Genomic DNA, 127811 nt, shown 5'->3' with positions numbered 1-127811 from the left:
CTTTATTTATCTTATATAGAGTTATATATATCTTTGGTCCCAAGCAAATCAATGATGATATCCCCAAAAAGCTTTGTCATTTTTAACGTAACGTTACGCAACGTATTTATAACGTTATTAATTATATCAATAACAATATTATAACGGTTGACGTTATAACGTTCGCATCACTAGACTAATTGCATCCTGGCTATATTCTCTTTACCTACTGATCACAGATAGACCAAAATAACGTGAACTCTGATTACGTTTAGTTACAACCAACCTCAAGGTCACAGTTTAAACTGGTTATATCCACTATGTAAGTGATTTATACATTATTTGCCCTTTGCAAACCAGTAGGCAATCTCCGGTCAAAGACACTTTTACGCATTACGGCTCACGGACATCTTTTATCTCATTCGTAGTATGTTGCTTTCATTCACACTGATGGTTCCCGTTATCCCTGCAATAATTTTGACGTAGTAAGTGCAATAAAGATGACAACATGACAAATTTAAGTTTTGTTTTACTTTCAAAATGAAAAAAAGGTACCATTCGTTACCGTACATTTTATTAAACAATAGATTGTATAGCAAAAACATACATAAACGGAATATTGAACATTAACCATTATAATTTGAACCGTAAACCGTAACGGACTGTTACACTTTACGGTTCAATTTGTAATGGTTAATTGTCAATTGCATTAACGTTTCGGCCAACACTGCCGGTGATCGTAGAACTGGCAGCTTCCACGCACAAATAATAAATATTGCGATACAACGAGATACAGATGAAAAAAAAGGAATTATTTGCTGTCCCATTTAGCAGAACTTGTTATGCACGAAATATGTTTATAAGGCGTGCTTGTAGACTTTATAATGAATGCGTAAATCTTTCTAATATTGATGTTTTTCATTGTAATATAGTATCTTTAAAGAAAGCATTTGGTTGTAAAAAAAAATAATTAGGTATTTATTTTATTTTATATAATTAAATATAATACCTGTATCAAATATATACCTATATAGTGAATGGCACAATAGTGTATGGCGTATATAATTGTAGTACTTAACTCTGCAGGTATTTAAGTAAGCTTAGAATTTATTATAATTGTTCAGTAACTATATATATATATATAAAACTCAGATGTTCTGTAGCAAAAAAAATCTGTTTAAAATCTAGCACTCTTATATTTAATTAAGGAAACCGTAGGTCTAGCTTTAAAATGCAATAGTTAATAATACCGCATATTGTAAACGACCGTTTGTTTCTTAATAAAAGAAAAAAAAATTGACACCCGAGCAAACGAAAGATTCCAAAATTGAACCACGAGAGTAGCGAGTTGTTTGAATAGGGGAACCTTGAGCGTTGCGAAGGTTTCTAGGCAATACAATTTTGCCACCGAGTGAAACACATAATGTTTCACCAATGCAAGGAAAATACTAACTGTAAAATATCAAACCGAAACAAATCCGAATGAACGTTATAAAATATCTATGATTCAAAATCATCATTTAAAAGTCAATTCAACCAGCTATCATAAGGAAACAACTCAAAATTTTCATTAGATTATTTTGCCCCACATGTGGATAAAATGCAACTTTTTCATTAGTTTTTGAACGATCAAGAGGGCCTTTACCAGTTGGTGTGGTAATACATAATTATGCCATTTAATAGGGACGTGATTAGGATTAGGTTTTCGTGATTTGTAGCGATAAGGCCGCCTGTTGTTTACCTCTATCTTCATGTTTTTTATGTGTTTCCATGTACATTTTTTTTTCAAAGGTTGTGCAATAAAGAGGATTTGTATTGTATTGTATTGTATTGTATTGTGATTTTTTTTTACATCGCAATTGTGCGGTAACAAAACTGCCAATAAAGTTGAATTCTAACATCCACCATTATCTCTATGGCACCAATAAAAAAATATTTTATGAATATCTAAACTTTAATCTCGATATTTATTTTTTTTATACTACGTCGGTGGCAAACAAGCATACGGCCCTCCTGGTGGTAAGCAGTCTCCGTAGCCTATGTACGCCTGCAACTCCAGAGGAGTTACATGCGCGTTGCCGACCCTAATAACCCTCCCTCCCCTCGTTGAGCTCTGGCAACCTTACTCACCGGGAGGAACACAACACTATGAGTAGGGTCTAGTGTTATTTGGCTGCGGTTTTCTGTAAGGTGGAGGTACTTCCCCAGTTGGGCTCTGCTCTGATCTGGAATAACATCCGCTGTGCTGTGCCCTACCACACAAAGCGAGATGACATTTACAATGCCCATACCTCTCTTAAAATATTTATACTTTTACGATGAATACCATATGAATTTCATACAAAGCACCCAAGAGTGCCATACAAAAATGGCTTTAGGAGAATGAGTAGTGGGTGTGTTTAGACTGATGCTATCCTAATGAAAAAAAAAATTTTTTTTAATACTACGTCGGTGGCAAACAAGCATACGGCCCGCCTGATGGTAAGCAGTCTCCGTAGCCTATGTACGCCTGCAACTCCAGAGGAGTTACATGCGCGTTGCCGACCCTAAACCCGCCCCCCCTCGTTGAGCTCTGGCAACCTTACTCACCGGCAGGAACACAACACTATGAGTAGGGTCTAGTGTTATTTAGCTGCTGTTTTCTGTAAGATGAAGGTACTTCCCCAGTTGGGCTCTGTTGGGTTTGTACATAACATCAGAAAAAGTTAAAGCACCGCTTCTTCCTCACGTTGTTCCGGCATTTTGCCACGGATCATGGATGCCTGGGGTCCGCTTGACAAGTAATCCTGAGAATAGGCGTAGGCACTAGTTTTTAGGAAAGCGACTGCCATCTGACCTTCGAACCCAGAGGGTAAACAGGGCCTTATTGGGATTAGTCCGGTTTCCTCAAGATGTTTTCCTTCACCGAAAAGTGACTGCTACATACATACATACGTTCCGAAAATCCCATTGGTACGTCGGGGCTTCAACCCGCGACCTGAAAGTTAAAGCACCAATTAAAATAAATAGTGTGGGCTTGATTTCCACATCTATTCTAATAACTTTCAGTTTGCCCCTCGCTTACTTATCTTCAACAACAAGGAAAATCCGAAAGGGCAGAGATTGTAATATTTATGGAGGTTGTTTAGAAGTGATAACGGAGATAGCGTCTTTATTTACACAAAACCTTAACAAACTATATACCTAAACCTTCCTGAAGAATCACTCTATCGATGAATGAAAGTCGTATGGAAATCCATTCAGTAGTTTTTAGTTTAGGAGTAGTTTTATAAGATGTAGTTAATTGACGTTTTCCCCTAGATTTACGAATGCTAGGTTGCGTGACAGTCGTGCACATAGCGAACAAACTTTGCTTAGTTCGGGACTAGGTCGATCTGTGTAAGATTGTCCCCAATATTTATATTTAATACTGTTGGGGAAGACCGCCATAAGTTAAAAAGCGCATATGCTTTTCCAGTATTATCTATTTGCAGTGCCCTAAATAAATTAAAGGTAAATCGTTTACCATACATTACATTAATTCTTCTTACAGCAGCTACCCATTTCTGAAAAGAGAGTCTTAGTTGTTCTAAGAATAGTACAGGAAACGATTCGTTTCTGATCTAGTGCATTGTATTTTCCAAGTAAGTTCTTTTACAATAAGCAAATAAAATTTGGGTTTTTAATGCATTTGTTGTACAATTTCCCTTCTCATATATAACTCTCCATTCCATAAATAACGATACTTTTACCTAATTTGTGAATTGAGAATACCCTCAAAAATACTATTAAAGTTTATATAGACCTGTTTTTTTTTTAATACACATATATTTTACTTTCCTCGTATTTGAATTGAAAAGTAGAGTGTTTATCTCTGGTGAAAGGCATCTTTTCATCCCTGGGTCAACAATCTACCATGGTTTAATTTCCAACTTGATGTTAGAAATGTATAAGATTTACAATTACTGTTTCGTCCAGTATTATCGGAGTTTACCGCACACAACCGCTATCGTGACCCATTTTATCGTAAATGCGACTTTTAAGCAAAAAGCGTGATGAACATAACTGAGGCGTATGTCGTTTGATAGAAAAACACAGCCAGGAACTTCGCCAGTTTTGGCCACATCAAGCCCTGCGATCGTTTTTGTTTTTTAACCGACTTCAAGATTTCAAAAGGAGGCGTTTTCAATTCGGTTGTATGTTTTTTTTTATGTTTGTTACTTCATAACTCCGTCTTTTCTGAGTCGATTTAAAAAATATTTTTTTTTTATTGAATATATATAAATACAGATTGATTGGTCCCGTTTTTGACAAAACTCAGTTCTGCTGATGGGATCCATGAGGAATCGAGGGAACTCTTCAAATGTGAAAGGCTTGCAATAGTGATTTTTGTATTTTCGTCAACAAATCAAACATTTACATTTTAAAAAGTGACATTTGACGAAGTGGAACTGCTGATGCTGATCAGAATGGAACTCTTCAACGACGCATAGGTCACGTTTGGCGATTTATCATCTTCGCTGTGTTTGTTAAGCAAATTAGAATTTCAAGACATTTTTTTTTATTTAATTGTTGAAATCCACAATCAACAATAATCTGTCTTTCACCGGTCTCCCTCATTGAAGTCAGTTTTTTTTTCTTAAAAATGATTCTACAATAACTCTGCACCCGGCCAATAAAATATAGGTATCGCAAGTACTGCGCACGCCAAAGTTTACACATTACAAGTACTAATCAAATATATTTAGTAATATACCTAAAATGTATAATGCCTTCTTAGTCTCTGAAAATTTTGGCTTCTTGCTTTGTTCCTAAACGAAGTTACACGAAGTCGAATATGTTCTGAATGGCGTCGAAATAACCTCCTCCTTTTTTGAAGTCGGTTAAAAAGGATATTGCGGCTGGGTCTTGTTTGTTATTCATCGACTTGGCGGGGGCACTACCGTGCCTCTAGTTGCAGTTCTCATAGAAACGATAATAATATATTTGCTGCCGTGCAACTATTTATAACTTTATACACAGGCTGTTTAAAAAGAAGACGTAAATTCAAAGCTATTTAATTTTGAAAGTGTAACAAAAATTGTGAGGATCCGTTTAAGGGCATATTTGGTATCGTGTTATAATTAGGAAAAAGCGGCCAAGTGCGAGTCGGACTCGCCCATGAAGGGTTCCGTACCATTTATGACGTATTAAAAAAACTACTTACTAGATCTGGTTCAAACCAATTTTCGTTGGAAGTTTGCATGGTAATGTATATCATATATTTTTTTTAGATTTTTCATTCCGTTATTTTAGAAGTTACAGGGGGGGGGGGGGGACACTTTTTTTCACTTTGGAAGTGTCTCTCGCGTAAACTATTCAGTTTAGAAAAAAATGATATTAGAAACCTAAATATCATTTTTGAAGACCTATCCTTAGATACCCCACACGTATGGGTTTGATGAAAAAAAATTTTTTTTAATTTTTTTATGACGTATAAAAAAAAACTACTTACTAGATCTCGTTCGAACCAATTTTCGGTGGAAGTTTGCATGGCAATGTATATCATATATTTTTTTTAGATTTTTCATTCTGTTATTTTAGAAGTTACGGGGGGGGGGGGGCACACTTTTTACCACTTTGGAAGTGTCTCTCGCGCAAACTATTCAGTTTAAAAAAAAATGATATTAGAAACCTCAATATCATTTTTAAAGACCTATCCATAGATACCCCACACGTATGGGTTTGATGAAAAAAGATTTTTTTGAGTTTCAGTTCTAAGTATGGGGAACCCCCAAAATTTATTGTTTTTTTTTCTATTTTTGTGTAAACATCATAATGCGGTTCATAGAATACATCTACTTACCAAGTTTGAACAGTATAGCTTTTATAGTTTCGGAAAAAAGTGGCTGTGACAGAATCGGACAGACAGACGGACATGACGAATCTATAAGGGTTCCGTTTTTTTGCCATTTGGCTACGGAACCCTAAAAAGTAGAAAAAAAATACTGACGCGAAAAATAAATTTGTCTATGGGGCAGGTCGTCTAAGCCAGCCAAACCTCCATACAAATACCAAAAATGTTTCATCAATCAATCATCGTAAGTAACCCAACTGCTCACAAAATTTCACAAACATCGTTTGAGAAAAAGACATTATCGTCACCGATTTTTAGGGCTAGTCAAAAAGTTTTGCCATGTCCTTCTATCCTTGAAAAACGAAAGTGGCTTTTTAGCATGCGATAGCCGTAAAGTAAAAACTAAAGATAATTTTTGATTTTTTTTTTTTGGATTTTATTTTGTTCCAACTTCCAATGGTGTGGGTCTGATAGGTCTTTTGAGTAGAGAGAAGCATAACCACTGATAGTTTTTAGGGTTCCGTAGCCAAATGGCAAAAAACGGAACCCTTATAGATTCGTCATGTCCGTCTGTCTGTCCGATTATGTCACAGCCACTTTTTTATTTCTTCTATTTGTCTCGTTAAATCTACCGTTTCTTAAACAGCCTGTTTATGTCACTATCTCATTATCATCGCCATTAAACAACTTCCACAAATAATCGTAATCTCTGCTCTTTGTGTGTTTGTCTTCCTTGTGCAATAGAGGTACTGCATAATTAATAGAAAGATATTAAATTTTATTCAGTAACTAGTCTTTTGGCAAACCTCCCATGGATCGCCAATTTTCCAAATAAATGTTGCCACCTTAAATCAGAAATAGAATTATCACACAAGGTTATAATAAGGTTATAATTGTTGGTGCGATAAAGAATATTTACTTACTTACTTACTTACAAGGTGTAAATTGTTGTTGGAAGGTTTCAAAATAAAAATTAGGGATGGGGGTCCAAAAGAAACTTGATAAAGAAAGTGGACATACGTATGTGCAATGGCTGTCTGGTGTCGTTGGTAAGTCAAATGTTTCCTTCTCTTTTACACCTATTAATTACCTATCACGTATTACATGCTTCGCAGCAGAAACGTATTATTGTTATTGAATGCTCTGAAAATTATTAATAGTGACTGATGGTTCACCAAGAGCTAATCCATGATGCTTTAATTGACCGAAGCGTTAGCAGAGGTTCTACGTTTTGACTCGGGCAATTTGCTTTCGTATGTCCGGATGTTCTCCTCTACTGCTCGCTATTCTCAACTGAATCTCGTGAAATTTTCTAAGCAAGTTCAGTAACTACATATATTTTTTCTGTCGTTTAGTTTTTTGGAAAATATTCAAAATGGTGAAAATTGACATACAGGACTTATGTGCCATCACGGTCTATAGCACTGAAGACCATTGTTAGTACGCTGTGAAAATGACTAAACGAAATAAGTATTTTTTTACATATTATAAGCTTATCGATCTTATCGCGAGGGCTACAGCTAACAGAGCCACTAACTCTATAGAGATAGTCTTACACAAGTTGACTAAGTCCCACGGTAGCCTAAAAGGCCTGTGTTGTGGGTACTCAAACAACGATGTATATATAAAAATATCCATGACTCAGGAACAAATATCTATGCTCATCTCACAAATAAATACCCTTACCGGGATTTGAACCCAGGATCATCGGCATCGGCAGGGTCACTACCCATTAGGCCAGACCGGTCGTCCCGGACCTACCCGGCGGGTATCCCGGGTTTATACCGGCAGTAAAAAGTGAACCAAGATTTTTTTCAGCAAACTCTACAATGTTTACCTACGGCCTACAAGCTGGCTGGATTTCGCCCTCCGCTAAGGTCCTGCAGTCCAGCGCCTCACCGACGGGCGCTCCGCTGTCGGACTCCACGCTGGGCTGGGTTGCTAGCCTCATGCCCATCACTGCCCTCTTCACAGTGCCTCTTTTTGCATTCCTCGCTGACAGGATTGGTAGGAAGAACAGCTTATTGCTTATGACTCTTCCGCAGCTGGTGAGTACTACCTCTTCTAACCTTATTAATTGTTGGCCATCTCTCCCAACGGTTAGGTCGCCGATGCAGTAGACTATTATGGTACTGGTCCGCTGTCCAATATACAGCAACCTCAATATGGAAGTCTATGAACTTAGAAGTGTGCGCTAATTCAGCTAATTCAGATTGTGTATTTATTTGACTAGATTAACGGATTTTTCAGATATGTGGCTGATTTATGTAGTGTTTCTACTAGTATGGTTCACTATGGCTACCAACTTATGTTGTTAGCGAGTTTTGCCAATTGTTATCTGACGAACACCAACGACAATTTATTAGGTTTTTTTTTTATCATATAACATAATAAAAAAATGTTGGACGCAGTCAACGCTACTGATGATATTATGAATTTATGATGCACATACTGGTCAACGTGTAAAAAAAGTTTACAAGTAGAAACGTTCATTATTACTACAGGGATGCTGGCTTCTCAAGCTGTTCGCCACGAACTTGACCTGCCTCATCATAGCCAGGATACTGTTCGGCATATCAGCCGCCGGCTGCTTCAGCGTCGTGCCCATGTACAACAGGGAGATTGCTCGGGATGATATCAGAGGGCGCATGGGTTCCATGCTGGTCTTCTTTCTTAATCTAGGTAAATATGGAATTTTTATCTTTACTCAGTTTCTATCAGATGTACCTAATTGAAACAAGCACAATACTCGCCAAAAACCAGTTCTTACTTATTAGAATAGAGTAATTATTTGTCAACCTCTAAAAAAGGCTACGTGAAGTTTTCATTTAATAAGATCAGTCGATCCGGCTTGGTTTGAGAATCAAATGTCTATGTGGGACCCATTGCATTCTAATTTTGACTAAACAGGAGTAAGGGATCGGTTACTAAACGGAACTCAGACGTGACATCACGACGTGACGTCTTGTATTATTTTCGTTAATGTTACAAACTTTTATTTAACTTGCCCTGTTAGTATGTTATGTATGTTTGTGTGGGTCAACTCTTGTAAGCTAAATTTGACCCACTTCCCGGATTCCGATTGAACTGAAATTTTTCATACATATGTAAGTCGGGTGACAATGCAATACTATGGTACCATTGAGCTGATCTGATGGAGACAGGAGGTGGCCATAGGAACTCTGTGATAAAACAACGCAACATAGTTGTGTTTGGGGTTTTTAGAATTGTATCGATAATTATTAGTTATCTGTGGAAAGGAAAGTACAGTCAGAGATAAAAGCTTGTACAAAAAATGTCATTATTGGCATAAATTTATTTAGTCTCCAATTTATTGTGAAAAATTGTTTATTTACTGTCTATTTAACAACTTAATCTCGTTATAAAATCCAACATGTGTTATTATTCTATTCTAGGAAGGATCTCTCTGATGATATCGGTTTAAGAATTGATGATGTTGATGTATATTTTCCAGGTGTACTAGCAATGTATGGAATGGGCGTGTGCCTGGACTATTACACGGTGTTATATGTCGTGGTCTGGATGCCGGTCTTGACTTTTTTCTTTATGCTGCTGTGCCCGGAGTCTCCCGGATACTTAGTGAAGATTGGGCGGTTTGATGTAAGTATATATACTTAAGAAGGATACACAGCAATTTGGTATCAGTCCCGTCTCCTAGTCGTTGTCATTAGTTTTCGTATACATACATGATAGATATACGAGTATGATCGAACGATGATAAATGTGATAATTTTATGCAACAACAAAAGCTAGTGCAGCCTTGCAGTAGGAAATGGAAGATCTCACTGGCAATTTCTTTGATAAATTGAATTGCCGTCGTTGCCATGCGCCAACGATGCAAAACAATGCAAAGCAATGCTGCTTTCAGGTTGAACACGTTAAATCCATCAGTGAAGGAGAATGACATCGCCCGTGTCAACACTATAGTACTTGTAATTTTAGCATGAAATTTTACAGGATGCAGCCAAAAACTTGTCACATCTCAGAGGTCTACCCATTTGTGACAAATCTCTGCAAGGTGAACTAGACTACATGAGGAAGCAGGACGAATATTACAAGACGCTTCCGAATCTCTCGTTAATTGTTATTTGTAAGTATGATTATGGCTTCTTTCATCCGTTAATTCCCTATTTACTTATACTCATTTATCTAGTGATAAAAAGCCTAGCAAATTGATCCCATTTTCTATGGCATTAGAGAGCAAAAGAGGCGGTTGGTCATATATACCTCAAAACTAAACAATACATGTTTCAAATATAACTTAAACTTCAAAACAGATTACGACTGTGATGCATTAGCGGTACTGGGGTTACTTTGAGTGGCGGGGTAATATATATCATCGATTTTTAAACTACAAGGAATTAGTTTCTTAACGCGTTCATCTTGCAGTTTTGTTAAGGTTGAAACTTCTTAAGCTTGCGTTCAAAAATCAACTCCCTATTTCCTGAAATCATGTTTCCTCGCGATATAAAGTAACCTCAGTTTACAGTACACAATCCCGCGGTGTCAGAGAGCCGGCCGCAGAACCGCCTTAACTTTACACGCTTCGGCCAAAGCTCTTTAGTGAAGACTGATGTCTAGACATTCAGTCGGCTCACCACGAAACAACTAAGATTCACACTGTGGCCAGGTTAATATTTTTCTTCATATTTAGAGCCGGGCTCTTGTCGGTGGAGCTATCTCCAACACATCCGGTCCGCTGCCAACTCATTGACCTCCTGGTATGACACAACCCGAACCTATTCGTTTATTTGGTTGAAATAATCAATTAAAAATATTTTTAGTGAAAAATAAGGCCTGGCGCAAGGCCTACCTGATCGCCACGCTCCTCATAAGCGTCCAGGCTCTGGCCGGCAACTTCGCGCTGGTGACCTACGGCGCCAACATCCTGTCGGCGGTGGTCGACATGAACGCTGAGCTGCAGACGCTTAGCTTCCCTATTATCATGATGCTCGGCTCCATCGTATCTATTTGCGTCATGGAACGTGCCAGAAGGAAGGTAGAATATTATCAGCCGAGGCTTATATATAAGATATTATGACAAAGTTGCAATTTTCGACCATAGTAAATAAGTGATGCTCATATGACGATATATATTAAATTCTCCGTAAAAAATAATCGATTTCGACCCGCCTGCAGAGCAGGTAGTGTGGCTGCATCTGAACCTCACTCTAAACTTAAATTGCATAACATATTTTTAAAGATTTTCCCAGCGCCGGGATTAAAATTTAGCATCACACGCTTTTAATCCATATAAAGTAATGTTCAGATCTTTTTAAAATATACCCGCTTCTGCTACTGACTGACCAAATAGGAAGTATACTATTAGTTGATAGGTATAGTTGCAAAATTATTATTTTTTTCAATTTTTTCAAAAAAAACCGTTACTGGGTGATTTTGGGGTAATCCCGTGATCTCGAATGTCAAATATATATGGAAAAATTAGTTTACTGTAGTATCACCATCTTAACAAATTTTTGATATTCAGGATCACGACCCCAAAATCAGCCAGTATATATAAGTATTTAATGTATTCGCGATAAATACATTATAAAATATTTTATTTTATAATGTATTTATCGCGAATCTATCGTTGCGGGTTGACTCGCCAGCGGCTCGATTCACAAAACAGAACCGTACTTAAATTACTGCAATTTTTTGTATCTGTTATTTTTTCTAGATAATCCTCCTATTCTCCTACGTGGTAGCAGGCTTATCGCTGGCCAGCCTGGCGACGATGATGATGTTGCCCGATATTGCACCAGGATGGCTGTTGTTGCTGGTCATTGCCTGTTCCATGTTCGTGTACGCTTTGGCTGTGCTGCCTGGCCCAGTTATTGTCATGTCTGAGATTTTCAACATTCAGGTGAGAGACGGAAGAGAAGTAAAAGGATTAGAGTAGCAGAACGCACATTGCACATCTTGCAATGTTTGTTTGTTATACTTTTGTTCGGGTCAAAAATTGCAAACTAAATTAGACCGACTTCCCATTATTCAATTTAACTGAAACTTCACTTATACATAAGTTGGGTGATAATGCAATATTATGGTACCATCGATCTAATCTGATTATGAAGACAGGTGGCCTTGGGAACTCTGGGATAAAACAACGTAACCTAATGTGTTTGGATTTATTAGAATTGTCTCGATGAGTATTAGTTGCCTATTGAAAGAAAAGTATAGTCAGCGATAAAAGCTTATATGAAAAATGAAATTTTTGGCAAAAAACTTATTATTTGCCGGTGGTGATGAATCCTTAATTTGCGTTGAAGAAAACTATTTCAATCATTGCTTTGTATTTTACGGAACCATTTGTACAGCGCATGACTAGACCACACCTACTATATATAATTGTTCTTTAATTATGTTACAAAAATATAAATGTATAACATTTTGCTGCATCCAAATACTACATTTTGGCCGGTTGTAGGAGGCGTAAGACATAACTGGAAATTGGGCTCCATCTTTTTATATATCTATCTGTATATGACCTAACAATATCATCCTGCTTCCAGATCCGAGCAAAGCTAATAGGCGTAGTCACATGCCAGGCATGGTTCATGAGCTTCACTCAGCTGGCTACCTTCGCTCCAATCACAGCGGCCCTGGGCATGCACACATACTTTTACATATGCGCATCGATGAATCTCCTCGGCATTACTACAGTCCTGGTACTCATGCCCGAGACCAGAGGGAAGAGCATTGAGGAAATAGAGGATGAATTGAAGAAATGAATTTCGAAATGCAAATGTCACGAATCTTCGACTAAACTTTGTGTCATGTCATGTTGATCTCCAGCTATTTGGTTTTTTTTTTGTGATGACTCTGATGACTATGTGAAATAAGCATGTTTTTTTTAAATAATTCGTTTTTTTTAAAACACCTTGTTAGCTGCATCCAAAACACGACAATGTTTTTACATTTATGCCCCACTACTATAAGTAGGTAGGTACTTCTATAAACTACGTCCTAGCTTCGAAAATTGTTAAAAGCAATTTTAATTAGTTCTATAGTATACTAGCGATCTCAATCTAGAATGGATATCTACAATGATACTATCCACAAATGATAATGGGAAACCAGGATAACATAAATTAAAGGTTAGAGTAAGTTTTTCTATTTAATCTATGCATGAGTCGGCACGGGCCTTCTCTTTTTACTAAACAACAACTGCACAGCATCAACAGGCAGTCCCTTGGTCTCCGGCAAGAAGAATTGCGTAAAGACAGCTGTGGCAAAGCAGACCACGGCGAAGATGTAGAAGACGGGTCCTAACCCGATGGCTGTGACTAGAGGGTTGAAGATTAGGAGGAGGATAAAGTTACATAGCCACGCCCACTCGACTACCAGCATGGAGACGAAGCTTTTAACCTGGAAGACAAAAGATGTTGTTAGAAATTTGTATACACATTAAGATTCAATGGATTTGGATGTAGACGTAGAGACATATATTATTAAAGTTAATCCTTAATATCAATAAATCTTCTTCCTCGTTTCCTCATGCCTCGGCTGGGGGTCGCGATCACATTTGGTCATTATTTTTTGAACCAAAGCTCTCCTTTCTGCAGATTTTTCCACCTTCCTAATAATAGACGCCTGTGTAGATCCATGGCAGGCCTTCTTTACAATATCCACCCAGCGGGTTGGTGCATAAATAAATGTTATACTTAGTCCACAGTAAGCTATAATCTCATCTTCCGTCAGAGTCACTATTGGATTAAAGACTATTTATTATTTATTTACACTTTATTGCATGTTATTAACTTGTACAAATGGCGGACTTAATGCCGTAAGGCATTCTCTAACAGTCAACCATTGGGTCAAACAGAAACTTGAATTTAGTGCAGGACTATGCAGCTTAATAAAGCCATATCATACCTCAGGCAAGAACACCTCCGGGCTCAATATATACGGAATGGTGCCAGCCCCGAGTGTGTACATTATACAGAACGCGAATATGAATACAGCAGTCACACTGTGCGGGGCCCAGTGCAGGTGGATCTGGGAACCGAGCAGCACGCAGCAAGCGCCCGCCGCGACGGACGACCAGGTCATGAGGGGCTGGAAGAAAATTACGTCAGTTTCTAAATCAGTGGAATGCTATTGTAGAATGTATAGAGACAAAACAGAAAGTACTTTCTCCAGACATTTTTGTAAATGCTCATAACGGTCCAATGTCACTGTGTAGTTCATCTAAATGCGGCCACCAAATACAATTTACAAGTTTTCTATAGGCAACAGACATTGTTTTCATGCGCGGTATGACATAATACGAGTATGTATTTTGTGGTATGACCTTATAATGTTGAGTCTGATTAGTCTGACTGATCCTAGACATATTTCAGATCAAAAATTAGGTACTAGTGTAATTACCTTTCTGCCAGTAAGATCCGTCAAGTAAGCCGTCGCCAATCCAGCAACAACAGTAATAATCGAGAACAGCACACTAGACACAGTAGCAGACATGGTCGGGATGGCTTCTGCGAAGAGGGGCTCGGCGTACACTTGAACCGCCACTAGACCTTGGAAGATGGAGGCGGTCATCAGAACCAAGACTACATAGAGCGCCCGGCGGGTAGGGTAGGATTTTTCTGGAAATATAAACGACTGTTTAAGAGACATGTTTTCTAGTATTCATAATTTTTTCGTTCCTCCTCTGTTATCTGACATTATACATTCATGAACACTAATAAGAACAGCCTCGGTAGAGAGTACCATTTTGTTCCATTTGGCGTTGAAACTCTAGGTCCATGGGGTCCCCGAGCGCACAAGTTTTTGGAGAAATTGCGAAACGTCTGGTTGACGTAACTGGTGACCGAAGAGCTGGCGGCTTCCTCGCACAACGTATCAGTATTGCGATACAACGTGGAGATGTCGCCAGAATTCTTGGTAAAATGCCTCAAGGGCCTATTATAGATATAAGCTAGTTATAGTAATCATCTGTAGGTATATATCCATAAGAACATACATAATAAGTTTGAAGAAAAGTCTCTATTGTCTATTCCTCATACCATAGGCCACCAAACGAAGGAAAAAACGGGGAAATAATTCGTATATAAGCGAATTTTGACATAGTTGTAGATAAGGTACCATTATCATATTCATGCTCGTGCAAATATATGTACTAAATATATGTACATGGATGAATGAATATACATTCACTCAAGTTACTGATAACTATGTTACTTACTGTTAACTTTGTTTTCAGCTTACTGCTACTACTCTAGCTACTTTAGTGTTAACATACTGCTTATTATTACATTATTTTTTGTATAAGACTGTTTGTTGCCTAAATAAATAAATAAAATAAAATACAGTTTGAATTTGGAGTTTATTACGCTAAAATAAGGAAAGCATTAAACTGTCGTGAGACATACTAAGATTAAACTAATTCTACGGATTCCACTCACGTTTGCGAGTGACAAAAAAAACGTGGGTGGAATCCGTAGAATTAGTTTAATATAAGGAAAGCAGTTGAATGAGTTGTCGAATGTCAGTTTCAAGTCTCATGCGTAATGCGTAGTTAATCTAAACAAGAAGCCTACCTAAGATTACAATCGATGATAGAAAACGATAATCGAAACTTAATGTATGGAAATAGTAACCTGACTCATTGCAACTGCCATCCCGATACATAGTAACAAGTTTTTATTTAACTTTTTTATGTATGTTTGGATGGGTTTGTGAAAAATCTTGGAAGCTAAAGACCCAAATCCCGGTCTCCCCAGATTGTGCTGAAATTTTGCATGCATATGTAAGTCGGGTGACAATGCAATACTATGGTACCATCGAGCTGATCTGATGATGGAGACAGGAGGTGGCCATGGGAACTCTGTTGTAAAACATTCTGTGAAGAGAAGTACAGTCAGATAAAAGCTTGTATCAAAAATGAAATTTTTGCAAAAAAAATATTACTTTTTGTTTGGCATTTGTCGGTGTTTGGTTGGTTGATTGTCATCTTGGTTAGGCCCGCATATTTTACAAAATACTTTGATAAATATAAACTGCGTCAGCATAATTGACGATTTAAATAAAACTGATGAGAAAACCTGATCTGTCCTAGTGAGTATTGACCCTGCCTATGAAGCCGATGGTCCCGGGTTCGAATCTCGGTAAGGGCATTTTTTGTGTGATGAACACAGATATTGATTCCTGGGTCATGGGTGATTTCTATCTATATAAGTACCCATAGTACTAGCTATCAGTTATAGTTTTAGCTTTTTAAATATCGCCCAGAATGCAGAAAACGGACAAGGAGAACCGACCCCAGATGATGGGAAATGGCGCAGGCAGAGCTCAACGAGGGGGGAATGCTAGGGTCGGCAACGCGCATGTGACTCCTCTCGAGTTGCAGGCGTACATAGGCTACGGAGACTGCTAACCATCAGGCGGGCCGTATGCTTGTTTGCCACCGACGGAGTATTTAAAATAAAGTACTAACTTTGCTTAGTTTGAGGCTAGGTCGATCTGTGTATGATTTTTTCCAAATATTATTATATTAGAAAACATTCAAACTTACTAATAAACTGAAGAATCGACAGCTTCTCTTTGGAATCAGCTTTTGGCTTGGCCTTCAGTTCTACTTCTTCGGGAGTATCTGTAAATAAAATGAAATAAATATTATTACCTAACTAAACTTAAGTCAGACACATCGCTACAACTGTAAGGGTTTTATGGTCGATCGTTATTGTTCAAGATTAAATTAAAGCAAGCATTTACATAGAATTAAATTTAGCACTACTTTAACAGCGTGTATTTTTGATACGACCACATAATCAAAGGGTAGTTGGTTTAGGCTGTAATTAACACACTTTCATAGGTTTTATAAAAAATGGACGACTTATATTTTTCTATATAAAATAATTGAGCAAGCAATCTGTAACCGTCGCATTTAATGACGTGACGTCACAACTGTCACAAGTGACCATGACGTACGAAATACATAGCCGCTTGAAAATCATTCATAAATTAATTAATGCTTGATTGATATGATTACCAAGACTAAATTTAATAGTATTTTATACAATCGTGATATAATAGAGAGCTTGATTATATCACTGTTGTATACAATACATTTTCTACGAGTTAACAAAAATAATACTTTAAATTAATAAAATCTTATAGGTAAACAAATCAAAAGTATACGGCAATTTAAGATACGCGAGCAGCCGCGATACCTTCATACTCGTACGCGCCCCGGCCGCCGGGACCCGGCGGGGTGGTCAACGACACCTTCTCGTAACTCATGAGGCCCCGGTACTTGCTCCATGCTAAATTAAATTTTTAGACAGTTTTCTTCTCAATTTTGGCCACCGTAGCCTATGGAGACTAACAAGCAATGGTGAGCAGTTTTCGTAGTCTATGGATGTTGCTATATTAAGGGTGTCACATGTGCGTTTATGACTTATGAAGCAATTGTTTTTACTATACAACCTAAAAATAAATAATTAATTTGAGCTATCGTTTTGTTTCCTCCTCTTGACCGCGACGGGCTATGATTAGTCAATTTCATTATAGTTCACTAAACCAATTCGAAATGAATATTATAGTTGACTTCGGAGCCCATACATGAAAAGTACCCAATTACAGTTTGGTATACGAAATCTTAATTCAACCATTACAGTGGGCGAGTAGAAAAAAATTCTTTCAGAATTGTTTTATAGCACTAAAAGAACGTACTCCCATCTTAAAGGCCGGCAACGCACTAACAACCGCTCTGGTGTTGCAGGTGTCCATGGGCGGCGGTAATCGCTTACCATCAGGTTATCCGTCTGCTCGTTTGCCTCCTCTACCATAAAAAAATAAAACTAAAACCTACTACTAAGTTTGCGGTTATATCAAAAATACTGGTACTGTATTACTACTTATTGTATTTTTTTTCCTCTGAAGACTAGTAAATAGGATTTAAGTATGGCTCATGATTACATTTTCTTTATGCTGTTAGTACCTATGTATGTTAACATTATGCACTTAATAATGAACCTCCAGGTCTATGATTCTTAAGTATGTTAAGTACTCTACATTGTACTTCAAATCCATTTGTATATGTGACTGTTTGTGTACTAATTAAAAATAAAATACACACTGTACTCGACATAATCATTGTTCAGGCTAGCTAGCGCGAAGCGGGAGTGCGGCGAGACGCCTCACTAAGGCGTCTCTTTTTCAGTTTGGGCAAAAATGCTTTCGTATGTTTGGTTATTAGGCTGCTCTCCTCTAAAGGTTGCATTTACTGAACCGATATTCCAGAAATTTTTGAGTAGGTTCGATAATTGTATGTTTTATGTCGAATCAGGTTTATTGAACGTTTTTCGTAATTTTGGTTGTACCCACAAGGTGTACAGCTCACACATCCACAAGTTTATTTGAACGAAGTTCCTTATCGGATTGTTGGCGGATGGAGCCTAGGGCCTAGACGAAAAAGAAGTTTAAGATTTAACCGACGCCTAATTTCACTGACTTACGTTTCTTCTATAGTGGCACAGTTTGCAAACAGCCGCTTATAAAACAGGTGGTAAAAGCGACTATCCGGGTTTGATCCCCGGACGTGTCTGCAGATATTACTCTTTGTAATTTTATGCACTTGAATTTCGTATTTTTGATTGACTAAACGAGTGTGAAGATCGAGCTAAGCGTATCAGTTTCAGCTTGTACAAAATGTTTTCTTTTGTTTAATTGTCGACGTTGGGAGACCTGCCAGTAAGTCGTATTGGGAGCGTGCACGACTGTCACGCAACCTAGTGTCCGCAAGTCTAGGGGAAAACGTCAATTCACTACATCTTATAAAACTACTCCAAAACTAAAAACTACTGAACGGATTTTCATACGACTTTCATCTATCAATATAGGGTAAAGGCACCTATTACCGTGGTAGTTAAGGAACTTTTCAAAAGAGATCCAAAAATTAAGGGTATCAATGCTGTCTAACAGCCAGGAATATTTTTTTTTCATCAGAGCATTTAATGAACTTTCCGTTTCACACGTTTTTGGATTCATTTTGGGTTATTATATGTATTAAAATATTTTTTGAAGCCAAAATGACCAAATCTTCTATTACCGTGGCAAGGGCCAGGCTGTGATTCTATTATCGCGAATTGAGCTTTCATTACCGAGGGTACAATTGGCATGATTTTTCTGCACTCGTTAATAGAAACCAAACTCAAAATTCGAAACCTAATACCGAGGGTTAAAACAATAATAACGACGTGGGTTCTGTATATTATTTTTGTGTCATTAAGTTTAATAATGACACAAAAATAAAAAATAAAACTATAGGAGTATGTTTAAAAATAAGAGATATATTCGAAGAGATTATAATTACACTTTGGCACAATCAAATACTATTAAATAGTTAACTTACCAAGTACCCACGAGTACCTGTATAACAAGTTATAAGTTGAATGTTTTACATGTAAAACAACAAAAATTATTGTTAGTAAAGTTTTACTAAGGACGTATATGACAAATAGGCCTGCCTGTTATTAAATAAAGTAATTTTTAAATGCTATAAAGATTGATAAGAATGTGTCTTACTGACAATTAGCTGCACAAAAAAAAACAAGTAAGGCACAGCGTAAATTATAGTCAAAATTTTATAAGCTGGACGTTTACTACCTGTTGAAAGTTTACCACAGTGAAATGGTACACGACACCTCATAAAATTTCGACTATATATAAAAACATGAAAATTTTTAATTCTAATATTTTTGATAAGGTAATTAAGTTAAATAAAGTCTCTCACATATTGTGTGTTATAATTTACCCGTTTATAATTAACAAATCACAGTACTTTTCTTATTGCTGATTCTTATAGCTAAAAAAATCATGTCTGAGATTTTGGACTACTGTATAAATAAAATTATATAAAAAAAAATTCATCGGAACTGTCCGGCAGTTGGGTACCCTTCCTTGTCAGAGTAATAACTGAATCAGAAAACAGAAGAATTTAAATCTGATAATGATAACTGAAGTCTAAATTTTATCAACGAAATCTGTACTTGCGGTACCCTAAATGCGATATTTCAATACAATACCAAATAGTCACTCGGTAATAGATAACTCTTTAAGAGCCTATTACCGACCCATTCGATATTTCTCTGGGTCGGTAATAGATTTCTATACATTCTATTACTGAGGGTAATCTGATCATACCATCGGTAATAGGCTTAATTTGGAGTTTAATTAAACCTAATTCCGACCCATAAAAAGAATAAAACACAGATGGTTTTTTCAAATCAAATCAAACACGTATATTACAAGCTTCTTGTAAAGACAAAATCACATAACTGGCAAGTAAATTTTTAGGTTTTAACTCAAAATAAAAAAAAGTTGACAGATTAAGGGTTCCCATACAAACAAGGAAATCGGTGCTGAAGTTTTTGTCAAAATTTAAGGGTTAGTTCAATACTTTCCATACCACGGAAATAGCTCTTTAATAGCGTGAATAGATCAAGATTGGAATAAATAAAAGAAATTATAAAATTGATAATTTGTACCAAAACTAAAGAGTAAATAACAAAACTACCACTTTTTTTATTACCGTGGCATACCACGGAATTACTTACCACAGAAATAATTGGCGCCTATCACCGCTGTATTTTATTTTTAATTTTAAACGTATTTTCCGGTCAAAAACTAAGTTAAAAGTAATTCAAAATCGTGTAGAAAACAATACACAACCTCTTAAAAGGCATTGCACTAGTTTATTTGCCATAACTATTACGTAAAACACTAAGTAAGATTGGAGTGCACTTACCTGTGGTGTCACGCGTCTGTATGGAACAACCGGTTCTTGCGCCGCCGTCGCACAAACTGACGAATCGCGAGTTTTTTGTTACACTCACACAAATGCACACTAATGGGCACGATAGACCAATGAATGAGCTTGTTTTGTGTATGCTTTATTTCTTAGGGAATAGATCTGTTTGCTTGCAAAATGAGTATTTGTAAACACCGCGGTGTTAGACGTCGATTTTGATACCCGCGTTAATAGCCGCCGTTACCCTAGTGATTCTTATATAACTTGTTAAGGATTTGTGTAAATTGTTTGACATATAACGATGTTGTCGGAAAAAATCACGCTGGCTAGGAGCTTTAATTGAAAACGCTGCCTAATCCGTTTGAGCTATAACAACACAATGTATGGTGGGGTTGTTTCTCATTCATAGGTCTACAAAAAAGTCCGCGATGTTAAATGTCTATCTTTTAAGGATAACTTACTATACATATTCCTAACTTGTAGAAAAAGATCACGTAATATGTGGCATTTGCAAAGCTATTTACATGGATACATTATTAACAATTATCAAAATAAATACGTTAGTTATATTAAGCATTTCATACAGCTTACAATGGTCACTTACACCATACAATTTAAATGAATACTTCAGGAGTAATCGTACATCAAAGTTTCATTTTGAGCCATATAATTGTACGAAATGTTAAAGACGCTATCCGCAGTTAGTTAAAATTTTTACCACCTTATGCGCTGGGATCGCTTTGCTTACCCCCACCACGCACTTCGCACGGTCCCAATTTCTGAACTGATTTATGAAATTTTGAGAGCAGTTTGGATAATTATTATTTTGTCAATTAAGTTATTTTTTTGTTGGTATTTGTTAATCAATAATATACTACGCTTATCAATAATAATATAATACGATCCAACAGAGTGTTCCACGACACTTACACCCCATTTTGAGGCATTATCTATGTAATTGCTCAGCTGGTTTTATGATTAATCAAATTATCTCTTCACTTGTTTAGAAAATCTTCTTACACGGAAAAGAATGAATGCAAACAAAAATATTTACAACGGAGTGTAATCTCCTTATAACTAGCGCTAAGATAAAGTAAACTAATTACTTAATATTTTTATGTTGTATTAAGCAGTTATCTTTATTCGCTTCAGTATTACCAGAGAAAAAGAAGCGCTGGTGGCCTAGCGGTAAGAGCGTGCGACTTGCAATCCGGAGGTCGCGGGTTCAAACCCCGGCTCGTACCAATGAGTTTTCAGAACTTATGTACGAAATATCATTTGATATTTACCACTCGCTTTTCGGTGAAGGAAAACATCGTGAGGAAACCGGACTAATCCTAACAAGGCCTAGTTTACCCTCTGGGTTGGAAGGTCAGATGGCAGTCGCTTTCGTAAAAACTAGTGCCTACGCCAAATCTTGGGATTAATTGTCAAGCGGACCCCAGGCTCCCATGAGCCGTGGCAAAATGCCGGGACAACGCGAGGAAGAAGAAGAAGAGTATTACCAGAGAAAAATGAATTTATGTAGAGCTTTAACCCTCTCAGTCCTCTGGGACTGGGAGTTTTGAATTTGTGGACGGTGAACGTAAATTACATAATACAGTAGGTACTGTCAAGGAATTTAATTTCAGTAACATTTTTGTATCTTGTCACAGTGACAATAATAGTATGATGGACCTTAATATTGATTGTCACTGTGATAAGGTACGAAATGGTTCTGAAATTAAATAATTTAGAATAGAAAAACGTTTATTGCAAAACCATCTACAAACAGCACCACATTAGAAAACAAAAAAAAGTAAGAAAGAAGATCTAATACACTAAACAGTTATAACTACTTGTAACTTATACTAACATGCAATAGTTACAGTGATGATGCTGTAATAGAGGCTACAATTGGACACCACTCAGCATATGCTCTAACATATATATGCTACAGCGCTGGTCTTCCGTGGAGCCCAAGGCAAGAAGATAGCTCAGAACAGTAAAGGCAGTGTCAGACAGTGATTTAGCAAGTATTAATATTTAACACAAGTTAGAAACTAATGCACGGAAAAATTTCAAAGCGGAAGTGAGTGGGTTGGGAATATCTAAAAATATATAAAAATATAAACGGGTAAAGTCAGACATGTATTTAGTTTAATATATAGTAGAGCATATATACATAAAAAAGGCAACTCGTTAAAAATAGATAAATAATTCAATTTATAACATAAAATAATCATAATCTAACTAAGGTGCATGGAACGCGAAGAACACGGCAGTTGGAAGCTGAAAAGATATTGTTTAAATTTAAGTTTAAAAGTGAGTAATATTTTAGAGTTACGTATTGGAGGGGGTATGTTGTTCCAGCATTTCGTAGCAGAGTAGCGAATTTGATTGTAGAATCCAGTTGCACAGTTTTCTTGTGATATAAATACCTAACTGTAATTGAAACAGAGGGCAGACAATGACCCTATACCTTAATATACACGGTGCTCACGAGGAACCCGCAAGATTTTAACTACGTACTTCTGAGGCCAAAAGAAGGAAAAAATGTTATATGAGTTTCAATAAATTTCGCCATAAAATTTTTTTTTTTGTTTTGTTTATTTAATTTTTTTAACGTATTTGTACATAAAAAGTTAATGTTATAGTAAAACTGGCACTGAAAATATTTTTTTACGATTTTTTTTTGTAAAAAGTAGTTCTTGCAAAGTTTACTTGTCACTTTTTGACATCTATCAATAAGGATAATTAGACTACGCCCCATAATGGCATCATCGCGATCAAAAAGGCGTTTTGCACTAAGTTACGATAAGATGTTTTTTTACATTGGAATTAACTCTGAAACTAGGCGAAATCCAGAAAAGTTTATATGACATTATAGTCTCTAAATGTGATCAGTAATACACTGACAAAATCTTTCGGTTTCCTCATGTAGCACCGTGTATTTGTTGCATATGTGTACATGCTTACACTGCTTTTGTTATGATTAAGTATATTTGTGCACATGGCGGTTTATTTTCAAAACCTAAAGCAACCAAAATTTTGAGCCATACACCATATAGATAATGATAAGGTACGCGGTGTTGTATGGAGATTAAATATCTTGATAAATTTACTCCTCTCTACTAATACGTTGTTAAGGTACGTAAAAGGATTTCCCAAGTCAGATCACGTCATATTATGACTATTAGAAAAAAAAGACAAACTATTAAATACCAGCCGGCATCGGGTTTATTGTAAGTGCGTTATTAAACAGATAAATACACCAGCTTTTACCAGAGACTTCCCAAAAATAATTATCCACACAAATGTACGAACTTTCATCCCCTATTTTTGAACCCCCGACGTAAAAAAGATGGTTGTTGTTTGACGTCAATATCTGTGTGCGTGTCTGTTTGTGGCATCTCAAACGGATGGACCGATTATTATGCGGATTTTTTAACGTAAAAGCGAGTTTTCTTGCTATGATTGATTTATCCAGCAGTTTGAAGAGCAGCAGTAGAAAGCTACTCTTTTTAAACATGATGTAAGGCAATTTTGTCATAATAGCGTAGGGGATTTAATTTAATATTTATACCCTAGGGATAACTTTCGGGATATAAAGCATCCTATGGGTTAATTCAGATTATAAGTCGATGTTTTCTATTTTATCTAAATCTGTTCCTGCTTTCCCGTTATTGCACATCCTCAGAAATGCACGTATAATATTGAGGTATGATTTTAAAATTGGCAAAATTTCAACGTTATTATTGACCGAAACGTTAGCGAAGCGTTTTGACTCGGGCAATTTGCTTTCGTATGTCCGGATGTTCTCCTCTGCAGGTTTAGTAGTTAGATACAATTTTTCTGTCGTTTCGTTTTCTTGGGAAATGTTCAAAATTGTGAAAAATGGCAAAAAGGTCCTCCATTAGCCCTTAAGACTATTGTGAGTACGCTGTGATATGACTCAAAGAAATAAGTTTTTTTTTACCTTTTGTAAGCTTAAAAATCTTAACACGAGGTCTACAACTCACAGAGCCACTAGTCTTAATCTTTACAACATACCTGGTGAGTCCAAATCCGGGTTTAATGTTCGGCGAATAGCCTCAATTTCTTGGAATATAGCTTTGGAATCTTTCTTCATATTTCTGTAGAATGCCAATGACTCTTTGGCTTCCTGGAAAAGTTACATAATGTTAAAACCTATGCGTGAAAGGATACTGAGAGTATTTAATTTGTAAAAAAAAGGCTAAACGAAGTTATGAACTTGCGTTATGATGAACGTTTATATCCAAAACCTTCCAAATTTTATCGTGGTTTTAACATAAATAATTTAGTTATTACCTCTTCCCTTCCCTTCATCATTAAATACACGGGCGTATCCTTCAACCAACTCAGGAGCACAATCCCGACCACAGCAATAGAAAGGCACACGTAAACCATTGGATAGTAATCCATCCATCCACCTATAGCGTAGGAGACGATCATTCCTACAGCGTAGAAGATCATGGCTCCCGAAGTCATGCCTCCACGTAGGGAGTCTTCGCAGAACTCGCTGATATACACTGGCACGACGAGAAAAGCAGCGCCTCCGATACCAGATATGAAGATGGCTGTGAGAAGCACCTCTACTCTGTTCGAGGCTATCACCATAGCCCAGCACACCTGCAAAAAAACGAGTCTATATGAACCTGCCGATAACTCGTCCTTATATGCATATTAGTCGTTGGAAACATAGATAAGCTTTTGCTTCCAGTCATAGGTATATTCAAAGGGCCTACAGCTTACTCAACACTATTCAGAGGGTCCCGTGGATAGCGGGATGGGTGCAGGAACTGCCATTTTACGTTACAATCACTGCCTAAAACAGGTACTACAAGTCCATCAAGACTTAGAATTCTTCTAGGTAATTTATCAATTATTTATTGTGCCTTTTCTGGCTAATTACAAATTCTTTACAAACATTTTAAGTCTGTTACGCGCTAGCTTCACAAATAAACGCAACATTTGTTTATTTGCAGAGATTTTGTGTGACATTAAAGCTAACACCCGACTAAGCCCTCCTTGTCACGTCACACAAGTAAAGGTAACGGTTGATATAAACAAAAGATCTGTACCAACCACATGCATCAAAGAGAATATTATTGTGCAGTATTTCCGTCCAATGACATCCAGCAAGACGCCAGCAACCGGCGTGGCGACGAGAGCCCCAATGGAGGATAGGCTGCCGAAGAGCGCCTGCTCGGCCTCCGTCATGGGGCGGTGTAGCGTGGTGTTCTCGGAGCCGAACAGCAGGAGAGTTGACGACGGCCAGGTGAATATCACTCCCATGCTCATGCATAGCCAGCATACTGGATAAAAGGTAACAGTCAGTTCATATTCTACATAGGTGTACTTTCTGGATTTTTTGGCAAAGTAGAGCAGAAAAGTTTGCGCCGTGTCGTGCACCGATCATCGTATGGCTTGTGGACCTTCCTTATGGTTCTTTGGAGGAAAAGCGCAAACTGTACATAGGGCTTGTAATGTGGTGTGTGAAATAAAAAATCTATTTTGTTTTTAAACAAAATGAAGTTATATAAGCAAGTGTTCAAATCAAAAGGCGATTTGATTATTATGGCAAAGTTGGACGGTATGAAGTAAGTCAGACTTACCCACGCCAGTAGAAAGTAATTGTTTCAGTAGAGACATCTTCCCAAAACACTTAAATCAATTATTTTAAATCTCCCTAAGAATCCTTACTCGTCCCTGTCTTTCACACTACTGATGTCAATAATCAGATTTCTTTGACTACCATGAGATATTTAAAAGCCAGCGCAAACAATTTAAAACCATTAAGGGATTAACTTTACAAACGTCGTAATATGGGTTTTACAGACGTTTATTTGTATGCTCATCTTGGAACTCTTGGATACATTTTTTTTATGTCAAAATAACTATATTGGATGAATACCTTTTCAAATCTAGCGAAATAACGGTATTTTTTCTATGAAATTTCAGTTCGGGAGTAAACGTTTTACACTTATATCTTATCTTATCTTCTAATTTTCGGGGGCCCTTGCGGATACACTTCGACCCATAGGGATCTTTTGTGTAGTTGCCCCCTAAGGAAAGATCCATTAGCTACTCAAGAGCTTTTTTGACCATTTCCATGTGCCGGATGATGGAGCTTATGGGTAGCTTTTTGAATTCCTTTGGTTCCAGATAGCCTGCTCCAAAGTCCTTCATTCTTTGTCTGGCGAGGGCGTGACATTCACACATTATGTGTGTTACTGTCTACTCTCTTCCTCTTCACCACACATTCGACAATCGGTGTTGTCGAAGTGTCCCATCATTTTAAACTAACTAAATATTAACAAATCACTTTAATTATGATGTCGATCGCATCAGCATAATATATTCTAGGTTTATAGGTTTCGCTTTAAAAAAAATTGTTTTACAAATTTTGAAAAAAAAAAAGAAAACCTATAAGCTTCGGGCAACACCGGGAAGGGAGACGGTATACATACTATTTCCCCTCTGCCGAAGCATAGGTACAACATTACTGTACCTATGGCGGTGCATGTTGTAACTAGTCCGTACACAAAAAGAGATCGAGGTGTGCAAAATTTGTCTTTGACGTGTGTCATTTTCTATGCATTTGTGTCGTCATTACAGATTGGATTTTGCATATAGTGAGTGAGAAGTGCGACTGTGTGCACGTTTCCCCCTGTAAAAAATGGCAGAATGATTTGTACGGTAAGATATCCCATCCGCCGTGTCGGAAGCCGGTGTTGCTAGAAGCCTATAAGCCTTGTTTTTCATTATGTCAATAACATATTAAAAATCATGGAGAATGGAAAATATTTAGAAGTGGAAAAACGTTTTCTCGTTTTGTGTGAACGATCTCGTGGTTCTATCACTGCACCTTGTATAACAAAGTTCCCCGGCGCGTATGTCTATCTGTATGTTCGCGATAAACTATTGAACGGATTTTCAAGCGGTTTTCACCTATCAATAAAGTGATTCTTAAGGAAGGTTTAGGTAATTTTATAATAATTAACAGAAGCAAACGACTTCACAAGGAATGTTTTAATGCCGTCAATATTATTTAAGAATTCAATTGGATACAGAGAATATTAGCAAGGCCCCTGCACTAGTTTGACAAGCAAAATTATGAAGCGTTCCACATTTAAGCGGTTTATCTTTTTGTTTGATTATGAATAAAATATATATTCATTATTGCTATGAATTATTCAATTTAAAAGATAGGAAAACATCGTGAAGACACCATATACATCTGTGCATATTTTTTTCATATTTTTGTCATTGGTTAGGTAATATAGAAGTATGCCTTTTTTACATTATTCCAAATAACGGTTAAATACAATATATGAAAAAAAAACAATTACTGTAAAATATTGCAGGTTATTAAAAATAAACAATCTGTATAACGATTAATAAAAAAGTTATAAAGTCCTAAAAATATCAGACTTCAAAATTAAATCTAGTACTTAATAAAATTAATGCTAACAAATCTAACAATCCAACAAGAAGTATGAAAATATAAATAATGAGTCTGATAGCAGCGTTTGTAGGACGACAAGAAGGTGAACTGCAGCAACACGACGATGTAGACTACGAGTCCGCTGAGCAGTCGACATCAAACACACCGAACGCCGACATCTTGTGCAGCGACGTGCGGTTCAGCCGCAACACGTTCTTGCAAATATTGCGTATGCCTAAAATATTATGGCATTATCTATGAAAAGGGACCTTATTGTCGATGGCGCTTACGCCACACTGCGTCGCGCAGCGTTGTATTTGTATCAGAGCATCGTTTATAACGGCGGAAGCGCCATTGACAATAAGGTCCCTTTTCATAGATAACGTCATTTATTTTATTTTATGCACGTCTAGAAAATGTGAACTAATACTGCACTACTAAAAATAGTGATAAGATAACAGGTCGCATGAGCCAAAAACAAAAATATAAAATACTTCTTTGACCCCGATTTTACCTAGAAAAATAAAATTGATCTAGTGGCTAGCTTGTAAACTATTTTCTCAATTTCTACATCAATTTTATTAACTCCTTAGTAGCTCAAGTTTCCTGGTGATACCAGATAAAAAAAATCGGGTTGCACTGTTGCACTCCGGAAGTGCCGACAAAAGTGAAAATTTGAATATTAACGTTGTGCATTTTTGATATTTTGGAGAATATGAGTAGCAGTTTTATAAAAAGAGCTAATTCTCTATTATACCTACGTAAACAAATGGGAGTTTTTTTAAAAAAAAAATTGTATGTATGTTACTCGATATCCGAGAATCGTGAACCCATTTTTTATTTTATTTAATCGAACGGGTATAACCCCGAGATGGTCCCGTTGGCACCAAGTCGGGGTCTGATGATGGGATCTTGAAGAAATCGAGGGAACTCTTCAAATGTTATAGGTACATGTATGGCGCTTTTGGTAATATTTGAAGTCGGTTTTATTTTTTGTTAAAAAGTTTCAGCTGGTTTTTCACGAAACGCTTAATACCCCACTTTACGATTTCCAACTGGACTTGTTCTACTTCCAGTTGGTAAGTACACGTTAGATTGCAGAGGGCCTACCGCGAACCACGTTCGACGTGTTGCCTCTCAGTTGCACTTGTAAATTCGTACATAAGTGTGACAGGGAGGCAACACGACTGTGACAAACGTAGCATAATATTAACTAAGGTATTAACCCTTTCGTCTTAACCCTCATTTTCAATTGATTTATAGAACTTAAACATTGTAATGCCCTCAACTACGCTTTTACTTAATTTGAATTAAATTATAACTAATGTACTAAAATCGCCGCGTAACAAAATAACAAATATTAAAAAGCTTCGAAATTCCGAGATGTATCCCTACCCAGCGGTATGTTCCAAATCGAATTTAACAACTTCGCTTCGCTTCGCTCGCTCGTTCGATAATACTAATTACCATTAACGACCACTCTTTAATTTAGAAAATGTGGCTACAAGGTCGAGCAAAACATCAATTAAAAACAAGAACATGTCGGGCTATACTTAAAGGAATTTCGTAGTTGTCCGTTGCCAGATAAATCAGAGATCAGAGGTAAGGAGAACAATCTATGTATATGAAAAGTGTCCATAAGAAAACCTTAAATAGGTACCGCCACAATGCATCGCGAACAAATTTTTGACTTTGATAAAAATGTTCAAATCACTGACAGCGCACTTCACTCCGTCAGTAACGTCTAAGTTCATGTCATGTCCTTGTGCTACCCTAGCGCCATCGGAGAGATTTCAAACTATTATTTACAGTTCTCCACTAATAAATTGTTCTCCCTACCTCCACCCTTCATACTAATGACTTAAGATTAAAGATGACATGTACTTGGACAGTGACGAGCACTCCAATATCTAAAGCAGTGTATATTAGACGAAGTTTAAATATATTCTATAACCATTATATCCAGCATTATGTATGCTGTTAATTAGGTAATGTAGTAGTGTGCTGTATTACGTTATTAAAATGACGATACTTATATCAAACTATAAATTATATGAAAAGTAATTAAAACAAGTATAGTGCACCCCTAAATGAGGGCGGTAATGAGACTCACCCTTGTCTAATTTCCAAATTGTAATTCAATTTATTTTCATAATGATTACCTTGAATTTGTATCAAGCATAACACATTTAGGAATTAAAAAGAGCTTAGGTGGAAATTCCATATGTTAAGTGGCGTGGGGTCTTTCAATTTCTTCGGCATATTTTCTTTGTCAATATGATCAACACTTCATTGTCAATTTTATCGCCGAGGACGCCGAGTGATGATAACGTCTCTTCGTTTCTCATCGACAAAAACCAATTAAGAAATTTAAAAAATAAGATTTTATAACAAGACGCTACTGACATGATAAGTGATAACGTCAAAAGTAGAATGAAAATGAATAGGAAACTCCAAACCGAATACTTACTGAATAACATTATTGATAACGAGTTCCAATCCATGCTGTTTCCGTTAGGCTTTGTCCCGTCTTTCTTCTTAATGTCCCAGTTTAGTGTCATTAATAATTTCATCACTCCCGAAACCCGTTTGTCGTCCTGTATCAAATCATTTATCGGTTCTATTATTATGGTGTTAAGTCACTTCTTTCGTTTTTTCTATTATACTGAGGCTTTTAAACGTTCTACCAGTGATGTTGTTATTTTTCTTTTCTATTTTGATTTAATATTTTTCTCTATAATATCAATTATCACCCACATTGTCAGTTCATATCAGAGAACTAATGTTGTTGAGCTTATTATTACATTGCAACATGTGCTCAATTCTATTAAAATTGACAAAATAAAATTCTTTTCCAAGCACAAGAACCACAATTGGTACAGCATCTTGATGGTTTTTAGTGTCTACGTTTTTCATTGCCTTTTTGCTAGTCAACATTTTAGATTTCTTGATCTATTGGTAAATTTCACATTGGCAGTACCAATGTTAATTTATGATATGCATGTAGTTACTGTTACTCGTACTGTTGTTATGATAAAAAACGAGCTACTCGCCTGGAATCATATAATGGAAGAATATAAAAATATATACATCACACCTCAAGAAGATATTATTAATGTCACTGTCTCGGAAAGCGAAATGTTCGATGTATACGTGAATGTGATAAAAGCATTTAGTTTATGCAATAAAGTGTACCAATTTTCGGTAAGGTGAAGTATTCACGATGGCATTTTGTGAAATAATAGATGCCTAAAATTTCTTCTGAATAAATAATTTTTGGTACCATTTTATAGTGTCAATTTCTTTTCAGTTTACCTATTATGGATTCCAAACGTTCATACACATTCTCGTTGGGTTGGAACTTGTAATCGAACTTGGAAAAATGAGCCCCGATCTAAGTTTCGTAAGTTTACAAAAAATTATGTTCCGAGCCCCTAGTGTAAATTTATTCGATAGCGTGACGTGCGTATTTGCGTCTCATTTTATATGAAGAAACAGCGCGCCAAGCGGAACGTTTTGGAAACTTAAAATCCCAAACAAAATGAGAAATAACGCAAACGCGTATGTCACGTCACGCCATATAATAGTCTATTAGTCTAACTTTTTTATGTTTTTTTTTTGTTGGATTTCAATTCAATCTATTTAAATGTTTCAGTATCAACATTTGATGATGGGTATTCTGTCCGTTGTTTGGAATATGAAGGGTTTTTTGCTAATGGTGGTATTAAGCATCGCCTGTGAAAACTTTTATAGATCTACGGAAATAGCTGAAAGTTCTTGCGCCCAACTTTTGAGATACAGTAAATCTGCCGGTTAGTATGAGACCCTACAAGACAACATGTATCTAGTCGTAATACCAAAGGTTTAACATAATTATGAAATATATTATCGGTTTGTTATTAAAAATAATTTCACAAAATGATAAATAAACAGTTAAAACGTTAAAAAACTTAAATTTTCTTCTCTTATAATAAGCAGTCCTTTAAACTGCTAAATTTACTGTTCATAAGGATTTCCAAATATGTATAGGTGCTTCAACTGCACGGACGCGTCAATCTTTCTGGTATAAATTACTTATGTTTACCTAATAATTTTAAACACAACTAATAATAATCTTTTAATTCAGATATGCGCAAGACTTGCAAGAACGTGTTGCGGCTGAACCGCGCGTCGCTGTGCAAGATGTCGGCGTTCGGCGTGTTCGAACTCGACGCAACGTTCCCGCTGCGGCTGCTCAGCGGACTCGTGACTTACAGCGTCGTGTTACTGCAGTTCGCCTTCTTGTCGACCTAGAAACTACTAGAAATGCTGGTTTATTTGACTTTAGAATTTCAAAAATTCCTTATATAACGCAGGGTTAAGTTTGGATTGCTGGGTTTCCTTGGGTTAACTTTATGTTTGTATCGTTCATTCATTATAATTGCGCCGTTACCTATAGTATATTTCTAATTATAGGTCTAAATTAAAATGTTATTGTTAGAGGTTTAATATGCGTTCAAATTAAGCCATAGATTAATTATTGTCATAGTTTCATTTAACTGAATAAACTTTGAAGTGTTTTAATTCCCATTTGATGCCGCGACGACACAACTGTTACATACGAAATGTACGAAATGCATTGCCGCTCAAAAAAAAAGTTATGCTCTGGTAGTTATCACACTAAAAAAAATATTTCAATATTATTTTATAGCACTAAAATCTACGTCTAGCTTAAGTTTGCGGTTATATCAAAAATACACACAGTTTAAAGGATTGCTTATTGTTTCAGAAAGGTACTAGAAAATGTAAGTTTTTTATCGTTTTAACTGTATCATATTGTAAAAGGATTTTATGATAGTATATTTCATATTTATTTGAATCCTTTAATACATGTTTAATGTACATGTTAAATACATGTTTTCTTGTCGAGTGTTATACTAACCGGCAGATTTATTAATGGCATAAATAATACACTTAAAGATGTTTTTCGAAGCCACAGCTAAAATATTAATTTGATTAAATAGTTCTCTTAATGACTCACGTGCCTTTAATCGATATATCGAAAGAATGGCTCTCTTTTGTAAAACATAGTATATAATATACCACACAAACCAGAATACCATATGACATTACATTATTTGACAACCAGTTTAGCTTAATGGGTAGTTACCCTGCCTACGAAGCTGATGTTCCCGGGTCCCTGGTAAGGGCATTTATTCGTGTGATGAGCATGGATATTTGTTCCTGAGTCATGGGTGTTTTCTGGGTCTTTGTTTGTCCGCATTTGCGTTAGCAATAATTTGGTTTTTCTCAGAAACGCGTAACTTTTCAGGATTGCCATAAAACAAATCTTTTTTTTTTTTTTTTTTTTTTTTCTAGGGGGGAAAATGCATTACGCATACCACCCGGGTGCGGGGGGTGACCCGAGTGGTTATGTGGGACTCCCGTCTAGGCTAATGAGGCCGACGGCATACCCACTAAAAACCCCCCATATGCCACCTCGCCGCCTTATTGGTGGGGTTACGGGAACACTTGCGTACTCATCCGCGACCCCACCGGCGGCAGCCGCCCGCGAGCGGCTCCTTCGCGGATGCCCGAAGGCCCTTCACGCTAGGCGCGCCAGATGGTTCGACGCGCCTTCCTCCTCGGCCTCCGTCCTGCAGTGTAGCGGACCCCCCCGAGCCCGCCACAAGGAGGCCACGGGCGCCAGAAAACTCCCAGCGCCCGGCGGCAGATGAGGTCCATGGTTCTGCCGCAAACCACAACTCGGCTGCAGAGGACAGGGAGAACGGCACACCGTAATACCGACACTCCTCTTCCTCTGCAGCCCCACCAACGCCGTTACTGCGGAACGGCCCCGCCAAGGTCGCAGGGGATAGGGAGAGTGGCGCATCGTGATACCATCACGCCTCTTCCCCTGCGATCCCACCTCGGCCGTCGAGGATAGGGAGAACGGCTCACCGCAATACCGACACTCCTCTTCCTCGACGGTCCACCTCCAACGCGTCACAAGCGGGCTCTCCAAGCCCACTTGGAGCGTCCTCCTCGGGCCAGCCCGCACCTCAAACAGGCCGGCCCTGGTTGCCTCTTCGCTTCACCGTGGGTGACCAAGCCACGGCTACTAAGCCCCTCCACCACGACAAGGTGGGCAACCCGCGGGGGGGCCATAAAACAAACCTAACCTAACCTAACCTAACCTATACATAGGTTAACCTAAGGAAATTCCTGAAAAGTTAACGGGTTCAGAGTTATGACTATTGATAATATGACTATCAATAATTATGCGAAAGAAAGGGATCCGGTGTTTTCTATGTATTTAAGTATTTATAAATATTTATATATCATATATATCGTTGTCTAAGTGTCCTCAACACAAGCCTTATTGAGCTTACTGTGGGACTTAGTCAATTTGTGTAATAATGTCCTATAATGATTTTTTTTTATTATGAAAATAACTCTAATAACTAGGCGAGCTGTCTCAATATTAGTCTCGCGCCGTAAGCGGCTCAAATTAATTTGTCTGCTAAGACTGTTGTTATATGTGGATTCCATTATATATTTTTGTGTCCGATGTTAAACCAAGGAACAGTGCTAATCTACTGGTTTAATATTCGGCAAAGAAAATTTACCTGTAATGTAATCAAGTATCTTATCAGGCGTCAACCTTTAATTTTTACATTTAATAGCAACATGATGAATCTAATCGAACATAATTATTCCTTAATACTGACGATATTCTAATTTCTAAATTGTTCTTGAAACTTCATTATTTTTATTAGTACCTTGAATTTTTATTAGGCGTAATACATTTAGCAATTAAAAATAGTTTAGATGGAATATGGATGATATGTTAAGTGGCGTGTGCCATCTATCAATTTCATCGACATATTTCTTTTCAATATAATAAACATACCAATAACAATTTTATCGCAGAGAAATGATAACGTCGCTTAAGTTTTCATTAACAAACAACAAAGAATTAAAAAACATACGACATCGCAACAAGACGTAACTAAATGCACAGTAATAATTAGAAAAAAAGTAAAATGAAAACAAATATCCAAACCGAGTGCTTGCTTAATAACATATTAGATAAGGAGTTCCAAGACATGATGTTTCCTTTAGGCGTAGTCCCGTCTTTCTTCTTAATGTCTCATTTTAGAGTCATCAATAATTTCATCACTCCCGAAAATCGTGTGATGTCTTGTATTAAATCTTTTATCGGTTCTTGTATTCTTTTGTTGGTTCACTTCTTTCGCTTATATTATTTGACTGAATCTTTGAAAAGTTTTAGCAGTGGAGTTGCCATTTTTGTTTTCCATTTCGATTTTGTATTTTTTTCTTTAATATCAATATTGAGCCATACTATAAGTTCATCACAGAGAGCTAACATTGTTGAGCTTATTATTACATTGCAACATGTGCTCAATTCTATTAAAATTGATAAAGTAGATTTCTTTTCTAAACACAAGAATGGGAATTGGCTTAGTGTATTGATGGTTTTTAGTATTTACCTTTTACTTACTCTGTTTTCTAGTCAAGATTATGGGTTTCTAGAGCTTTTGATGAAATTCTCATTGACTTTACCAATTTTGATTTTTGACATCCACGTAGTTACCGTCTCTCGTGTTATCGTAATTATAAAAAACGAGTTACTTGCCTGGAATCATATAATGGAAGAATATAAAAAAGTATTTATTGCAACCGGGGAAGAAATTTTAAATGTCGCTGCCTCGGAAAGCGATATGACTGATGCATACGTTAATGCAATAAAAGCATTTCGTTTATGCAATAAAGTGTATCAGTTTTCGGTAAGGTGAAAGTCTTTGTCATATTTTTTTTCTTAAGTTATATAATTAAAAAAAGTAATAAAATTAGTGTACATTAGCATTATCATTTCTGCAACACCTATAGGTTGTCTAGAAGAGATTAATCTTAACCGATACGGCCGCATGTTGTTTACTTAAGTCTTTAGTTATTATGCATGTTCCTTTATAAATTTATGTAGAGGTTGTGCAATTATGAGGATTTGTATTGTATTGCATTGTAATTACCAGGTAACATTGTGACCCGTTTGTTTTTCAGTTAACCTACTATGGATTCTACACGTTCTTTGGTATTTTAATTACATTGGAATTGTTACTTGAGCTAGGAAAATCGGTTACCGAAGAAAATATGGTAAGTTTATGACGTCATGATATATACGGTGTAGTTTTTTGAGGTTTAGTTGGTTACTTTTGCTATAATTGTATAATTTGAAAAGAATATACACTGCAGCCACTAATCTGAGAGCTGATGATGGAGGCTGCGAGCGAGTGAACTGTAGTGGTAGCGTCTCATCCATCACCGGATATTTTAAATAGTTGCTGATATTTCAAACGTGAAAAGATGGTATTTATTTCTCGTGGTTCGTGTTGACAATAATTTGGAATGTGTCCTCATTTTTCAGTACAAAACTCCAGCGATGATATTTTTAGCCGTCGCTTGGAATATGAAGAGTTTTCTGTTAATGGTAGTACTAAGTATAGCCTGCGATAAGTTCTATAGATCCGTGGAAATTGCTGACGGTTCTTGTACCCAAATTTTGAGTTACAGTCAAGCTACAGGTTAGTATGTGACACGTTCATTTATAATTAGTAGTAGTATTTAATTACGTAATTAGATATATTCCTTTTAATCTGTCTATTAGTGTTGTTCTTTTAACTAGTCCCAATAATAATAAAAAACACTCAACAACACGAACATAGGTCTAAAACGCACTATAAAAAAAGTAAATAAATTAGTATTATAGAAAATTATTGTACAAATTAAAATATGTCACAATTTTTGCGCTAAAGCTAAAAATATGAAACTTGCTTCTAAAAATGCTCAATTTTATTTTTGAGCAAACTAAACGATATCTTTTTTTTGTTGAATTAATAAAAAATAACAAATTAATACCAGCAAGGTCCAGCTGTCGCTTTACAAGAGCTAATAAAATCATCGTAAACTGTTTTGTTTTCAACTAACCGTACACGTTTGACTTTTGACTTGAAGCAATTTAATTTTAAAATAATAAGCTAATTGTTAACATGTCATTAAAATCAGAATACGCCTGCTGGCGTTTCTAGACGTCTATAGTACGGAAAGTATCAAATCTCATTTCAGGCATGCGCAAGACGTGCAAGAACGTGTTGCGACTGAACCGCTCGACGCTGCGCAAGTTATCAGCGTTTGGCGTGTTCGAAATCGACGCAGCGTTCCCGCTGCGGCTGCTCAGCGCGCTCGTGCCATACACCGTCGTGCTGCTGCAGTTTGCATTCTTGTAATCCTAGAAACGCTGTCCTATGACGTTTTGTTTTGAGAACATTTTGGACAAAATTAAACTTTTGAATATTAATATTTAATTACTACTTAGTGTAAATTATCAAATTAAGTGTATCTTTATATTTTCGCTTCATAAGTTTATTTATTTAAAAAAATAAACGCTTTAAGATAATTGAGATCAAAATTAAATGCAAAGAAAAAATTGTTACAGAAAGTTGTTTAATTTCATATATGTTGTATTATATAGGTATTTATACATTCAGTTCGAAAAGAGCTCCAGTTCTTAATCCCGCAACGAGGTCTGATATAATTGACAAGACAAGAATGCGCCACACTCAGCCAGGAACATGCCTGCTCCAAACCAGCCGGCTTGCGTACCAGGGGACCAAAATTTTGTGAGGAGTGATACGTTTAGGATGGGGGAGAGGTAGTTATAATCAGCCGGCTATGAAACCTAAAGCCAATATTAGAAAGTAGGTGAGGTAGGTTATCTCGTCGAGGGAGAGCATTGGTGATATGTTACTAGTCATTTCCGTTTCGGCCTTCGTAATATCTTGTATCTTCAGATGCCGATTGCTTGTCGATTCGAGGTGCTAGCACTTCTTCTTCTGATTCGCTATCAGTTTCTTCCAGTTGATATATTTCTCTTGCTGCTTTGATGAATTAGACTTTGTCGTCTGCAGTATCGAGCCATTCAGAGGGATTCCTGGTGTAATACTCCATGTCCTGCATCAGTGAGTTTTTCCACGTGTAGATAGGTCTACTTACTTTAGTTTACTGGCTCTGCAGCTATATGCCGCTTCTAAGAGGTGAGGTTTTGGGCGTCTAAAGATGTCCTAGGTAGCACATTCGGAGGCATTTTATCGTTTTGGTTATTGTTTTTCCGTTGAATTTATCACGAATCTTACCGGATACCGGTGCTGTTCCTGACTTATTTATCATGTCTCTTAAGACGCAACGAGGAGGTCTGATATAATTTATCAATATCGCGACTAAATTGTTAAAAACCTGTAAACAATTTTTATTCTTGCATAAGGATGCTCCGTAATTGTATGGGCAAACTGCTAAGAATGTTGCACAGTTTTTTAAGCATTCTAGTGAACGTGGTCCGTGGTCGCCGACAGAGCTAGAAATGAAACCGGGGCGGGTCAAGACCCGTCGAGTTCGGCTGGGAATGTAGCGGCCGGCAAAGGGCTGGGCGTTTCAGTAACAAGCTGGCGTGAGTTTTAGAGTTAGAAGGCACCACGCTGTCGTCCGACATGAGAACCCGAATCGCCCTCTCAATCTTTAGAATCAATTGTTCCTAAAACCGAAAGCGGTCTCGAGACATTCGATTACCCCAAGAGATTCTATGTTCCTCTTAACTATGGTTGTCAGATTGTTACCTACCTATAACGTGGTATAGGCAAATGATAGCAACGAACCATTTCTAGATTGCGAGCTCCCTTAGCGATGTGACGCAAAACGCGCGTGGATTGTTTGAGTGGCTTGACGTCGTCTAGACTAGACTATTACTGTTGATTAGGGGGGCTTGTTGCCGCTGCTGTTACTGTACTGTGGGTGTGAGACTAGAGAGAGTCGTTTGTTTTTGTGTAAGCGACCTATCAATACCGTGTAACCTGCATTCATCCCGTTAGTGTTGAAGGTGCGCGAGGAGATAGGCACTGCGATTAGGTCGTTGCCTGCATTGAAATAAACGAAATAGCAGTAAACTTAACTAAAAAGTACGAAATCTCAAGCTTAAATAGGAATAAAATACTATAGTAAATTAACAAATACGACTTAAAAACAGAACCATTCGACTTGAATCTTGTAAAAACTTAGCACTTTTACTGTCTCTTGGTCACAGAAATTCGGTATATTACAGGTGGAAACAGGTAGTGGTGTAGATATTAATGCAAATAAACATTTTCGTTTAGATCGCATACGTAACGAACACATCCGTGGTAGCCTCGGAATTCGTGACGTAGCGGATAAGCTGCAGGAAAGTCGCCTCTGATGGTATGGCCATATAAGCCGCAGACTAGTAGACTACGTCGGAAATAGATGCCTCAACCTCACTGTCCAAGGCCCTAGATCACGCGGCCGCGGTAGGCCTAAGACGCGCTGGCTGGAGGTCGTGAGAGCGGACATGGAAGAGAACAATCTCACATCTGAGGATGCCGAAGACCGCGCAAAGTGGAGAAGATTAAGTAGGAAAGCGGACCCTGGCGCTAGGCCGGGAAAGCGCTAGGTTGAAGAAGAAACATTTTCGTTGTTGATATAAGCGTATTGACAGAGTGGCCCGAGCTGCGGTCTCCGCAGAGAAATAATCAGACCAAGACAAGTCTGCAACGATTTAATAGCACACGTAGTGGAAGTGTTATTTATACGTCATAATTTCTTGACGTTTAAAATAAAATTTGCACTGCACTGCGTGTGCCATCAAAATCGTTGCAGACTTATCTTGGTCTGACTCTGTTAGTTCACTCCTTGTCTCTAAATTTGTGGGTCTCAAAATGGTCCCAGACTAAATACGACACATAGAATAAAATATTATCAGATATATTTTATATTTCACTGATAATTTTTGAAGCTTGTTTGTATGTTGCTAGGATACATCCTTTAGGCGATATCATATTACAGACGAAATACATTCAGCAATTAAAAATAGTTTAGGGGGAATTCTGATGATACTTAAATTGGCCTGGGCTCTTCCAATTTCATCGACATATTTTTGTCAGTACAATAAACACTTCAATATCTATTTTATCATAGAGAAATTATAACGTCTCTTGGTTTCTCAATGTCAAAAATCATATAAGGAATTTTTAAAAAACGATTATACAGCAAGACGCAACACTGTAATTATAATTACGACAAAAGTAAAATGAAAACAAATAGGAGACTGCAAACCGAGTGCTTGCTTAACAACATAATAGATAAGGAGTTCCAAGCCATGATGTTTCCTTTAGGCGTAGTCCCGTCTTTCTTCTTAATGTCTCATTTTAGAGTCATTAATAATTTTATCACTCCCGAAAACCGTGCGTCGTCTTATATCAAATCTTTTATCGGTTCTTGTATTCTTGTGTTGGGTCACTTTTTTCACTTCTATTATTTTACTGAAGCTGTGAAGAGTTTTAGCAGTGGAGTTGTCATTTTTGTTTTTTATTTCAACTTTGTATTTTTTTCGTTAATATCAATTATGAGTCATATTGTCAGTTCATCACAAAGAAATAACATCGTTGAGCTTATTATTACATTGCAACATGTGCTTAATTTTATTAAAATTGACAAAGTGGAATTCTTTTCTAAACACAAGAATGGAAATTGGCTTAGTGTATTGATGGTTTTTAGTATCTACCTTTTTCACACTCTATTTTCTTGCCAAGGTTATGGGTTTCTTGAGCTTTTCATGAATTTCATATTGATGGTACCGATGTTGATTTTTGATATCCACGTAGTTACCGTTACTCGTATTATTCTAATGATCAAAAACGAGCTCCTTGCCTGGAATCATATAATGGAAGAATATAAGACAGTATATTATATTGGAAGTAACGAAGAAATTGTAAATGTCGCTGCCTCGGAAAGCAATATGTTAGATGCATACGTTAATGCAATTAAAGCATTTCGTTTATGCAATAAAGTGTATCAGTTTTCGGTAAGGTGAAGTCATTGTCTTTATACATTTTTGTTAAGTCGTATAATTAAAATTTGTAATAAAATTTGTTAAATTTGCATTCATTAAACGAGTTTCGTTTTCATTTTAAAAAGATTTTGCCTGAAAGAGATTGCTCTTTAGCAATAAGGCCGCATGTTGTTCATCTCCGTCTTTCTGTATTTAACATGTATTTTCTTTGTACACTTTGAGGTTGTGTATTAAAGGGGATTTGCATTGTATTGTATTGTAAAATGTATTATATAACATTGTGAACCATGTGTTTTTCAGTTAACCTACTATGGATTCTACACGTTCTTCGGTATTTTAATTACTTTAGAATTGTTCCTCGAACTTGGCAAATCGATTCCGGAAGAAAGTATCGTAAGTTTACATCCTAATGTATATAGTATCTGCAGAATTTATTCAACTTTGTTTTGACAATAATTTGGTTTTCGTTCTCATTTTTCAGCATAAAATTCCAACGATGATATTGTTACCAGTCACTTGGAATATGAAGAATTTTTTGTTAATGGCAGTACTAAGTATAGCCTGTGAAAAGTTCTATAAATCTGTGGAAATTGCTGAGGATTCTTGTACCCAAATATTGAGTTACAGTCAAGCTACAGGTTAGTATGAGACGTGTATCTAATTATACATATCTAGACACGCGACAGCATGTTAAGCCAAGTTCAAAATAAGAAAACTGGCGAAGCAGCTGCTCTGTGTACACGAACCCTTTGCAGTCACTTTTGACTAGGGCATGCAGTATCGGTCCCCGGAAAAATTTCATTTCACGGTTCTGGGCATGGCCGGTACTAGGATGCTCGGTTTTTCCCGGTTCTCAAGGCATCTTATGATTATTTTTAAGAAATTGTTTGTGTTAGCGTACAATATAAATTACTTATTTTATGAAGAAAATCACTTTTATTGGCGTTCCGACCTATTTTACCTATGCTCGCTCAAATTTAGAGAGACGTTCGCCCGATCGACAGCTAACTGATATGATTCCAAATATTCCAATATCGGTTTGATATCAGTGCACGTTCAAATTGGCCTGATAGTCTTTCTAGACATGCATAATATCTGAAAAGTATCTAATCTCATTTTAGGCATGCGCAAAACGTGCAAAAACGTGTTGCGACTGAACCGCGCAACGCTGCGCAAGATGTCAGCGTTTGGCGTGTACGAAATCGACGCAACGTTCCCGCTGCGGCTGCTCAGCGCGCTCGTGCCATACACCGTCGTGCTGCTGCAGTTTGCTTTCTTGTCGTCATAGAAACGCTGTTCTATCAGATGCAGCTGTTTTATTTTGAAAACAAAGTTTTCAGTTGTCCGCGTCTCCCCTTACGCCCTCGATCGCTGTTTTATATCAGTTTTTTAGTCAAGAACTATTCCAGACCTACCTTGTTGTGTTGTATGCAGTTCATTTTCCATCTGATACATTAGATAATACTCGTATTGTTTGATTTTTCTCTTGTTGCAGTACATCTTTTGTATTGCATATTAAAAGTGTTTATATGAGTGTTTGTTTTCTGGGTAAATAAATAAAAAACATTTTAGACTTAATCTTTTGATTTATTTATTTATTTATACAAGGAATTACAACAGCTATAAAAGATACATTAAACTTTTTAGATTACTAATACAGAGCCAATTACAGGAACTCTCAAATATAAACTGTATATATAATTACACAGTACACACTAGATACAAAAGCACATGTGATACAATATGTATCTAATATAAAACAAAGATACAATTTAAAAAAAGAGACCAAAAAAAAATGAGCAATAAGTAAGAACACTTATATTCGCATTTGGATGAACAACATGGACCGGGTATCAAATTCATTAATGTTACAGATCACACTCCATAGCATATTACTACCTGCAACATGTTATTTAGAAGCACTGATTGACTAGATTACGCCTAACACTATGATTTTTAAGTTTAAACACAGGTAAATAGATAGACGTATTGGGGCTGTTTGTTATAGTTATAAAATGCACTATGACCATAAATCGGTGTTTTTTATTAAAACATATTAATACTTAGGCCAAACAATAAGAAGGTATACAGGGAAATGCTTAGAACACAAATTTTTACTCAGTAACTTTGTTTGGACTAGGTACTTAGGAGGTAAAAATATCAAAAGTCCCGGCCGTAGCCCTTGAGCCGGGGGGAGACGGATTTGAAGGTCCTATTTATCGTTTGTTTTTTTTTTTTCAATTTTATCTCGAAAGCTCTGCGTCTTAGCGACATGATTACTAAATAAAACGAATGGTGATACAATTTTCTACAAGTTGGATTCAGTAAAAATTTTCAATATCTCTAATAGTTTTCAAGACATCCTCTCTTGAAAGTTTATTTGAGGCTCTTAATTTTTATCTCGATATCTACATCAGTAAAGCTGTGTTTGGTGTCGTTTTCGTATAAATCGGGGGTGATTCATTTATGGTATTTCTTCATTTTATCGCAATATATGGCGGCTTCCTCGCACAACGTATCAGTTGTGCGAGGAAGCCGCCAGCTCTTCGGTCACCAGTTATGTCAATCAGATGCTTCAAGACTTATGCAAAAAACTTGTGCGCACTAGGACCCCATGGAACTAGAGTTTCAACGCCAAATAGTACAAAATGTACTCTCTACTAGTCTGTTGGAGGTAGACGGTTCCGGGTGCCTACGCAGGTAGCATCCCAGACTAACATCCGTCCCAGGCTCCAAGGAATCAAGGACACCCCATCAGCCCTTTTACCATCATCACTGATAATGCCAGTAGGCTCAATAAGAGTAGGCACATTAATGGTGGCAATTATGTTATTAAACGACGCATGTCTTGAAAAACGACCTGCAATTTTTTGACTAGATAACCCACGGTGTTCCAGTCGGTCCACGTCCGTCCCACAAGAGCATATATTTGGCGTACGTACATACCGAAACCCCGAGTCTCAAACCCGACGCCAGTCTAAGGGAGGATCGCCAGTCTAAGGGTGGATCGCCAGTCTAAGGGAGTATATATACTAAATTATATGTACCAATATTTACCCCGATATTTAAAAAAAAAACTTTTAATATAGTATAGGCTAAATAATCAAGTCATAAAATTATGTCTTTATTAAACTATATATTCCATTCAATCTTCTTTCATCATTTATCATGAACAGTCAATATTCATTGGAGTTTTAATACATTAATTCTTGAAAAGTGCTCGTACTTTTGATGGCAGATAAGATTCTATGAGTCCAATATACTTAATTTATGTTTCCTTCTAATATGATTATCGCCATAACATCACCTTACCGTACCCCAGCTTTTCCTAAGTAATATTCAAAGTTTGAAAGAGATTACACGAATAACAGGATTATTCCACAAAACATAACTAAAATTAAAAGCGAGGAAGTCGTCAAGAACAAAATGGAAATAAACAGGATCATCCAAACTGAGTACCTGATGAACAATATACTTGATCAAGATTTTCAAGCTATGTTGTTTCCTCTGAACTTTGTACAGTCTTACTTTTTAATGCCTAGGTTCAGCATCATTAACAATTTCATCACTCCTGACAACGATGCGTCTTTTTACATAAAGTCCCTAATTGGTTGTATTATTCACACGTTGAGCCACGTCTTTCGTTTTATACATTACAGTGAAATTAATAGCAGTTTAAGCACTAGTGTTGTTGTTGTTGTTATACTTTACTTTGATTTTCTATATTTTTCTATTATGTCAATTGTTACCCATATAGTTAATTTATTACAGAGAAGCTATGCGGTTGAAGTTATTATCAAATTGCAGCATGTTCTTGACTTTATTAAAATTGACAAACAAGAATTTCTTTGCAAACATAAGATCCAAAATTGGCTTAGTATATCGTTGGTTCTTAGTATCTACGTTTTTCACTGGCTTTCGGCTTGTCTTGATTTTGGTATTCTTGATTTGCTAGTACATTTTTGTTTGATAGTACCATTGATGATTTATGATATACAAGTTGTTCAAGTTGCTCGATCTGTTGTAATGATCAAAAACGAGTTACTTGCTTGGATTTATAAAATAGAAGAATTTAAGGAAATACACATAAAACCTGACAAAGAAGTAATACATTTTGAAGTCTCAGAAACAGATATGTTCAATGCATATACTGATATAATTAGAGCATTTCGTTTAAGCAACAAAGTGTATCAGTTTTCGGTAAGTCGTAGTCTTCATGCCATTGAACACATAAGTATTCTCATATTCGTTTAACGTTACATATTATAGCAAAATAGACAATGTAACAGAAGAACGTGGGAACTGAAAATATATTTTCAATACAGAAAAGGGCTATTTTTGACGCATTTGTTTGTATTTATATACTAATTCGGTTTAGGAATGAGTGTTTTGTGCAACAGGTACATAATAAGAGTTCTTAAAATTCAACGACATAAGTTACAAAATGAGACAAAGTCGAATTTTGTAATTCCAGGCCTGATACTTTTAAAACTTAGTTATATGACGTTGTACATAATATTTTTTTCTAATACAGCAAACACTTCAATGATAAATAATATCGAAGCACTCAAGAGTAAATTAATTTTGTTTGTAGATTATTATCGTTATAAATTATCTCTTACTATTTGGGCTATTAAAGCTTTGGGAGTAGGTACACTATAAAGCCTCTACGTTATTATTTCCTTCATTTTAATCTAATGATCCGGATTTAATCAAGTAGAATCACATATAATTTTCTAAAATATTTGCAAAAAAGTCAACCTAAATGTCAAAATATACACATCGGGAGACTGATAATCCTGTAACCTGTATCCTCATGATAATCCTGTATTATATGAAGTTCCAGGTACCAGACAGAAAGCTTATAAAAGGCTCTATCTACCTTATATTTGTAGATAAAGACCAATTATCATTACACATTATCAAAAATATAATAAATATTGCAGATCACATTATTTGCGTTTGAAACGTGTATGCATACTTTAATGAATTTGCAATATATGATCGAGATTGAGAAATCGAGATCTGAAACCATTGTAAGTATTTGACAAGATCCGCATAGGCGTAAATTTGACTTTGTGTTGTATGTTAAAGTTACTCTAAGATTTATTTTCCTTTTACAGTATCCAACCACTTTGGTGAGAAGTTTTTTTGTAGTTTGGAATGTCAAGAACTTTATATTGCTGGCAACCTTAAGCATTGCCTGTGAAAATTTCTATAGAAATATAAAACTTGCTGAAAGTTCCTGTGCGCAGATTTTAAGCAGTGCTGTACCTACAGGTAAATACTAAGTGTATATGAAAGTTTTCGCCAGCCTTTTTAATTTCAAAAATAGTTAAATTCCACAAGAGCAAACTTATCCAGATTTTTACTGGTAAATACGAGTAAGCCAAAAACTTCCGAAGTTAATTAAAACGCAGAATATATAAATATACTCAAGTCTTTTTTATGCGTTCATTTTCCAGGCATGCGCAAGACTTGCAAGAACGTGTTGCGACTGAACCGCGCGTCGCTGCACAAGATGTCGGCGTTCGGCGTGTTCGATGTCGACGCAGCGTTCCCGCTGCGGCTGCTCAGCGGCCTTGTGCCCTATACCGTCGTACTGCTGCAGTTTGCCTTCTTATCGACTTAGGAACTCTGCTCTATCAGAAACGGATGTTTTATTTTGAGAACAACATTTTAGACAGAATTGCACCTTTGAAATACATAGCTTACTCAAAAATTCTGGAAAGTATGCGCAAATACGTTAACTGAAAAAAGTGAAAGATAAATCAAGAAAGTTGTTTTTATTCCGCACCCTATATCTAGAATTCATGTAGTTTAAATTACATAAAACGTAAATAAATTCCCAATGTCGTAGAAAGTCAAGGAATTTAATGCCCGTACCGTACCAATTCGTACCTTGCCACAGTACACATTTTATCAAAACCAGCAAGTAAAAATACTTTTTATGGCTTTAACGTAGAATTAAATAATGAGAATAGTTTTTTTTTTTATTGACCGAAGCGTCAACGAAGGTCTCCATTTTAACTCGGGCAATCTGCTTTCCGGATGTCCTCTTCTAGAGGTCGGAATTCTCAACTGATTCCCGTGATAATTTACTTAAATTATTTATTAAAAATGACGATCCAGTTTTTGGAAAATTTTCAAGATGCGGAAATTGGCATTAAGAACTTAAGCGCCAATAACGTATATGACGATTTCAGATTTTTATATATAAACATACAATACAGTTTACATGTCAATTGTCTTATAACTAAAAAGTTTATTATACATATTTAAAGAACAGAAGACTCACAACAGGTACAATAGGTACATTGGTAGGTAAATAATCTTTTCTATCGGTTAATGCAACGATCCCTATGCAGAAACTCGTTTATGTTGTAGCATATGATGCTTATGCCATTATAAGTTTTACTGTAATAATTTCTCAGCGAACTATTTTTCACTTTTACATTTTTTAAGCTTATTATCACGAGGTTACAGCTCACAGACCCAGTAGTTTAATATGTTGTAACTAATACCGTATTTTCAGTTTCATTATAAAATCTTTTACAATTGTTTGAAGGACCCAATAAAATTCTATTTTTATTGAACTATATAGTGTAATATATTTTCTTTCATTACTTATTATTAAAGGTCAATATTCATTACGCCTAATGCATGAATTTTTAAAAGGTGTTAATATCAATGACGGATAAGGCCACTTGGTTTATATATATATAATATCTACCTACATATGTACGTTTTCTTTTAATGCTATTAACGCCTTTGTATCAATTTGTCGTGTCCTACTTTTTCATAAGTAATATAAAAACATTAAAGAGATTAGGTATACGTACAACTGAATTTGTCAACTGAAATGAAGAGTGACCGAGTTGTGAAAAACAAAATGGAAATAAACAGGAGGTTCCAAACTGAGTACCTGATGAACAATATACTTGATCAAGATTTCCAAGCTATGTTGTTTCCTCTGAACTTTGTACAGACTTGCTTTTTAATGCCTAGGTTCAGCATCATTAACAATTTCATCACTCCTGACAACCATGTGTCTTTTTACATAAAGTCCATAATCGGTTGTATTATTCTCACGTCGAGCCACGTCTTTCGTTTTATATACTACAGTGAAGTTAATAAGAGTTTGGGCACTGATCTTGTTGTTGTTGTTTTACCTTACTTTGATGTAATATTTTTTTCTTTAACTTCAATTGTTACCCATGTCGTTAATTCATTACAGAGAAGCAATGTCGTTGAAGGTATTATCAAAATGCAGCATGTCCTTGACTTTATAAAAATAGACAAACAACAATTTCTTTGCAAACATAAGATCCAAAATTGGCTTAGTGTATTGTTGGTTATTATTATCTACGTATTTCAGTGGTTGTTTGCTTGTTTTAGCTATAGTGTTCTTGATTTACTAGTACATTTTTATTTGATAGTGCCTATGATGATATTTGATATGCAAGTAGTTCACGTTACGCGAACTGTTGAAATTATCAAAGATGAGTTATTCGCTTGGATTCATAAAATGGAAGAATATAAGAACATACATATCACACCTCAAGAAGAAGTATTATTACATTCTGCAGTCTCGGGATGCGATATGTTCAACGCATATACTGATATAATTAAAGCATTTCATATAAGCAACAAAGTATATCAGTTTTCGGTAAGTCCTTATTTCGTCATTGAACAAATAAGAGAATATACCAATGTTGTTTTTCCTAGCCTGTTTGAGGTTCCCACTGCTGGGCAAAGGCCTCTCCCTTGATTCTCACGACTCCCGATTTGATGTTTCCTCCAGCCAGTTGTTCAGGAAGCTATTCAGGTCATCCCGCCACACTGTGGGCTGAAATTCGGCTTTCATTGACATAGAAACCGAAGTTGTTATTTTTATGTTTATTTGTTTGAAGTAGGTTTTGCCCAGCATTGTTATGGTAACCTATGAATTTTAGACGATTTGGAATGAAAATTGCCGAGTTACGTTTTTTTTTTTTTTCAAAATAACTGTATTTATATTTGTGTGATGAACACAAATATTTGATCCTGAGTTGTGGGTGTTTTCTATAGATATCTGTTTATTACATATATTGTCATATAGTACCCACCACACAAGCCTTATTGAGCTTACTATGATGCTAGGTCGATTTTTGTAAGAATGTTCCATAATATTTATAAATTAAAAAAAATATATAAAGAGGCTATTTTCATATTATCAAGTATAAGGATGTGAACCAATATGAAGTACTTAGTTAATTAATTTTACAGTCTCAAAAATATGATCATTTTTTTAGATTACAGTCTTTGGATTCGAAACCTTTATGTATATTTTAGTGAATTTGCAATATATGATCGAGCTTGAGAAAACGAGTACTGGAGAAACCCTAGTAAGTGATTGAAATAATCCGCATGGGCGTAAATTATTTACGTTTGTATTGTAAGTCGAAGTAAGTCTAAGATTCGTTTTCATTTTACAGTTTCAAACAACGTTCTTAAGAAGCTTCATCGTGATTTCGAATTTCAAGAACTTTATGTTATTGGTAACATTGAGCATTGCCTGTGAAAATTTCTATAGAACTATAAATCTTGCTGAAAGTTGCTGTGCTCAGATTTTAAGTAATGCTATACCTACAGGTCAGTCCAAAGTAGTAAACTTAGTGCTAGACGGTCGCCGACAAACCTCAGACGACATGTCCTTGGTCTGGAGGTCGTCGTGACCTTGGTTAAAAATGATTTTTCTTAGGAAGATTTCTTTGAATTGGCGCCTAGCCTTTTTTAAGACATGGTTTACTGAGTTATTTGATCTTAACAAATGAAACATTAAAGGTACTAATTCCTGGCGTAATAAAAATAATTGTACCATAGCGTTTTTTCTTAAAAATGAGATCGATAACTTGAAAAATTCTAACGCCTGCAAAAGTGTAATAGCAAGCAAAATATAAATGAGTAAAACTTGGAAACCACAAATAAAATGGCTCATATTATAATTGAATATGAAAGTAAAAAAAAGATACAAAAATTTGGCTTTTATAGAAATTATCAATAACCACGGGAATATAGCGTAATAAAGTACACCTATTCTGACTGTCAGGATGGCGGGTGTACTGTTTTTTTGGTGATAACTTTAAGTACCGTGAGGTACAATTTTTTTTAAAGGAGGTACTAAATAGTACAAATTGGGTACAAAATATGGTATGGTTTTCATTAAATTTTATTTAGGTACACCCGCCATTCTGACTCTCACCTCTAACCAGACCCAAGTTACTAGTGCACGTTGCAGACCAAGGGCGTCTATATAATGAACTAAAAGGAAACTTTGTTTGAAACAACTGACTACACGGTCCGTCCAGACCAAGGTCGCGTGGTCTGAAAGGCTTGTAATATCGGCGACCATCTAGCCGGCGCTTAATTATGATATATTTAAATGGTCTTTTTAAGCCCGAAAGCGAGATCTACTTTACTCTACAGGAATGAACTAAATTGCATATTTTATTCATAAATATAAGAAGGTGAACATCTTAGAAAATTACCTAGGTTTTCTGTTTTCTTGCATTTTCCAGGCATACGAAAGACTTGCAAGAACGTGTTGCGTTTGAACCGCGCGTCGCTGTGCAAGATGTCGGCGTTCGGCGTGTTCGAACTCGACGCAACGTTCCCGCTGCGGCTGCTCAGCGTAATCGTGACCTACGTTGTCGTACTACTGCAGTTTGCATTTTTATCGTAGAATTATACCCTACTATTACGAGTACTTGGTCTTGAAACAGTTTCAACGGAATTCTTAAGATACAGAGAACTGCATACCTAATTTATTCTGTCTAAAACTTTAGGCTTAGCACCAAAGCGCAGCGACAGAAACTACCCACTTTTTCTGTCTTAATTAGAGAGTGATGGGTAGTCTTTCTCGCAGGCGAGATACCTACTACGGCGCTCCTGACGTTTAGCATACTGTACCAATTTTAAATTTGATACTTACCATATATCGTCGGCTTAAAAGTCGCAAACATCGTAACTGAAATTCAAGACAATTAGGGTTTGCGATATGTATGTATGTATGTATGTCACTTTATTGCACATAAACAGGTTAACATAAAACAGGCAAAACAAAACAAAAAAATTGTATGTACAAAGGCGACCTAATCCCTAAAAGGGATCTCTTCGCGCTAACCTTTGAGAAAATGTGAAAGGATCAAACACCAATAAGTGAAAGACAAATCAATATTAACAGGAGCAATATGAGAATTTTGAATACACATAAAAGTAGGACGAGAGCAATCAATAATAATAAAAAAAAAAAAAGTAGACAACCCGTATTATGAATACGCAAACTATAACAGATACATAAATCTATATACACCTATATATAAGATACACATTGTAAATAAATATATGCATACATAAACATATAATATATATATACATATATATAGTACTCAGTTCTAATATCAGGAGTCTAATGACCACAACTTTTTCAATATAATCTTAAAGTTTTATTTCATGAATAACTAAGACAATATTGCCACTTTAAATTTATTTTAAAGTTGTTACTTTAGCCGACAACTTATATTTATTTTTTAGAGATAGAAAACTTACACACCAGGTATAGGTACCTGTTAGAATCATGAACATCGAAAGGGTGTATCAACATAATGTTACTAAACTGATAGTGATAGATACTCGTAATTATAAATCTATAAAATAATTGGTTACAAATTGATGTTAAAATAAAACAGATTATACAACCTATTCTTGTTTTTTCACAATAACAATCTTAAGACATGCATATTGGTAAAAGCAGAACACAAAAGAGAGACCCCCACACTAGCGTTTCCCGAGCGTCGGCGTCTAGTCAACCCTGTGGCTGGCCCGACGCAACGTTGGCGCAACTGCGCAGTGATACCATTTACATCATAGCGCTGACTAGACTCTCTAGCTCCAAAGACGCTAGTGTGAGGTATCTCTAAACGTCGAACATTGCTTATAGCAACGCGAAATTGCAACAAGACGAACCGTGTAGGAGCCAACCAGCGCAGCGAGTCGCAGCGGTAACGCAGCGTCGACGGGCAGCGCGCCGACGGCCTTGAAGCGGCACGGCTGACTACTGGACAATCGCAGCGCGTTTTTGGCTGATCGCGTCGTTGCCACTGAGTAATAAATATCATGATTGAACATCTCATTCAAATTCAAATTATAAATGGTAATGTTTCACCCAGACATTTTGCCCATTTTATACGGGGCAAACTTAATTGCCTTGACTAAAAAGGATGGAGGGGTGAGGCCAATTGCTGTTGGTGCAACACTTCGCCGATTGGCTTCCAAAATTGCAGTTCGACACATCCTGCCAAAACTTCAAAAATCTTTTGAACCAACTCAATTAGGCTTTGGAATCAAAGGAGGCTGCGAAGCCGCCGTGCATGCCCTCCGGACCTTCCTTAGCAACGGCCAGTGCGAAGTGTTGCTCAAAATTGATGTCAAAAATGCATTTAATTCTTTGGACAGAGATACCTTGTTGGCAGAAGTAAAATCTAACATTCCAGAATTATATAACTATCTCCTCCACTGTTACGCGGATCCAACTAAATTAATGTACCGGTCAAACGAATTGTCTTCAGAAGTCGGCTGCCAACAAGGAGATCCTCTGGGGCCTGCAATTTTCAGTTTGGCAATACACCCTATAATCAAAAATTTGACATCTAAATTTAACGTTTGGTACCTGGATGACGGGACCCTAGGAGGTGACTCAAATACTGTATTAGCCGACCTTTCCGTAATAATTGATAAATTTAAATCCATCGGCCTAGAATTAAATTTGACAAATGTGAACTATTTATTCAAAATTCTCATATTAACCTTGATAACTTGAAACAAAAATTCAACCAACTTGCACCTAACATTAAGTTACTCGACAAAAGTAACCTTTGCCTCCTGGGATCCCCTATATTCGAAGAAAATTTTGCAAATTTTGTTCAAAATTCTGTTTCCAAATTCGAAAATCATTCTCACCGGTTGCTAGAAATTAGCCCTCATTATGCGTTAAGTATTATAAAATTCTGCCTATTTGTCCCTAAATTAACTTATGTGCTTCGCTGCTGTCCCCTTTGGAAAAATCAAAATCTTCTGTTACAGATAGACTGTTTAATTAAAAGTAATCTAGAATCCGTTCTCAATATCCAGCTAAACGAGCAGTCTTGGACCCAAGGATCCCTTCCCATCCCGGCATGGTGGGTTAGGAATCCGCAAAAACGTCCAGTGTGGCTTTACCAGCATTTTTGTCGTCAGTCCATAGCTCATCCAGTCTCATAGGAAAAATCCTACGAACAAACTGTGAGGCTACGGGCTTGGCTGATGCCAAAAATTGCTTGGCCAGTTGCTTGCCCCGGTCAAAATTTTCCCGAACACCCGAAATCTCAAAGGAGCTGAGGACGACCATTGCATGTAAATTTACCGTAATTTCTTTACTAAATGAATCCGACACCGAGGGACGAGCCAGACTCCTAGCTGCAGGAACACGGGAAGCTGGATACTGGCTCCATGCGCACCCCTCCCCAAATTTAGGCACGTTTCTAAATCCCGACACACTTCGTATTGCAGTTTGCCTTCGTCTCGGGTCCCGGTCTGCGCCCCCCATCGCTGCCCCTGCGGAAGTGAAGTTGACCAACTAGGGCACCACGGACTTTCCTGCCAACGAAGCGCTGGCCGCTTTTCAAGACATGCTGCCCTCAATGACATCATCCGCCGGTCTCTAGCCTCAGTTAATGTGCCGGCCCTTTTAGAGCCGACCGGCATATCCAGAACTGACGGCAAGAGACCGGACGGTATGTCCTTGATTCCGTGGAGTATGGGACGGGTGCTGGTGTGGGATGCAACGTGTGTAGACACACTAGCCCCGTCACATCTCCACCGAACTTCCATGAGGGCAGCGACAGCGGCAGAGGCGGTGGAGAACGCCAAGGTAGGAAAATACAGGGGTATCGGCACCGAGTACAATTTTATTCCATTCGGTGTCGAGACCCTTGGTCCGTGGGGCCCTGGCGCTCTGAGTCTCTTCAAAGATCTGTCTAAGAGCTCAGAGACGCCACAGGAGATCAAAGAGCTGGCAGCTTCCTCGCTCAACGCATCAGTCTAACGATCCAGCGAGGAAATGCTGCCAGCGTCTTCGGTACTATGCCGCAGGGGCCATTTTTAGATTTATTTTAGTTTTATTTTAGATTTAATTTAGTAATATTGTAGTTTTAATTTATATTGTGTTTTTTTATAATGAATAAAATATTTATAGTCAATTGGAAAAAAAAAATTATAAATATTGTATTTATCACTAAGGTACAAATACAAAAGGATTAATCTTTGATACCCGCAGGCACTCCTGGATCGCGGACACCAATGAGTTGTGACAAAGAGTGTTATAACCGGTTGACATAACGTAAATGTTAGGTTAGCTACAACTACAATTTTAAACTACACGGTATAAACTATTCGGACTAAACTAAAAATAATTGAACTTAAATATGTCTGTACCTCAAATTTTAGTAATTTCTAATTTGGACAATTTTCTCCGTCTCATCAACGTCATAGGTTAAAATGGCTAGGCATTTCTTAACGAATAGTTTAGCGCCAAAAACTGATTTATCTTTGATATTGGATTGTCTTGTAGCGACATTGTAAATAAAACTAGATATGTGTAAGGATCCAAACGTTTAGCAAAGACAGTGCGCACCAGCTGGACCTACAAAACTCTTCTTTTAAGCATAAGTTCCCAGACTTGTGCTTAGCAACAATTATCTTAAGCAGATACAACTGACGAACCGGTGAGCACTTCACAATTTCTGTACAGCAAAAATGTTGAGCACCTAAATGCTTTTTTTAAGCATTATCTTGAAGACAGCATGCTGAACTCTTTCAGACTCGATGATTTCATTTATAGATAGGAATTTATAGAATGTACAAGATTGGGCCTTGTGGAACTCCAAAATTCACTATCATTGGATTTCTTTCGTGATAGCCAACTTTCTCGACCTGTCGCCGCTCTGACAGGTAGCTTTTATGCTACTGAACGATATGCCTCTGACACCATACGCGTTTAGTACCAAAGGCCTTAGCCAAGTCCAGAAATATCCCAATGCAGGCTTCGTTTTTATCCTGGCAGTTTGCTACAATTGTGGTCAGAAAATTTACAGCCCCCTCCGTTTCCCTTTCTGAAACCTAGTTCGCAGGAAGACAGCCAGTCATGACTTTCTAAGTACCGAATCTAATAAGAATACATTTTTGTTAATGATGTGTATACAGGAAACACTAAAGTAAGAGTAAGAGTCGATTAAAAAAGTCTCTTCACTTTCTATTTGCATCGGCAGCTCAAAAATACTTAAAATGTTATTCTGAATGACTCACTGAGGTGTTTCCTTTAGAGTATTAATGTTTCTCAAGGCCTTTCTTATGTGCCTACATCAGAAACACTATTTCTGTATGTTAAGGAACAAACACTCACAATCATTGCCGCCGACCTATAAGAACACAGGCCGCAGTACGTGAAGCTCGCACGCCAGTGTACAGGCCCTCCATCTCGTACCCCACAAAAGCCTGGATTACCAACGCCTTCGTAATCCATCCAACAATGCCCATGGAGTGGCTGATTAACACGCCGCTCCTTGTTTGCGTGTCAAACTGAGGATTAAAAAAAAAATGTAACCAACTATCAAGTTACTAGACGAGACTGATATCATGGTTACGTCTGTATATATTTATGTCCCCATTTTTTATAGTGTAGGAATTTATAGAATGTACAAGGTTGGGCCTTGTGGAACTCCAAAATTCACTATCATAAAATCTACAAATATAAACTTAAACTCACTTATAAAATTCTCTCTATGTTTAAACACTAACGCCTTTAAGGTTTTAACTGATACATATTGGTGCAATTTATTATGAATGATACTCACTCAGTAAATTTAGCCCACAAAATTAGCACTGCGATGTACACTAATGATTGTGTGAAAATTGTAAATGCGTGAAAGAATATCTGAAAAATATAGAAAATATTTAAAATTCAAACATAGTAAAATCAAACACACAGCTAAAGTAGCAAAAAGATCACGTACGGTGAATTGAAACGCAGATTTCATCAGGTTAGTACCATTTACTAATTGATTATAAACTTCAAAGAGTTTCTTTGCTTCATCGGTGTTGTCCACATCAATCTCTGGGTATATTTCTAGGACGTTATTTTGTTCATCTTCAGTTAAATTCTCAGTTTCTTTTTTTCTTCTTGAACTTCTTGTATTTCTTATTTCTCGTATTGGACTGTCTATGTTTATAAAGTTAGTCTGACAATTGTAATTTTTTTGTTCAGAAGAATATTTACTAATAACTTTAGACCACGTTTTGAATTTTAAAGCCAAAAATCTGATTATAAAGATTATGAAAACCAGTTCAAAGTCGACGATGATGCTAAGACCCTAGCAACAAGCATCGGATCCAATTCCAGTATGGATCTAATACGAGTTTTGGAATGGTGACCCCAATGTATAAATACATCAGAATTCCACAAGCTACCATCATCTTTCTCTTTACCGCTTTAGGCGAGAGCTGACTTCTTTCAAAATTGTAAAGTTCCTGGAGTATTTTGATTAATGCCACAAATACCTTACTCAATCTCATGTTATGACAACTTATTATGACAAAAGAAAACACATGCTGGCCATATATCACAAGATAATATAATTTGAGGGAAATCTCCTCTAATCCTCTGATTTGGAAAGTAGAATAGAATAAATAAATCAATATACAATTAGCGCTTATTGTAATAAGCATTTCCTTGGGGCTAATGGTCGAAGCAATTCCATCGCAAACGGAGTACTTGCGGATGCAAAAAATAGAACTAAGAACGTAAAGTGGTCTGACTAAATCCAAAAAAGTATCCATGTTTGTTAAGGGAGTAATAAAATAAATTGTTGGAAGTAACTTAGCTGCTAGACGAAACTAGAGTGAAATATTATAAGGCAGGCTAATGGATTGATTTCATACTAATAAGTAGTACGACATAAAGTAGTGGTATTCCAATAAAAATAAGCCAAGTCACGATAAAAAGCAATTACTTACTAAGGAGAAATACGTGCTTTAAACGCTTTATTTTATTGTTTATTATTAAAAAAACATTGTTATTTAATTACAGCGTTCGCCAATACATTACAATCTTAATATTGACCATTATGACTTAACCTAATATGTAAATTCACTACATTAGACTACTTAATTAATACTGCGATTCAAATATTCGTTTACATTGCTGTATAAGCTGTGACCACTTAAATGCTAACACATCAATGTTTTTTTTTTTTCACAAATAGTATGGTACATTTTAAACTTGTGTTAGGTTTGCCAAACTTACGTTTAACGGCGAAATGAGGCACTCATTTTCAACGTTAGTACCTTAATCTAAATGATATGATTAACTTATAATACTAAGGTTAATACATAATTATATCATATAAACACAGTATACGTTGTTGTAGTATATTTACCTATCCTATTTATTTATTCAGTCATGCGTTGTACCTATTAGCAAATTCTTAATTTCTGATTTAAAGATGTTTTACTAGCACATTCGTCTTCTACTGATAACTCATTAAATATTCGCGGTGTGATATAGCTGCGTGTCCTTTTACCATAGTAGTTGCTAGCGGTTGGTTCCACGTATTTACGACGCTTTAACCCTCTTGGCGCTCGGGTATATACTCGCGGAGTTTTAAATTTGGGATTATGAAATTGCTCCGCTGCTATTAAGTACTTAACTTTTGTGCGGTGCTACTTATTATCTACTATTACTTTACTATTTATTATCTGGTTTTGTTCTCGTAACTGCCAACGAGCTAATTACAAATTTAATAAGGTTAGAAATACATCGCATGTATATTGAATTAATATAAGCTAATGAAAATAAATAAAAAATCTATGCTAATCCGCAAAAAGATTACGTGCTAGTCAATCAGTGCTACTGCCTGCTGCCCGTTATACTTACTTGCGTATTTTTACATGTAATGAGTCCCACCCTCTCACCGGAAAAAATATACACGAATAAATACAACATACAACATACCACCAAAAGTACAAAGCTCGACACGTGTTTTGCCTCTCTACGAGGCATCCCCAGGAGATGCTGGAGATTTTAATGGTCTGACTTCCAACAACTAAAAAAAAACCAACAACACAACACACAAGTAAGTAAGTAGATTGACTAGCATGTTATCTTTTCCCCGATTAGCAAAGTAATGTTATTTGTTTTAGTTAATATGGATTTCCGCAAAGCAACGCCTGATTCTGTTCATTAATTTAAGTTAGTTATTAATTTAGTCTAGTATTTGTAAATGTATTATAATACCTCTGTATACATAAAAAAAATCAACTACATAAACAAAAACTTTAAATTAAACAAAAACAAACGTGCAAAATTGCATTGTTTATAAATAATTTCAATCGACTTACCTTATAAGTACAAATGTGCAAGTTGTGGATATTTTAAAAAAACTTGGAAAAGTACTCGGATATTTTGAAAAGTTTATTTATCCCTTGTGTTTCCAAAGTACCCGAGAACTTTTCGAAGTTTTTGGAATCTTTCCGCAACTTGCACATTTGTACTTGCAAGTAATCGCTTAAATGAGCATAGTATAGTTTATTAATTTTATTATGTACAAGTATGTATGCCACTTTAAATAATTAATTAAGATTAATAGAATGGCTTAACCTTCGGTTTGGTCCAATTAAGGTCTAGTGCTCAACATGCTAATGACCAATAGGTGACACCCTGCTGTCACCTCTATTGTCAATATGCGTTATATTATTGTCAATAAGTTTAGATGTCATTTACTGGAAGAGTGATAAATTGATATTCAACATTTATTATTTAATTTAGTTAGACAATCTTCGGCAGGCTTTTATGTGTACGTCGCAGTTTGATAACAGTGGCGCTGCGCGTGATAAATTTAAGAACTTGTAGTTACGTTGGCGCCATTGATTACCGATTTTGTAACTCGCAATGCCATCTATTGGCAGTTCTCGGAAACGGTTAACTAGTTGGCTAACATCGAGGTAAACAAAAGTGGCAGTTACTACAAAAGTTGGTGGGAAAAATGAAGCATGGCCGCCATTCTGGATTGTGTCGTGCCCTCAATCCTGACGGACGTTAAGCTAGTTCTGCGACGAACACATCACTTTTCCAACTTAAATTAATTCAAATCGATGTGTATCGAAGTAATCGTTAAACTTTTTGTTTTGATTGAGATTATGATTTGAAAATATACAATTGAACTTCACGTATTGCATCTTATTTCGTAATTACAAGCATGCACGAACCTGCTGATGACGACACTCCGGGCCAGGCTCCGACATGTTTTGATTAAATTAAATATACTTACGCTTAATACTTATTAGGGTAAACTTGGTACAATTTATAACCGTCTTAAAAAAACCTGCCTAGAGCATGTCGGGCCATGCCCCCGCTCAAGGCTGCCTTGAACGGGGGCTATTAGTAAGTATCACTTGGTATCACGTATAGCAAGCAAAAGGTATACCTTCACAGCGCTTTGTAGGTACCTAAGTTCTTTCACTACGATGGGAAGACTTTTTGCGATAACTCAAAAACAGCTAGTTGATCATGTTTACTAATAGTTTTCATTGAATGTATTTATTAAGCTCTACTTTCACGATTTATTTTTCATATATTTTGGAGCCATAGTTTAAAAGTTAGAAGGGGTGGGGACACATTTTTTTGGAGCATTATTTCCGAAAATATTCACTTTATAAAAAAAAAGGTGTAGGGAGGTGCTCTATTTTTTCTCGATTTTACTTTACCATGCACTTCTTCGGCATGACTGATTTATCATTGTAAAAAACGGCCGCCATCTTGAATTTCCTCATCCTCCTCTTTTTTTTATGATACAGGAGGCAAACGAGCTGACCGATCACCTGATGGTTAAGCGATTACCGCCGCCCATGGACACCTGCAACACCAGAGGGGTTGTAAGTGCGTAGCCGGCCTTTAAGATGGGAGTATGCTCTTTTCTTGAAAGTTTAAAGGTCGTATCGGTCCGGAAATACCGCAGGCGACAGTTCATTCCACAGTTTAGCTGTACGAGGCAGGAAGTTTCTGGAGAAACGCACAGTTGAGGACTGCCAACCATCTAAATGGTTATTCAATGAATCTACAGTTCTTGGCGAATCTTTTTATGCAATCAATACGAGTATTTTACTTTAAACATGCAATTACTTAATTAAAGTCCTCTATTACTTCGATTGCCCCTTTAACATATTGGAAGTAAATTATATTGAATGTCATGGCATAACATTGCAAGTACACAGGTTCGATGTTAAACTAATCAATATCCGGCGAGTAGAGGTTATTATCATTAGTTGTAGTACATACATTTTTAAATTACTACCTAGTTTACTCGTCGATTAGACTAAACCAATCAACTTTTCTTTTAAAGTCAAGTTGTTTATAATTAGAGCTTGTTCTAGGTGCAAGTCTCACAATATTTAGATTAAAATCTTTGTTGTATAAATCAGTAATATCAAGTCCACTAAGGAGAACCTGTCCCAAAAATGATACTCGACAACGTAATAGATAGAGAGTTCCAAATGATGCTTTTACCTTTGAATATTCTGGAAATCCTCTACTGCCAACCGAAATTTCGGATTACAGAAACATTTATCACTCCAAATGGCATACGCGAAAATCTGCTTTGTACGTTAGGTGTTCTTTTAATGATCCTTGCAAATGTGGGCTATGTATCTATTAATAGTTACATTCCTGGCAATGATGAAATAAGTGACATCATACATTCATTTATTTGTACCGATGCAGCATTTTACATTGTATACTGTCTATTAATGTACGCCATGAACATAATATATAAAAACCAAATTGTGCAACTCATTATTAAAATGCAGAAAGCTTATAGAGTACTCCAAAATGAAAATGGCTTGAGAAGATTCCAAAAGAGCAACTGGATCTTTGTTGTTGCTGTATTCCTTTTCTATTTCACGTACAATTTAAGTTACACAATCTTTAATATTTACCGAGTAACACATCTTTTATATGACGTAGTTTTATTCTATTTTGACGTGAACATTATTGTCGCTATACGGATAGTAAAGTTTTTGGAATATGAGCTAATACTTTGGAAAAAAGAATTGAATAAATTTTTGAAAACTTGTTCGACGACGAATCACAACCAGCTTGTTAAATACTTGGTAAATGTCAGTTATGAAGAAAGACGACTTTTAAGCGCTTATTCAAACATTATTGGAGCCTTTAGGCTATGCGCCAATGTTTTTGGCATGTCTGTAAGTAACTTTTTACTGCATTTTATGTCATAAAATGAAGCTCGTTCAATATCCTGGGGACTCTTGTTTTCTAAATTGCTTGTCAGACGGCAACTTATGTGAAAATGTAAAACAAACATCTAAGCTAATTTAAGCTCTTGTCACTTGACCAAATTGTGAGTTTGTTGAAATCGTTTATTTTCCGTTCCTGATGTCCGGTTAAATGGTAAAAAGTCTTTGATAAAGCATCTTGTGCAGAACTTTTATAATTACCGTAGCCGGCTGAGTATTTTGAATATAAACAATTTTATTTCCAGATATTGTTGCTGTTGGTGGAAGGGTTTGGACATCCTCTAATCTACATACAGTTCTACATAGATATTAGCAAAAGCCTTATAGTGAATGCCCAAGTAAAAATTATAAAACAACTTTTTAGTCTTAACATAAGTATGTATAGTTCAAAATTATCTGAAATATAGAAGCTGATCAAAAAAGAATCAAGCAAGAAGACTTGTGTGATATTAAATGAAACGTGCCCCGTTTCATTTAAATATGTGAATAGAGGAAGACTTGTTTTAACTTCTTTGATTCAAAATATTCTTCCGCTCACAAGGAAGATAAGATGGCCTTTTCCAAGATCTTGTAGATGATTAATGTTGTTTGTTTCAGGCTGTCTCTCTCATTAGTCTATTGGTAACTTTTGTATGGATATTGAAGACTGTGACGCTATTTTCCTGTTTAAGCGTGGTGTGTCAAAAGTTCTACTTGGCCGTAGCAGATGTGGAAAGTACCTGCGCGGTAATACGCTGCGATGAGGGCTGCCTTGGTATGTCAGACGATAGTACCAAATACTCTCAGTTTTTAATTAGGGATAGGGTAATAATTACGGGTACATGTCATAAATATTATGATTATTCTGCTGATAATACAATCATTAGTTTTATACAGCATTTTCAACAAACGCTGTTTTGGTTTATATGTTTTTGCTGGCTGAATTTATATGGGGGCATTTTAAATTAAATGACAGTTGATTTCTGAATCAGTAAAAGGATGACGCACGCATGGAGATCGATGCGGGTCCGAGCCGAAGCGTCCGACACATCCATTTTTATAAAAAAACATCGATCCCCGTCACTCACCATAGTATACGAAGGGCGCTTGGGCCCGAAACCGTTCTAGTTTGAATCATTTTTTAGCTGGTCGACAAGTGGCATGAAAATAACTATGTACGCAGGCAAAGTATGTTGATTTAGATACTCTTAGAATAAATGGCCAGAAAAAAATAAAAATCATTGCAATTTATTTTTTATATCTCATGCTCTGAAAGTGGGTCGTTGTTGTTCTAAACAGTATGCAGTAAAGGATACGTTTCTGGTCTAGAGCACTGTACATTCAGAGTACGTTTTTTTTTTTCCTTTTTTTTATATGAAGCAATTAAAACTTAGCATATAAATGGATTTGTTGTACAGTTTCCATTCTGATAATTTACTCCTCATTCCATAAATAACGATATTGTTACCTAAATTGTCAATTGAAAGTATCCTAAGAAATACAAATGAAGTTTATACTTCGCCGCGTTTTTTTAGATGCACATGTATTTTACTTTCCTCATATTTGAAATGAAAAGTAGAGCGTTTAACTGGTGAAAGGCACCATTTCATCCCTTAGTTATCAATCTACTATAGTAGCTTTTCTCTGATCGATATCAGTCCAACAACTGCATTTTTTTTACTTTTCAGTTTCCGCGCATCGTCTCTCCAAGAATGTCCAACGTTTTGGCGCATGTGTAGGAGCGAGAAACATGATGCGCCCTTTCAACTTGGTGTCCATCGGCGCTGCAACACCGCTTCACATGCTGACGGTGCTTGTTACCTATACTGTAGTAATACTGCAGTTCGCATTTCTGTAGACCATATTATGTTCTCTACACGGTTGCAAGAAGGACTTTGGCCAGGGTTACCTTGTTTGGTAGTTCGTTACTAGACTCGCTGATAAAAATCTGGTACTACCTTCTAAAATAGCTTGATCACCTCGGGCTAAAGGCTTGTTTAGTTTTAAAATATATTAACTTTACTAGGATATCCATTTCTAATACTGGGTAAAACACATTTCTTCTGTGAAAAGTACTAAAAATGGATCCCGCCTGTAGTAAAAATACAACGTAAAAATAGCTTTTTCTCATTATAGCATAGGCGACTTTGCCGGATAAAAAATAAGTCCCGAAGTGGGTAGTTTATCAATCAATCACAAATTCTAAAGTTAAGGACATTACAGCCTCGAATTCAGAACTGCAATGTTGCATATATACAAATTCCATTATCTTTTGAATTTCAGACTTAAAAAAAGTTGAAATGGCTATATCAAATGAACGCATAGGTCTATTAAACAGCCGAACAGATGATCCACTAGGTAATTATTATTATAATGTTGGTACCGCGACTATTTAGCTGTCTCAAATTGGAGCCCTTTGTTTGGCATAATTTAAACGTTAACTTCTCAGGATTATCGTAAGGTTATCCTATAGATAGGTTAGGATAGGTTTGTTTTACGGCAATCCTGAAAAGTTACGTGTTTCTGAGAAAAAAACAAACTAAGTATGAATAGTGAAAATGCGGACAAACAATACATTAGAGACCCGTCTTAAATAACATTGTACACTTAGGTATGTATTTTAAAATACAATAAAAAGCGCCCAAGCTATTTTTTTCAATTGTTTTCCTTTTTTCTGTGAAAATATATACGTAAGAACGTTGCTTCTGTAAAATATTTTTATTATATTTATTTTCCTTGCACCATTTTTGAGAAAAACGGAAGGCTACTTGCTGGCTTCGGATTCAATTAAGCAGAGACTTCCAAGGTCGTCCGTTTAAAATAAATCCTCAGCCTGCAAGTTTGTAGCTACTTTCGAGTCTCATCAATAATGTACTTTTGATGATTGATATGATGCTGGAAAGACGTGAACGAGTTAAGGATACAATAAAATGTATATACCTTACTAAAGCTTACCTTGGAGAGTAGTTAATATTTCACTTTGTTTCCGTATGTACAAGAAATAAAATTCAACAGATATCCTGTTTTTGAAACCCCAGCATCTGTTTGTTTAAACAATTTTGTAAAAGCTGCTGATTTAATTTTAAGGTTAGTTGTTGGTTGACTTGATGCAAATGAAATGTTACCATTAATTAATTAATCTGTAGTCTTTTATTTATAACACCTAAAGTACAATACAACATAAAGTAGTTACAAATATGATATATCAAATAAATTATCATTCTTATTTATAATATTTTGTTTGTTCTTAGATATACCTAGTTACCTATCTTTTTTTTTGTTAGCCCAATGTAGGGTCCCACTGCTGGGCAAAGGCCTCCCCTAGTTTCCTCCACTCAATCCTATCATTTTTAGTTTTTCGCCAATTCGGATAAAATGCGTCCAAGTCGTCCCGCCATCACCTTTTTGGCCTGCCTGCACCCTGGTCAGCACTATCTATGGTGTTCCGTGGATCCCACTCGGTTACCATTTTGGCCTACTTCTCAGGGTGCATGCGGCAGACATGTCCAGCCCAGTCCCACTTAGCGTAGCGGTCTTGACACCTGCATCTACAACTCGAGTTCTGGAGCGCAGTTCCGTGTTTTTGATTCTGTCAGTTCTGCGAACACCTAGTATACTGCGCTCCATCGCCCGCTGGCAAACCTAGAGTTTGGACTTTAAAGCCTCAGTTAATGACCATGTTTGAGCACCATAGGTTAAGATAGGCAGGATACACATGTCGATGAGTTTGCGTTTGATACACAGGAGAACGTCACCCTTCAACAGCGCCTTCATGGACCAGAAGATCTTCCAGGCATTGTCAATACATCTATTAAAGTATAGACTTTAAATAAAAACCATAGGGTTTGCCTGTTTTCGAAGGAGGCTATCTGGCCCAAGTAAATGTACTCATAAACATATTTACTGTATATCCTGCCCATCTAGCGTGACCCCGTGCTCCATTGCTACAATTAGTACAATTATTTAAATTATTGGTTCTAATTAAACTACAAAAGATACTGGACACATACAATTTACATGTTGTTATACGTACACTTACTAGCCAATCATGCTAGCAAATAAAGAACGTTTGTTAAAATTACTGAAAATGATAAAGGAATAACCTAAGAATATGATGAAACCTTAAGTACATAAAAATAAGGCTAATATTATAAAATGTGTCCTTTGACCTTAATAAATATTATCTTAATGTGCGTCCAGATATCGCAAACGTATCGCAAATGCGCCACTTGTTCGCAGTTATTGATATCGCGCGATGTGCGAATGGCACATTATGGACGCACCTACAAAAATCAGAACAATTACACATATTGTGTTGAAGTTAGAGCAAGCAGTGCAAGTGTTATTTAAACGTCAAACTTCTATGAACATATGACGTTTAAATAACACTGGAAAAGTCTGGGCTATCAACATTTTGGTCTAACTCTACCTACACTGTGACGATACTTAATTTATTTTCTCAGTCACATAAGGCACATGTTTTTAAATATTTATGAAGGGTAAGGATTGTGTCATTCACGAAGACGAGTGACTTGACTTGTATTGCCATATTATTAAAGGTTTGATCGTAGATGACACGAACTATAACGACAGCTTTCTTGTGGAAATGCTTTGCACGTTTAACAGAAGTCTCCGTGTTCCCGAAAATTGTTCTTCACATCCACGCAGCTGAAGATCCTGAAGTTTCTGCCAAAAAGCTCACCGTCACCCAAAGTCTGTGGCAGGGGCTGGTTCAGGGTCTCTGGTAAGAATAGTGACATGATTCCCGCGAGGACTGCTAGTATACCGAGGACCATCAACGGGAGAGCTCTTAAATACACGGCCTGAAAGGTATAGAGTATTATAATATTGCAGAAGTCAGTAGGTCGGGGAATGGGATTTAAATTAGTTATACGTTCACGTTCAACGTTCTCACGAGGAACACGAAACATTTTAACAACGCATATCTGAGGTCAAGGAAAAAAAATATTTATAGGCCACTTTAGCCAAAAATATTTTGTTTCCTTTTTTGATTTTTTGAATTAATTTGTACTAAAAGAGTAATGTTATTTACAAAACTATCACTTCAAAATGAATTGGACTTTTCTTTACCTTAAAACCTAGTTTTTGCAAAGTGCAAAGCATACGACCTGCCTGATGGTAAGCAGTCACCGTGGCCTATGGACGCCTGCAACTCCAGAGGTGCAACATGCGCGTTGCCGACCCTTTAAAAACCTGTACACTCCTTGTCCTTTTCTACACTCTTTTTCTTATTTGTCAATAAGGATATTTAGACTAGGCCTCATAGTGGCAACATCGCCGTCAAAAAGGCGTTTTGCAGTAAATGGAAACTAGGTGAATTCCAAAAAAGTTTCAAGGACATTTTTTCAATATAATCAGGAATCAGTCTTTAAATATAATCAGGAATACACAGTTACAATCTTTTTGGGTTCCTCGTGAGCACGTTGTATAGTATATAGTGCTTACACCAATACACTACGCTGTTTTTTGTTTAATGTACTAAAAATATCATGGGTACAAGGATGCTCCCCTGTGGGAGTCAAATGTGATATCTATATCATGTATCAATAAAATCCATTTTTTATTGCATTTTTCAATTCAAATAGTCACTTAGTTATCTCGGCAGAGACCCTGTGCCTACATGCTTCATCCAGTACTAAAAAGTGGAAATTAAATCGATGTCAAAATCATCAAAAGCCTCATAAAAGTCAAAGATATAGTTACGTATGGCTATACTCACCAAGTGCACGATGTATGGGCACGCCAGCAGCCCTAGGCCCGCTATAAAGCTGGAGGCGCCCATGGCCTGCGCGCGCAGCACCGTGGGTAGCAGCTCCCCGATCTGCACGTAGAATACGGAAAAAGAAGCTCCGATGCATAGACGGCCCACCATCGCTAGAGCCACTGTGATCCACGGCCAGTCTAGTAAAAAACAATAATATTAATATACAAAACATATAATATATTGTTTAATATTAAATAATATTTATATTAAAATTAGGAAACTATAGGTCTATAACGAAATCAGTGTGTAGCTATTAGCTAAGTTGCTCATATGTTTATTTTAAGACTGTTTGTTTCTCAATAAATTAAAAAAGTAAAATATTCAACATTAAAAAAAACCTGAATACAAAATTTTACAAAGTTGTAACTAACAAAGCTAAGCAAACTTTCGCCTATTATCTAAGGGATTTGCATGGCTGAAAATGTTAGTTATTATTAATTTCTTTACATTAAAATTTTGCATTGTAGCCGAGGTTTTCAGTAGTAATTGTAACCGCTTCATTTAACATAATCATCATTTCCTTGCATTGCCCCGGCATTTTGCTCATGGGAGCGGTTAGCCAACCGTCAGTAGCCACTAATCCTAAGAATTGGCGTAGGCACTAGTTTATACGAAAGTGACTGCCATCAAAATGTACAAATGGCGAACTTAATGCCAAAAGGCATCCTCTATCTATCCTTCTCTATTCTATTCTTTATTCTCTTTATATAGGTATTATACGATATTTCGTAAATTAGTCCCGAAAAACTCATTGGTACGAGTCGTGGTTTGAACCCGCGACCTCCGGATTTCAAATCGCATGCTCTTACTGCTAGGCCACCAGCGCTTAACTTCATTTGACAAAACACAGTTAAAAATCAATTTTCAATTGAAATGTTAGTCCATCTGATTGCAGACTTTCTTGGACACCAAATTCTAGGCACACGGATTTAAATTTCGATGTTTGGATTTGTTGACTCGTTAAGATGTAAACTACCTTCAGGTACGAACACGCAGCAAAGGCAAGCCAGTCCGCCGATGCAGCTGAAGACACAGAGTACCCAACGCCGCCCAAGGCGCTCCATACAGCGCCATGCAATGAAGTACGAAGGTACCTCTACTGCGCCACCTGAAGCGACAAACCGACAATACGCTTTTCAATCACACTTGCTCGTTTCTTTTATTTGGCTTGCATACGTTCCTTTCGCGACTCCATGCAATTGTTCAAAGAGTAATAAGCGATATTCTAGTCTATACATGTTTTATACATTCTTTCAACTCTTTTAAGTAAATATAAAATTTTACGCAAGTAGTGCTTTGCTGACTTCGACGCTAAACATATTTTTAGATCGTAAGGAATAAATAGAACCGATTGATGGTAAAGGTAACAACTTTTCGTCTTAATACTAGTATAAGTAAGACAAAGGCTCTAAAATACAATACTTACCAATAAAAAATGCTAAGTAATCATCCACTCCTAAATTAGGCGTATTATAACTCAATCCATTATATACAACACCCAAAGATACCCAATTAAAAGTTAAAAATATGAACTTTTTTCTGATATTTGGGTATCTAAATATATCTAACAGCGATGCTTTGCAATCCCCTTCGGAGTTTTGCTCATCTATTTTCTTATTTTCTTCACTATCTGGACTTTCTTTAAACATTCTATTTAAAAGTTGCACGGATTTCTTTCTTATAGTCAAAGGAAATGTGTATGTTTCAATATGTGCTTTTGGTGGGATTTCTTCTATCTTAAAAGTTTCAACGTCGTCAGTTGAAGAATCTACCGTAACTTCGGGAGCTTCTGAGTTCTTTAGCCTCGTTCTTTTATTTACTATCTCAGCCACTTCTAAGGCAATTATTCTTTCAATACTTTCTGCTTTAGGTGTTTCTTCTGGCGGTTTTGTGTTAGATTTGAATGTAAGCATGTTGCTTATCCGCCTGTCATTGAATTCTTCTTTGTCGGTGAGTAAAGGAAATCCTATCATGTGGCCATTGGCATTGGATAGCATTGTCGCCTCTACGTCTTCTTGTTCTTTTATTTTTTTCTGAAAAATGCATATTAACCAGAATAAGTTACAGACCTTAATGATCTACTTTATTTATAATTCTGTTTAATTGATATCTTATTCAAGGAAGGCTCTCAATACCAGTTACTTGTTATTATCATATAGAAATGAGTCATCATTCATGCACTGATCTGAATCACTTATGAACACAATTATATAGAATTTGCAGTTGGATAGTAAAGGACCTCTTAAGGAAGCTTTCGAAATCTACAGTATCAATAACTTTAACACAAAACCTTCAGAGAACAAATTAGTGGTAAATAGAGACAATGGTATTTTCACACTTTGGCACATCAATAGTTAGCTAAAACGGATTCTACCATATACTTAATATTACTAACATGTAACTCCAGCAGAAATCCTTTTGGCAACGAAATGCTATTTCGTTTAGCAAGGTTGATGAGCACCTTCTCCGCTTCGGCTACGCGTCCGCGCCCTACTAGCCACCGCGGGGATTCAGGGGTTATCCAAAAGAACCTGAAAATTGAAATATCGAAATTTTGTTTAGAACGTAAATAGTAGTGCAATACACGGGTCAATAAAATAAGTGCGCCCAGACCTGACTAATGTGCTACAGTTCGGCTTGTTTGCGAAATGCTCACGTGAATCATGTATTGCTATATGTACATCGCGAGCAAATCTGAAATGATAGGGATGCTTAACTCCTTAACGCAAGTCATAAAAAATATTTTGTCTAGTAGCTGTTAATAGAGTTGTATATTATAACTGCCATATATCGTGCATATGCGGTAAAGGGTTAAGAAAAAACATTCGTTGTAATTTTTCCATACAAAGGTTTTCGACATTTTCCTCTCTGGATTTTGACCCTAGATGAATATTTTTGAAGTGAAAACTTCTTTAGCGGCGCTGTGATGGGGAAAAAATGTTAAACTCGCGTCAGGTATCACGTGACCGTCAGATTGAAAATTCGTAAGACGGACACGTGACATCATGGTGACGTGCAAATTGATGTCATCGAAGCCTGGTTACTTTTGAAAAATCGTATCTCATTCAAGTGTGACATTTTATTTTCTTCATAATCATAGTGCTGTCATAACGGTTAAAGAGGTTTAATCTTTGTTAATTACTATTAATACTCAAATTTTTCCTTACCAAAAAGTTAATAACAGAAAAGAAGCGTGATTGTTTTACTTAATATGATGGTGAACGATTCATTAACATTTACTGATTGTGTAGACTGAAGTCCTGCTCACGTCTCATGAATTACTCTGTATATGTTATATATTAATACTAAAATATTTTCCACACTCAAATTTATTTACGTAGGTATAATAGAGAATTATCTCTTTTTATAAAACTGCTACTCAATTTCTCAAAAATATCAAAAATGCACAACGTTAATATTCAAGTTTTTACTTCTGCCGGCATTCCCGGAGTGCAACCCGCTGTTTTTTTTATATGACTTCAATATTAACAGTGTCTGTCTCTGCACGTTTAGTTTTATTGATATTCTTGGTTTTTTTTTAAGAACTAGGTTACTTTAAAAAGCGCTAAAAACGGCCAAATAAACGGGCCGTAAGCACGCGCCAACCATACTAAATCGGAAACAATAAACACAAAAATCAAAACGGTCAGTCACAGATAAGGTAATTTTATAATTTTCAAAATTTCTTTACGATTTTTTAAGTTTTGGATGATGAAAATTTCGAGACGAAACCTCGATTTCTGATATTTTTACGCAGGATTTTTGCCGCCGCGCCGCTGCAGTTGTCCTCATCGCACAAATTCTAGGAGTCGCCTCCGTTACCGCGACGGAGATATTTACCTAAAATTCTCAAATCTGAGAAGCGGTTCGGCTGCTATTTACTCATAAGTCACATTGTACGACAGATATGGACGCGGAAAAAAAGGTAAGAAGGAAAGAACAGAAAATCCCAAACGACACCCAAAACTGATAATATTGCAGTAAAATTGTCTCTTTTCTTCAAAGGTTTGCCGACGCCTGCTTTAATTGAATATCATTGCTATTGTGTTGCCGTCTCACTCACCCGTACAATACAACGAAGGGTAAACTGGTGAGCAGAGAGAGATAGAACCAGTCCCGTACAGCGTACGCCAGCAGCGCTAGTAGGCACATGCCCGCTGCGAACATCATGCCCACCACAATACCTGTAACAAAAAGTATAGGTCGTCTCATTCACGAATTATATTAAAGGTTAGATTTGAAAAATTGGCGCGCCATCGTGGATGACACGAACTATAAATAGAAATAAACGGACATAAAAAAATAGCCACAACCGAATACAGAACCTCCTCCTATGAAATTGAAGTCGGTTAATAAAAATAATGAAACTCGCGAAAAACAAGAAGAGTAAGTACTTCATTAATTTGTAAAATAATGTGGCCTCAGAACATTATATCTATGAATGTGGCATAGCGATTTTGAAAAGTCGGGTCCCATAAGAAATCTAGATCTAGAAGAAATAGGTAGACGTAAAGGTAGAAAAGGAAAGAAATTAAAATCTGTATACATATAGAAACAGCCCAAATTCTACTCGTATGTCTCCAAATGAAATTGTTTTCAAACACAAACCAAGAACGCGTTTTGAACTAATAAAACCCTTTCTAAAAAAGTGGTAAAGAATAATAACATGCATAAAAATTTTACTTTTAAGGAAGGACAAAAAGTATGGTCAAAAATTTTAAAAAAGGGAAATGGGTGGACCAAAGCTACTCTTGTTAAAATTCTAAACCCAGTTAGGTATGTAATTAACTCAAATGGCATACAAAAAATTTATCATGTATCAGGTTTAAGACCATGTATAGAACTGCCTCAGATCCCGGTTGAAAATGGATCAGCGGAGGTCACACCTCCTGTTATTATAACACCGCCAGTCCCAACAGATGAGGTCGATACTATGTTTATTAAACAATATATTAATGACTCCAAACCCCTATCATCTTTAATTAGATTTGAATCATATCAAGTTCCGAGAACCTAAACATTGTTTCGCCACGATATAATTTACAAACTAAATTAAACCTTATTTTACGCATAATAAGTTCGTTACTAACTGCAAGCTTAAAATGGTCTTACCAACTTGTTTTTACCGCTACTTTGACCTATGTCGTTTATTACTTAATGCGTTTTTGAACTGCAAACATATTTGTATCTTACGAAGACATCAATTGAGGATGACTTTAACTACAGTTATTCTGTAAAAATAAATTCAACCCAGTACTGATAATAACAAGGCTCAAATTAGATTACCTAAAAATGTGTAATGATTTTGCGGCTATGTGCAAAACAAAACTGGTTTAGTTATGACTGTGAATCGAGACAAGGAAGACGCACAAATTATTCTTGAATATTTTAATTAAAACTAAAACAATGATATATTATAACAGAGATTAAAGTGATTTAGTAACAGCAAATCGAATTGTTATGTGTAATATTATTGAATATCTAAAGGATTTGTAAACAGTTGTTGTGAATCTGTGTCATCGCGTATGTTATAAATAAACAGGTATGTTAGTCAGTCTTTTTAGTGTACCTAAGTAAGCATTTATCAGATTTAGTAGAAATTATTAAGTTATATAAACCTATATAGGGCAAAGTTCTTAAAAAAGAGATTTTCTTGTATTTTGTTTTTTGTACCTAGTATATTTAGAACTATACAGTATGTATATTAACTAAAGCATTTACTAAAGTCCGTTAATGTTTAGGTCATACCGAACTTTTACTATGGGACCAATCTCGATATCACTAAATAAAATTTGAATATTTCATACTTTTGGGCTAGCCTTGTGTTGAAACTTTCAATGGGTGAGTCAATTTTTATTTTGACGATTTCGAAGTTGACCCCATAATAAAAGTTGTCCAGTATGAGCTGAATATTAACAAGTTTGAGTAAATAGTTTTAGTTAATAAAATATACATAATGTAGATAAGCGGTGGTGGCCGAGTGGATATGACGTCCGACTTTCAATCCGGAGGTCGCGGGTTCAAATCCTGGCTCGTACCAATGAGTTTTTCGGAACTTATGTACGAAATATCATTTGATATTTACCACTAGCTTTTCGGTGAAGGAAAACATCGTGAGGAAACCTGTATACATCTGCGAAGAAATTCAAAGGTGTATGTGAAGTCCCCAATCCGCATTGGGCTAGCGTGGGGACTATAGCCCGAGCCCTCTCGCACATGAGAGGAGGCCTGTGCCCAGCAGTGGGACGTGTATAGGCTGAATTATTATTATTATTATTATTAATGTAGATTGGCGATGATGTTTTAGTTAAGAATCTTGCTCGTTAAAAGGTTATAACACTTAAAATATTGACACGAGATGTCCAAAATTTGGTACCTAACTATAATGTTAAAATAGGCTTGGTCTTATGTTCTTTGAGAAACAATAAGAAGTGAAACTAGGTACTTAGTTATCTGAAATAAATAGCACGGGGTTATCTTAAGGTTTTGTGCCGCATTAAAGACAACATTAAACATTATTGTGCGACATTGTTCGATTTATATTTAAGTCATTGACATATAACTAAGACGGGTCCTTACGGGTACTAAGAATGGTGTTACGAGTAGTTCAGTGGTGTCACTCACGAACTCTAGCCAATCGTGCAGTCCAACGCATCTTAGTTGCGACTTGCGACCAAGCGCGCGTGATGCGAACATATCAACTCGCCGGAATTCTCGTAACACCGCTGTACTGGCCCCATTATTATTATTATTATTTTATTTGTTTATCTTTCTTATTATTATTCTTATTGCCCGCATTGTCCATCCTTAAGATATATGTCAATGATTTAATCGGGAAATATAGCACGTGAACATCTATACAAAAAAGACAAAATGTTTCTCCACTTCTAAATATTTTCCATTCTCCATAATTTTTAGTATCTTATTGATTGACACAATGAAAAACTAGGTTTATAGGATTTCCTTTTTTTTTTCAAAATTTCCAAAACATTTTTTTTTTGTGAGACCCTTGGAGGATTTAACAACTGGAGACGCCTTTAAGAGATTACCCCTCCGTCGAAAAGCTCGGCCAATGGTCATATGTATTGTATGGACTTACGTTTATCTGACCTGGCTATTTGTACGCTACGTAGAAATAGCCATACATTTGGCGTGCCCCTCCCCCGCAAAAATCGGTAGACTGTTTTGTACAGAAAATTACAGTCAAGGCGTCTCCAGTTTTCAAATCCTCCAAGGTGAAACCTATAAGCCTAGAAATTATTACCTGAAGCGATCGACATCAAAATCAAAGTGATTCGTTAAGATTTAGTTAGTGGAAACCGGTTTCTCCCGAAATGGGTTTCATAGAAAAAGTACCGTTATTTTGTTAGGAATGTTACTCTTCCTTTTATAAAGTTGCTAGTTAGGATGACTACTGCTACAAGGACTGAGGCATATTAATGAGAACTCCCTCAAATGTTTCAGCCATGAAACTGCATCAGCTAGCTGTGTTGAGTGTGTGTGTGGCGCTGGCGGCCGCGCTGCGCGTGCGTCGTGACGATGATGATGATGATGACATAGACCTCACACCTACCGGCCGTAAGTATAATCCATGTGTCGTATACTGTTTGAAATATTTCCTGTGTTTTATTTTCCCCGAAACAGTTTACATATGTAGTTATATATAGGACCTGGATTGGGAAACAGGTTAAATTTCCAAATCATGTACTTGGCGCAAATCCTTTTAATATCGGTTTCGCTCGAAAACCCGTTATTTTAAACCGGTTTTTATAAGAACAGTTCTTGTCGAATTAACCGGTTTAGAACAATAAAAACCGGTTTCTTCCTATGTAGGTGTCTATGTTAACGTGACACACTACCAGGCTTTTAAAAGTTCGGAGAAAAACCGAAATAAACCGGTATTTTAAAAACCGGTTCGTAGCTTTGCAGTGAAACTAATTTTATCTAATTATCTCAACAGAAACCAAGGCATGCAAAACTAAGGACGGCAGAGATGGCATGTGCGTTCATGAGAGTATGTGCACGGAAGATCACGTGTTCCAACCAGGCGGTATCATCGACGACAGCGAGATTAGGTAGGTGTCTAAACAAGTCGGCAATATTCAGCAAGCAACCAGCCTATCACCGCTACAACGCGAGCAAAAGTAGAACGAACACCATGTCATGCAGCTGTCATTGCTGCCATGTCAGCAAGTATACGTAAAGAGGGATCCATACCGCAGTTAATAAGTTTTTTGGAGCAGCACTGTGCAATACGGTAACATTACGTAACTTTCTCCACAAAAGTTGACTGCGGTGTGGATGCATCTTAAAGACAACGTGTTTATGGTGGACGAACTCATCAAAAATTCAAATCAATTTCTAATTTTTACTAACCCTGTGGCCAAACTGATGCACAAAAAGAGATCACACTATCTTGTGATGGGGTCACGTTCGCCGGGGCGGGCGTGGCCTCATACAACTCCCTTGTTCCAGACAGGAGCGAGGGTTTCCTAGTTAGCTCAGAGGAGAGAGAGGGTGCACGGTGAGACAAAGAAACCAAAGTTAATGCTGTATCATAAATCGGCGGGCTTTTATGCCGGTTTATTATAAAGTTCGCGAGTTTTGGGATCGGTATCCCCTAAGAGTGAAGGGGCGGTTTTGACGGGAGCGAGATAGTATTGGGGTGGATAACCCGGGTGCCTTCACGCGTCTGTAAACACGCCGGCACAACTGGGATAAGGAATCGGGAAGGGGTACGTACTCCAGGTGCCTTCACGCGTCTTCAAACGCGCCGGCTCAACTGGGCTACGGGATCAGGAAGGGTACGTACTCCAGGGGCCTTCACGCGTCTTCAAACGCGCCGGCTCAACTGGCCTATGGGAATCAGGAAGGGTAGGGTGGCTAGGGACCGGGAGCCTTAACGCGTCTGTAAACACGCCGGCTCGTACCGGGAGAGCAGCGGTCCTTACAGCGGAAGGCGGTAAGAGCGACTGCCTCCTATCTAGGCGACCGCGCTGGCTTTTATAGTGCGCGGCTCGCGGGGCGCGGGCGGGGGCGGCGACTCTCAGTCGTTCGGCGGCCGGCATGCGGCGCGATGGGTAGCTCCGGCCGTCTGTCACGCGGCGGCGGCGTGGTATTGTGATGCGTGTCTGTGCGCGCCATCACAATCTAACATATCCATTAGTAAAACACACCTCTTCTCAGATCACTATACTTATTGATTTTAGACTTTATTTACTCAGAATTGGCAGCTGTCCGGGCAAGTGGGACTGGTGTTGCGTATTTCCAAATATGACGACCACCGAGCCAACGGCCACAGACCGGAGCAAAACAGACACAGGTAAACAAGAGCTTGGCTATTACACTGTTAGTACAATTCGTTTTTAAGTTCAGCAAATCAGTTTTTCAAGTTTCACTGATGGTTATTCGAAAGAAAATAAAGTTGACAGCGAAGAATATTCAAAGCTTTCTAGCGACTTGAAACCTATCTAAGAACCATCTCGATAGACAACACTTTTCTTTTATAAATAAATATTGGACTCAAAACAATTCATCCTTTGGGGAGCTACGATGCCAGACGGACACACAGATACCCACTCTAAACTTGTAACACCTTTTGGTGAAAACGGATGAAATTAAATAAAATGGCTCGCACTACTTTTTAGAACTTGGCCACTGTCGAAAACTGGTCGAAAAGGATATGCAATATACGACTACAATTCTTAGTACAGACACTACAAAATTTCGTTTTCTTTTTCAGGGTGTAGATCGGGAACGAAGGATTCGTGTCCATGGTGCGTTGGGTTATACCGGCAAGTATATGGGTTTTGAAATTTGAATAAAACCTTAGAATATTATCCTAGCCATTATCTTAAGACTATGGAAGGTAGAGGCAAGGAAAAGAAACTCCTTAAGCAGAATTGTTGCAAAAGTGTCCAGCTGTCAGTTATAAATAATAGTTCCAAATCTCTCCAGAGTAGCGCTAGAGTAGCTAAGAACCTAGGCGTTATTGACGGAGTTAAGTGCGCTGTCTATGATTAGATTTTTTTCACAAGTATTCTAGGTATTGTAGCGCCATCTATTTATGGTTTTTTGTCGGAAACTTTTTGGTATATGGAGATTTTGATCCTTGCCTTCCATAACTAGGTTCTTTCATATATTACATTCATTAATTCATTTCATACATAATTGACCGAAGCATTCATTTTGACTCGGGCAAACTGCCTTCGTATGTCTGGATATTCTCCTTTACAGGTCGCAAGTCTCACCCAATTCTCGTGAAATTTTGTGAGCAAGTTCATTAGTTAGAATTTTCCTATCGTTTCGTTTGAGGAAAATGTTCAAAATGGTGGAAATTGTCATAAAGAACTTAAGTGCTATTAGTGTCTATTGCCTTTAGGACCATTGTGAGTATGCTGCGTGAATGACTTAATGAAGAGTTTTTTGTTTTAAATTTTTAAGCTTATAATTGAATCTTATCGCGAGGTCTACAACTCACAGAGCCACTTATATTCATTTTTATGTAGCACTTCAATTTTTAGTTAACGATGTTGTTCTCATATATTTTTGACATTCCCCTCCTCATCCCTTCCCCTCAAGTATAATAAAAGGATCAATATTTTCTCAATAGATTTTCAATTTGCTGGCCGAAAAGGCAAAACTGGGGCATATTAGGGCCTCGAAGATTCCACTAGCAGGGCCTCAACACCAAAGCCAACTACAACATTTTTGTATTTTAACGATTTCAGAGATGGTGGCAACCCCCGCACAAAATCTCCCTCTGGCCTCTACTGCGGAGGGGCGATCATAGGATCCAAGATTGTGCTGACGTCTGCCTCCTGCGTGCTAGGTGGAAAAGGATCCAAGCTGTGGGTGCAACTGCCAGGCTCAGACAAGCACTATACTGTGAATAGCACTGCGAAGAATACTCAATTCAACTCGGGTAAGTTAAATTGGTCTAGTTGGTCTCGGTTTCCTGACGTAATAAATTAGGTATCTGGAAGTGCTCTGAAACCTCTGGTTTTAAAGTGTTTCACTAAGAATACAATCGAAATCTAACTACGCCCTTTAGGGCGTACGGGTTTGGACTTTAGTCCAAAAGCTAGCTCAGTGGCATAAAAATATCTTGGCCTCTGATGTCAGTAATAATTTAAGCCATTTTTCGGAACCTGGATTTTTAAAGAGCATTTCAATCTTTGAGGGCTTCATCCACTGCACGGTCGTCTTTCATCCTTGTATCTTGTTTAAATGTGTTATATGAGTAGTCGAATCTTTCACAGCGCCAGCTCTGCAGTGAACAATGAAGAGGGGAATAAATAGATTTTTTATCTTAATATTTACCAGATGTGCAGCATATTATCATCCATTGTCTATGTCACCAGTCATTGGTTGTTCAATAATTATAAATGCAATGTTCCAGGGACGCGAGAACACGACACAGCGCTTCTACTGCTGGACGAAGAGGTTCCTTGGCCGGAGAAGCAAACTGGGGCCTGTCTGGGACTCAAGACACCACTAGCTGGGGACTGTGTTGCTATCGGCTTTGATAAGAAAGATCAGCTTGTGTTTGTAAGTACCTAGATTAGAATACATTTTCCGGTTACCTTTATACAGATACTTGGTGACCAGTTATAATAAAGCAGTGTTGTCGGAAAATATACAGTCGAATTCCAGTTGAATCTCAACTTTTGAGTTACAACCCGCAGAGATATGTATGTTGATTAATTTCTCAAACCGGTTACTCTGCTCTAACGATCTGAATCTACCTTTTAAATACTAAGTAACTATAGGTATTTTTTGACAGAGTCACTTATTTGCCTGATTTCAGACGCCTATGTCAGTGACATCCGGTAGCTGTACAGAGCAGGGATCCAGTTATGATGCAGCATGCGGCCATACTAGTGGGACCTGCTCTGTGTCCTCAGGGTCACCAGTCATGTGCCCTTCTGACGTAAGTCTACTTTTAGGCTCTTGTCAGACCTTAATTATCGATAACTATACGGAGATGGTCACTTACCACGTCTGTGTGACAATATGAGCGAGACTTGTCTAATATGGTTGTCAGTATCAGACAAACTTTTGGCCTTTGAGACATTGATATTTGACCAAAGAAAGACGCTACTAACGACGCGGCTCATTAGCCTCGTCAAATAGATCTGCTTTAAGGCCTCAGGATCAGCAATCATTCGCTCTTCTCTGCGGCTCTCTTTTGGCTTTGATCACTGGTAGGTTTGGCTTCGAAATATGTCAATATTTTTTTGATTATATGTACTCATAGCACCATTATGCAGCGCCTACTCCTACTTCAAATACGTTCTATTCGTCTACAGGGCGAAGGACTGATCGTGGCCGGGCTAGTTCGGCAGAACTGCGTATCAAACACAGCGGTACTGGGCTCCCTGGTACCTTCAGCAGACTGGATACGAGACGAGCTCACCAAGAATGCTATAGCTGCCAACCGATACAGCATCATTCGATAGGAACGTTTGAGAAGAACATTGACATGATACTCATTGTTATATGTAAAGTTTAATAAATATGAGATTTAGGTTTTTTTTACTGTATATTTTTTTTATTATAATATAACCTGTGTGTTTCTCTAGAAGTTTCGTGCGTTGCACAGCTAAACTGTGGAATGAACTGTCGCCTGCGGTATTTTCGGACCGATATGACTTTCAAACCTTCAAGAAAACAGCTTACTCCCATCACAAAGGTCGGAAACGCACTTACAACCCCTCTGGTGTTGCAGGTGTCCAACGACACGGTAATCGCTTACCATCAGCCTATTCGACTGCTTTTTTGCCCCCTATATGATAAAAAAATATAACTGTTTTTTGATGGGAGTGCCAAGAGCCCTTCTCATTTTGAGTACACTCACAATACATGTTTCTTAGGCTATGAAATTGACATTCAACTAGCACATTGCATGCATATTGATAAAGTTTGTAATAGATTAGCATCAGCCAATTACGCATTGCTGAAACTAAAACCTCTAGTTAACAAAAAAACTTTAAAAACTGTATATTATGCCTATGTTCAAAGTGTACTAACTTATGCGATTACTATTTGGGGAAATGCAGTAGATGTAAACCGGGTATTAATTTTACAAAAACGCTCGATTAGAATAATATACGGGGTAAATTGGCGCACATCTGCGAGGACCTACTTTGTGAAGCTTGAGGTAATGACGGTCATATCATTGTTTATATATTATGTTACTGTAAAAGCCCGAAGTACGGTAAAACCTAGGATATACCGGTAAGACCTAGGTTTTACCGATGCCGATCGGTAAAACCCCGAAATGTGAAATAATTATTGTTCACTTCGGGCTTTTACCGACATGGATTTGGTAAATCCTAGGTTTTACCACGGCGACCGGTAAAGGTTGAATCATGCACTGGTTTTTGACAGTATTAGATGATAATCTTGTATCAGTGTAAGGGGCGTTACATGTAGCGCCATTTAGAGTGATGCTTCGTATTGTTTCGGCTATTTTACTAGTCATATAGATCTAGGTCTTTCGGTTTTGCTGAAGGTGAGAGTGAACTCTACTCACTGCAAATTCGAACGCCGTGAGTAGGGATGTAGAAGTCCTGAGAGCAGAGTAATGTACAGTGTGTTACATACCCTCTGTAAGCAATATGCCCAGTTGGTGGGAATTTCGGGCTGTAGCTAGCCGCTGTAATAGGTAACAGAAACGCGTTCCGTATGTGCTTCGCTTTCCAGATGACTAGGGTGCACTGCATAATGCAGAGATTATCGTATTGCGAACGATTGGCATCTTAACTAGGTACCAAGGTTTAGGTATAGTTTACAGTAAAAACAAATTAGGTATCTATTAATAGTTCTCGCTTGTTGAAGCGATCAAATAACACCCAGACGCTTTCAATTAAATCAATCAATCTTGAGGATGCTGTTGCGGCTGTCGAAGCACTGCAGCGCGTCCGGCATGTTTGCTGAGGCGCGAGTAGATGACTTTTTTGCCATTAGGCAGAAAAGAATCGCCTCCATGCTGAGACGGGTGCGCGGCAGCAGCAACAGTCTACTCAAGGTATTGGCCGAGCGCCTCGAGTGCCCCGTTATAAAGTTTTGGGTGGAGGTGGCAATTGGGGCAGCGAAATAGAGTATGGCAACCTGCGCCCCTACTCTCCACACATCTTAGTTTTTAGTTATAAGTTCTTATTTTTATTTTTCTCTAAGGACCTAATTAGCATAGTTTTAAGTCGTTATGGATTAGTGATCTGAAATAAACGGTTTCTTTTGTTTTTTTTATACCCAGGGTACGACACGAAACTTAAATACGTCCTTTTCTACATATTAAAGGTTGTGCTAAACTATTTCTTTTATACCTAACATTTTATTCTGTAAGAAAAGGAGACACTTGACCTGTCCGACGCGTCGCGTGTGATGTCACGGCGCGAAGCTCATGAACACGACCGCACAGGACCGTACCCTAAAGGCAGCAGTGCATCAGCGCCAGAGTACTCTGAATGTACCGCACGAAAGAAAAGTACGGTAAGCGATAAAAACTTGTACAAACAATGTTTTTTGTTTCCAAAAAAATACTAAATCGTACTTTTCTTCCGATTTACATAAACCAAAATTCAAGTGTCAAGTTTAGCTCCCAAGATTAAGTTTTATAAAAGCTTGTAAAAACTCAAGTATCCGAAAAACACATGTACAAAGAAACAACTTGATATAAATAATAAATAGTTTGTATTCAAAATACTACGGACGCCTTATAAAGAAATGTGTCGGAGAACTTTCAGGAGAATATTCTTAGGAGTAATGAGAAATTTGCTCTATTAAGTTTAAAATATTGTTTCGAGACCAGGTCGGTTTACTAATATCAATAAAACACACATACGCATTTAATTTGAGCAAAAAAAGGAACATTATCCTAATAAATAAGTACCGAGGGACCGCGCTGGAGCTCAGGCAGTACTGAGTGAGGCCATCGCCTCTTGGAACTCCAGCTCGAGTAATAATTAATGCCCTTTGCATTTTCGGGGGTGGGTGTGGGTGGTGCAACTAACACCTCTTGAACAGATGGACACATGATTCTACGGGGAATACTTGGATCGCCATTTAGAGGCGACGGGGTTACGTCAGGCTCACGCGGGGTAGTTATTCTGGAAAGCAACAGCATTAATGATAAGCGTGTTCTCCCTGTCCTCTTTTTTTTTGACGCAGGGGTAAATGCATTTACGCATCTCACCTCGGGCTGGGGAAGCCCATTGGGGGGTGCACGGTGGGCTGCGCGCCAAGGGAGGGCGGCCATAACTAATATTTTATGATTTTTCCTGATTTCTTCTACTTTTTCTTTAAATACAATTATTAAGTAGGTAGAATATTAAAAAAAAACGTGTTAGGGTATATTGCATGCAAAATATATTCATAAATTCTAACAAAAAAGTCATTCTCTTACCACCCGGGTGGTATGTGGGACTCGCTCCTCCCGTAACTCCCTCTGTTAGCCAGAGGAAGGGGAAGAGAATACCCACTAACATCCCCTGCGGTGTCATCCTCTTTGCCGTTAGGGGAGCGTCATGGGATCGCTTGCGGCATTCTATCCGCGACGCCCCTCGGTAGCCCGACCGACCTGTGTTGGACACCCACGCCAATGAGGAAGAGCACCAGGACGCTTGGCTCTCCTCCCACACGTGCAGAGCCGTTCCGTGTGGGCCCCCCAATCCACTGGCTCTACGAAGGGGAGGAACTAGCTGTTGGCTTGGGCATATTGCCTACCTAGGGAGGAGACCCTCCCTCTCCGCCTACGCCGGAGCGGTAGCGCATCTGCACTATCTTCGCGCAACCACTCCGCTGCTTCCTTTAGGGAAATCACGGTTTCGCAAAAGACCTCAACTTCCTTCCATGCCCTCTTGCTGCGCAACATGGGCGACACGACGTCGTGCAGCGAGAGGTCCCCACTCGTGATTTCCACTGCCACCACCATGTTTTGGCGTACCACAGCCCATCGCCTGCACGATTCAAGTGTGTACTGGGCCGTGTCATGGCAGATTGTTGAAGCAACCGTGTCCGGTTGTTACCTGCGTCAATCTGTAGCTGGGCACCCCGTGTTCTCTATGGAGCCACTGGTTGAATGACTGGAGGAGAGCCCCTATACTGCGGACTCTATAGGAGGAATCCTCCTGGTCGCTCTTCCAGCGGTCCCACAGGCTCTTGACAGCCTGTCGTTGCTCTCTCTTCGCCTCCTCTGGGTCGAGGCGTTCTCCACGCGCTCTGGCCTCTGATCTCATACGGTAATTTCCAGCTATCATTTTAACTTCCAGCTACCAGGGTGGAGTGCCTGCCAGGGCTCATGCCACCGCGAAATACACCGTATGGTATGCCTTTATTATGCGCAAGGCCACCACCCTCAGCGGACGCCTTAGGAGAGGCTTGGCTTTAGCCAAGAGCCTGTCTGCCCAAATTCGTGCCCCGTATAAGGCCATGCTCCGAACAACGCCCACGTACAGGCACCGACAAGGGGCTATCGGCCCACCCACGTTTGGTAATAGCCGGCTAAGGGCTGAGGCAGCACCCACGATTCGGGACGCTAACCTGAGGAAATACTGTTCAAAATTCCACCTCCGGTCAAGAACAAGACCCAGGTACTTCATGTGTGAATTGACCGGAACCCTCTCACCTGCAACAACTATAGTTAAGTCCTCAGGTAGCGCCCTTCCAGGTCCCCCGAAGACAATTGCTTGAGTCTTCGAGAGGGACACATTCAATCCTAGGCGTTCGATGCGACCCACTGACATCTCTGTGGCTACCGCCGCTCTGAAAAAGTTATCGTCCATGTGCCTTCCCCGCACAGCCACCATGGTGTCGTCAGCATAGCAGATGGTGATCATGCAGGGAAGCTGGGCCCCCCTTATGGCCCAGTCATACCATATATTCCACATCAGGGGGGTGTTCTCCCTGTCCCACCTTCCGTACTCCAGAGAGAGCCGCCGCGGCTTGTTGTTGAAAATTTGTAACTAAACCTACAGCAAAACCAGAACATTAACAGTCAGCACTATGACAATTTTTATGAAATACGAGTGTTAAATATATTATCAGTGGGAGCGGGACCGCAATAAACAGTGTAACGATGCACGTTATTCTAATCAAAGTAAGATTAGGTTATACTGTGCGCGACTGTACAATCGCGAGAGTAGTTTCAGCGTAGCAACAACGTTAGCAGTTTTGATCGCGCGGTACGTTCAAAGTACTCTGGCGCTGATGCCTTTAGGGTCCGGTCCTGTGCGGTCGCGTAAGTCGCGTTCATGAGCTTCGCGCCGTGACATCACACGCGACGCGTCGGATAGGTCAAGTGTCTCCTTTTCTTACAGAATAAAATGTTAGGTATAAAAGTAAATAGTTTAGCACAACCTTTAATATGTAGAAAAGGACGTATTTAAGTTTTGTCTCGTACCCTGAGTATAAATAATAAAAAAAACCGTTTATTTCAGATCACTGATCCATAACGACTATTAGTATAAACTTAAAACTATGCTAATTAGGTAGTAGGAGAAAAAACAAAAATAAGAACTTATAACTAAACACTAAGATGTGTGGAGAGTAGGGGCGCAGATTGCCATACTCTATTTCGCTCTCCCAATTGCCACCTCCACCCAAAACTTTATAACGGGGCACTCGAGGCGCTCGGCCAACACCTTGAGTAGACTGTTGCTGCTGCCGCGCACCCGTCTCAGCATGGAGGCGATTCTTTTCCGCCTAATAGCAAAAAAGTCATCTACTCGCTCCTCAGCGAACATGACGGACGCGCTGCAGTGCTTCGGCAGCCGCAACAGCATCCTCAAGATTGATTGATTTAATTGAAAGCGTCTGGGTGTTATTTGATCGCTTCAACAAGCGAGAACTATTAATAGATACCTAATTTGTTTTTACTGTAAACTATACCTAAAGCTTGGTACCTAGTTAAGATGCCAATCGTTTGCAATACGATAATCTCTGCATTATGCAGTGCACCCTAGTCATCTGGAAAGCAAAGCACATACGGAATATGTTATTATATTGAACGCGTAATGCGTTATAGGCTCGTTGTGTAAACTTCACCCACAGGCTGCATGTGTAGAAATTCTGACAGTAAGCTCTAAAGAGCGTCAATTTAACTGATGTATTACACCGTGGGAACCTGCGGGCAAGCATATTGCCTCTCACTGCTGTCGCTCTTTTTTCCCTTTCCAGATCCAGATCGTCATTCAATTCAGTTGTAAGCTATGCCCCAGATACTTAAAGCGATCTACAACTTTGAGGGGTACGCCACACAACATGATCCTCGGCTTCGTAGACGGGTTATAAGTACTTACGAGCTTTGAATATAACAAACTGACTTTGGACCGTGTTGTATTTTAGACCATGCTGCCCGGCGTATTCCTCACAAATATTAATGAGCTGTCGTACCGCGTCAGCCGAAGGCCTCAGCAACGCCATGTCATCAGCGTAACTTATATTGTTAAAACACACATCACCTGTATGGCAACCGACATGTGCCCTGCTGAGTGCCTCGATCAACTCGTTTACGTAGACGTTGAAAAGGAGAATGGATGTTAGCCCTCCCTGTCTCGCTCCACATTGTAGTTTGTACTCGTCAGACTCCTCTCCCGCCCATCTCACTCGGTTGACCTGGCTGTTGTACCAATGTTTAAGCAACGCGACATATTCAATGGAATCTCCCGTTTTTGTAAGCTTGTACTATAGCTTGTCTTACACAACCAGGTCAAACGCCTTTGACAAGTCCAGAAAGCACGCATAGATCGGCGTGTTCCTGTCCTTGTAGTACCTAATAGCTTGCTTAAGACACAAAATCGCATTTTCGGTCGACAGCAGTCTTACAGAATAGAGCTGTAAGATTCCGGTTCAAATAACCCTTTAGCGGCGCGGTTCCTTTGTTCCGACCGGCCGTACTAATAGTTCCTAGGGACGCGGAGGCCTCCTTTCGCATCCACATCAGCTGTCCACGGCGCTTAAAGACGTTCCTGGCTAACCAGGAGCGGCCCTCGGTACGACCAACTAGCATGACAGGGGAGTACCAACATACCACGGAACCAGACAGGCTTATTTCTCTCCCTTACGAACCACTACCATAACCCACGTTTGGCAAAAGGGTTTTTTTTTATTATAACAAAATTATTTAATTGAAAGCATCTGGGTGTCATTTGATCACCCATCCATAGTCGCTTCAACAGGCGGGAACTATTAATAGATACCTAATTTGTTTTTACTGTAGACTATACCTAAACCTTGGTACCTAGTCAAGATGCCAATCGTTCGCGATATGCACCCTAGTCATCTGGAAAACGAACCACATACGGAACGCGTTTCTGTTACCCATTACAGCGGCTAGCTACAGCCCGAAAATTCCCACCAACTGGGCATATTGCTTACAAAGGGTATGTGACACACTGTACATTACTCTGCTCTCAGGACTTCTACATCCCTACTCACCGCGTTCGAATTTGCAGTGAGTAGAGTTCACTCTCACCTTCAGCAAAACCGAAAGACCTAGATCTATATGACTAGTAAAATAGCCGAAACAATACGAAGCATCACTCTAACTGGCGCTACATGTAACGCGCCTTACACTGATACAAGATTTTCATCTAATAATGTCAAGAACCAGTGGATGATTCAACCTTTACCGGTCGACGTGGTAAGACCTAGGATTTACCAAATCCATGTCGGTAAAAGCCCGAAGTGAACAATAATTATTTCACATTTCGGGCTATTACCGATCGGCATCGGTAAAACCTAGGTCTTACCGGTATATCCTAGGTTTTACCGTACTTCGGGCTTTTACAGTAACATATACAACTCTGTGTTGGAAATTCACAAGAATGCAAGCACTTTACTTAAGCGTTCGGATTGTCACAATTATAATACAAGGGACAGTAGTAAACTAATACTTCCATCACTTAGATTAAAAAAGTGTCAAAAACAGGGAATTTTCATAAAAATAAAGCTATTTAATAAACTGCCCACAAATGTCACAGATTTACCTTATAATGTATTCAAAAACACGGTCAAGACTTTTTTTCAAAACCATGCCTTCTATTCGATTACTGAATATTTATCATTACAAAATATTTTAATTGAAGCAAATTGTAAATAGATTTTTAATATTATTAATCGTATTTACTTCGTATAGTAAATTCATAGTGTAGAATATTGTGAAATACTGACTTACCATGTAATGATCATGTTACATTATGGTTAATAAATAAACTAAACTAAAAAAAAAACATGAGAGAGAAAAGGTATGTCTACAGAAAAGACGTGAACACAGTTTTGTGTTTGACCCAATCACCTAATTGCCATGTGAACTGTAGACCTAGTGATAAGATCGATAACCTTAAAAACAGGGTACTTACAATGGTCTTATTCTTAAGTCTAATGGCACTTAAGTCGTTTATACCAATTCCACCATATTAAACATTTTTCAAAAAATGAAACCACAGAAAATTTTTATGCGACTACTTAACCTTTTCACAAAATTTCACGAGAATTGGTTGAAAATTGCAATCTGTAGAGGAGAACATCCGGACATACGAAAACAAATTGCCCGAGTCAAAACAGAGACCATCGCTAACAAGAAAAGTCTTCCTAGACCTAGACCATATTCTAAGGGCGAGTGATATGTGCCATTTCCTCATGTGCGAATGTTTCTGATACTAGCTGGGTCTGGCTCAGATTTCCTGCAGTGCAACGCAAATAAGTATGCGGAGGCTATGAGGCCAATTTTTTTATTTTTATTTATTGAATAAACAAACAATTTACAGTCTAGAATTTAATACAAGACCCATAGTAGGCAAAACCTTGAGGAGGTTTGTGTGCCGATGGGGAGTTCAGAGAACAATACATATATTAATAAATAAATAAATAAATATTATAGGACATTATTACACAAATTGACTAAGTCCCATAGTAAGCTCAATAAGGCTTGTGTTGAGGGTACTTAGACAACGATATATATAATATATAAATATTTATAAATACTTAAATACATAGAAAACACCCATGACTCAGGAACAAATATCCATGCTCATCACACGAATAAATGCCCTTACCAGGATTTGAACCCGGGACCATCAGCTTCGTAGGCAGGGCCACTAGGCCAAACCGGTCGTTAATGTCTTATATCTAATTTAAAAAAAAACACATTGTAGGATTCTTAGTATAAGTAGCTTGTCTCGTTTGATTTCAATAAGTGCATTTTAATAACTTTTTAATTCGAGCTTGCAGTTGATTTCAAAACTATGTCATTTTGTTATGATTCGCGCTTGCATTTTACTTGATCTGTCCGTATATGTATTAAGCGAGACACAAGGGCGAATAGTAATAAAATACATAATTGACATCAAAACGTACGTTCGTATTAGCCTTTATATTTACGGCAATATTAGAGCCTAGAATAAAAGTATCTTAAAAGTAATATCAGCTATACGGATATGAAGTAAGTTACGCTGGTAATAAGACTTAGTTTCTTATCGTCAAGTAAAATGCCAACAACAAAACGAAACTGGTTTAGCAATGTGAATCATGATTCACATCAGAGAAGACTTTAGATATGCTAAAGTATTTGCGATAAAGTTTGAAAACGTGACTTTAAAAAAGATTGGAGAGTTTTGGTATAACAGATTTCATCTTTAATTGAGCTTCTTGTTAAAGTTTTGAAGTAGTTTCTATAAGAGTGTCAGTACAGATTGTTATAAGACTTAAATATAAATAAACAGGTGAGTAAGATCAAATTATACCTACCAATACGCTAATGTGTAATTCTTGGAAGTATTTTCCTTGATTCTTGCTAATAAATGGCATATTGGCAGTCCTGTTTGTACATACTGGAGTTCCTAATGTTCGTTAAAAATATGGCAATCGTTTTTTAAAAAAACAACCCATCTCGGCACGTACATTCCGGCAAAGAGATACACTTTAAATCCACGTGCATGTTGCGCACTTCTTACAATAGTACATTACGATACATGTGCGAAAAATAGGAAATTCGAAACGAGTGGCGATAAATTAAAACACGACCGAAGGGAGTGTTTTAAATCGACACGAGTTGCGAATTACCTATTCGCACATGTATCGTACAACGTTTTACAGTACATATGGCCCTTTAAATGTTCGACACAGTAACGTAATATGCTACTTCTCGCACTAGTGCTATAAAGTATCCCCATATGTACTGTAAAAATCATTTTGAGCATGGCTGTTACCAGAATCGATACAAACTTTACCGATAAACAGATTCTGCAATACGATAAAAACTTTATTGAAAACCAAGAGTTTGTATACCTCATAATATGGCCAAAAGTGGAGCACTTAACTATATAAGAATCGAAAAACAGATTTAATATTTTTTTAAATGCTCCTAGCTCTTATAATAAATAAAAAATCTAAAAAAAATCAAACGTAGGGGGAAGGTTATTGTTGATATACAACAAATTGTGTCAAATATTTTCAATAAAACACAAAGAGGGAAAAATGAGGACTACGCTTGTATGAAAAAGCGATTTCGCACGGGGCCTCTACTTTCGTCTTAAGCGCGGACGTGGCGGGCCCAGACTTGAATGGCGGGGCGACTTAGACACCTTCATCAGTAACTGGCCAGAAATAGCCCAACAATGGGAGCTGATCACTGGGAGAGGCCTTCGCCCAGCAGCGGGAGACTATAACGGGCTAACTAAAAAATAAACCGGTCAAGTGCGAGTCGGACTCGCACACCGAGGGTTCCGTACAAACCTGTACAACCCGTACGAATTAACTGTGCACCTCGCGCTAAGTATAGGTAGTAGGTAGTAATAACAACAGGAGATTTAAAGTATTTAAACCGTATTTAGACGATTAAAACGAGACGCTGGCAACAAAGATGCTATCGCTACTGAGCGCTTGCGGCGAATGCGGGGCGCCGGGAGAGGGGTCGCATTCCAGCTGAGTGCACAGTTAATTCGTACGGATTATAGGTTATAGGTATATAAGTAAAAGTTCACCCATCACGACAATCGAATTATATCAATTATTAAAAATATTTTTATTACATGATGTTACTAAAAATTTACGGTTTTCGCTATTTTTCCTTTATCTGTGCTATAAGACGTTGATTCGTAACAAATTTCAAGATTCTGAGTTCACGGGAAGTACCCTGTAGGTTTTGATTCCCTTGTGTCGAAAATTTGCGGCATAAACGGCTGTATCTTTTGATTGCGTTTGCTTTTGATAAGTTTGATTTTTTTCACAGCTCCAAGAGATAGCAGACCTGAGTATTTAATATAAATTCCAGCTTGATACCTTCACGCGTTCCTGACAAAAAGGGTCTTGACAGACAGACAGACGGACGGATGGACAACAAAGTGATCCTATAAGGGTTCCGTTTTTTTCCTTTCGATGTACGGAACCCTAAAAAAGGAAAACCTTTTAAAGTGATACTGGCCACTGGTATGTTGTCAATGGACTGGAATATTGCTGATTATGAATTTTATAATTCCAGACATGAATCGGCGTCTGCTAGTCGCGCTGAGTGTGTTCATGGCGCTGGCGCAAGCCGCTTGGGTTGACGAAGACGATATTGATCTCACTCTTTCCAGCCGTAAGTTTTTTACGTCCTGTGATAAAAGTTGGTACTGTAAAAACACGCGACTATAATCCAAAAGATCACAGGTATGGTCCAAATTTATCGATTTCAACGGACTCGTGAGCAATTAATTAGTATTTTATACAATCGTCATATTAATAGAGAGCCTTTCAGTCGAGTACCGTGTTTAAGCAACGAAGCTTGCTTAGTTGTCTTAGTAAGGTAAGAGATTGAAAAGCTTGATTATATCACTATTGTTTACAATACTTTTCTACGAGTTATCTAAAATAATACTTTTTTTTACTATAAAACCTAAATAATTAACAAAAATTGGTATCTCAGTAGACAAAAATGTAGTACAGAAGACATAAACGCGCGTTGAATGAATATGCTCATGCAATAGTTGCCCGTTTGTCTTTTCTATGGGAGCGCGGCGGCACGTGATTGATCAAATTCTTTATAGTACAGCGTATAAATATTATAGTTGAGTTGGGAGCCCATAAATGAAAAGTAAGCAATTATAGTTTGGTATACGAAATCTGAATTCAACCAATACAGTCGACGAGTACAAAACAATAATAAACGCATTTTTCATCGATCTCAACAGAAACTAATATATCGTGCAAGAAACCTGACGGACGTGAAGGTATTTGCGTCCATGAGAGCATGTGCGAAGATGAATTTGTGATCCCACCTGCAGATGTGGGTGACTACGACGAGATCCAGTGAGTATCTTTATTTTTTATCTGTATTTTATTTTATAAACTGCAACACAGTGCAGGCGGTGGTGGCCGAGTAGATCTGAAGTCCGACTTTCTATCCGGAGGTCGCGGATTCAAACCCTGGCAAATGAGTTTTTCGGAATTTATGTACGGAGTATCATTTGTTATTTACCACTAGCTTTTCGGTGAAGAAAAACATCGTAAAGAAACCTGCAGATATTCGTGAAGATATTCAGAGTTGTATGTGAAGTCCCCAAACCACATTGGGCCAGCGTGGGACTATAGCCCTCTCTTTCGCCTATGAAAGGATGCCTGTGCCCAGCAGTGGGACGTATATAGAGCTGGATTAGTATCTCTTTTATTCATTTTAGGTGTGAGTTTAGGTTTTCTTGTAATATGAGTAAAACAATACAATACACATATAAACACATAATAAAAACCTAACCTAGGGTGCCGCCAGCAGCGGGGCAGGGCCCAAGATGCCGGTGGTCAGGGCCGCAGAGTGAGGAGCCTTCTGAGTTTGACCCTTGATTCTTATTATTATTTAATGGAATTATATAGATGTCACATTATACATACAGGGTGTTTATTTAGTCACCTGTAATAATTTACGGAGTGAATATATAGGTCATACTGAGCAACTTTTACTATAGTAAAATTTGCTCATACCTATAGGACCAACCCCGAAATCATGAAAAAGAATTTACCCTCCCATATAAAATGTCAAGGTCAGACATGTTTGTATGAAACAGACCATTTTATTTCCTGATTTAGGGGTTAGTCCCATAGTAAAACTTGCTCAGTGTGACCTATATATTCATCCCGTAAATTATTGCAGGAGACTAAATAAAGACCTAGCTTTTTATTATTTAAACATATTTAATTATTTCGCAGTATAAGCCGCTGTCCGGGCTTGTGGGACTGGTGTTGCCTGTCCTCAAAACTGGCATCCACGGAGACAACTACAGATATAAACCTACCAACCACAGGGAAGAATTGACGCTTAGAAAACTTGCTTATATAAAAAAAAAAAACAATTTCAATTTAATTTCAAGCTGATGTTTAAACAATAAAATTTTCCTTTTTTTGTTGTTTTTTGTGTTGTTACATTATCTATTCATCTTTCTTCTTAGGTGACGAGCTTTTTTCCAAATTGAATATAAAAGTAAAATATAAAAAAACATATAAAAACAATACAAAACACATATAAACACATTTTAAATTTTGATTGGTAATTTTAATTTTTAGCTTTAGTTACCTATTTTAATTGTAGTTAGTTTTAGTTTTTTATTCATGTTGTGAGCTAAGGATGCTTGTGAGTTTTGATTGAGATTTTATCCCTCTCCTTGTCCTCCTCGTCTCTATTATTACCCGCATTAATAACCGTTGAACCGCTTTAGTTGAAATTTGGTATGTAAATAGTTTTTGCTATGGGGAAGGATAAAGAATAGTTTTTAACCCCAAAATCACCCCGTGATGGTGAAAAGGGGAATAAAAGCGTTAGGGGAAAAGGGGGTTGAAGTTTTTATGGAGAATCAGTAAAAAAGCAGATTGTATAAAAGATGCCCCCAGATACGTATTTCAGGATTATTAATAGTAAATCCCCCCAACCCTTTCAATTAGGGGATGGAAGATTGTCATAAGCGACTTACAAAAAGAAGTGAAATCCCATTAAAAATATTTTCATGTAAAATGTAGCCAAGACGAGACCATATGGCTATCACTGTCATAAAGTTATCAGATCTCTTGTACAGCCAAGCTTCTAATTCTACAAGCCCTAACTTCACAAACTTTACTCCTTAGTCACAATATTTGGCTTGGCAGTTAGAAAAGAACCATGAGTCGGGAAAAATTATCCGTGCTCATCACACGAATAAATGTTCTTATCAGGATTTCAATCCGGGGCCATCGTCTACATAAGCAGGGTCACTACCTATTTGGCCAGACAGGTCGTCAATTATATTCCTTAGCATTCAGAAGGTACCTGCAGACGTCCGTTTCTTAGGAGGCATCAGCTCGAGCGCCAGAATGAAGGGCTGCTGGTAGAGCGCGGGGAAGAACAGCCCACCGGCCACTCGCAGAGCCGTGTAGCCCCAATACGATGTGATGAAAGAGGTCGATATGGCTAGGGGGACTTCCAAGAAGATCATCAGCAGGATTGTTGGTCGGCGGCCATATCTGTCAAAAAAGATTTTATAACTTTCACGATATCTGGTTACTGGTGTCTTTCAGTTACCTATCGTGCATTTTGCTTGTACCTGTCCGTGCGGACGTGACGATAGATGGATGGATGTGACGCGAGTGAGACGCACGATAGATAAATGACATCATTCAGGTATCATTCTGATGTCAGTGTACGTTCAAATTGGCCTGTAAGTATGCGGAGGAGGGCTCGTCTCAGGTAAGCAGGCCTTCTCTGAAATTCCTTAGAGCTCGTGTGCAGTGGCGGATTTGCAGTCTTGTCCACCCTAGGCCCCATGCCCAGTAGTAGCTAACTAACCGCCCATTTCTCAGCACCCATCATAAGACTGCCGCCTTGCTGCCGCCCCTTATGTCTTGCCGCCCTAGGCGCGGGCCTACTGTATAACTCACCCTGCAACGGTTTTTGGGGCAAAGTGTGTTCTTTGTCTTTTGTTTAAAGTTCGATGCTAATTTTAACCCACCCTTCAACGAACGCTTTGTCGAAAACGAACCTGTCGGACATCCACCCGAAGAACAGGTTGCCGAAGATGGAGCCGACCCAGAAAAGCGTGTTGCTGGTGCGAGGTAGCCAGTCGTTATCGCACACCAGCGCGAACTGAAAACAAAACACTGCATGAAGATGGTGGGTGAGTGGTAAAGTACAATCTGACTGACTCGCACTGTCGCGTGCGACTTCATACTTGAAGTCGCCCTTTACATATGGAGTCGCGCACGACAACACTCCTTATGTTAAGTGACCAGACAAATGCCACGATTTATGACCGGAGTCATACACATGATGGGCAGTCATCAAAACAACATCAAATAAGCCACTTATGCGTTGCCAACCCTTGAAAGTCCTGGATTTTCCCTTTAGATCCCCATGTTATAATTATAATGCATATAACACAAAAATACACCAGGTAATAGTAAATTCCACATTCTGTATAATGTTCTAGGGGGAAACGAGTGAGATGACTGCTTATTATTGGTGTGCCATGTACAGTCAGCTGCAGAGATTGTTGACCCCCCTGTAAACAATTTCTATGCAGGGAGTGTATCCCTGCAGCTGACTGTATCGGTCTAAGAAATGGGGATGATTCTTGACTTTCACGTCTATCCTGCAGACATATCAAAGGATGAATCACTTTAGAACGGTCCGGGTCTGGGCCGAGGCTTCTGACACTTAGTTTTCTATGACGGGTTTATAATACGGGATAACTGAATTGTCCCACGCCTCGGCCCAATCCCAGACCGTTTTAGCGTGAGCCATCCTTTCCTATTTTACTCCTTCATAAACTTTTGTGCATATCTTTTGTCCAAATGAGTTCTAATACTGTATTCGATTTACTCAAACCGGAGATAGGGAGTTTAAACCTGAGTTAGTAGGTAAGTACCTAGACTAATGCGCAATTAGCTGTGGTTAATTACCTACAGAACATATCAACTTCTTGTCTCGTTAATGTTCAAAGCGATAACAGTTATTAATATAAAGTATCACAACAAAACAAAGAGCCAAGTATTTCACAATTTCGCCTTTGCCCTGCGGCGGATCAATCGATAGATAACAAGTCTGCCATGCATAGTTCATGGGTAAATTGCAATCGGTAATGGATATCCACTACGAAATTGTATCTACTGTTATCGATTTGCGTCAATTGTACATAGATATCACTTAATATTTATTTACTTGTGCCAGTTGTTTGTTGAAGGAAAACATTGTGAAAACATTTAATCTGTATGTAGCTTAGGACGTTTGGCGTGAGGTTTGAGATACATATTAGTTAAGAATCAGCTTGCTAAAAGCGCATGTAACAATTTCTCTAAATAAAATCTAGAAGAGCACAGAAAATTGAATTGGTTGATGCTGAACAAGTTGATATAAGTAAGTAAGTAAATATTCTTTATTGCACCACAAATAAAACAAATTTAAAAAACAGATTTTCAATGTAAAGAAAGGTAGCAACAGGCGGTCTTATCGCTGTAAGCGATCTCTTCCAGACAAGATATAGAGTAAATAGGTTAGGCAAAAAGCATTAGCAACTTACTGGGAAGGCGTACGACTTTCATTTCAGGTCGCAGAGTTTTATAAAACATAATTTGATATTTAAGTACCACTTATTACTCCAGCACACGTCTGCTGTACGCCATATGAGTCGGTAGACCACGTCGGAGATGGCAGGACGAACTTGACGCCTTTGATAGAGACTGGTGGGAGACTTCCGAAGATCGGAATACGTGGAAGAATAAGAGACCTCCTTGCCCAACAGTGGGACAATATGGGCTCATAATAATAATAGTTATTACTCGGTGAAGGAAAAAATTGTAAGGAAACCGGACTAATCTTAACATAGACCAGGATCTCTAGAACTGTGTCGTATGAACTACGCATTAGAAGTTTACAACGCAGTTTAACTTCTAAAATTTGTAGTGGTGTTCTTAGGCTTCAAGTAACCCTATATTGCCAGGCTGAAAAAAGGCGCCGTCACCGCCACCAGCACGTTGAATTTCTTTTAAAATTCTTATACATTCGCCGCAGACAAAACGACATCTTTTTCACAAATCGGGCATAAGTGATTCTAGCTCGTAGGGTAATTGCACAGATAATAATTGTAGTATTGTATACAACAAGCCTTATTTTATACCTTTGTGTAAAAACCTTTATATGCGAACGTCAAATGAAAATTTGAATATCTTTCATTGTCATCTTATAAACAACAAGATTAAATAACTAGATTTTTAATTATGCTTTTAATATAACATTTTGGCGACGACGACGACGGAGCTATGGCCGAACGCGTTGATCGTTTCCAATTCGATTCGTTCGATAACAAAACCAAAGACTGGGATTATTATATCCAGCGCTTCGAAATTGAATTACAAATTCACGGCCTCGACAAACAAGCTTCTGAGGATAAGCGAAAGCAACTGCTTCTTTCTCGGATCGGACCTGCAGCCTTCAAGGTACTCGTAGATTACTATCGACCAGCCGTCGTTACTACAAAGTCGTACGATGACTTAAAAACGGTGCTTAACGAATATTATGGAAAAAAAACGTACGTTCTCTCAGAAAGAGTTACTTTTGCAACTAGACACAGAAAAACAGAAGAAACAATCACACAATTCATCCTCGAGCTAAGATCATTAGCGGGATACTGCGAATTCGGGAACACCCTGGAAGAACGCATAAGGGACCAACTGGTAATCGGCATCAATAACAGCACATGGCAGCAAGAACTTATCAAAGAACACCCAACAAACAGTGCTAAACTCTCTGATGTTATAGCCACAGCAAACAAACTTGAACAAGCAGAACTACAGAGCCAACGTTTAACTAACAACCCTCAGATGAGTACGGAACAACAAACCGTTAACAAAATAAGACCCAAAACCCATCGGCCTACCCAACGACAAACACCTAAGGTAAAAACATGTATGTTTTGCGGACGAGATTTTCACACGAATATGAATGACTGCCCGGCAAAAGGAAAACGATGTAATGCCTGCGGCAAAGAAAACCACTTTTCAAGCGTCTGCATAACCAGTGGCAGACTCAAGTTAAAACAGAACAATACCACGAGACAAATAACAAGGCAAACAGACAGCGACGATGAAGATTTTGATGAACAGAGCATACACACTTTTGCCGTGAAGAGACACAACCCGGCTACAAAAATTATGATACCAACTTTATTGAACGCAAAAAGGGTCGAAATGCTATATGATCTAGGAGCAGTGCATTCCGTAATTGGAAAAAACCTATGGAATACCATTGGACGTCCACCACTAAAAAAATGCAAGAACCTTATTGCTTACACCGAAGTACAAATTGAAACATTAGGAACATGCGAGATAACAGTTAACGCTTTTAACACTCAGAAGGTATTGACCGCTTACGTTACGCAACATAACGACATTCCACTTTTTGGGCTGGATTGGTGCCTAAGTTTTGAACTACCTATGCCCCCTGGAGCCAGGTTGTGCAACATAAAAACACCTGCAGCAGTAACCTTAACCCAGCACGACACAAAACATCACAATGCAGTACAAATCATCCTTCAAGAGTTCAAGTCACTCTTTGACGGTAAACTTGGAACTATAAAAGGGCATAGTGCCAAGATTCACATACCTAACAACGTGAAGCCGAAAACATTCCGACCTCGTCCGGTACCACTCGCCTTACGTGAACAAGTAAACAGCGAACTTCAACGTCTAGTCCAAGAAGAAGTTTTAGAACCAGTTGATACCATGTCGACTCCAATTGAATGGGCCTCCCCGATTGTCATTGCGATTAAGGCAAACGGAAGCATTCGCATTTGCGCCGACTTCAAAGTTACTATAAACCAACATGTTCAAATCGATGATTATCCACTTCCCAGATTTGAAGAGATTACATCAAAATTATCTGGAGGGCAACTGTTTACAAAGATTGACCTGAAAGATGCATACCTACAACTGATGATCCATCCAGAATCGCGGAAATACCTAACGATTTCAACACATATGGGCTACTTTCGCTACAAACGCTTACCATTTGGAATTTCGTTTGCGCCGGCCGTTTTTCAAAGAACAATGCACCAGATCCTCAGTGGCATTGAGGGTGTTGTTTGTTATCTTGACGACATCCTTATAACAGCCCATAACTTAGAAGAACATCTAACACGCGTAAAAACAGTATTAAAGAGACTACAAGACGCCGGAGTGAAGAGCCAAGTAAATAAGTGCGCTTGGTTACAGGAAAGTGTCACCTTTCTAGGACATAAAATAGACGCCAGCGGCTTACATCCGACAGAAGAAAGAATCAATGCAATTAAGAACATGCCTATTCCGAACAACACAACGGAACTCCGAGCCTTGTTAGGCTCATTAACATATTATGGCCGTTTCATAGATAGCCTTCACATGAGATGCGCCCCATTGTACAGACATCTGAAAAAGAACCAAAGGTGGAACTGGACCGAAGAGGACACAAGAATAACGAACGAACTCAAAAACATCCTGACGTCATCAGACACACTCGTACACTATGACGAAAACAAACCGATATATCTCAGCAGTGATGCATCAGAGAAGGGAGTTGGGGCGGTTTTGTTTCATAAAATCAATGAGGCAATGAGACCCGTGGCGTATGCCTCGCGAACACTCTCCGACGTCGAACAACGATACTCAACTATCGACAGAGAAGCATTGGGGATTGTATATGCCGTCACTAAGTTCCACCAATATCTCTATGGTAGGAAGTTCGTCCTGTTAACTGATCATAAACCCCTAGAAAGGATCTTCAGTCAAGATCGAGAAACACCCAAAATTGCTAGCAACCGGCTCCTTAGATGGGCCATGATATTAAACAGCTATGAATATTCTATCTTTTACCAAGCAGCACGAGAAAACACCCCGGCCGACGCACTATCAAGACTACCAATCACATGCAACGACACAACACTAGAGGAAAGAACCGGGCTACCGCAATTTGCCCATTTACTACATCTAAGGCTCGAGAATATTCCCGTAACTAAACACGAGCTACAAAAACAGACGCTCAAAGACAAGACGCTCAACGTTATCAAAAATTATATTATAACGCATTGGCCAGATAAGAAAAACCTTTCCAACGAGCTACACACGTTTTATGAAAAAAAGGACCAGATGTCATATGAAGACGGAATCTTACTTTGGAACGGACGACTCGTCATACCAGAAGCACTCCGACCACAGATCCTGGAAATGCTACACGACGGCCATAACGGCATTACAACTATGCAGTCACTGGCACGTCTTCACGTATATTGGCCAAACATTGACAACGACATATCAACTTTCTCAAAAAGGTGCAGTCTATGCCAGCAGTCGAGAAGCAACACGAACGAAGCGCCGGTATTTCCGTGGGGAATACCAGTGGAGCCCTGGCACAGGTTACATGTAGACTACGCGGGGCCATTCTTAGGTCATATGTGGTTAATAGTTATAGACGCCTATACGAAGTGGCTAGAGGTGGTGCCGATGAAAACTACTACAACCAGGGTAACAGTACAGAGATTAACTAACATATTTGCTACATTTGGAACCCCAAGATATATTGTAAGTGATAACGGGCCACAATTCACTTCAGAAGATTTTAACCATTTTTGCCGAGTTTCAGGCATTACACACATTAAAACAACACCATATCACCCAAAAACTAACGGATTGGCGGAGCGCGCAGTGCGCACGTTTAAGGAGCGAATGCTAGCCAGTGATAGAAGCTTTGACCTCCACGAACGCCTTAACAGCTTCCTTCGGGGATACCGCAATACCCCACGACGTTCAACAAATCGATCGCCCTACGAAATGATGTTCGGAAGGCCAATACGCACTACATTCGACCTGTGGAAGCCTGATGTAAAAGAAAACATGGAAAAAGCACGCCTCAAACAGATGCTGAGACCTACCAACAAGGTAGTTTTGCCTCCAGTTTACGAACCTGGCGATAAGGTTTGGATTAATAAACCTATCGATAAGGGGTCTGACCCTGGAACAATAGTTAAACGCAACGGACCATACTCTTACGAAGTAGAGCTCACGAACGGAGTACATAAACGCAAACATGCAGACCAGCTTCGCCTGAGGTATGAACATGTACCGAAGACGACCATCGACACAAGTCAACAAACATTTGAACCAGTGCCTGGAATTAGGCAACCGGAACCTGAACAAGTTCCTAAGAAAACGGTTAAGATCAAAAATTTCACATACTATAGACGCAACATTAACGCCTATGAACAGAGCGGCGACCATAGCGAACAGCCGGCGACAACAGCGGCCACCAACAGGGATCACCCAGACGGTCCCATGCCCCCACCGGCACCTGTGGCCTCCACCAGCAGAGATCATTCAGACGGAGGATCAGCCGAGCCGTCTGCACCATCCCGTGCTCAACCAGACCAACCGTCACCGCGCCGGTCGGGTCGGAAGACGAAACCACCATCACGATTTGGCTTTTTCGGACTATAGACAAACAAACCTTTTTTGCGGGGGGAGGAGTAATGTAGTATTGTATACAACAAGCCTTATTTTATACCTTTGTGTAAAAACCTTTATATGCGAACGTCAAATGAAAATTTGAATATCTTTCATTGTCATCTTATAAACAACAAGATTAAATAACTAGATTTTTAATTATGCTTTTAATATAACAATAATTATGTTTACCACACAGTTCTAGAGATCCTGGTCTAATAAAGCCTCATGTCCCCTCGATCAGTAAAAGCTAGAGCTTGCGACAGTGGGATTAATTTGCAACCGGGTACCTCGGGCTCCAGGGTGGAAATGGGTAAGATCTAAGATGAGGACCAGGAGGAGGACGAAACTGATATGGTTAACTCTAAGTATAGCATTCTTTGGAAAGATCTTTCATGACACAAATATACGTACTTCAGTGACTAGGGTCCTTTCATACTGGCTGGTGCTGAACTTCCACCCGTTGGTGCACGGTGCTGGCTCCTTTCTCAGCTTCAGAATAGCGTCTGTCACTTTCGCTATCTGTAAAATTGGTATATAATACAGTCGTCGAAAAATAATATACAGAACCTATAGGAGCAAATTCATCTAACGATCTATCTACATAGCATTGATATACAACAATATACATACAATGTCATTCGCTGTATACAACTAAATTTATTAGGCACCGTGATACCAATAAATTGCTAAGAATTAAAGATTGAAGATAGATATATAGATATAACAAGGGGCACACCTTAGTCAAATATACAGCTTAAAGAAAAACAATTGATTAACCTTTTCAACGCTTTTCCACACGTGTCAAGAAATGCCATGGACGCCAAAAAGTTAACTGGTGAAGAGCGAATATGAGGCTTAACTGACAGTAGGAAAGTCGCTTTGACAACGTCCGCCATAGCCTTTTTAATGGTCATTGGCGTCGCGGGCACGACAGACGATGACCGTTTTAGTGGTCTTTCGCGTTGAAAAGGTTAAATAGGGTAACGGCGGCTATTAACGCGGGTATCAAAATCGACGTCTAACACCGCGGTGTTTACAAATACGCATTTTGCAAGCAAACAGATCTATCCCCTTAGAAATAAAGCATACACAAAACAAGCTCATTCATTGGTCTATCGTGCCCATTAGTGTGCATTTGTGTGAGTGTAACAAAAAACTCGCGATTCGTCAGTTTGTGCGACGGCGGCGCAAGAACCGGTTGTTCCATACAGACGCGTGACACCACAGGTAAGTGCACTCCAATCTTACTTAGTGTTTTACGTAATAGTTATGGCAAATAAACTAGTGCAATGCCTTTTAAGAGGTTGTGTATTGTTTTCTACACGATTTTGAATTACTTTTAACTTAGTTTTTGACCCGGAAATACGTTTAAAATTGAAAATAAAATACAGCGGTGATAGGCGCCAATTACTTCTGTGGTAAGTAATTCCGTGGTATGCCACGGTAATAGAAAAAGTGGTAGTTTTGTTATTTACTCTTTAGTTTTGGTACAAATTATCAATTTTATAATTTCTTTTATTTATTCCAATCTTGATCTATTCACGCTATTAAAGAGCTATTTCCGTGGTATGGAAAGTATTTAACTAACCCTTAATTTTTAACAAAAACTTCAGCACCGATTTCCTTGTTTCTATGGGAACCCTTAATCTGTCAACTTTTTTTATTTTGAATTAAAACCTAAAATTTACTTGCCAGTTATGTGATTTTGTCTTTACAAGAAGCTTGTAATATACGTGTTTGATTTGATTTGAAAAACCATCTGTGTTTTATTATTTTTATGGGTCGGAATTAGGTTTAATTAAACTCCAAATTAAGCCTATTACCGATGGTATGATCAGATTACCCTCGGTAATAGAATGTATAGAAATCTATTACCGACCCAGAGAAATATCGAATGGGTCGGTAATAGGCTCTTAAAGAGTTATCTATTACCGAGTGACTATTTGGTATTGTATTGAAATATCGCATTTAGGGTACCACAAGTACAGATTTCGTTGATAAAATTTAGACTTCAGTTATCATTATCAGATTTAAATTCTTCTGTTTTCTGATTCAGTTATTACTCTGACAAGGAAGGGTACCCAACTGCTGGACATTTCCGATTAGATTTTTTTTATATAATTTTATTTATACAGTAGTCCAAAATCTCAGACATGATTTTCTTAGCTATAAGAATCAGCAATAAGAAAAGTACTGTGATTTGTTAATTATAAACGGGTAAATTATAACACATAATATGTGAGAGACTTTATTTAACTTAATTACCTTATCAAAAATATTAGAATTAAAAATTTTCATGTTTTTATATATAGTCGAAATTTTATAAGGTGGACGTTTACCATTTCACTGTGGTAAACTTTCACTCAGGTGGTAAATGTCCAGCTTATAAAATTTCGACTATAATTTACGCTGTGCCTTATGAGTAAATGTTACTTACTTGTTTTTTTTGTGCAGCTAATGTAGTAGTAATAAATTTATTGAGTTAACAATACTTATTAAAATACAAAAATTTCACAACATGAATAATAAACTAAATCTAACTACAATTAAAATAACTAAAGCTAAAAATTAAAAATACCTATCAAAATTTTGCGCCCTTGGTAGGGTGCCCATCACGCAGGCAGCGTTCCCGCGCTGGATTGCGATTGCAATTCTCTGCGCGAGAAAGCTGCCCGCGCGGGGGTCGCCCGTTGCCTCCCTCAGCCGCTTGCCCAGCGCCTTGTGGAGTATCTGTGCCCCTCTGCCCCACGAACCAAGTGTCTCGACGCCAAACGCAACGAATTCGTATTGAGCGCCGAGACAGCTATATTTGGCTACCTTCTAACGCTCCCGAGTGTCCGCCGCCGCACCAGCATGCCTGCTGGTCGATGGAAGGTAGGAAGCCGCTAGCGTGTCAGCACAAGTGGCGTCCCATACCAACGCGCGGCCCATCTTCCAGGGAATTAACGACATCCCGTCAGGGCGTTTACCGTCGTTCCGAACTATTTGGGGCTCCAGAGCGGCGGGAATGCCGGCACTGACGAGTGCCCTTCTTAGGATGTCGTTAAGGGCGGCATGGCGAGACAAGCGGCCGGCACCCGAAGAGCAGGCGAGCCCATGGTGTCCGAGGCGATCTACATGTGATCCACAAGACGCGCAGTCATGGTCGGCACAGAGTGCAACTCCAAGCCGGAGACCGGCGGCTATGTGAAGTGTCTCTGGGTCGATAAAGGTGCCGGTGTTAGGCGAAGGATACGCGTGGAGCCAGTGACCAGACTCTGGCCTAGATGATGCCAGGAGCCTCGCTCGGTCCCTGCCTGTCGCGGTGTCTAAAAGTGAGTTTAGAGTGGAGGCTGAAGCTATGTTATCCCAGGCCCTTTGTATCTTCGGTCGAGACGGAACATTTTGACTCGGTCCAGCTAGCCAGGCATTCGAGGCCTCAACCAGGCTAATTATGTCAGTAAGACAAATTCTTATCAATATTTATAGCATTTTAAAATTACTTTATTTAATAACAGGCAGGCCTATTTGTCATATACGTCCTTAGTAAAACTTTACTAATAGTAATTTTTGTTGTTTTACATGTAAAACATTCAACTTATAACCTGTTATACAGGTACTCGTGGGTACTTGGTAAGTTAACTATTTAATAGTATTTGATTGTGCCAAAGTGTAATTATAATCTCTTCGAATATATCTCTTATTTTTAAACATACTCCTATAGTTTTATTTTTTATTTTTGTGTCATTATTAAAGTTAATGACACAAAACGTCGTTATTATTGTTTTAACCCTCGGTATTAGGTTTCGAATTTTGAGTTTGATTTCTATTAACGAGTGTAGAAAAATCATGCCAATTGTACCCTCGGTAATGAAAGCTCAATTCGCGATAATAGAATCACAGCCTGTCCCTTGCCACGGTAATAGAAGATTTGGTCATTTTGGCTTCAAAAAATATTTTAATACATATAATAATCTAAAATGAATCCAAAAACGTGTGAAACGGAAAGTTCATTAAATGCTCTGATGAAAAAAAAATATTCCTGGCTGTTAGACAGCATTGATACCCTTAATTTTTGGATCTCTTTTGAAAAGTTCCTTAACTACCACGGTAATAGGTGCCTTTACCCTATAGAGGCAGACAACAGGCGGTCATATCGTTGAAGAGCGACCGACTACATATTGGGACTGTACCTAACATTTCGCGTAAAGTCATTATCAGTAGAACGTTGTGTTTATTTACTTACTTATTTAGATATTGTGTTAAATGATTTAGGGGCTTTTCACAATGTCCCAGCAAAGTCCTGAATAAGCAACCTGCCACTTATCTGACGAATAAAGTCATTGTTGGCTTTTCACATACTTCATATAGCTTAACTGGTAGATAATACCTTTACAACTTAAGGTAGTTTTATCTGGCAGTTAATTTATTGGTTAATTTGCTATCCAATACTTGAAAATTGTGAAACAGGACCTTAAGCAATCAGTGATGGAGATTAGCCATGAGTATCATATTATACAAAATTATAACACAAACATACCACTACTCTGTATGGAGAATATCTAATAGTGATTATTCTGAATATTAATCGGGTCATTTTATATGCAAATTTACAATAAGTGGACCCTTGACTGTAACTTGCATCTTGTTTACATAGATGATTCAAAATTACCATAAAATAAGATGTGCGCTGCATTTTTATTAGGTAATTTTAGTTTTTTAGTAGGTACAAGACGAATTATTTTAGTTAACCGCAACGCCACGCCATTGAAAAATTATCAACAATTCGTTAAAATTGTGTCCACCAATGTCGTTTAGGCAGTTAAAATACTCAAGATGCGGAAGCTAATTTTTAGTTTAATATCTCACCTTCTTTAGTTATTATCACATTATACTTATTATTATAATACGACCATGACACAACTTACATGACAGAATTCACTCCTATTTTCAGTCAAATTCGTATTGACTACTAAGTTCTCCTCTTCTTCGCGTTGTCCTGTCATTTTGTCACGGCTCATGGGAGCCTGGGGTCCGCTTGACCACTAATACCAATATTAACGTAGGCACTAGTTTTTACGAAAACGACTTATCATATTGTTGCGATTAATCCGGTTTCCTCACGATGTTTTCCTTCACCGAAAAGCGACTGGTAAATGTCAAATGATATTTCGTACATAAGTTCCGAAAAACTCATTGGTACGAGCCGGGATTTGAACCCGGATTGCAAGTCGCACGCTCTTACCGCTAGGCCACCAGCGCTTCATGATCATAGCAACACGTATAGTGATTCCACATACCTGTTCTTTTCGTTCCGTTTCTCCTTCAGCAGGTACCAGCCGTCTCGTTGTCACCTTCCGCATCACACCGCCTTCCCGGATGATTTCTGTTCTATTGACAATGAAAACTGCATTAGTCTTACAGGAGATTTCAGAGTAGATTACGGTTACAAGAGTAGATTACGGCATTTCTGATTCCGGTCCATTCCCTGACGTTATGTTAGTCACGATGTCTTTCTACGACCAGAACGTCTTTTTCCAGCCACCATGCTCTATACTATATATATATATAGACGATTGTAGATCTAGATAGTACATCAGATGGATTTCGAGTAAAAACTGGCACAGTTGCATGGCACTAATTCTATGTTTTATTCATACCCAACTGATAGCGTGTTCAAAGTAAGATAAGTAAGATTACAAAAGTAGGTACCAGGAACTCGTTACGCTAGAAATAATTTCTTTGGAATTTTAACTATAACACTAATGTAATATCAGGCTGTCAATGAAAAGGCTAAGGAAAGAAATACATGGAGATTGCTTCACTGACAAGAGCACAGCTTTTAAATTTATGATGATGATGAGATATGGAACCCTAAAAAATGTGTATTAGTTTTGTCTACTTTTTACCTTTCGTCTACATAATCATTGAGGACTACAAACAGCGTCTGAGGGTCCACAGTATACGCACGACAGCTCTCAGACACGCCATTGTGTTCAGGCACTGTCAGGGATTTGATCAACTGGTCAGGCAGAGCCAGGCTCTCGATCTCAGGAGATGGCGCGCACCAGTGCTCCGGGGTAGCGTTGGTGAAGACCTGGAATTGTTAAGGCAAATCCTTTAAAGTGTAGTGTTGAGTCCTTCTTGGTCACAAGAATTTGTTCTAACTTCATCTTGATAATTGATTTTTGGTCCAGTTAGGAATTTGATCAGCTTTTTTGGCTAGGCTCTCAAGATCAGGTAAAGGCGCACACCAGTACTTTTTGAGTAGTATAAGCGAAAGCCGGGAAATGAGTATGTAATCCTTATGGTCAATACTTTCGTAGGTATGTCAGGATTTATCGACCTTTGTCGGGTCAGGTATCAAGATCAAGACTAAATACAAAACCCTAAAATTCTTCGGAGAAGCAATTTCCAATTTTTAACCAAGAAAATCTTAAAAATATTTATTTGTTTTATTGGGCAGCAAAGTTGTTGTTTCACCCCGTGCTAATATCGATAACTGAGCTAGCGAAAGATTCAAAAAATTATGGAAAAATGGAACCTTGACGTTACTAAGGTTTCGAGACACGGGGGTAAAACAAACTTTGCTACCACCAACGCGAGGAAAGTACTAACTGTTAAAATTTCAAATCAAATCTAAATGAATATAGGGATAAGTTCGCCTTTGTACCTCAACTTCTGTAAATAAAGTGATTACTACCAAAAAGTATAATAATATATTTATAATATTAATTACTCAAAATCAATTCTTTCTTTTTTTTTTATTAGGAAAAAGCTATTATTTATTATTATTTTATTCTACTAACCAACATGAGGAAACAAACGTATTCTCTACATGATTTCAAGTATAGTATTTGTTATTATAAAATACAGATTTTAATTGTTTTATTTTTTGTAATAGCCACGGACCTATTTATATTTTATTTCTACATATGAAACTATAGATATATTTCTTGTACATAAGTTTTGATCAAATTGTTTGTTTCTAATAAATCAAAAAATAATAATTAGAAAAAGATAATGATGTTTGTTGCCTGTTATATTTTGCCACTGTTATCGATAAAATGAAATTTTCACATCAGTGTTTGAAGAATACAGAGAGATTTTACGATCTGATATGTTAAAAATATTTTTATTTTATTTTGAAACATAATAATATACAGCATTACAGTCGAGACCAAAGCACTGTACAATTCAGATTATATAATAGGATTACATACTAGGAAAAACAATATAGTTGCCTATTTACTAATCCTGTTTTCCGCGCCGTGTCTTATCCGTTTCGTAGCCAATTTGTTGACCCCATTACCGGGGATCCCTTACTTCGTATACTTAAAAGGGAACTCAAAACGCTTCAATTAATTGACCGAGTGAAGCAAAGCTCTTCGTTTCAGGTTGGTCAAATCTTTTCGTATGTTGTTCTCTTCTACAGGTCGAATTTCTCAAGCGATTCCATTTTTTGTCGATTAATTTTTTGGATTCTTTTCAAAATGGCAGAGCCAGAGAGAGAATAGGTTCGCGAGGTCTACAGCTGACAGAGCCTAATTCAAAATTACTAAAGCGATTGTGCTATTGAGATCTTGGAATGTATGTTTCGATCCCTACTGACATACAGTGTGTCACGACTCTGCATAGCATTCTATTATGGGCGCCATTCATATTCAGATTTATACCTTGTCTTTCATAACTGCTTTTTAAAGTAACGGCCTGACTCAGAATAAGGAGATAATACTGTAGGTAAGTAAGATAGGTCATAGTGTACATAAAAAAATGTTAATGCGTTGATTCCCGGCAGTCCTAGCTTACTTTTGACTCTGACAATTCTTATAATATTCATCATGTAATAATACTAATAATGCACATGCAGTTTTGATTATGTATACTGGATACGCACGGCGGAATCCATCTTTTGAATGATAGGTGGAGCGGCAATTCTTGCATTCAACCGACTGCTGGGCCTCTGTTTACATCTATTCAAGAATATAAATCAAATTGCTTTCTATATGCAAGAATATCGCGTAAGGTTTAGACTGAGAAATTGTTTTGCCTCAATTTTATTGTATGGAATGTGCAGGAAAGTAAATGGGCCTTAACGCAAAAGCAGACCAGCCCCCATAGCCAGATAAACTGCAAGAGTGTAAAGGCGACACGTTGCGACAACTGGCAAACTGGCAAACAAAATGTCTGGCTATGCCGCCTCCGCCTGGGCCCGAAATAAGACGAACGCCCTGGAGATGCTGGCTGGACGTTGCGAGGGATGACACGCGTGCCGTTTGCCAGCAGTCGGTTTTGGTCGCTAGCTGCGTTCCTTACACAGAGCAATATTATTTACTTTAACTTACCTGTGAAAATATCAAGAAGGACGTAGGTATAGACGCCAATGCACAGAGTAAATAAAATAACAGAGTATGCCAGCAGCCGGCTTTGGTCGCCAGCTGCGCCGCCTCGTCTAGCTCCGCGCTCCACGACGTCATAACGCCATTTTGGGAATTCACTTACACATTTTCACTTTTACAGTCAGATTCTTTTAAGTCACTTTCACCTGGGCACTTAAGGATTTCGCAGGTAGTCTAATGAAAATTCACTAACACCTTTTCACTTGTACGATCAGATTTTTTTAAGTCACTTTCACCTGGTTATTTAAGGATTTCATAGTCTTATGAAAATTGACTTACACCTTTTCACTTTTGCAGGCAGATTTTTTTAAGTCACTAGGATTTCGTAGTCTTATGAAAATTCACTTACACATTTTCACTTTTAGTCAGATTTTGAAAGTCACTTTCACTTTGTTAGATGTTGTTATGGCTATAGTAAAGTCGCCATCAGTTATATAAGAGCGCCCAAAGTGGTCACAGATATCTGAATAAAGCCTCTATACCGCCAAATGCCGCAAACACGTGTTTTTGAAAAACAAATACGTATTTGGGGCACTGGCGGTTGAGACATTTGGGCCTTGGTCATCAGACACCAAAAAACTAGTGAAAGAAATTTCACAAAAACTTATTGGTGTCTGGCGACCTCAGGGCGGGGGTGATTTTTGCCCAGAGACTCAACTTAGCCCTGCAAAGAGGGAATGCGGCCAGTGTTTTGGGATTCTTAGGAACAATTCCTCGGGCTATATTACGAGTAGCGTTAGATAACGATTACTTTATAAGGATTTTTATGCATTTTGTTTTTGTGTTACATTTTAGTTTGTATATAAGGATTTTACGTATTTAATGTTATAACTGTAAATGATTTCCATGACTTGTAATAAATTCGAATTAATGATTGTAGTTAGAGTCAATCAAAACAGACCCATGATAAAAATAAAATATTTTGTAAGTCTCTAATATCAATACGTTAAAGTACACGTTCAGATATTTTTGAGCAGCTTGGCCGCTCCAATATTTCTGATGGCATTAAGAGGAAAGAGGACGATCGATTCTCCATACAAACGTAGTCCTCATTTTCCTCTCTGGATATTGACATTATGGAAAATATTATTACAGAATTTTATTTATTATTATTTATTTATTTATTTCGACTGTTTGTTTTTATAGTTTTTTTTAATTATTATAAAAGTGAGGAGGGAAAACCAGTTTCATACAATTTTTTACATGCTTCTAACTCTTATAATATTGAAAATAAAAGGAAAAAAGCAAATTCTCGGGCATAGCTATGATTAAAACACATCAAATGTGTATAAATATTTTACAGTACATATGGTGCTACTTTTCCGCACTAGTGCGTAAATTAGCATATAACGTTACTGTGTCGAACATTTAAAGGGCCATATGTACTGTAAAACGTTGTACGATACATGTGCGAATAGGTAATTCGCAACTCGCTCCCTTTGGTCATGTTTTAATTTATCGCCACTCGTTTTGAATTTCCTATTTTTCGCACTTGCATCGTAATGTACTATTCAATAATGTTAATATCCAAAGAAAATGGGCACTACGTTTGTATGGAAAGGCGGTTTTGGGGCGTTCGTCGCCTCCTTCGTCTTGAGAAATGAGCAGAATAGGGAAGTAGTTCTGCAAACGGGAACCAACTCACTAAATCTCTGTTCAATATTTTTCTTAATTCACTAAGGTTCGATTTTTCTTCATAGATATGGTTCTCGTTTGCAAAACCACATCCAATTCGTAAATGCGTATCCAGTTGATATTTAAAGTTTACTAACGTAGGATAAAAGTTGATGACAAACAGAGTTTTTTTTTATTGGTCTTCAGGATAACAGCCGTAAATATAACTAAACATATAAATGCTTACATAAAAGAAGGCCAATGACAGTCATCCATAAAATAAGAAAAAAAAACTAAAAAAAATAATAAACAAAAAATAAAAAATTAAAATAATTATAAAAAAAAATTTATCTGAGTTTATTTAATATGTTCAATTCACAACGATGTACATACTACAGGTAACACAAGTGTATTTTTTTCAGGGTTATTTACTGAGATCACAAAACACTGTAAGTATATATTTTTTTCTTTTTTCAATACATTTCTAAAAACAAAGATCTAATATGGACAGGTACAAACAGGACAATTTTATTCTAGGCATCTTTATTATGTGTTTTAGATGAAATTTGAATACTCTGATAAAACTATTGCGTGTTGTTTTTGCTGTATTCTACTGATGGCGAATATTTTTATTTTAAATTTATTTTACAATTAAATCTTTCTGTCAAAAATAAACCTAAATAATTTATTATCCCCTTTATATCCGTATGATTGAGTATATTTCGCAGTCAATTGACTCCCATTGAAAATGTATAAATACATTTTTAATAACTAAATTGATTAATTAATACCCGCTATTTATAAGTATGTAAATCAAATCTTAAAATACTTCACAAACCGCATCCATAATTAAACGTAAGACATTCGCACTGAATCCACAATCGCACTAATTGCAAACAACAACTCTATTCTAAAGAGCGCGTATTATTTACGTTCACATTTCGGATAATTCTCGCGCATTTGTCGAACAATACTCGCGTAGTTTAGTAAGCGCGACGCGAGCGGCGGCTTGCGACTGTCTCGTCTATATATCGGATCTGAGCAAGCAAGGGACGCGATTCCGTGTCGATTTGTGACATGGCGATCATGTCTCGAAAGCCACAAATGTATATTTTGAGTCTTGATGATTGTGGAATCACATCCACCACCATTCTAGATCTGGAATGACATCCACTGGCTGTGCCCTACCACACAAAGCGAGATGACATTCACAAAGCCCATACCTCTTTTGGACGTAGTTTAAGGACTATATACCCGGGCATATATTAAAACTGTATTTTAAGTTGAAAATTACTCGACATGTTTCACCGCATACCGAGTAGATTATCGGGAGCACGCGTTGGCTGACCGACGCAGAATCCAACCAACTTCTAGCCCTCTAACTACGTCGTTCTGCGTCTTAATATATTTGTAGTGCATACAAGTACGTTACAAGTTGGAACGTTGCCAGTAAAACTATTCACGGACTGCATTCTGCACGAGTGCACGCACTTGAATTCATGGAAGATACTTGAAATCGCCATTTTGAGGATTTCTCCGTAAATACATGACAAATGTAACAAACATGAAACTGCTGGTCGGTAGGTACGCCCCCTTATTCATAAACGTGTACTAAGTTACGATGCCGCTAATAATCGTTTGTCCCTTTCCATCATACCAATACGTCGGAAAGGGACAAACATCATACCAATACGTCGGAAAGGGACAAACGATTATTAGCGACGATGCCGTACACGTTTATAAATAAGGGGTAGTTTAAATAGAGTCGCTTAACTCCAAATTCTGACTAATTCAACTGTCAGGAAGACATTTCCTAAGACGGTCGAATCTTGGAGGATTTAACAACCGGAGTCGCCTTTAAGAGTTTACCTCTCTGTCGAAAACTTCGGTCAATGGTCATGGTGGTGGTATTGTTATACTGACGTTTACTTGACATGACGTTACTTACAAATAGTCATACATTTTTACGTGCCCCTCCCGTGCAAAAATCGGCAAACTGTTTTGTACAGAAAAGTACAGACAAAGCGTCGCCAGTTGTTAAATCCTCCAACGGTCGAAGGGATTTATCCAAGTTTGAAGTTAACCAACTCAATTCTATTTTAAAGATAAAGTTCAAAGAAGTTACATCGTAAGGAGCATTATTCTGGATGGCACCATCTTTTTCAAGTTCATCCATATTTGTCGTAAACAATATTTGTACGAATTAATATAGAATAAGTTTTTGGCAGAAAACATTTTAGGTACAAGCTTTTATCGCTGTCTGTACTTTTTTTTTCACAGGCAACTAATTACTCATTAAGAAAATTCTAACGAACCCAAACATAATTAGTTTGCACCTTGCATTGTTTTATCACATAGTTCCGTATGGCCACCTCCTGTCTCGATCAACTCGATGGTACCAAAATATTGCAATGTCACCCGATGTAGCCGCCGTGCAGGTCAGGATCTCGACGACTTAAATAAAACTTCGATTTATAATGAAGTGAAGTATAATCTTCCCAAAGGTACTGGTTTACAAGAGTTCTTGCCAAAACGGTTCAATGTAGAAAGTAGGTGTTGAAAGTATGGAGGATGATGCAAGAGTGATTTTCAATATTTTACTTGATCAGTACAAAAAGTTTAGATTTAAATGCTTCCAATTGGCCGCGATACAGATTATGTGGAGCGCTCCTATTGGTGCTTTTAAAAAGCCTCCGAATACTAGCCGAGCCCGACGGCTGCGTTTAGCTACTGCATTGATTTTTATATAATATTAAGTTGCAGTCGCAACATACTCCCGGGCGTTGAGATACTCAACAAAAAACAAAGAACAATAGATGGAAGATAAGAAATCGAACAATAATTAAATAGAGTGAAGATGATAACAAGTTAAGTAATAGGGAGGGGGCACAAGTTGTTATACGCCCTACGGATGACTCCTTTCTTCGTGCGTATGTCAGCGACTCTGGTGACGTTGTCCGTGCCCGGGTACAGCTTCGTGACGCGTCCCAGCAGCCACAGGAGAGGTGGAAGTGCGCGGTCCTTGACCAAGACCATAGTCCCGACTTGTAGCTGGTCCGTCGAGGTGTGCCACTTCGTCTTATGCTGGAGGAGAGTAACATACTCATTAGAAAAGCGGCTCCAGAAATGTTGCTTGAGTTTTTCAACTCTCTGGAACCTTTCGAGCCGTGAAATGTTTTCTTCAGTCAGAGGTTCTTGTGGGACTGACAGAAGAGAACGTCCAATAAGGAAATGAGAGGGCGATAGGTAGGTAAGATCAGATGGATCAGAAGATAAAGGGGTAAGGGGTCTAGAATTCAGAATCGCTTCAATCTGAATCAGGCAACAATTTAATTCTTCATACGTTAAATGTGTAAGAGATAAAATGCGTTTAAGATGATATTTGGTTGACTTTACTGCGGCTTCCCAAAGTCCGCCGAAGTGTGGTGAGTAAGCCGTGCTAAATTTAAAGTTAATAAGGTTTTCTGCCATACCTGACTGCAGCTTATCGTGATTATGTTTTAAAAAGTTACTAAGTTCGTTTGATGCCCCGACAAACGAAGTTCCGTTGTCACAATAAAGAGTTTGAGGCTTTCCCCGACGACTCATGAAGCGGCGGAGAGCAGCAAGGAACGACTCTGTCGTTAGACTTGTGACAAGTTCCAAGTGAAGAGCCTTGACTGCAAGACAAACAAATACCAATATATATGATTTAATTGTTTTGCTACCCCTACCCTTACGGTCAGCTATCAGCACTGGTCCGGCAAAATCCATTCCCGTGTGCAAAAAGGGATATTCCAACTGTGTCCTATCGATAGGCAAGTTGCCCATTGACACTTGAAAAGGTCTAGCCTTGAACCTGATGCAGCGAACGCATTTATACACTAAGTGGCGCGCCAGGTTTCTTCCACCGAGTGGGTAGTATTTTTGCCGAACGCTTGCTAGCAACAGCTGAGGTGGGGCGTGCAATAATGCCATATGTTGCATGTCAAACAGCAGTTTGGTAAGGTGATGCCTGCTACACAATAAGATTGGATGCTTAATGTCGTAACTATAATAAGCATTATTAAGACGACCACCGACACGTATTAATTTCTGATCGTCTAAGAAGGGTGTTAACGAAAGTAGTCTACTTTTCGACTGTAAGGGCTTGCCCAAAGATAAGAGTTTGTAATCTTCAGGAAATGATTCCTGCTGTGCGAGTTGTAGAAGTTTAGTTTTACTTGATTTTATTTCTGTATATGTTAAATTGGATGTGCTTTTATTATTTTTATTTTTGCAATTATGTATAAATCTGTAAATATATGCTACGATTCGTATTAGTTTTGTAAGTTTTGAATTGTTAGTGATAAATTTAGTTATAAGATTGTCATTTTCGTTTATGTTTGCCTGTGCGTTTGTATGTAATGACACTTCTGGCAGATTATCTGCGTTTGTATTAGGTGTCATAGGAAATTGAATAATGGAATGATGCAAAAAATCGGGACCTGTCCACCATAGTGTGGAGATGCTGAGGTCATCAGCCTTCATTCCTCGTGACACTAGATCTGCCGGGTTCAGCTTTGAGGGTACATAGCTCCATGTTTGTCCACGAGTGCTCTCTTGAATCTCATTCACACGGTTGCGAACGAACGGTTTCAGTCGATTAGACGGCCCTGCGAGCCAGCCCAGCACGATCATAGAGTCAGACCAAAAGTAACTATGATCAACCTTCACGGTCAGTGACGAAATGACCTTTGCCCAGAGTCTTGCACTAAGCAACGCGCCACAAAATATTTTTTCTGAAGGCTCAAATGATGATGATGATGATGATTTATTTTCGCTCATGTGGCCTAAGTCGATGTATTCGCGAATAAAATCAAAATATAACTTTTTTAAGACAGGATCGCGTGCGAGCCGTTTCTCCAATGCCAAGAAACGGCGCTTGGCCATATGATATGAGTCGCCAAGTACATCCGGTTCGAAGGACCATATGTAGCCGCCGTGCAGGTCAGGATCTCGACGACTTAAATAAAACTTCGATTTATAATGAAGTGAAGTATAATCTTCCCAAAGGTACTGGTTTACAAGAGTTCTTGCCAAAACGGTTCAATGTAGAAAGTAGGTGTTGAAAGTATGGAGGATGATGCAAGAGTGATTTTCAATATTTTACTTGATCAGTACAAAAAGTTTAGATTTAAATGCTTCCAATTGGCCGCGATACAGATTATGTGGAGCGCTCCTATTGGTGCTTTTAAAAAGCCTCCGAATACTAGCCGAGCCCGACGGCTGCGTTTAGCTACTGCATTGATTTTTATATAATATTAAGTTGCAGTCGCAACACCCGACTTACATATATGTCTGCAGATTTTCAGCTTTATCAGAAACCAGGAAGTGGATAAAATTTTATTTGATTACAGACAGAACAGGACAGGTGAAACAAAGTAAAAGCTGGTATAAATATAAATAAAGACAATAAAATACTTTAGTAAGAAAGACCATTCGAAATGAAGACCTATGGAGTATATGTCGGCAAACACCCATTGACGAAGGAATTGCGACACGGAAATGGAGATGGATAGAACATACTATTCGAAGAGGGGAAACGAATAATGCTACCATAGCTTTCGCGTGGAAACCGCCGGACGGAAGCCGTGGCTCCGGGCGTCCTGTACACTCTTGGCAACGATCCGTCCTAAGTGAGCTATGAGCCGACCTTGAGCTGGAGCGAGGCAGAAGGCGAGCTGAAGATAGGAAGGTGTGGCGCGAGCTTGTGAAGGCCTTTTGCACCTCTGGGGTGCTTTAGGACAACAAGAAAAACCGGTCAAGTGCAAGTTCGTTTAACTCACGCACCGAGAGTTTCATACAAACATTGGATTATACTTATGCAACTACAAAAAAGAAATTATTTTGTCCAGTCGAAATAAGTGTGTACAGCGCTATCTATCAAGAAATTTGAAGTATAGTAAACGCACGGAAAGGTAGTTTTTTTTGATAATTAAAAACTGTTACTGCAAATTCTGTTCTGTGGGGCTAACGTGGTCGGCTGTTTAACATTTGTCACCATGCCTGTTGTAACAAGTATGTAAGTCCGAAAATGACAGGCGATCAAAATGGAAGCATGCTGCCACTGCAGATTTAGCTTAGTCTGACATCGCTTAATGTCATTATGTTCAATCAAACATAATATTCGTAACATATGACACTGTGTTAAGAATAATGTTTACGACTATTTACCTAGGTTGTCATCGCTATTTCTAGTTTCTACTTATAACAAGCATAAATAATAAAATACCTTTTGTTTACTATCAAGTATTTATTTAGGTCAGGTTATCTTCGTTCACAGCGAACTGTTGTTATAAATACATCGGTTTTATAAGTTAATTTATTGATCTATTGTTTGACTTGATCACGCTTTACATAAAATGTTATTATACAATATTGTTTTTCTATTACCCAGTAACAAATAGTCCAAGCAAGAGTCCGTCCATTAATATGCATTTAATCGTATGGCGATTAGTCAAATAGACAAAATTATACACAATAAGTGGCTTAGATGAGAGAACGACCTCCTTATGCTTCATCTGCAATAAGGACGAGTCTATCAGAATATCTGTTGGAATTTCAGATTGAAAAGTCCTTATTACACTTAAAACATAAGCATCATATTCAGCATGGAAAGCCACATATTTTTATAAAACAACATCCAAGTTTTGCAACCACTGCACAGCATCGGGCGTCAAGTCTAGTAGATCACCTGGGATACCCGAGTATGCGCGGAGTGGGCACCACTGGATAATGTGCTCCATGGTCTGGTCCTCGATGCCGCAGTCGCATAGCAAAGCATAAGCATCATATTCAGCATGGAAAGCCACATATTTTTATAAGACAACATTCAAGTTTTGCAACCACTGCACAGCATCGGGCGTTAAGTCTAGTAGATCACCTGAGATACCCGAGTATGCGCGGAGTGGGCACCGCTGGATAATGTGCTCCATGGTCTGGTCCTCGATGCCGCAGTCGCACAGCGTGGAATCTCCAACCCCACTTATGCTGGAAGAAGTTGAATCGTCCGTGCCCGATTCTTAAGCGGTTTCACAGTTTCCTAGGAAAGTTAACGACTTTAAGAGTAAGAGGTCGGATATTCAACACTAGCTATTTAAATTTTTTGGTTTTCTATCGGTTTCTGCTTGAAATGGGGATGTTTTGCGGCCGCGGTCACATAAACATTATGGCTTTCCTTTTGCACACATCAATTATCTTTAAGCGTAGGTTAGCGTCATTAAAGAACAACTGTCTGTGGTTACAGAAGAACTCTTCATTGCATTGATATCTCCATCCTTGACCGCCTCACACTTTTGCTACCCTAGTACATTCGGGCGAGCAGATTTGGATGTTTAAGTATGATTTATTTATTTATTTATACTTTATTGCACATAAAATATTAAGTACAAATGGTGGACCTAAAGCATTCTCTTTCAGACATTTACTGGTCTCCGAGACAATTTATATCTCCATTGATATCTCCATCCTTGACCGCCTCACACCTCTGGTGCCCTAGTACATTCGGGCGAGCAGATCCGGATGTTTAAATATGATTTACTGGTCTCCGAGACAATTGACCTATTACGGACCCTAGTAGTACGTAAGGCTAATGTACAGGATGATTCAGAAGAATCAGAAGATGTGAGAAGGAACACTGAGCATTCTGTAAATTGTAAGCAACTGTTTCGTACCAGCATTAGTGAGATTATAGTACATTGTGCAACGAATGCCTCAAGGGCCTATTTTAGTTTTAAGCTAGTTAGCGTAATCCTCTGTACATAATATTCATTATGTATATTGTTATTGTAAAAAAACTTAAAAAAATAGGACAAAGTTGTGATTGTTTCAATTAGTAGTGAACGATGGTGAACGATTTATTAACATTTTCTTTATGTGTAGGGTAAATCCTGGTCACGTCTCATGAATCAACCTGTGTAGTGGTTCGCTTGAAAGCTATTTGAAGAACAATTGTTTCTTGGAGGAAAAGAATTGTGTCTCTGGTATGACTAAAATTGGTCTTTTTGGGTCAGAGACATTAAAAAAAAATATTAGAGTTTTATCAGCAGACATAGAAGTTTTTGTGGCATAACGAGTGTTTAAGAAGCAGAAGAGGCATTGTACCAAGGATGCTGGCGGCATTTCCTCGTTGTATCGCAATACTGATACGTTGTGCGAGGAAGCCGCCAGCTCTTCGGTCACCAGTTACGTCAACCAGACGTTTCGCGATTTCTCCAAAAAACTTGTGCGCGCTGGGACCCCATGGACCTAGAGTTTCAACGCCAAAAGGTACAAAATGGTACTCTCTACCGAGGCTCTTATATTTATTACGTTTCAAAATTTCGGCGCTTTCCGAAGGCCTATTTTAGATATAAGCTAGTTATAGTAATCATCTGTATATATCCATTATGTATATTGTTATTGTCAATAAATAGAAATACTTCTACTTGCGGTAAATTACCGAAATTTCAAGACTTTTAATTACAAAGCAGTACATACTTTTTCTATGACATATAGTTAGTACTTAAATAATTTTTAAGAAAAAAAAACCGACTTCATTGTGGGAGACCGGTGAAAGAACGATTATTGTTGATTTGAGATTTCATACAATGAAATTAAAAAGACAGCGTCCTACGCCTAATTATGTAGAAAAGGAGGTAACATGTTTGTTTTTTGCCACTGCACCCACCGTGACTCATTTCAGATTTGCCCTATGGTTGACTGGTAAGATACCTACCCGCAATAGGGTATTCGACTGTATTTAAGATAAATTATTTCAAACCATGCATGAAATAAAGCACCAGATAATTATTAAAAAACTAAATAGGATAGAAATATAAAAATGTGCCTTGAAAACCTAACTGCTTGGCAAAGAGAACAAATTGCCAAGCGTGAACTATGCATCATTGAAGAGTTCCGTTCTGTTCATCATCAGCAATTCCACTTTATCAAATGTCATTTCTACAAATGTAAATACTTGATTTGTTAATGAAAATACTAATCACAATATATATGCCTTTAATATTTGAGGAGTTCCCTCGAGTCCTCATGGACCCCATCGTCAGATATCGAACTTGACAAAAATTTGTCTTGAAAATCTAATTTGCTTTACAAACACAGCGAAGAGGACAAATCGCCAAACGTGTACTATGCGTCGTTGAAGAGTACCATTCTGATCATCATTAGCAGTTCCACTTCATCAAATGTCACTTTTTAAAATGTAAATGCTTGATTTGATATAGAAAATACAAAAATCACTATATATATGCCTTTCACATTTGAAGAGTTCCCTCGATTCCTCAGAACCGAGTTTTGACAAAAACGGGCCCAATCTGTATACATTCAAACAAAAAAATAATTTTCAAAATCGGTTCAGCAATGACGGAGTTATGGAGTAACAAACATTAAATAAAAAACACAACCGAATTGATAACCTCCTCTTTTGAAATCTTTAAGTCGGTTAAAAATAACGTAAACTATAGTATACAGTGCCAAAAATAATAGAAAACTACCAATATATCAAAGAAGATATCGAACGTCTTGTATTCCGCGGTGGCTATCTTCTTATACAATGTTTAAAAAAATATCTATAACGTCAAGGTAATATCGATAACAGACATGTCGATATTTTATTTCGTTAGTCACTTTATTTTGCCACAAACACTTCTATGTCTGTTTATCAGGTTTTTCAGAATTATTCAGAATCTCCATATCTGAAATATTCTAAACACTATCCACTAGTCGGACTAAATCTTAGATTGAACAGTTTTTACATATTTTCAATCGTGGCTCAATGCCGAATAGGTCTGTGCCTTCGATGCCTCACCTGCCAAGAAATTACAAAATGGCGGACGAATGTTTGATATGTCACCGTATTTAAGAATTATTTCGCTTAAAATTTAGTTTTTTCTTTACAAGTGTGATGAAAAACATTGTGTGTAACTGCGGGGGTAAGAATATTGCAAACTCGGGTCTTTAATTCCCTCTAGCCTGCAGCTGTCGGTAATTACCACCCTCGTATCCAAAATTTCACTTACCCCCCTCGATGCACAATGTAACCACGCACTTTTGATGCCAAAAGAAGGAAAAAAAATATGAGTTCAAATAAATTTCGCCAAAAAAAAATTGTAGTAAATGTTATGGTGAAACTGGCACTTAAAATTAAATTTTACCTTTTTTTTCGCTGCAGTTAATCGGGAAGAATCGGGAAGCCTAGGATGGCCTTTGCTCAACAGTGGGACAATTTATAGGCTCGTTAAAAAACCTACTTTTTTTCAAAGTGTTACTTGTAACTTGTCTATCAATAGGTATATTTAGACTAGGTACTCCCCATAATGCAGTGGTTCCTAACCTTTTCAGTCCTGTCACCACTAAAACTAACTAGAGATCCTGATTTTACCCCTCCTCCCAATAATCATCTAAAAGCTTATTACTCCCTTGAAATACCACTTTTATTAATTACCCCCAGGTTAGGAACCGCTGCCATAATGGTATCATCACCATCAAAAAGCCGTTCTGCACTAAGTAACGATAAGATGTTTTATTTTGTTTTTTATTGATATTAACTCTGAAACAAGGCGAAATCCTGAAAAGTTTACATGAAATTTAGTCTTTAAATGTGATCAAGAATACACTGTTACACATACACCTCGTGTTATACTAAGTATAATAGAAACATATAAGTCAAGGCTCAACAGGAGCACCGAAGAGGGTTGGAACCCAGATTCCTGCACTCAGTGCAAGGTGCAGCCAACACCTTTCCGTTTCCTAGGCTCAAAAATGCCCAGACATCGGGTGAGAAATATACATACTTATCTTAAATTATTGTGTAAGTACTCAGAGATAGGTACACCAGGTGTCCAAGAAGCATGTACGCATGATCGCCCCCACCAAAGGCCTGCACGCTCCGCCGCCGCCAAGACTCGGTGACATGCGCCGACAATTAGACATCTATAATATCAATATCCAGTCATGATCGTTTTTATTTCAGACATTACTTTGATTTTCTCTTTTGGTGATGAAGAAAGAGGCTTAATTAGGCTATCAATCCCGATAGCTTTGTTCTATAAAAACAAATGTTGATATTTTAATCACAGTAAATCAGTGGTCCTTGATTGTCTCCCAATTTGTATGAAAATAAGGCATTTATCATGGCATTACCGTCTTTTTACATTAATCAAAATTAATATATGAATTTTGGTCAACAAATTCCTTTTATTTGGTTCAGGTGCATTTTCGGAATACAATTATTATACACGAATTCAATTTATTTATTCATATACTCCTAAGTATAGTCGTAGCCCCAGAAACTCAGCAATGAGTTTGACTGTGAGGTCGTCAGTGTCTAGTTATGTAACTAAAATAAATTAAAGTAGGTAATTAATTACTACAATGTAAGAATAGTTACCTTTACATTTGAGTTAATTTTTTTTTCTGGCAATAGTTTAAGGCGAAAGTGGAGGACCCGCGCGAAATAGTTATTTGTGCAACAAGAGAGCAAAGTTCTTATTTGCATCGAGTGACAATTTTGAGTCCCAAACAAGCGAAAGATTCTATAATAGAATCACGAGCATAGCGAGTGATTCTAATTTAGAATCTTGAGCGTAGTGAGGGACTCAAAAGTCACGAAATGTAAATAACTTTGGTCTCGTGTCGCACATACAACTTTTCACCTCAACAGTGAGAACAACACTATAAGAAAAAAAAGAAACATAATAGAATGAAACTAAACCAGTATTAGTATATTATGCGTATATTATATAGCAAATTAAAAGTTAAAGGTACAGTTATTGCAGTTGGATATAGACAGGTAAGTTATCTTTTTGTTTGGGACATTTATATTTGCAATTTGCGTATTTTGTGACTGGAAAGAATGGGAAGCATCCGTATTTTCATTATCGTTGGTAAAAGTAGGGGACTCCGGTCGTGTCGAATTCGTAAAAGTTTCTTCCGATGTTCCCGGCCGTTCCCAGGGTGTCGACTCCGATCGTGTCGAACTTGTCAGGATATCTTTCGATGTCCCCGGATGTTCCTGATGCTTCGACTCCGGTCGTGTTTGAGGCCGTGTGTGTGAAATAACTTTCGATGTTCCCGGACGCGACCAAGGGTCTGAGCTCTTCACATGTATGGATTCTACTATTCGTTGGCAGATTTTTGATTTATTCTCTACAGAATCTTCGATATAGCCTTCGGCTACTGTGTTAGACCTCCAGCCGCCATGGCGTTTTAGGGTGGTGAGGTCGGCTCCCGAATCTGCTAAAAGTGTGGCCGATGTACGCCGAAAGCAATGCCCGGTGTAAAGATGTGGTTCAGCTAATTTCAAAAAAGTTGCGATTTCTCGGGGCGTCCCACCTAGTTTATTTATACCCATTGGTTGCCTGGTACATTTGGCGTTATGATATTGCAGAAAAAAGCGGTCTGTCTTTGTATTTGCAGGACGTAAAGATTTATACCTTTCTACTAATTCTACATACTCGTCGCGAACAACAAAGGACCTGTCAATATTCGTTTTTGTATTTGGCAACTTTATTAACATCAATGTGTCTGAATGCTTTTCAATTGAATTAATTGTAAGATTTAAGAGTTCATTTGTGCGGCATGCTCCATTTATACCAATTATGAGGATGACCTGCAATAAAATAATCACATACCTATATTGAAAGAAAGTTGCAATTTTTAACCGAAAAAATTGCTAACACAACAATTAAAATACAAATATCAATAACAAATTTTATTTGTATATCCTTTTGATAGCCAAAGACGTCAACTTCAACGTTCAACGCGCGGCTACAGCCTAATACCTATCAACCTTCGTGCATTCTGACAAGGTTCGTGATGACCGAATAACTTTGGTGACCGAAGAGCTGGCGGCTTCCTCGCACAACGTATCAGTATTGCGATACAACGAGGAAATGCCGCCAGCATCCTTGGTACAATGCCTCAAGGGCCTATTTTAGATATAAGCTAGTTATAGTAATCATCTGTATATATCCATTATGTATATATAAATATTAAAATTAAACCTTATCAATCATAATCACACTTGTCAACCCAACAAGGTACTTACTTTTGCCGCTAGAAAATAGTTGTTCGGAGCGTCATTAATAAATTTCTCTATGTTAGAGGCCGTAAGGACTTTAGACTTTTTGGATTTATATCCCACGGAGATCCTTTTTAAGTATGCTACGACTTTGGAATATTTTTCTATGTGCACGTCGTTTTTAGTTTTTAATGTAGCTTTCAACATTGAAAAAATACTCCACATTGTAGAAGCTTGTTTAGTTTCAGACATTTGTATGAAATACGATAAAATAACAGTTTCCGACAAAGAATTTGCTCCCTTTTCCATTCTCCATTTGTTGAAATTATCGTACGCTTTCAAATACTTCTCCCGAGATTTATCCGGGAGGAAACTTAATTCCGCATTCTTTATAGTATCTGTTAACTCCTGAGGGGTTAAAATTAGTTCCTCCTCACTACTATCACTCATTTTCTATTATTATAAACTCACTTAAATATCACGACAGTAACCGTTAGAACAAGTAACAATTTTTTTGAAACGGCTATGAAGAGCCGCGCATTTTTTTTAATAATGAGCAGCGTTCGGATACCTCCTACCTGTTCGAAAACAATAATAAAAATGGTTTGTAAAAACGTGTTCAAGTATTATTCTGTGAGTAATTTCGGCTGTGGTGATTATATTTTACACTAGAAAAGTTAAAATATTTGAATATTAGTATATTTATCATAATTCTAATTTATATTTTAAAGTCAATTGTACTGACAAATCATTTGCTTTCATAGGCTTACGTGTTTCGGAACGATTAATTTTAACTTTTTTTAAGGTGAGTCTATTATGAGAGTTCTGTATACGATTGACAGGATTTCGTAAGTTTATGTCTCACTCTTTTTACTAACGAAGAGAAAGAGACAGAGCGAATAGAATCCTGGTATTTCGAACTCGTATTAAGCCCCACATGTTGAAATGACATTCAAATGTAAAGGTCATTTGAATGTCATTTTGTCTCACTCAGTGAGCAAAATGCGATTTTGCTCACTGCTTTTAAGCAGCAATGTATCCGTTTTCGAGCTGCTGAGGTGAAAACACCTTTTCATACAAACGTAGTCCTCATTTTCCTCTCTGGATATTCACATTATTGAAAATATTTTGACACGATTTGTTATATATCAACTACCGCTATGCCCCTACGTTAGATTTTTTTCGAATTTTTAATTATTATAAGAGTTAGGATTCAAAAATTTGTAAGAAATCTGTTATTCACTCCTAATTTTTACAATAATTAAAAAATCGAAAAAAGTAAAACGTATGGGCATGGCATATAGATCAAATATTATGTAAATATATTCTCCATTATGTCAATATCTTCCACTTAATGGTCATGAAAAAGTAGAATGACCCTTTCCTATATCGTTTTTCAATCAAGTACAATATATATTTTCGAAACAGATAGCCGTATATTTGTACCTGGTTTGGGTTTGAAAAAAACGCAATTATATTTATATGCGTGCATTAAGAGGGAAGAATAACTTTGCGATCCTAGCGAAATAACAGTACTTTATCTATGAAATTCTATTTCGGAAAAATACCTTTTCCACTAACTACCTAAATCTTAACAAATCAGTTCAATTTTGATGTCAATCGCTTCAGCAGAAAATATTCTAGGTTTCGCTTAAAAAAAAATTGTATTGCTATTATTCATAAACGTCTACTATGACAAGCCGCTAATAATCGTTTGTCACTTTCCGACGTATTGGTATTATGGACGGCTTGTCAACTAGATGTTTATGAATAAGGGGGTTAGTTTTTCATTGTGTCAATTCGCTATGTGCACGACTGTCACGCAACCTAGCGTCCGCAAGTCTAGGGGAAAACGTCAATTCACTACATCTTATAAAACTACTCCAAAACTAAAATCTACTGAACGGATTTTCATACGACTTTCATCTATCAATAGAGTGATTCTTGAGGAAAGCTTAGGTATATACCTTGTTCTGTTAAAGTTTTGTGTAAATTGGTTGAAATATAACGATGTTGTCGGAAAAAATCACGCTGGCTAGGAGCTTTAATTGAAAACGCTGCCTAATCCGTTTGAGCTATAACAACACAATGTATGGTGGGGTTGTTTCTCATTCATAGGTCTACAAAAAAGTACGCGATGTTAAATGTCTATCTTTTAAGGATAACTTACTATACCCATTCTTAACTTCTAGAAAAAGATTACGTAGTATGTGGCATTTGCAAAGCTATTTATATGGATACATTATTAACAATTATCAAATTAAATACGTTACTTATATTAAGCATTTCATCCAGATTACAATGGTCCCTTACACCATACAATTTAAATGAATATTTCAGGAAATCTCGTAAACTAAAATTTCATTTCGAGCCATATAACTTGTACGAAATGTTAAAGACGCTATCCGCAGTTAGTTCTAATTTTTACCACCTTATGCGCTGGGATCGCTTTACTTACCCCCACCATCACTTCGCACGGTCCCAAATAAATCATGGAGAATCGAAAATATTTAGAAGTGGAAAAACGTTTTCTCCTTTTGTATGGACTATCACGTGGAAAAGAGTGAAATTGAGTTATAGGATTCAGTTTTGCCAAAGGATGTTTTAAAAATTGTTATTTATTTGCCCTCGTATTACTTCCAAGGCTACGCCACATTAAAGTCGCACATTGAAGGTCCCCTGGTCCAGGGAACCAGGAATTGTAGATTGACCGACGTCACGGAACAAACTGCAATCAAACTGCAATTAAACAATTGAGCGGTCAATCGAAGCGCGTGGCGGAACAGGCGGCAAAGGTCGCTGCATTGTGCCAATAAACATACAGATAATATTGGAGGTTGCATATATGTTGTACAACAATACACGGTGTAAGGTGTAACGTGAGGAAACCGAAAGATTTTAACAGTGTATTCCTGTACCCCTAGTGTAAATTTATTCGATAGCGAAACGTGACGTACGCGTTACCGTTAGTCTCATTTTGTATGGGTTTTTGAGCTTCCAAAACGTCCCGCTTGGCGTGCTGTTTCTAAATCCCGTACAAAATGAGACTTGACGCAAACGCGTACCTCACGTCACGCTATCGAATAAATTTACACTAGCGGTTCTGATCACATTTAGAGACTAAAATGTCATACTTATAAACTTTAGATTTCGCCTAGTTTCAGAGTTAATACCAATAAAAAAACCGGGCAAGTGCGAGTTGGACTCCGTACCATTATTTATAAAAACGGCAAAAAATATATGTTTGTTGTATGGGAGCCCACCTTAGATATTTATTTTATTCTGTTTTTAGTATTTGTTGTTATAGCGGCAATAGAAATACAACATCTGTGAAAATTTCAGCTGTCTAGCTATCACGGTTCATGAGATACAGCCTGGTGACAGACGGACGGACGGACGGACGGACGGATAGACGGATGGACGGATGGACGGATGGACGGATGGACGGTCGGACGGACGGACGGACGGACAGCGAAGTCTCAGTAATAGGGTCCCGTTTGACCCTTTGGGTACGGAACCCTAAAAACATCTTATTATAACTTAGTGCAAAACGCCTTTTTGATGACGATGGTGCCCTTATTAGTCTAAATAGCCTCATATAAATGTCAAAACGTGACAAGTAACCTTTGTGAAAACTAGGTTTTACAAAAAAAAAACCATTCATTGCCAGTTTAACCATATCATTAACTTTTTATCAATCATAAAATTGAAAAAATAACAAAACAAAATTATTTATTTTTTGGCGAAAATTACTCGCGAACGAAACCCATGTAATTTTTTTTCCTTCTTTTGGCCTCATAAGTTAAGTGTAGCGGTTTGTCTATATTGTCGTACAGCTGTCTATTGTCACTGGCAATATATTATTGGCCACGTAAACTAGTGTCTTATAGTCTGTCAAGCCATTTGCGTTAATAGAAAAAAGCGGCAAATTTAAAAAATGTAGGCGCGAAGGATTATCGTCCCGTAGAAAGTTTGAACAATATTGTTTGACTAACTAAACTAAAGTGAACTATCAGAACTAACTAAACTATCATACTCCAGTATCATCTGCTAAGTACCCAAATATAGAAGTTCTTTTAAAAGATTTTATTAAATAAATAAATTAATTAAATATCATTTATTTTCAGGCAACTATGGCCCATATAAATACATACCTACAATAATAAAAAACTTAAAATATAAATATCATTTTGACGACGCGATTTTGATTTTTATACTACGTCGGTG

The 127811-nt window shown here is 37.8% G+C and overlaps 10 protein-coding genes and 1 non-coding gene across 18 annotated transcripts; 8 read left to right on the top strand and 3 right to left on the bottom strand.

The window, feature by feature from the left end:
* The first annotated feature begins 6175 nt into the window (after window positions 1-6175).
* Window positions 6176-12676, top strand: LOC133530063 (facilitated trehalose transporter Tret1-like). Of its 2 annotated transcripts, XM_061867880.1 has the most exons (9): window positions 6176-6669; window positions 6733-6843; window positions 7613-7842; window positions 8299-8476; window positions 9270-9415; window positions 9773-9905; window positions 10600-10814; window positions 11496-11681; window positions 12331-12676. In XM_061867880.1, exons 2-9 carry the CDS (start codon window positions 6774-6776, stop codon window positions 12547-12549), a joined length of 1377 nt encoding a protein of 458 aa, XP_061723864.1. In that variant the 5' UTR covers window positions 6176-6669; window positions 6733-6773; the 3' UTR covers window positions 12550-12676. The 2 variants fall into 2 exon arrangements, with proteins under 2 accessions (XP_061723864.1, XP_061723865.1); XM_061867881.1 differs by lacking the exon at window positions 6176-6669 and having other exon boundaries at window positions 6692-6843.
* Window positions 12677-12689: 13 nt separating this feature from the next.
* Window positions 12690-26788, bottom strand: LOC133530065 (uncharacterized). Its single transcript, XM_061867883.1, has 8 exons — window positions 26192-26788; window positions 25662-25891; window positions 24885-25205; window positions 24606-24717; window positions 16335-16412; window positions 14189-14406; window positions 13694-13876; window positions 12690-13186 (listed from the first exon to the last, which is right to left on the bottom strand). Exons 1-8 carry the CDS (start codon window positions 26226-26228, stop codon window positions 12941-12943), a joined length of 1425 nt encoding a protein of 474 aa, XP_061723867.1. The 5' UTR covers window positions 26229-26788; the 3' UTR covers window positions 12690-12940.
* Window positions 26789-27607: 819 nt separating this feature from the next.
* On the top strand, window positions 27608-27712 carry LOC133530478 (U6 spliceosomal RNA). Its single transcript, XR_009801313.1, has one exon. It is a non-coding gene; the product is annotated as a U6 spliceosomal RNA (small nuclear RNA).
* Window positions 27713-30123: 2411 nt separating this feature from the next.
* LOC133530422 (uncharacterized) lies at window positions 30124-32426 on the top strand. Its single transcript, XM_061868332.1, has 3 exons — window positions 30124-31227; window positions 31679-31835; window positions 32150-32426. Exons 1-3 carry the CDS (start codon window positions 30430-30432, stop codon window positions 32314-32316), a joined length of 1122 nt encoding a protein of 373 aa, XP_061724316.1. The 5' UTR covers window positions 30124-30429; the 3' UTR covers window positions 32317-32426.
* Window positions 32427-37285: 4859 nt separating this feature from the next.
* LOC133530067 (uncharacterized) lies at window positions 37286-41568 on the top strand. Its single transcript, XM_061867885.1, has one exon. The coding sequence runs from the start codon at window positions 40178-40180 to the stop codon at window positions 40958-40960; it is 783 nt and encodes a 260-aa protein (XP_061723869.1). The 5' UTR covers window positions 37286-40177; the 3' UTR covers window positions 40961-41568.
* Window positions 41569-46576: 5008 nt separating this feature from the next.
* LOC133530421 (uncharacterized) lies at window positions 46577-50664 on the top strand. The gene is made up of 3 exons (XM_061868331.1): window positions 46577-48691; window positions 49515-49573; window positions 50449-50664. The coding sequence occupies exons 1-3, from the start codon at window positions 47802-47804 to the stop codon at window positions 50661-50663; spliced, it is 1164 nt and encodes a 387-aa protein (XP_061724315.1). The 5' UTR covers window positions 46577-47801; the 3' UTR covers window position 50664.
* A 1199-nt stretch (window positions 50665-51863) lies between these two features.
* On the bottom strand, window positions 51864-57733 carry LOC133530420 (uncharacterized). Its single transcript, XM_061868330.1, is given in 4 exon segments — window positions 51864-52108; window positions 53382-53572; window positions 55884-56379; window positions 56381-57733. Coding segments are annotated over 4 exon segments (1386 nt in total). The 5' UTR covers window positions 56852-57733; the 3' UTR covers window positions 51864-51880.
* Window positions 57734-60526: 2793 nt separating this feature from the next.
* On the top strand, window positions 60527-64299 carry LOC133530419 (uncharacterized). The gene is made up of 3 exons (XM_061868329.1): window positions 60527-61296; window positions 61993-62075; window positions 62947-64299. The coding sequence occupies exons 1-3, from the start codon at window positions 60527-60529 to the stop codon at window positions 63156-63158; spliced, it is 1065 nt and encodes a 354-aa protein (XP_061724313.1). The 3' UTR covers window positions 63159-64299.
* A 128-nt stretch (window positions 64300-64427) lies between these two features.
* Window positions 64428-111574, bottom strand: LOC133530130 (organic cation transporter 1-like). Of its 6 annotated transcripts, none has more exons than XM_061867975.1 (13): window positions 111375-111574; window positions 108878-109394; window positions 106442-106629; window positions 105833-105923; window positions 100965-101072; window positions 94067-94170; window positions 93358-93551; window positions 71149-71269; window positions 69481-69616; window positions 68512-69118; window positions 68062-68193; window positions 67041-67222; window positions 64428-66123 (listed from the first exon to the last, which is right to left on the bottom strand). In XM_061867975.1, exons 2-13 carry the CDS (start codon window positions 109007-109009, stop codon window positions 65920-65922), a joined length of 2199 nt encoding a protein of 732 aa, XP_061723959.1. In that variant the 5' UTR covers window positions 109010-109394; window positions 111375-111574; the 3' UTR covers window positions 64428-65919. The 6 variants fall into 6 exon arrangements, with proteins under 6 accessions (XP_061723959.1, XP_061723958.1, XP_061723960.1 ...); XM_061867974.1 differs by having other exon boundaries at window positions 108878-109340; XM_061867976.1 differs by having other exon boundaries at window positions 108878-109407; window positions 111384-111574.
* LOC133530131 (ovochymase-2-like) lies at window positions 72272-79630 on the top strand. 2 transcript variants are annotated; one of them, XM_061867979.1, is made up of 9 exons: window positions 72272-72627; window positions 74550-74663; window positions 75046-75160; window positions 76310-76407; window positions 76828-76879; window positions 77816-78009; window positions 78487-78635; window positions 78895-79017; window positions 79397-79630. In XM_061867979.1, the coding sequence occupies exons 2-9, from the start codon at window positions 74552-74554 to the stop codon at window positions 79544-79546; spliced, it is 993 nt and encodes a 330-aa protein (XP_061723963.1). In that variant the 5' UTR covers window positions 72272-72627; window positions 74550-74551; the 3' UTR covers window positions 79547-79630. The 2 variants fall into 2 exon arrangements, with proteins under 2 accessions (XP_061723963.1, XP_061723962.1); XM_061867978.1 differs by having other exon boundaries at window positions 72415-72627; window positions 76295-76407.
* LOC133530133 (uncharacterized) lies at window positions 88616-92464 on the top strand. The gene is made up of 4 exons (XM_061867980.1): window positions 88616-88810; window positions 90568-90666; window positions 91259-91376; window positions 92268-92464. The coding sequence occupies exons 2-4, from the start codon at window positions 90570-90572 to the stop codon at window positions 92371-92373; spliced, it is 321 nt and encodes a 106-aa protein (XP_061723964.1). The 5' UTR covers window positions 88616-88810; window positions 90568-90569; the 3' UTR covers window positions 92374-92464.
* Window positions 111575-127811: the final 16237 nt, after the last annotated feature.

Source organism: Cydia pomonella, chromosome 22, assembly GCF_033807575.1.
Source record: "Cydia pomonella isolate Wapato2018A chromosome 22, ilCydPomo1, whole genome shotgun sequence".
Lineage (NCBI taxonomy): Eukaryota > Metazoa > Arthropoda > Insecta > Lepidoptera > Tortricidae > Cydia > Cydia pomonella.
Note: the sequence above shows the minus strand (reverse complement) of the source record. Positions and strands in the feature narration are given on the sequence as shown.

What these genes read in the sequence shown, in the direction of transcription:
- LOC133530063 (XM_061867880.1), top strand. Translation starts at nt 6,774, where the DNA reads ATGGGGGTCCAAAAGAAACTTGATAAAGAAAGTGGACATACGTATGTG. An exon ending in ATGGCTGTCTGGTGTCGTTG is followed by an intron (nt 6,844 to 7,612) that starts GTAAGTCAAATG and finishes GATTTTTTTCAG; the next exon opens with CAAACTCTACAATGTTTACC. An exon ending in GGTCTTCTTTCTTAATCTAG is followed by an intron (nt 8,477 to 9,269) that starts GTAAATATGGAA and finishes TATATTTTCCAG; the next exon opens with GTGTACTAGCAATGTATGGA.
- LOC133530065 (XM_061867883.1), bottom strand. Translation starts at nt 26,228, where the DNA reads ATGTCTCTACTGAAACAATTACTTTCTACTGGCGTGG. An exon ending in ATTACTTTCTACTGGCGTGG is followed by an intron (nt 25,892 to 26,191) that starts GTAAGTCTGACT and finishes CCTTTTATCCAG; the next exon opens with TATGCTGGCTATGCATGAGC. An exon ending in CCCGGATTTGGACTCACCAG is followed by an intron (nt 16,413 to 24,605) that starts GTATGTTGTAAA and finishes TTTTATTTACAG; the next exon opens with ATACTCCCGAAGAAGTAGAA.
- LOC133530422 (XM_061868332.1), top strand. Translation starts at nt 30,430, where the DNA reads ATGATAAGTGATAACGTCAAAAGTAGAATGAAAATGAATAGGAAACTC. An exon ending in ATAAAGTGTACCAATTTTCG is followed by an intron (nt 31,228 to 31,678) that starts GTAAGGTGAAGT and finishes TAAATGTTTCAG; the next exon opens with TATCAACATTTGATGATGGG. An exon ending in GAGATACAGTAAATCTGCCG is followed by an intron (nt 31,836 to 32,149) that starts GTTAGTATGAGA and finishes CTTTTAATTCAG; the next exon opens with ATATGCGCAAGACTTGCAAG.
- LOC133530067 (XM_061867885.1), top strand. Translation starts at nt 40,178, where the DNA reads ATGAAAACAAATAGGAGACTGCAAACCGAGTGCTTGCTTAACAACATA.
- LOC133530421 (XM_061868331.1), top strand. Translation starts at nt 47,802, where the DNA reads ATGAAGAGTGACCGAGTTGTGAAAAACAAAATGGAAATAAACAGGAGG. An exon ending in TTTGAGGTTCCCACTGCTGG is followed by an intron (nt 48,692 to 49,514) that starts GCAAAGGCCTCT and finishes AAATTTCTATAG; the next exon opens with AACTATAAATCTTGCTGAAA. An exon ending in AAGTAATGCTATACCTACAG is followed by an intron (nt 49,574 to 50,448) that starts GTCAGTCCAAAG and finishes AAATATAAGAAG; the next exon opens with GTGAACATCTTAGAAAATTA.
- LOC133530419 (XM_061868329.1), top strand. Translation starts at nt 60,527, where the DNA reads ATGATACTCGACAACGTAATAGATAGAGAGTTCCAAATGATGCTTTTA. An exon ending in AACTTTTTACTGCATTTTAT is followed by an intron (nt 61,297 to 61,992) that starts GTCATAAAATGA and finishes TTCCTGTTTAAG; the next exon opens with CGTGGTGTGTCAAAAGTTCT. An exon ending in CTGCGATGAGGGCTGCCTTG is followed by an intron (nt 62,076 to 62,946) that starts GTATGTCAGACG and finishes TAGCTTTTCTCT; the next exon opens with GATCGATATCAGTCCAACAA.
- LOC133530131 (XM_061867978.1), top strand. Translation starts at nt 74,552, where the DNA reads ATGAAACTGCATCAGCTAGCTGTGTTGAGTGTGTGTGTGGCGCTGGCG. An exon ending in AGACCTCACACCTACCGGCC is followed by an intron (nt 74,664 to 75,045) that starts GTAAGTATAATC and finishes TTATCTCAACAG; the next exon opens with AAACCAAGGCATGCAAAACT. An exon ending in AGAAAGATCAGCTTGTGTTT is followed by an intron (nt 78,636 to 78,894) that starts GTAAGTACCTAG and finishes GCCTGATTTCAG; the next exon opens with ACGCCTATGTCAGTGACATC.
- LOC133530133 (XM_061867980.1), top strand. Translation starts at nt 90,570, where the DNA reads ATGAATCGGCGTCTGCTAGTCGCGCTGAGTGTGTTCATGGCGCTGGCG. An exon ending in TGATCTCACTCTTTCCAGCC is followed by an intron (nt 90,667 to 91,258) that starts GTAAGTTTTTTA and finishes CGATCTCAACAG; the next exon opens with AAACTAATATATCGTGCAAG. An exon ending in GGTGACTACGACGAGATCCA is followed by an intron (nt 91,377 to 92,267) that starts GTGAGTATCTTT and finishes ATTATTTCGCAG; the next exon opens with TATAAGCCGCTGTCCGGGCT.
- LOC133530130 (XM_061867975.1), bottom strand. Translation starts at nt 109,009, where the DNA reads ATGACGTCGTGGAGCGCGGAGCTAGACGAGGCGGCGCAGCTGGCGACC. An exon ending in TAAGAAACGGACGTCTGCAG is followed by an intron (nt 71,270 to 93,357) that starts GTACCTTCTGAA and finishes TTTTTGTTACAG; the next exon opens with GTATTGTGGTGGGCATGATG. An exon ending in CTGCGTGTTCGTACCTGAAG is followed by an intron (nt 67,223 to 68,061) that starts GTAGTTTACATC and finishes GTTTTTTACTAG; the next exon opens with ACTGGCCGTGGATCACAGTG.